Source organism: Dermochelys coriacea, chromosome 10 (genome assembly GCF_009764565.3).
Source record: "Dermochelys coriacea isolate rDerCor1 chromosome 10, rDerCor1.pri.v4, whole genome shotgun sequence".
NCBI classification, from domain to species: Eukaryota; Metazoa; Chordata; order Testudines; family Dermochelyidae; genus Dermochelys; species Dermochelys coriacea.
This window is the reverse complement of record NC_050077.1, coordinates 69,283,193-69,420,611: the sequence shown is the minus strand read 5'-3', so window position 1 is coordinate 69,420,611 and position 137,419 is coordinate 69,283,193. Positions and strand designations below refer to the sequence as shown.

Here is a 137,419-nt window from a genome sequence, read left to right as displayed (position 1 = left end):
AAAGACCTGCAATGGGAAGAGTGAAGATATCCATATTAATACCTGCATGCTTCATCAACATAATTTAATCTTTATTTGTGAGTAATTACGGAAACCAGAGAGGGATTAGCCTGTGTCCCAAAGATAAGTTTACTGAAATTAACATATCATGCCCACAATTGTAAAAGGTGAATTTTGAAACAACAAATTAAACCAGGTTCTATTTGTGTACAAATTTAGTTACATTCTTATTCTGAAACAAACACTCACTAAGTCAACCACTTACAAAATACTTCGATGTAAAAAGATTAACCATTATGGTTCAAGTTAGGACCTTTTAGTTATTCAAAACAGATGAATTTTGGCACCTTAAAATCAAAGTAACTTTATTTCAGTAATATCAAACATCTAATATTGTGCCTCTTATCCTGAAATCAATGTGTGCTCTGGTTCATTATGCCTGTATTCCTCAACATATTTGAGGAAAAACTTCAAAGTCATACATATATGCGGACACAATTAGAATAAAAAACTTTTATTTAAACAAGCTGTCTTTTGAAGAGGATTGAAATCCCCCACCCCCCACTCAACTTTCCCAATATTTATGGTTGTTGCAAAGGGAGACTGATTTAATTATTTTAATGAGGAAGTATTCAAGTAGACTGGGCTAAGTATTAAAAACCAACAAATGCTCCCCCTAACTCATTTTAATGGGAGCTGTTAGCATGTAACTGACAGAATGGTCAGGGCCTAGATGGCTAGTAGTACATCAATTTTCCTCAGCACTGCAATTAATACTTAGAGAGAGAGTTATAAAAGCTCTCAAACCAATAAAAAAATTCAGAGTTAAGGTTGCTTCTCTTTTAACTTACTTGTCTTTTACTCTGTAAGAACTCTGCTTGCTGAAACAAAAACTGGACTGGCAGTTTACACAGCAAGGCCCAGATCCTCAAAGGTATTTAGGCATCTAGCTCCCACTGAATTCAATGGCAGTTAGGCACCTAAATACGTTTGGGGATTGGCCAAGAGCCTGATTCTTCTTTCACTTAGACCATTTTCAGGCTGGCATTGTAACTCCATTGATGCCCATAGGGTTATGCCTCATTTACGCAGATACAGATGACCAGAGAATCAGGTCCTGAGAATCTCCTTGCTTTTGCCGATTCAGAGTACAAACAAAACAATCGTATTATGCATCCAGGCACCTGTTTCAATGCCAGCTCTGGTACTTTGAGGGTATACTCTGCCTGAAATCAGAGTACACTCCATTAAAATCATAGCAAATATTACTCACTGAGCAGAGTCTGTATAATGGTTGCCAGGAACATACTGTGCCAGTTCAGTCTACTACCTAGCAGTGACTATGTGAATCATTGACATAACTGACTTACCTAGCCACAATGGCCAACTACCACTAAATATAAACTTTGGTGCACTGTAAGGATTGTAATTCTTTTTCCTTTCTCATCATATGAGCAAAGTCCATAACACCGGATGCATTGGTGCCTATTTTAACCTTAAACCAATTGAGTAAAACATAAAAAAGTTGTGATCTAAAGTAGGCAATCCCAAGACATTAAATGTTAACTTTGCTGTTACTAAGTAAATGCCCAACATTAATAAGTAAATTGGTGCATTTAAACATACAGTCTCTTAAACCCAGTAATCCTTCCTCTTCTTATTCCCACCCCTGCCCCCCTAAAGAGCCAGAAATTGTACAGGTAAGGCTGCAAAACTTAGAGACAGTTTCCTCTGTGAACAGCATAAAAGTGTTGATTTTCTATTTACTATATTCAGTGTGGTTAATTTGTTTGTCATAGATCTTCTCTCTGTTTGGTAGCTCGGTTGTCTTCGAGGGGTTTTGATTTCTTGTCTGCATCTTTTTTCTTTTTAGTTTTCTCTGGTTTGGTTTTATTTTTTACTTTTTCACTTTCTTCTGCTCCTTTCCCAGGATACACTTGACCTTCTAGAGTTACATCTGCACACCTCTCCTGATTTACCAGAAAGTCTTTGATCTCCCATGCATAGCTCCCATCACGTAGCATATAGATGGCACGATTTGAGCCAACAATAAACCTAGATGAAAAAATACTGTCAATTAGCATTTGGTCTTTGAAGTGCTAAAAACATGATGTTTCATTTAGAGCAATTCCAAGAGTAGGGTGCACTTAGCAGCATTAAGTGGTACATCTACTTTTTTTTTTTTATTATTTTATTTTATTTTATTTTATTTTAAAAAGCAGATGGTGTTCAACCCAAATACACACCACGGCAGCAAGTACAATTTCTTATTAGTCTCTCCAAGAAACTTGCTGTTATACAACTACGACTATTAGCTACACATAAAAGTGTTGATATCTTATAATTAAGCCTGCGATTTTGTCACAAAGGTCACGAATTCTGTGACTTTCCATGACCTCCATGACTTCTGCAGCGGCCGGTGCGCCTGGCTTAGGAAGCTCCTGTGCCAGTTGCATCAGCCGCTGCTGGGGCAGTCTGGCCACCATGCGCTCAGCAGCAGTGTTTGGGTGTGGAATGGGGCAGGAGGTTGGGGCATGGGACGGCGTGAGGCAGGTTCTGGGCAGCGCTTACCTGGGGGGCTCCCCAGAAGTGGTGACATCCCCTTCGCTCAGCTTCTAGGCGGAGGTGTGGCCAGGCAGCTTTGCGGGCTGCCTCTGCTCAGAGCGCTGGCTTTGCAGCTCCCATTGGCAGGGAACCATGGCCAATGGGAGCTTTGAGGCCAGTGCCTGCAGGCTGAGGCAGTGGGCAGAGCTACCTGGCCCCCCTGCTTAAGACAGAGCTGAGCGAGGGGTTGTCACCACTTCCAGGGAGCCCCCCAGGTAAGCACCACCCAGAGCCCAGCTCACCCCGTCCCGTGCCCCAACCCCCTCCCACATCCAAACTGAGTCTGCTGCCGCTGATGCTGGGAGGGGGGTGGGGAGAGGCGTGGAGGCAGGTAGGCAAACCCATCCCTGCAAGTTTTAGTCATGGGTATTTTTAGTAAAAGTCAGAGACTGGTCACGGGCCATGAATTTTTGTTTACTGCCTGTGACTTTTACTAAAAATACCTGTGACTAAAACATAACCTTACTTATAATAAATACTCCTTAATATGTACAAAACAAAGCAAAGAGGAAAGTGAAGAATATAAGCTCAAAAACTAAGTAAGAACCAGGACATTAGATAATTTAATGTTTGTGGCTGCATTGAGACTTGGTGCCTTCAAGGAAACCACAGAAAGATACATTTGCCTATGTTTCAAAAATGTGGTTGATGAATACTTAAGAATATATGAAAAATATTACAAAATTCCATTAAGTAGCTAATACATAAACTGCCAACATGCATTAAATCTCTTTCACATAAAAAGAAATAAACAGTATTCCATTACTGGATGTAAGCTCAATATTACAACAGAACTCTGTCTGCCTTCTCATCAGCACAGGCAATCTATCATTCTTCTATTTCAAAAGGATCTCTGAACATTTATTTTTTACTAAAAAGAATTAAAAGCTTAGTGGTGACACAGGCTCCCAGGTGCAATGCTTTCCCATCAAGCACATAAACAATTACAATTAAAAAGACAGATGGCTGGACTGAGTTAGAAAAAGGCTAGGCCATAGAGACACTATGACTAAGGGCTGATCTACACTATACAGTTAGGTTGACATATGGCAGCTTATGTCAACCTAATTATGTCAACGTCTACATTACAGCCTTCCTCCCACCAATGAAAGTGCCCTACCACACCAGTATAATAACTCTACCTCCATGAGAGGTGTAAGGCGTAGTTGGTGTAGTTAGGGCAACACAGTGTCTGTGTAGACGCTGCGTCCCTTACATTGGCTGTCTTGTCAATTTCACAGTAGGCAAAAGAAACCCCCTGCTCCCTGCAGAGCTGGGCGGCTGGACCCTGCTCTCGGCTGAGACCCAGGGCAAGAAGCCCAGGTGACTCCCTGCCTGCTCCTGGCACTACTGGCAGGAAACTGCCAGTGGAGCTGAGAGACTGGGTTCTCAGGTCCCCACACTGCCCTTCTTAGGTTGGTGGAAGCACTGCTAGTGAGGACGTGCACCACCGACCCAAGGAGGGTAGTGTGGACATGCACCACCACAGAGATTACTTCGGTGGCTATAAGTCAACCTTATATAGGTTGACTCACATTTATAGTCTAGACCAGGGATCGGCAATGTTTGGCCCGCGGCCCGCCAGGATAAGCCCCCCAGCAGGCCGGGCCGGTTTACCTGCCGCGTCCGCAGGTTCAGCTGATTGCAGCTCCCACTGGCCGCGGTTTGCCGTGTCAGACCAATGGGGGCGCGGGCCGAGGGATGTGCTGGCCGTGACTTCCAGCAGCCCCCAAGGGCCTGCAGCGGCGAACCGCAGCCAGTGGGAGCTGCTATTGGCCAAACCTGCAGATGTGGCAGGTAAACAAACCGGCCCAGCCCGCCAGGGTAACGTAAGCCAAACGTTGCCGATCCCTGGTCTACACATACCCTAAGTCTTAAAAAGCTTCATATAACTGACCACATTACTACCAAGGAGGCTTGAAAGAAGGTTAAAAAGGTATAAACAGTGATTTAGGAGAGCAAAGGGACAGAGAAACAGAACAGCTTTGAAGAACACTTCGAGAAAGAAACATCAGGGTTCTGTCAAAGCAATACAGAACTTTGAAGACAATTGTTTACCTTTGTACATCATAGTTTGCATTGAAGAGACTGCCCTGCCACAGGCTGGTAATTTCCTCAGTCTCCTTTTCAGTGGGATTTCCTGACACTGTGACAAACATCATAAGAGTCTTCCCTTTTTTGGTCATTTTCAGGATACTCTCAGGCTTACTTGGATCAATTTCGGAGAAGTCTATTGGTGCCGATGGCCTTTTGTGTTCAGGAAGATCTCCCTCTTCTATGTCATCATCTTTCTGTTTTGAAACAAACAGATTTTAATTACACATTAAACTTAAGATGCCACCTTGATATAAACTCCAACCGATTGCAAAACTATTCTTTTGATATTTGTCACTGTTTAGTTTAGAGAATTATTAGATGCTGCTTGTGATAAAGAGAACGTTGCGTTTGATTTAATGATGAGGATTCCAAAATAAAGACAAATACAGCAAATCGTATCTTCTGAACTCTTTACTGGGAGACTGCTCCAACTCTTAAGCGATATTTACTGACCTTCTGTGAATCCTTCTCTCCCCTCCCCCATCACCTTATATATGCCACATGCTTAGGGCAGAATTCTGCCCTTATTCACACCCCTGAAGTCCCACTGACTTCAATAAGGATACAAGGGTAAAAAACTACAAACAAAATTTGACCCATTCATTGCATACTACATAAGAAATGTAATTTAATTGGCACCAAGACAGTTACGTCATCCACATGCTTTATATACTCATTTATGCAAGACACAAAGAAGCAATAAACACTTCAATGCACCTTGTATACTTTGTGGAACAAACAAAGGCAGTGTTCTAATGTACATGTACACACACACACACTCACCCCCACCCCCTTAAGGGTTAGTAGCTCCTTTTCTTTTTTTTTTTTTTTCTTTTTTTTTAAATTTAGGTCTCCTGTTCATTTTCCTACATTTCTACACCATATCCTCTGACCACAAGATGGAGACAGGAAAAGATAATGCAATGTCTCTTCCCCTTTAAAGGGGCTGGTTTGGATGAATGAGTGCAGCTGTTTCCCTGTTTTTTTTTTACTGATTGACCTAAGTTTTTAAATTGAATCTCTATCACAATGTTGTTCCCCAGTCTTTTACTTTGGGGAATTAGAGTGTCACTACTTAAATAGGTATTTAAGCTTTTCCTTCTTTGGTGCTTGCAAACTAGTTTTGATTGAACTTTTGTGAGTTGTGTATACAAAGCATGGCGGGAGGGAGGAGAGAACAGTTGTCTAATGGACTGAGCTCAGAAATTCTAACTGTGTTCCCAGCTCTGCTACCGATTTACTGTGTAGCCTTGAGTAAATCATTTATGGTGGATTTTTCACAAGCATCTAAGTGATTTAATACCACAAACCCCACGGGGAAAAAACAAACAAACAAAAAACCACACTTCTGAAAATCCGATCTTTATTCTCTCTGTCTTAGTCCCCACTCATGAAAATTGGGAATAGCACTTTTTGGGGATGCTGAGAGAAGCTATGTTTGTAAAGTACTGTGAAAGCGTAAAGCATATTACTGAGAAATAATTTTTAGGAAACAGAAAAGCAATTCTCAGTACTATTTTAAAATTAGCTTATGCCCCACAAATGTAGCTTATTTTGTACTTGTGAAAAGGGGAGCTAGAAATACAAAGTTTCAACTAATCCTTATACATTACACAAACTGGCTAAGACTGCAGTAACAACACATGCCTGTTAATATCCATTAGCTGAATGGCTATGAACATTTATTCGTTTTCTCAAAGTGTATTGCTTTAGTTTGAGTAAGTATAACTTTCCATCAAAAGGAGTGATTGACAGCTTCTCCACATGGCACTTCATCACTTGAAGACCTCTCAGAAAGCTTTATAAGAGATACATATTACTGTGTGACTGTGTGAAGTCCAAAACTAATAACTGAAAGCAAGACAAATAAGTGATTTTCAAGTTTATAATGAATAGGTACGTCTGCCAGACAAGTATGAACATGAAGTTTCACAAAGAAAGTACTAAATAGATTAAATGACACGCATACATTTCTTCTTTATCTGTTTTCTCCTCACATACCCCTTCCTAAAATGAACTTTCTCTGTTATGATTTCCACATACTGTATTGTATATATTTCTATTACAGAATTAGCCAAAGAAACTATGATGATTTATGAATTTAGCTCTGAGCCAAGTCTGGGGAATGCCGAAGTTTAAAATTAGTGCAATAATAAATGGTTTTAAGAATATAAGTTTTAGCCATGCAAAGAATTCTGGCCCAGATTTTGGCTCCATTTCTGGCTCTCTTATGCTCTTTAGGCTATACAAAGTAGAGGGAAAGCAACCGTGGAGGGGCTGTTAGAGATTACCCTGACGTTTTGGAACCCTTGGGTGGCATAAGGAAGATGTAGTGTGCTCTATGCTACTTGCCCCCCTAGTATAATGGGAAAGGCCTGAGCACAATGCATGCTGGCCAGTCACTGCTCTCTTTAACTCCCCCTGGAGTCATTAAAAGCATAAATTAAAAACCCTTAAACTCCTTTAACTGTTACACGTCTGGTTCAGTCCCATGTGCTCGCTGGCTTGAGACAGGCATAAAGGGGGCTAAGTGGTAACTTTGCCTCCCGCAACTGTGTCAAGAATGAGTTCAGAACAGTTGAAGATAATGCCCTGTGTATATAAAAAGATATATGGTAGATTATTTTAGGATGAATGCAAACTTTATTTAATAATCAAGAATTAAATCCTCAACATCCCGGTGAGACCAGCAAATATTCTCATTATACAAGTGGGAAAACTGAGGTGGGGAGGGGGGTAAAGTAACTTGTCCAAAGCCACCCAGTAAGTTAGTAGGAGTCAGGAAGTATTAAAATTAAAATCCTGGCTCAGCTAACACCACAACCATTCTTCCACTTCCAGTTTCCTCATCCCACACATTTACAACTACTTCAAATTTCCCTTCTGACACCCAGAAGGTTGGGGGAGGGGTGACAAAGGCAGGGGGATATGAAGAGGAGGAGGAGAGTGCACATATAGCCCTCTTACAAACTCTTCAGCCTCGCAAGGCCTGTGTGCTCTTTTGGCAGCCCCCCCGGGAAGGCAGGGCATAACTCCCACTTTCCAATCCTTGCTGTTGGTTACCATAGAGATAGGAAACACTAAAAAAATAAGGCTGTTCACAAGGAAATATATTAGCTAGTCATGATTACCATCATTTTAACCAAGGGTTAAATCATGTTTTACCATAATTTTAGTTAAAACATATTAGGTTACATAATTTCTAATGCAATGCTTTTTTCCTGTAGACAAGGCCTTAGTGCCAGTTTATAGAACGAGAAGTCCCGAAGCTGTTCAACAAAAATACTCAATTCAGCAGAATCAGGTGGCTTTTCTCTTCTCTGCAAAAATCTCCTGTGTGAAAGGCACATGCAAAAACCAGTTCCCACACTTTGACTTGGAGCCCTGTGTAACTGGGTATAGATAAAAGTGATATATTTTCACCTGTGCTGTTTTCAAAAACTGAACAAAACATTCTGGATAATAACCATAGGGGAAGGAATGGAATCAGAAGGTTCTGTGGCATTTGGGAGAGGTAAATAGAAAAGACAGCAGATGGGGAGGAAAGAAATAGAAGAGTGTGTAGCAACAGAAGGATCCATTGTGAAGACAGGGAACAGGCAATAAAGGAAAGTTAACAGAACATAAGAACCATCTGACCCAGTATGGCCAATGATCCATCTAGCCCAGTATCCTTTCTTCCTATAGTGGCCGATGTCAGATTCTTCAGAGGGAATGAACAGAACCTGGCAATTACTGAGTGATCCATCCCATCATCTGGCAGTCATCATATTGTATGTATAGATGGGATTATGTTTTCCAGCATGTATTACTTTGCATTTAACAGCATTGAATTTCATCTGCCATTCTGTTGCGCAAACCTCCAAGTTTTGTTAGAGCTGCAGTCAGCTTTGTAACTCGCTGCAGTCAGCTTTGGTCTTAACCCTAACCCTAACGCTTAGTAATCTGTCTTGAGTAATTTTGTATCATCCCCAAACTTTACCACTTCACTGTTTACACCATTTTCCAGATCTCGTATGAATATGTTTGAACAGCAATAGCCCCAGTACAGATCCTTGGAAGACACTGCTATTCACCTCTCTCCATTGTGAAAAATCACCATTTACTCCTTCCCATTGTTTCCTTTTAGCCAGTTACTGATCCATCCCTCTTAGCCCATAATGGCTTAGTTTGCTTAAGGGCCCTTGGTACAGGACCTTGTCAAAGACTTTCTGAAAGTCCAAGTACACTATATCCACTGGATCACTCTTGTCCATGTTTGTTGACCCTCTCAAAGAATTCTAATACATTGGTGAGGTATGATTTCCCTTTTCAAAAGGTTGTTGACTCTTCCCCAACTAATTGTGTTCATCTGTATGTCTGATAATTCTATTCTTTAGTATAATTTCAATCAATTTGCCTGGTACTGAAGTTAGGCTTACGAGCCTGTAATTGCCAGGAACACCGCATAAGCCTTTTTTTAAAAAACTGGCCTTCACAAGCTGACTGACTGGTGGATAGCTAATGTAACAGGCTGATTTAAGCAATAGGTTACATACCACACTTAGTAGTTTTGCAATTTCATATTTGAGTTCCTTCAGAACTCTTGGGTGAATATCTTCTGGTCCCGGTGACTTATTACTGTTTAATAAATAAAGTTGTTAACATGTATGAGTCGTACATGTCTGCAAGACTGGGACCTCAAACAGGAACTAATTTGAAAGTCAGTCTAGTTGGGAAGAGACAGTGGAGAACAAAGTGGGCTACAATTAGTTGAACTGAGTGATGATATGTGGTACCTTAATTTGTGCTCTTAACCACAACTACCTAGTAGAAGTCATTTATCTGTTCATTCAATCTCACAAGATAACAATCCACTTGCTCACTGGCTTTGACCACAGCAGAGCTCTCAAGCAGGGAGGGAATCAAGTACTGGCCATGGTGAAGCGGACAGGGCTCAAAACTGCCCAGTCCCAGGGTAACTTGCACTCAGCCCAAACTGTAACTGGGGGTTTCAGAAAAAAGAAAAGGAGGACTTGTGGCACCTTAGAGACTAACAAATTTATTAGAGCGTAAGCTTTCGTGAGCTACCGCTCACTTCACCGATGAAGTGAGCGGTAGCTCACGAACGCTTACGCTCTAATAAATTTGTTAGTCTCTAAGGTGCCACAAGTCCTCCCTTATCTTTTTGCGAATACAGACTAACACGGCTGCTACTCGGAAACCTGGGGGTTTCAGGAAGATGAGGGAAGGGGGGTCAAGGGTGACTAGGGTCCCACCTAGTCCATCAACAACCCCCCCCCCCAACCTTTTATCGCAACCACCTGATGGAGGTGGAACATGCCACAGCGGGGCCGAACCCCTTGGTCAGCGGGGAACCCCGACGCCACTAGCACAGTTCGCTCCCCCCCCCCTTGCCAGGGGGACCCCGGCCCGTTCTCTCCCGCCCAGCGGCGGGAACTAGCCATCGCGCTCCCCGCCCAGGCGGACACCGGCTCCAACCGCGGCTTTGGGGAAAGGGCCCCGCCGCCCGCTGGGGCAGGAGAGCGCCCTCCCCTCGGCCGCGCCCGAGCTGCGCGGAGCCCCATGCGGGGGATCCGAGAGACCGGAGGCGGCTGAGGGGCCGGCGGGGAGCACCCGTCAGCTCGGGGCTAAGCGGTGGGGGGCAGCACGTGGACACAGGGGGAGCGGTGAGGGACCGAGGGGGGCTCAGGGACGGGGGCACCATGTGGCCGGGGGAAGGGGGGCGCCGCGGGTCCCCGGCCCAGCCCGTACCTCCCACTGCTCCAGCAGCCGCGCCATGTCCGCATCGTTGTAATCCCGAATGTCCTTCTTCTTCTTGGCGGGCTGGGCCCGCCGCTTCCCCTCCGGCTCGCCGGCCCCGGCGGCCGCCGCCAGCAACAGCACCACCAGGCCCAGGCGGGCCCAGCTCGCGGCCGCCGCCATCTTCTCCGCGCTCCGCGGGGAGGAGGCGCCTCCTCCGAGTCCTGCCGCCGGGGGCGGGGGCAACCGCGGCTCGGCCTCGCCCCGGGGGCCCGGCCTGAGATCCGGGAGCGGGAGGCGGCGGCCGGCGGGAGATGGGGGTCGGGCAGCAGCTGCCAGCGGCCTGGGTGGAAGGCCGAGGGGGCTGGCCGTATACCGCTCGGGGCTGGCAGAGCCGAGGCAGCAGGGCCGCCCGCCTCGGCGTTATCAGGAAGGGGTCAGGCCTCCATTCCCAGCCGGGCGTGACACTGGGGGCCAGCCGCGGCTCGCGTAGGCCCAGCTCCAGCCCTCCTGGAGGCCAAGCGATTGCCTGGGCGTAAGCCAGGGGGGAATTGGGCCCGGCCGCTGTCATGAAAGACACCCAAGGGTTGAAAAGACCGTTCAGAAAGGGATGTAAACTTTTAACGTCTTTGAGCCATTGCTCCCCTTTCCTTCGGTAGGGTGAACGGCTGCCCCAAATGCTCAAAAGTCATGAGTCAAGCTTGAGGTGGGCTTTAAAATCATGAGACTATGTAAAAATAAGAGATGTGGTGTTTTTATTTGCCCTCTGCTTTTGGAGCCTTTTAGACGCACTGGGGGGGGGGGGGTGTCCACCGGTTTAAAGCTTTCCCCACAGCCGCAAGGCTAGCACTGTACCGTTTCCTTACGAGCCAAGGCTGACATCATCACATATTCACTCGACTCCAGGAGCTGGAGCTTTAAAGAAAACAATAATTAGCCTGAGACTCAGGACAAAAGCATGCGAGTTGGCAATACTGCAGATGTGTTTAGTCTGTGCTGTAAGGGTTGGCTCCCAGTGTTGGAGAGCTTCTGGCCTTTGGAACTCGTCCCAGAGATCTCATGCAATTGTAGCGGACGACTTGCTTTAGCTGACATGTAGTCTCCGCAGGGCGAAACAGTAATCGATTGAGGGGCCATAGCTTCTAAGGCAGCTTGGAGAGGGCCAGCACTGCTTTCAGGACCTTGGCAGGTGGACTGGAGTCCATATGACAGGAAGGGAAGCTGGATAGAGGATGTGCCTGAGCGTATGCCCAGAAGTCCAGAGTTTAAAGAAGCAACTGGCCTCTGTTCCAGAGCCAGCAAATCTAAGAACCCATGGGATCCAAGGCTTGGGTCCGGTACAGCTGCCTTGGTCTGCCAAGGTGTGCTCAGCTAGGGCTGTAAAAACCATATAATATGTGATCATTTTCTAACATTTTTACTACAAATGTGCAGAAGAAACAGGAAGCTGTTAAACCATAAGCCCGTTCCTGTAGTTTGTTAAATGAACAGTAACCAAATCAGTGTTTTAATTAGCTGCCATTTCACAAAGTTGTTCCTTAAATTATTAATTTACATATTTGTTCAAAGATGTGGCACTGTATCTAATATCTGGTCTGGTATATCAGATTGCCATAGTTAATGTTGCTTTTATTAAAGATGATTCTGGTAACATTCTTATTGCTGGAAAATGTTTACATTTACTAAAAACATTCACATTTACAGACTAAATATTCAAAGTTTAGAAAGCTGGATCTCCGTCTCTGATTTTGGTGTATGCAAATAAAAAATACAGTCCACTAAGTTTCTAATTTGAAATATTGTCTCTACTAACACATTCTCTCTCATAAAAACAAAAAAACCCTCTTTACTTTGTTTTCTATTGCTCCTACTCCACATACAAGTTCTGCTTGCCTTACTCTCATGAGTAGTTCACTTTACCTAAATAGAACTACTTGTATGAGTCAGGTGAGTAGGCGGTTCTGAATATCCTATACTGCACAATATTATGCATTCCTTCTAAATGTACTAAAGCTTTTGTATGTTGTATTCTGAATTTCAGGGAAAGGAATGTTTCCTATACAAGGCTGGGCTCTTACAACTACGTGTGGGCAGAACCCCACTCAAATCAATCACGGCTTGCATGGAGCCATTTGCAGGATCACGGCCTTAGCAAGCGAATGCTTCTGAGCTTTATGGTTCTTCCTACTCCAGTGATATTCATGGAAAACAAGAATAATGCAATCCTAAATATATACCACAGAAGATTGATGTGCATGTAAATAATGGATTAACTTCTAACTTCATTTATTTTTACTCAGGGATAAGTTTTTTTTATTTAGTGAATTGGTTATGTTCAGCAAATCACATGGATTTACAAAGAGCACTTTTAAAAATTAGACACACTTTAAAATCTAAAAACATTCACATTACTTGAAAAGGCTTTTTAAAAACTTTCACTTACAGTCAAGTTGCCTATGCGTTTTCTCTGCAGATCACAGCAAAAAGTAAGGCATTCTATCTCCCCCAACTGAAGATTCAGTGGTCTGTCTATCCAATGGCTTAGAGAGCTATCCAGTTGCAGTCATACCAGACAACATGTGCAACAGATTACGTTTACAGTTAGTGTAAAGCTATGGTAGAAAGTTACTAGGACTGTAAATCTATGCCCTCTTGTTAATGTAAAACAAAATTATCTACTGTGGGCTGGTCAGGAAGTGGACCTTTGAGAGAAGTCAGGATGTTCTTAAATTTATCCCTCAAGAATCCCAAATTGGGTTTTTCTTTTTACTTGATTTAAATTGGTATCTATATTTTTAACTCTCAAATTATTTCCCATGTACAAAATGTGTTGCGTATACCATGTTCCTTTGGAACTCAGAGATTAAAGAACCTGGTATTTGGCTGAAGAAAGACGCTCTGTTTTTTCTGTCTCCTAAATATTAGAAGGAGGAAGAGGCGGCAGCTGGAGGACATGCAACTGGAGGTTCAGCTATGCTGCAAGCCAGGACCTGTTTGAGACTCCACCACAGTCTAGTCAGTCCTGGCAGTCGAGCACAGGTGAGTTTGATGCAGGGGAAGGAAGCTCGAGCTAAGTGTATACGAGTAGTTCCCATTACAGTGATAGTGTCCCCAACTTAATAGGATGCAACTATCGACATTTCATTAATTTGTACTAGAAAAGATAGCAGTACAACAAAGAGCGGTAGAGTTGTTATCTGCTTCTATTTCCCTGTAGATTTAGGCGAGTGGGGAGAGATGTGGAGCAGTTTGTTTATGTACACAAGGATGCCCCTTGAATCCTGAGAGATCTTGATGAAACTTTCATGTTCTCTGCAGTCCTTTCACAAAGGTTCCTAGGGATGGCAGCCTTATTTTTTCCTCTGCGGTAGGATGCTCTCCCACGCCAGTCAGTGATAACTTCGGAAGGCACCATTGCAATAAACAGGCTAGCAGAATATGAGTCTGGGTGGCTTCGGGATGCCAGCAGCAGCTGTGCTCTCCATGCCTTTGTTACCCTCAGAAGTGAGATATCAGCTAAAATCACCACTGCTGGTGGAAAATGGTGCCAGTATTCAATGCCATTGCCCTATACTCATAGTTTTATGCAGTTGAACAATTCCTTCCTTATTTCCCTTATCCCTGGCGGGCCATACTTACCATGGCTGGTGTTGGGAGTGGTGTCATGCAAAGCGTCAATAGGAATGTATGGTTAAAACTTTAGGGGACCAAGGGAAGGGAGTTCTGAATCTTAACTTCCACTTTCCATTTGACTATACTGACAATGGTACCTCTCTGTTTTATCTGTAGCTGTTGCTGTAGTGGCCTTGAGGGGTTCCCCCTCCACATCTCCTGGAATGCCTGAGCCAGATAAGGAGGAGAAAGAAGAGGTCTTGAGATGACATGTTGAGCAAGATCCTACAAGCTGGTGCTTCATCAGACCACGAGCAGAGGGCCTGGAGGATCAATAGTGCAGACTATATGGAGAAGGAAAGAGTGGACATGAGAGAGGCCCAGGAGTTCCAACAGGAAAAGGAGAGGGAGATTCACCAGGACACAATGGGGTTTTTCCAGCAGCAAACACAGATGCTGCAGACTCTTGTGGACCTACAGGTTCAACAATCATGGGCTCGCCCCCCCTTTGCAATCCCTAGATAACTCAATTTTAGTACCTCCCTACATCCCCCTCAGTATTCCATGTGGCATCAGGGGTTGCATCCCTCTCACTCCATGCTGGGAGACAGTTAGGACAACCACAGCTTCACACACATTGACCGGTGAGAGCCATGGTTGCTGTAGGGGTGTCCCCAAAATGGATGTTTTCCCTTGTTAAGTTCTGTTCCATGTGCTGCAGAATGCCTGGTGGTACTGAAAGCACCCATTTACACGTTATTGTACAGTATGACAACTCACAGGATCAGTGACTAATAATCATAAATGTACAGTGAGCACCACAAAATGAATAGGTGCATTGACCGTGATCTATTCGTAGATGCACCCCAAGCACTACACAATTGCTAAAAGCCCTCAAAACTGCAGGGCCAGTTAGATCACAGTCCATCATAACACATTACTGTGGCTGGCTGCTAAAGTGCTTCTTCAAAGCCTCCCTGAGCCCTATAGCTTTGCATTGAGGTTTTCTAATAGCCCTTGTGTCAGGCTGTTTGAACTCAGCATATAGCTGCTTCACCTGTGCCCTTCTCCCCTTTGCTTCACAAGATACTGTGCAGGACACAACTGGTAGCTATAACCATTGGGATATTTTTTTCACTGATATCCAGTCTTATGAGTAAACGGTGCCAGCATCCTTTCATTCTACCAAAAGTACATTCAACTGTCATTCTGCCCCTGCTGAGCTGGTCGTTGAATCTTTCTTTGGTGCTGTCATGGCAAGTATATAGCTTTATGAGCCAGGGAAGCAAGGGTAGACTGAGTTCACCAGGATCACCATTATTTCAACATTGCCAATGGTAATACACCGGTTGGAAAAGGAAGTCCTGGCTTGCAGCTTTCTGAACAGTTCTGTGTTCTTAAAGATCCACGTATCATGCACCTTCCCTGACCAGCCATTATTGATGTCACTGAAGCATCGCCGGTGATACACCAATGGTTGCATAATCATAGAAAAGTATCGCTTTTTGTTGACATACTCTGTGGCAAGATGGTCCAGTACCAAAATAGGAATACACGTGCTCCACTGCAGTTCGGGAACCACGTTGCTGCAACTCCATCCACTATGTCCTGTATTGCCAAGAGTCACACTGCTGCATAACAGGAGACTTTTAATGGCCCCCACAATGGATTTTCCACTTTCAGAATGTTTTCCCACTGACCAGAATCAATGCAAAGTTACAAGTTTCCAGAGTGCAGTCACCACTCAATTCTCTATTGTCAATGCAGCTCTCATTCTGGTGTCCCTGAACTGGAGGTCTGGGGTGAGTTTGGCATATAGATCCAGGAATGTGGCCTTGGAAGTTGTGCATCTGAAAGTTTTGCAGCCACTTGTCGGCCAAAACCTGCCTTACAATGCAACCCCATCAGTCAGTGCTTGTTTCTGAGGGACAGAAGCGGCACTCCAACATCTGCAGCTGCTCTGTGAATGCTACCAACAACCTTGAATTGGTTTTCGCTATGTTCCATAGCAGTGCTGGAGGATCATGTGTCCTCACAATGCTCACAAGCTTCTGTCAGAGATGGTGGACAATAAGCAGGGTTACATGGATGTGTGAGATTTTTTTTTAAATGATTGGATATGGATGATATTATGGGATGGAGAAAGTTGCTTGCTGGGAAGTTAACCTCTAGCTCCCAGTCCCCCCTGCACGTTTCTGCCCCACCATGCATTGCCAAAACATCCTAAAAGACAATGTGTTGAACATAGATGAGTTGCACACTGGGATACCTATCCATGGTGCATCAACAAAAGCACTCCTGGTGAATATGCACACTATCAACATGGGGAGCCAAGTATACATGTACACAAGTAATAAACAAACTGTGGTTGCTTTATGCCCACATAACTTGCAGCAGCAAAAGTTTGTAGTCTAGCCATGACCTCAGTATCACTTTAGGAGCCTTGAATCCATTTCACTCATGAAGTGAGAATACACACTAAGTAGATTGGTTAGGTTTAGAGAACAGATATGTTGTTTGCCACAGCTAGCCAGAGCCCAGATATAGGCTCAAGCTGCAAAATTCAGGACTGAATCCAAACTTCTCCAAAGTTAGGGTTGATTGGGATCATAGTCTGAGCCAGGCATGAAGCTCTGATTCAGTCACTGATTTCTCCCAAATTCAGGGCTATACTGATCTGGAGTTTAGACTTGACCATATCTTTACAATTAACCATACACATACATACACAGTAATGTATTTTATGTATATAATGACACTATGAATTAATTGCATCCTGACTGACTAAGCCAAGCTTTTGGGGGAAGTGCTGTGCCAGTTTTGTTGCTGGAATCCATTGATTTCACCAGCTGGCACAAATTCCATGGATATAAATTTTGTCCAAGTGCTGCATTATTCAATCAGCCCCGGTAGGGCTAGACATTGTTATCTTTAATCTCTGCAGTGCTATAGAATATCCATGTTAATGTTAATCTCACTGTAAAATTTGCTTTTATTTCAACTGCAAATTTTCATGGATTATACCTACATATTGATCATGTAGATTCTGATTATCATGTTAGGAAAGAATTAGGGGAAATGAATGTTGGATGGGGCTCCAGTTGTAGTCTAATTTCCCATTCCAAGTTAAATTAATTTTAGAGTCTCAGTTTGGTTTTAGAGTAGCAGCCGTGTTAGTCTGTATTCGCAAAAAGAAAAGGAGTACTTGTGGCACCTTAGAGACTAACAAATTTATTAGAGCATAAGCTTTCGTGAGCTACAGCTCACTTCATCGGATGCATTCCGCATCCTGCATCGAATGCATCCGATGAAGTGAGCTGTAGCTCACAAAAGCTTATGCTCTAATAAATTTGTTAGTCTCTAAGGTGCCACAAGTACTCCTTTTCAGTTTGGTTTTAGGTTATTTACAGCCCAGTTCTAGCACCCTTACTCAGAGTAAGTAGTACCTTACTTTGCAAGGAGTTCCACTGATTTTTAGTAGGACTACTTGCAGAGTAAATGACTACTAAATGGGAGTTAAGGTGCCCAGAATGAGGTACCTCTAATTATTAGCAGCTCTCCTTACAGAACACACACAATGTGGGGAGATTGTAGGACTGGGGAATTCCTGCAATGATAATGTGAAAAACATCTATTAAAGCAGCCTGATGATATACATTAAAAAAACCAAAAACCTTTCAGAGCTGTACAGCTGCAGGACACAACCCATTTACCAAAAGAGCAATCCAGGAAGGGTGGGCCTCTGCACATTTTGTACGGAACACTTTGATCTTAACAAAAACAGACCTAATGGTTTTAAGGGAAGGTCTGGGATTCCTATTTATGCTGGACCATTCTTATCAATCTGGTATTCACAACTGTATAAAGTGCTTTGGAATTTCAAACCAGTCTGTGTCTACAAGCATGCTAGATTGTGTCTGGCCCTGTTTGGGTGTGCAAAAAGAAGAGAGAGGCCACAAGGAACCACTTTGCCCTCTGCCTACCCCTAGGTGCTAGCCTCATGAAATGGCTTGTAGGGAGGGAAGATGGAAACATGAGCTGGTGGTCAGTAGAGCTCTCAGATTGGGCAGAAAATGTATGCTGCAGCCTTCCAAAGAGTGGCAGAGCAATTTTAGATCTACATTTTCTTTTTAATTAAATGTTTTTCTTTTCTCTGTTGCTGTGTGAAAGACCCACACTAACAGTAGGGAGAAACTGACTATATATGGGAAAAAGTGAAAACAGCTATACACAAAGTTGTGTCAAATAAACAAAGAGCACAAAATTAAAAAGTTTTTTTTTCTTCCTATCTCTTTCAGTTTAAAGTAATCTTAGATGTCATGTGCAGCAACAGGAGCTAAATGTATTTCAAACATAACTGTGATGTTTAAGGTGCTGATATTTTTCTTTAATTGTATTTTTCTTATGTCACAAATAGAACTTTTGATTATACAGCATGAAACTAAAGTTGCTCCAAATGTGAAAAATGAGGTCTTTTTTTTTAAAGAACACTGCTACTATGCCAAAAACTAAAGACATAAAATTATTTTAAAATATGAAAAATCAAACTTGTGCAAAGATATAACATTTGTGTTATTTGTATTTTGCTGACTGTCACAGTTACCAGTTTAACTGGGTCCCTGACTCCTGGTCTCTCTGAATGCACCCCCAATCCAAGTCTCAGGACTTGGGCCATCATGTCTCATGGGATGAAATCATGGGATTCTCCTGCTCTCAAACCAGGCTTTGGGTTGCAATCCCTGGTGTATCAACCATGATTACTTCAGCAGATCTGATTTAGGCTTTGACCCTGCCATTGTGTTCCCTCAGGCTCAGGGAGCAATGACAGTTGTAACCAGTGACCAGACAGCTTTCTTAAAGTGTTATTTATTTAGAATCAAAGTACGTAAAAGAAAACAGATCTTAAAAACAAGAAAGTAGTCTACACACTTGCCTGTGTTTCCCTAAGGATTACCATTTCCTGGATCTAGGAAGATCCAATTTCTTTCAGACTGCTCTGAAGACCCTCTCTCTGTGTCAGTTAGCCTGTCCTTCTGACAATTGTCTCTCTCTCTCACGCGCACACACACATGCTTCTGTCTTCTTCTGAAAATGGCTTTTTAACTGTTTAATGTCATTTTAATCTCTACTTCCCTGCCTGGCAAAACAGCTGTATAATTTCAATCTGGATCCCAGTGCCATTGTCTTGTAATTGCCAACTCAAGTGTTTTGTCAGAGGTTACTTATCTGGGGAGCCATTGTGTTGCCTTCCTATTTCTTCTTCCCACAGACCCCTATTAAACTATCTGAGCGCCTTCATTCAGGAAAATCTTATCATCTATACCCAATATATAATACCCTCCCCTCACTGACCAGGGAACAATTCATCAAATTGTTATATCTCAATATTCTTAGATTATTAAATAGCATCTCCATATCTGTCACATTGGAAAATCAATCTTTCTTTCACATTTCTATAAAGCAATAAAAAAGTTCAAGTTTCTGCAATACGGAAGCCCAAGGTGACCTAGAGAAATTAACTTTATAACAGGTTTCAGAGTAGCAGCCGTGTTAGTCTGTATTCGCAAAAAGAAAAGGAGTACTTGTGGCACCTTAGAGACTAACCAATTTATTTGAGCATAAGCTTTCGTGAGCTACAGCTCACTTCATCGGGAAGTGAGCTGTAGCTCACGAAAGCTTATGCTCAAATAAATTGGTTAGTCTCTAAGGTGCCACAAGTGCTCCTTTTCTTTTAACTTTATAACATGATCGAAAGACTCAGGAAACAAAACTCCACGCAGCTAATTAAAACTTTTCATTTTTGTTGTTGTATTAAGCACAAGGAAAGGGAAGCATGAAAGTGGCCAAAGAGAAGAGCTCACACAAGTGAGTCAGCCTCCCACACACTGCTAATCCATATTAAAAAGCATTTTTAATCCCTTCCAATGTAGCTATGCAAGCAATTATTAGCCTTGAGAGTCATTTGAGCCTCATACATGCTCAGTGGAATCTCTCAAGCACTGCCATCTGATTTCCATGTCTGATAATCAAGCTAGGAAGCACAAAATAGGAGGTATGATATCTTTGTTGACCAGTTTGTCAGACGGACTATTAAAAAATGTCCTAGAGTTACTCTTTGAACGCTACAGCTGTGGACCCCAGCAGATCTGCAGAGGCTCTCTTTGGAAGAGCGGTGCAGAGATCTTTCTAAAGAGCCCATACAGACACTATTGAGTCATTTAAAAGTTTAATCTTAAACAAGGTAGATACATCTATTGCATCCTAAAAATGTAAGGAGCAATCTTTAGCTAGTGTAAATTGGTGTAGCCCCATTGAAGTCACTGGAGCTAAGCCTATTAATACCTACTGAAAATCTGTCTTAAAATAAGACATTCTTTAAACTCAAATTATGATCTTCCCCAAAACTGCTATAATAACCAGCATTGTCACTATGAAGAGAGGGTGCATAGAGGGGTGAAGAACTGCCATATTCTGGACCCACCCAAAACACAGTGTCCACGTTCCCGCACCGGCTCTGCAGCAACACTTTCTTTGTTCAGAACGGTGTGCATCTTGCTAACATAATTGCTTTCAGAATGGTTGTTCATCCTGCTAACATCACTCTCAGATAAAAATGATCAGGTGAGGCAAAAAGGCCAATAGGGCCTTCAGTCAACTGCTGAAAATCTGAGCAAACAAATCTGTTGCAAGATCAATCGAAATCTGTGTCTACAAATGCTTGCGCTCTATCTGGCTTGTGGTGCAGAATGTATGGTGCTTACAGAGGCACTGATGCAGCACATCAATGGGAAGAACTGAGTAGCAGATGCCTCAAGAGATTTATGCATGTCCTAGTATAGAAATTAGAGGACACACTTAATCAAATACTCCCAGCTCTATGATTAGCAATAGATCAAATCAGCTGGGTAGGTCATGGTCATACATTTCATTTGCAGAGGAGCAGAACATCAACTGTCACTGGGGAGGAAAAATACACTGTAAAGGACAGATGGTAATTTGGAGACAGAGTATCAAAAACACATTGAAGGGCAACATTGGCTATTTTTGCTCATCACCAATCCTGAGGCTAGTGAGCAGTGGTCAAGTCTTCTGGGGCAACTTAAAGAAGCCTAAAGGTTGTCTGCTTTAAATGGTGTGGGTTGCTAATGGCCCCATGGGACAATCCAGCAGCTAGGAATCATCAGGATTATAAAGATCAGCCATGTCCTTTGTGCTGGCAGCTGGGAGGAAAGGTGATATAGGAGATGGTACAGAGCTTCTACCCAACCCAAGGATCTGTTTGCTTTGGCCGAGGAGGAATGGCCAAAGCAGACTTAATATAATGGAGAAGACCTAACAGGTCATCTACTAGTTCTTTCTGCCAGTGCAGAGACTAAACAGCTTCCAAGATGAGCTTTCAAAGCCTTCTTCAAACTTGGCCACCCTCGACAATTACCTAAGTTCATATTTAAATAATAGGTGCCCATCTTAGTACGTAAAATATCTGGTTTTCCTTTAAGAGTATGGCTGGAAATATTTGAAAATATAAACTAATTCAGAATCTGGCCATTGATTCTTATGCTTCAGACTATTTTGAAATCAATTTTATAGAGCAGGGGTAGCCAAACTGTGGCTCCCAAGCCACATGCAGCTCTTTTACAGTTAAAGTGTGGCTCTTGTAGCCCCGCATGCCCCCCCATTCTCCACCTACTAGACTGGGGCGGGGGAGGGCGCTCAGGACCTCAGCCTTGCAGCAGTGTGGTGAGATAGGGGCTTCTGCCCAGTGGGGAGGGGAGGTCTCAGGGCTTCAACCCCACAGGGCTGAAACCCCGAGCCCTGGCAAGGGCCTCCTGAGGTCCTAAAGCCCCAACTTCTGGCAGGTGTGCCCTGGCTCTCAAACTTCTGAAGATTGTCATATGTGGCTTGACAGGTCAGTAAGTTTGGCCACCCGTTATAGAGCTTTTCAAAAAGCGGTAACTGGCAGTTGATAAAAACTGCTGGGTCAAGAATGCAGATGTACAGCATGGGCCTGATTTGCCTTTAAACCAAGGCCACACCACTCTGGCAGTATAAATGTAAAGGACTTCAGTCTAAATGAGAATCAGGCCCTATGTGTTGAGTTAGACTTATGTATCCGGTAGCCTTCGTTACATTGCGAAATAAATTATGCACATATATAACAAGGAGTTTGATTTATAGGAAAGTCAAAGTGATACGAAAGAAGTCAAAATATTAATATTATTATTTAACCCTTGCTTTGCTAAGTTAACAGCAGAAGCAAAATATATAAAAACATAAGCTGTGGTCACACTTTGGGTCTGAGTCTCCATTGCATTACACCAGTTTTATGCCGGAAATCCAGTCACTTCAACAGAATTACACTAGCATAAAAATGGTGTAATAGCTGAGAATCAGACCTATGGACTTCAAATATTTTGCATCATTCATCACCATTTCATTAAAATGTAAATTTTCTATGGAAATGTCCCATTAAATATGACAAACAGTTGTATCTTTAAAATAAATAATTTTCATTTTATTCTTATTTAAGACTTAATTCTATTGCCTCCAAAACTTTCTTGTATTGGATGAGATGTTATGCCAAGAATCTTCTTATTTTGCCCTTGATATGTTCTGGAAAGGAAATCAGCCAGAGAAAAAAGTTTTTTTCTTACAGCCCTTCCAAAAACCCTTAAAGTCATCAGAAGCAGGATCCTGCCTTCCCAGTGAAAAAGTTCTGACAAATATCAACAGATCTTTAAAATGTGATGTGCACAAATGTAAGGAGAACACCAAAATTCATTTTCACACCAGACCAAAATAGGATTCAAATTTGTCCCTGCCTCGGCCAATGCACAAGGTCACTGCAAACAGTGCAGTGGAAGTTTAGATATAAACAGAAAAAGGTAATAATTGGCATTATCAATACAGTCGATTTTTTCTATTTATATTTGGTTTTACAACACCTACCTTTTATAAAAACTAATTTTGGGTCCTAAACTGACTTGACAGGGTCCAACCCATTACAACATAATAACCCAAATGAAAAGTTTTCAATAAATTATTACAATATTAACTGAACTATGAACCAGATTCTTCTATTGCAATTTATTAATTCACAAATTGCATTCTATATTGCAAACCTGATATACTATTAAACTTTAGACCATGTTTGCGCAAAGTATTTTACTTCATTGTATAATGCAGAACACTTTGTGATAATGCTGGAAATTTAATGGGCATATCAAACTCCCACTAAAAACTTCCTACTCAGAGTAGCAGTACTGTAGTTGCAGATAGAATTAATCACTCCGACGTGGAAATCTGCAGCAAGGGAACTGTACATGTACCTGTGGCAGAGCCTTTGCTATATTCATCTGACACAGTCGTCTTTGTGAACTGGTCAATTTGCGTGTGGGTGGGGGAATGGGGTTTTTTTTCTATCAATTGTCTTTTTTCACCATAGTATCTTTTCCATCTCCAACTAATATGACTGTCTTGCATATTATGTGCTTTCACCTAAGAGGTCAGGGAGGAACCATAAGCCAATCCATACAGGCTGATCTCATGAGGCAAGCAAGCCCCCTTCCCTTGTGTATTTCATTTTCCTGCTGTCCTGCCGTCCCTTTAATCTCCTCCCTCTTGTGTTTATTTGAGCTTGATTCATAAATTAAGATCTACCACCTCCTTTTTAATCGCCTTCCCTAGGGATCACGTTAACCTGCTTCTAGCCAGGAAAGCGCCTGATGCACCAGCGACAGACCCGGGCGGGGGGATGTTAAAACCAGCAGCGTCTGGAGCCATTGCTGTGCAGAGCGCGCCGCCGGGGCAGCAGCCCGGCGGATGAATGGGATGGGGCCGGCCACGGCAAGGCGCTGCTGCCCCCTTTCCCTGGGAGGAGCGTCAAGCAGCGGGCGGGGAGAGCGCAGAAGGGGGGAGGGCAGGATTTGAACGGAGGGCGGTGACACCGCACAAAAGATTTCTATAGGCTGAAGTGAGGTTACAGCAAAGGCAACGGGGAGGGAGGAGTGGGCGCAGCAAGCCGCCTCCCTTAGAGCCATGCAGCGTCTGGCTGGCAGATCCGCAGCAGCCGCCTCTTCCCGGTAGTTTGTTTTAGGGCCCGGGCAGAGGAATCGGCGGGGAGAAGGCGGCCGAAGGGTTGTCCCCCCCCCCCCGCCTCCTCCTCCCTGGAAGTTGGTGATTCCGCCGGCAAAATGGCAGGAGGAGAGCGAGGCCGAGCGGGTCGCAGCATCTACCGCTGCTGCAGCCCGGAGCCACCACCCTTGTTTGCGGGGAGAGTCTAAGTTCGTGCCGCGGCAGCCAGAGGCCACCGGGGAGTCGGATCGGATGCGCCCACGTCCGGAGGGCCCGCGGAGAGGAGGGGATGGAGCCAGGCGGCAGGGAGCGAGCTCGGGGCGGCTGGATGCATGAGCAAGGGAGGAAGGCGTGAGGCAAGCCACAGAGGGAAGGGGAGAGGATCCCTCCTTCCCCGCCCGCAGCCGGATCCGGTGGCTCTTTGGCTCCCCTCCCCCGTTGCACCGAGCTGGGGTGTGGGCACTGCAAACGGTTCGAGATCCCAGCGGCACAAGCACTAAGTCTGTGCCCGGCTCCTCCCGGGCTCGTGCGGAGCGACCCGGCCACACCCTCGGCTGCGCTTCCTGATACCAGGAGATGCGGGTCTGCCGCCGCCTGCGACTGACTTCTCGGGGGCATGTAAAGGAGGAGCACATGGTCCGCAGTCGCCTCCTTTCGGACCAGTGGGGTTTTTGTTTTGAAGGAGTTAAGCGGTAATAAGTTGGATGTTTCTTGTCTAATTCATGTAAACTGGTTTGCATCCGTGATTCATTCACCTGGAAGAGGGAACTTTGCAAAATCCCGCTGCCGGGAAGCAAACCAACCCCCACAGCACAGATCAGCGTGCAAAATAAAATTTAAAAAAAAAAAAACAAAAAGATCATGCGGAGAAGGGACCCGGTGGCTCCCCCAGAGCAGCAGCCCGCCGCTGGCCCGGAGGTCTAGCCAGTGCATTGCAAAGGGGATAGGCCGGGGCTTGAGCAAGTGGGGAGGATTTTGTTTTCCACCCACCCTCTCCCAGCAGCCCCAGCCCCGGCGCCCAGAGGGTTTTTTTTTACTCGCGGAGATTAATGGAATGATGGTGCGGAAAAGGCAGAAAGATCCTGCCGGGCTCAGTCGGGACTGCTCGGGCGGCGGGAGAGGCGGTGGCAGTGGGGTCGCAAGCGGCATGCGAGTGCCCCCCCGGCGCGATGGCTAGCGGTGGCTCTGGCAAGTCCATTAGCGAGGTGTCCAGCAGCGCCGTCCCCAGCAGCAGCTCGCTGCAGAGGAAGAAACTCGTCTCAATCTGCGACCACTGCAAGATCAAGATGCAACTGGTGGCGGATCTGCTCCTGCTGTCCAGCGAGACCAGGCCGGTGAACACCGAGAGCCTCTCGGTCTTCGGGGAGTCCTTCGAGAAGTGCAGGGACACGATCATTGCTAGGACCAAGGGGCTCTCCATCCTGACCCACGATGTCCAGAGCCAGCTCAACATGGGGCGCTTCGGGGAAGTGGGGGACAGCCTGGTGGAGATGGGGGACCTGGTGGTCTCCCTCACTGAGTGCTCTGCCCATGCTGCCTACCTGGCTGCTGTGGAGACCCCAGGGGCTCAGCCTGCCTTGCCCGGCTTGGTGGATCGCTACAAGGTGACCAGATGCAGGCATGAGGTGGAGCACGGCTGTGGGATCTTAAAAAACACCCCTTTGGCAGACATGAGCCCTCAGCTCCTGCTGGAGGTTTCCCAGAACATGTCCAAGAACTTGAAATTCCTGACAGATGCCTGTGTCTTGGCCAGTGAGAAATCCAAGGATAGGTTTGCCAAGGAGCAGTTCAAACTCAGCGTCAAGTGCATGAGCACCAGCGCCTCTGCCCTCCTGGCATGTGTCAAGGAGGTCAAGACTTCACCCAGTGAGCTGACCAGGAACCGGTGCGTCTTGTTCAGTGGACCCTTGGTGCAATCTGTCTATGCTCTGGTGGGCTTTGCCACTGAGCCCCAGTTTTTGGGTAAAGCTGCCACCATTAATCCAGAGGGCAAAGCTGTGCAAACTGCCATTCTAGGAGGGGCCATGAGCGTGGTATCTGCTTGCGTGCTCCTGACCCAATGCCTCAGGGATATAGCCCAACACCCAGAAAGTAGCACCAAATGACAGATTATAGGGAAAGGTTGAGGAACTCGGCTTGCGCCGTCTCAGAAGGTTGCAACCTGCTATCTCAGGCACTAAGAGAACGATCTTCTCCCAGGACTTTACCGCCAGTGAACTCCAATTCTGTGAATTAACCTCCACCCCCGTTTAGATCTCAGTCATTGCTAAAGGAAAATAATATCCCACCTCCCCAAGCCCTAGTTTTTGTATACCAAAGAATTTGCTTAGATGAGCCCAATCCTTTGATTTTATGTGGTGAGGGAACACAGCAGCAACATACTTTAAACTATATATACACAAGAAGAGGTGGTCAAAATAATTAGTGGCCAGTTTAGGGATTTTTGTAATTGAGTAATTATTTACAAATATATTTCCATCAATCAGTAAGGTCTATATACAAACAAAAGGTAGTCAAAAAAGTTTTATACCTGAGGAGGTGGGGGAATCTAAAAAGCTTTAATCGCGCTGGGTGCGGTTTTTAAAGTTTGTCTTGTCTTGTCTTCCAAAATTTCCCTTCTAAATTCCACTGTTTAGTTGTGCAGGAAAAAGAAGTTACCTCAGTTTTCATGTATTAAAAACAAAAACAAACCAACACCACCTAGATGATGGATGTAACTACTTTTGGGGTGGGAGTGGGGAGAATGGGGGATCTAATTTCTTTTGAATCAAGTGTTAGGTTAGAGAAGTGCATTTGGTGTGCAGGAGTGGAGATTGTGATTATGTTTTCCTTGTTGATTTCCAAACTGGGGGAAAAGCTACTGTGAGTGTTTAAACAAACAAAAAATTACACTATAACTAAAATGATTTTTAATTTTTTTCCAATGTCAGTTTTTATCTTGCATGTACTGGAGTATTTATTTCATCTATTAAAATGTTATGTTTCTCAGATGTCTTTCTGTGAATCTCTTAAAACCTGAATAATTGAACAACTAGGCCTGTTTGCATTGTATGTCACTTTCCCCAGGGAATGCCTGGTACAAATGCAACTGTAATTTAGACAGAGCAGCATGCAGACTTGAATTCAATTATTTTATTCTAACAAATACTTTTTTGCCTCTGTTTTCCCCACTCCTGTTCCTCCTCTCAAAAGAGAATCCATTGAATTAGTCTATTTTTTTTAAAAGCTGGACTCTATTATGTGTAGAGATCAAACACTTGTAAAGAAGTGGTTGTTGGTTCTGGGTGGCACAGGGAGGGTTTGCAATCTATATTGTCAAGTTAAGTAAATTTCATGTAGTCTTTGAGAAGTTTTACTGTGTATTTTTGCTTTTGTTGGATTATGGATTCTAATGAGTTAAGCCTGTAAGTTTTGGTAGGAACACATATTCCTGCAAACTTTTACTTGCACATGAAGTCCCATTGATTTCATTGGGCCTGCTTTGTGCATAAAGGTTTGCAAGATCAGGCCCTATGATCCCACTGTAGTACTGTAGAATTGTACAGTAATTGTCTAAAACTGGACCTTAAAATATGACTACCATGTTTTGGACCACTGCCATAGACTATTGTATTTGTTTAATAAGAAGTAAAACTGATGTCTGCATTAGAATATAAACCGTCCTAGACTATTGAAGTGTCTTCCTATTACATCACTGTTTAAAGGCTGGTGGCAGATATGGTGCTTTTATTTTCCTAGCTTCAAACATAAGAAAAAGATCACTTGATTCACTAGGCCCTAACAGTTTGAGCTTTTTTTTAGATGAGATTATATGTATCTCTTTGTACAGCATTTCATTGGGTTTGGAAGGATGTTTGCTATAGTTTTTTCCTTTCTGAAATTCAGTGGATCCTGAAATTAGGGTATTTTCCTCATTGAAACTAATTTGAGTTCAGCAAACTTTGTGGCTAGGATTTTTATTTTTGGAGGAGCAGCCCTGAGTTTAATGTCTTTGTGTATTCCTCACTAAGTTACTGCTTTCTTTTGTGTCATTTATGCAACACAGCTATCGGTGACTGCATCTATATAACTCTAGTGTAAACCCTCTTAATGCAATCTGATGGTTTCTTCAGGCGTAACTTTCTAATTTTGGCTCAGATAATCCTCCTCCCCCCAGGAAGAGCCCACATGAGGAAACTCCCTTGGAGGAAATCTCCATGAGGATTCCCTCAGATTCCCCACATGAACATTCCCATTAGAATGGCAGGGTTTGTCTTTCTCAGGAATGGTTTTGGAGGCCCTGGGGAGCCCACAGCAGGCCGGGGCTTCTATATGGAGTTGCTGGGCCGCTGTACTGTCAGTGATTTATATGGCCCTTCCTTGTCTTCATAGCAGCCTGCCTCCATTAAAACTAAGCTACTAGGGCCTCCCCCGATTACAGCCACCCTTAGGGCTGAAGGAGAGATGGTTCAGGGGAAAAGATAAGTCTCAGCAGGTATTATCTTTTTTGGCTAACTTCCGTGAAGAGGGATAGGGGATGAGAAGTGGGCGCCACCCTTTTCTTTAGCACTGACCCTTGACCAAGTGAGAGGTGACTGTAGGATCTGTAGGAATGGTGCTGTGAAGGCAGCAACCGCCTCCAACCAGCTTCTCCCTCCCCTGAGACATCTTTCAGAGGGTCCCCTTTGTGCATGTGTCTAGGTGGTATCATCTAGCTCTAATTTATTTTAATTTGCTATGACCTAAATTTCCCAGGCCTGCTTCCAGATATAAAAAGCCAAGGATTCTGAAGGGCAGCTCTGTAGTGTAACTGACAGAAAAGTAATGTCCTAAAGCGTCTTTTGATGTGTGAACTTGATAATTATTGGCATTGCTGTATACTTTAGACTCATTTTGATGCGTTTATATGTTGTTAGTGAAGTTATATGAAACACAGTAAAGCCTTCTTATTACCTCGGAATATGAAAGGCAATATATTTATTATTAATCATAATAGTGTCGATTTTGTTGCGGTAAGATTTTTTTTTGAGTGGTTTAGTATATTTCTTTAGTTTTAACAATAATGCCACAGAGTTTTCTCCACTCTCTGTGATGTACTGATGTAACTTACTTAAGAATTTAGTTTTTCTAGACGTTCTGTAGTAAAATGTGCTGCTCTAGATTGCTTTTTCTTGTGAGGCGTGAATTATGTTTCACTGTTAAATGAAACCTGGGAATAAAATCTAAGAAATACAGTTGTCAGGGTCATGATTTTCATTAGTGGAGATTTAAAAAAAATGTAATCAGTAACTTGGCAAAAATAATTTACCATAAATTTAAAAACTAATTATTTAAACACCTCTCAAAATACTCAGGGTAGGCCATGTACTAATTTCGTTCCATAGCAGAACTTCCCCGATGGCAAAGGGAACTGCATGCCTATGGATTGAGTTCAGAGTATATCCCTGAAAATGGATTCACACACTTGGAATGTAAAAAATTTTGGGGGGCGGGGGGAAGACTTTTGATAAGAACTGATACAAACAGATATTTTTTGTGCATGGAGTTAATGAGGAATCAAAAAAATGGCAGCTTTTCAGCTGGAAAAAGCATGATTTAATTACAAAGCAGTAGAATATTTAAAAAAAAAAAAGATTTAGTCTCATGTTTATAAAAAAAATTAACATATATTGTGATCATTATCATGGAATAGTCAAGTCTGGTATAGGAGGAAGTATTCCAGCAATGTATTTATGTTGTTGATACCCTTTGGATTTTCCAAGTCAGAGAAAATGAGTCATAGAAGGAAGTATTTCTATATGGGTGTGTGTGTCTCTGTGTGGTGAGGGTGATTTGGTTTGGGTTTTTTTTTCCTTCCACCTTTGTAGGTAGATAGCCATTACAGAGGGTCTTTGATTATCACCTGATTTTGTATTTCATACTTTAGGCCCCAGTTGTCCAAATACTTACTCTTGTGCTTAGCTCTATGGAAACAAGTAGTGCTGTTGATTTCAATGTCAAGTCAGGTGTGTGAGAGTGTTTGCTGGATCAGGGCCTTAATGTTATTTGACAGCAGCAAACTTAATTTTTAAGGCAGTTTATGTCCCATTTATAGCAGATCTATTCTACTAGTACATTGAATAAAAGGGTTAACCCATTTTTTTTGAAGCTCACTGTGCAAGGAACATCATGTCAGCCAAAAATAACGCTATCGCCACCAGATGAAGATTCAATTTATTTTAAAAAATAGAGGGTTTTTTAAAGGGGAAAAAAGTGCTTTCATATTGTCTGTAGGTTGACAGTTACCTTGTTTGTTTCTCCATTATAATGCAGTTTGACTAAATAAGTAACTGAAAAGGCATAGAAGTTAAGAGCAATTTGCTTATTGTTTTCAACAAACGTAAAAATTGCAGGAGAACCTGTAAACTAGCCACAAAAGTATAAATGAAAAGTAAGTAAGGTTTAAGGTATTTAAGGCTATCCTTGCTATTTGCAAAACTGGGGGGGGGGGAGGAATGGATCTTACCATCCCCTTCACATTTTGCTACAGGAAATGATCAAAGTGGCAGAAAACCTGCTCTTATCCAGACTTCTGTCAGACGGAGAAGAGGTTGAACCATCATGGTGTCTGGAGCTCTGTAGTGTTAGGGGGTGTGCCTGATTAGAGAGGGGGTGGAACCAAGAAAGAGGAAATGCTCCACAGGGGTAATATCTCTTGTAAACAACCAGGAATTTCGCTATGCTAGCTAATGCTGGGACTGATCCAGTAAATGATACGGATGCCCTTTCCAAGCTGTCAGATTGCTCTCTGTATGGAAGGATTGGATTAGGTACATCCTGGCTGCTATTGGAAGCTGTGCTGCCACAAGGAAAAAGGGGCCTGTAGAGTAGCTGTGAGGCATTTGTGGAATTTGGATCTCAGGATATCCACAAGTTTGTGAGGGTGGCAAACACTGTTACCCTGACAGGACGATTTGTTAGAAATTGTAGTCTTTGCTCGCCTACCTTTGGCTCTCAGGGCTTTAGAAGTGGAAGGGTATGAGAAGGGCCTGTGTTGTAGATTTCTTTAAAATTTTATGTTATCTTAGTGCCTGTGAAAAATGCCAGATTTACGGCTAGGAAGACAAAAGTCCCCTTCCAAAGAACAGTGATACCAAACCATAGACCTCCTAGATTGGTCTCCGGTCCATTCAGTTAAATCCTTTGGCTTACTGCTGAGAAGCCAGCAAAGACTCTCAATGGTAACATGGACAGCTGTCTATTGGACCCTGGACTGAGACCATCCTTTCATTTTATGTAGGCCACCAAACATCTATATTTTTGGCCCAAAATGGCCAAAAATCAAACTGGCCAACTACTAAGGTGAACGGCTTTTTTCTTCCATTATAGATCTCTTAAGACATCAGATTCCCCCCAAAATTCTATGGTTTATTTGTTGTTTTACAAGTTGTTGACTCTGAATAGATTGTGTAAAGAGTATTCTATAAGACCTTTTGAATTTGTATAAATTGGCCTAATAATCAGCATAATTATAAATGCTTTTGAAAGGCTTCCTATGGGTATTAAGGGCCTGATACGTAGCCCATTGAAGTCAATGTCCATTGATATTCTTAATAAAATAATGTTTTCACAAACTATGTTAAAATAACATCAAGATTCTGACTTATATTGCCAACTCGGAAATGTATGGACACAGATTCAGACTCACATTAACAACATGCTGTAGTCTATCACACGATTGCAAAGTTCTCTGAGCAGTAAATAATTTTTACCATACAATATACTACATAGTACTATATTTAGGCACAGTCAAGAAAGGAGTGTCAGCATTAACTCGGAATTTCCTGGCTTTTTGGTGGTTTGCCAGACCCTTGATACAGTTCTAATTTAATTTTTATCATTTCTCTTATATGTTAAAGGTTTCTCCTGGCTGTAAAAGTTGTGATTGTCGTACTGTATCAAAAGCCTCACTTTTATGTAAATACCATTTAATATATTTTGAAATCCTGCTGGTTGCCAGATGCGGCTCTTTTGGTTTGTGTTGTTAAACACTTTTGAAAGCTAAATATTTTGAAGGGGTTTTTTCCAAACTATCAAAAGTGATTATTACTAATGACTTGCTTAGTTTTATTTTAAAATTGAATTAGATTGAAGTGAAATGATTGAAAGCAAGGATGTCTCAAAGTAGTTGTTTTTTTCCTGGGTTTTTGTTTATACACAAATATTTGATAGTTGTCTTTCAGATATGTTTGTTTGGAAGGCAGGGAAACGGCACTTCCTAACACTGGTCGAGTCAATAAATATACAGAATCCTAAAAAGCACAGATCAGGGACAGTCCTACAACAAGATCCACATGACTGGACCCCTGTGCCCATACAGAGTTCCACTGAAGTCAATGGGACTCTGCATAGGCTCAGAGATTCCCCAGCACAGATCCTGTTGCAGGATCAGGGCTTAAAATGGAAACTTCAGTACAGTCTGGACTATAGTGGCTGCTGGTATTGCTCTAAATAATTCATAGCGCCTGATACATTGGTATGTTAAGCTGCATGTGCAGCTCCAGCATCACAAAATAGTCCTGAATTAGCTTAATTAGTCATATTGAATGATTTAGAACCTCCATGGCAGGTCCTATGTCTCCCACTTTCCTGGCTGAAGGTTTGGGGTATGGCCGTTATAAAGAAGGCATAGCCTGGGCATCCCCATTCCCCGAGATTCCCAGATACCAGAATCGCTCCTGGAGGCCATTTGTAGTGAGTGTAATTTACACTAGAGAACAAACCAGTGTATAGACAGCCCTAAAATCAAGGGAATTGAAACCAGCTTTACCTCCTACCCTTTCAAATGCTTATTTTTTGGTATGATCAGTCATTCAGGACCACAGGGTGCACTAGTGCAGAGGTTCAGCAGCAATAATGCCAGACCAGTGTTAATTTGCCTTTGTTCAGCTTTTAGTGGATGGTACCTTTTTCTTTATATGGGTATTGTTAGCTTGGTTTCTGTTTGGTTAATATTAATTCATTAGTGAAGGGGTGCTGATGGTTCCGAAAGCAGTAGGACCTGAGAGGATCTGTTGAAGGGAGTTAGATGGCTGTGGAGTGGATGTACTGTGGGACTCTGTCCCCTAAACAGTGGAACTAGGATCTCCACATAGAAACGTAGGGCTGGAAGGGACCTCGAGAGGCCATCTAGTCCATCCTCCCACGCTGAGCCAGGACCATGTATACCAAGACCAGTCCTAAAAGTTGTTTAGAAGGTGCTAGGGAAAGTTATAAGAGGATGACCACTGGATCCATTATGATGTCGATCCATTGGCCATGAATCATCTCATAGGTGTTGCAGCAGGTATGTGGGTCCCTGGGATCATGTTTGTAGAGCAGCTGCATCAAGTAAAAACCCGCCATTTCCCATAAAGACTTTTCTCAGTATGCTAGGATTTTAATTTGGCCACATTACACGTGGACTCTCTTGAATTACTAGCCCAGTGGTTCTCAAACTGGGGGTTGGGACCCCTCAGGGGGTCGTGAGCTGTCAGCCTCCACCCCAAACTCCGCTTTACTTCCAGCATTTATAATGGTGTTAAATATATAAAAAAGTGTTTTTAATGTACAAGGGGGGGGTCGCCATCAGAGGCTTGCTGTGTGAAAGGGATCACCAGTACAGAAGTCTGAGAACCACTGTACTAGCCAATGTAACCTTAATGTGTCTGAGGCTCAGTTTTGCACTCTGAACATGTACTACTGGATTGCCTTTTAGAAAAGTTGCACAGAGCTGCATGTGCAAGGTGGCAAGTTAAGATTACTATGGGAAGCTTAACTTTCGCATATCCTGCTTGTTGTGTGCTTGAATCTGTAACCTTGATGTTAAAATTGATCTCATATAAAACTTACCACAGAATAAATCTGACTTTACAATATTAGTCACAGTAGCAACTCCATAATTAAAATTGAAAGTTTTAATTTTAGGCCATACTTTTGACCCCTTTTTGCTGTCTTGAGACACCTGTAAGAATGAAACTTCTCTTGCTATGTGCCTGTCTCCCTTCCCGCTCCCCCCCCAAAAAGAGCTCTTTTTTATTTTTAAGTTGGAAGTTAATTGGACAAATCACTTCAGAATTATGGGACACAGAAAAATAGGGGTATGTTTTTGATGGGAAAGTGAACTATTGTTTCTTGTAGTTTTTTAAAAAATTGGTTACTTTGTAAAATTGAAATTGGCCTTGTGCATAAGTCCTTAAAGAGAACTTGTGCACTGGACCAGTATACTAAAGTTACACATGTTCAGAGTCCTTTAATGTTGGGAATTCTGTCATGCACTTATACAGGGATGTATTGTAACTTCCATCAGAAACCTGGTAAATAAATCCTGTGAACGCCATGTTAGAGGAGCTTATCCCAACAGTCTATGCCTGTGGAGCTTGTGACTTCGTGGGGTATGTCTACACTACAGCTGGGAGTGAGCGTCCCAGCCTGGTCAGAAAGACTTTCACTAGCGTGGCATGAGCTAGCACACTAAGAGCAGCAGTGTGGACATTTCAGAGTAGCAGCCGTGTTAGTCTGTATTCGCAAAAAGAAAAGGAGTACTTGCGGCACCTTAGAGACTAACAAATTTATTTTATGCATCCAATGAAGTGAGCTGTAGCTCACGAAAGCTTATGCTCAAATAAATTTGTTAGTCTCTAAGGTGCCACAAGCACTCCTTTTCTTTTAGTGTGGACACTGCTGCACTGATGGAGACTGTCTAGCCACCCGAGCTCTGACCCAGTGGGGCCGAGCTTGGGTGGCTAGACTAAGCCTCCATTGGTGCGACAACATCCACACTGTTGTTTTTGTGCGCTAGCTCAAGCCCTGCTAGCAGGAGTCTGTCTAGCCAGGTTGGGAAGCTCACTCTCCGCTGCAGTGTTGACATACTCAGAGAGGCCTGAAGAGTGGTACAAGCTCCAGAGGATTGGCCAGTGGAGTTTTGTGAAATCACAAGAATCGCATTTGAAATAACACCAATTTAAGTTCTGCTGGCTATGTCACTGGAGTCTGTAACATTCGTTAGCTCTAGTAATGAAAGACAGGTCTGAAAAAATCTTAAGCAAGATTAAGATGTTTGAGATCGGTGGGCATGGAAATGTGATGTGACTATTAAGGAAGAAAAACTATGAATTCTGTGATAGTTTGACAGTATGTGGGTTTAAAAAAAAAAGTTAACAGAATGTTGTGGTAAAAATAAACAAAACACTAAAGGTTGTGTTGCAACTGCAATTAAGGTTCCATTGTAAACTACCCTTGTATTCCTGCCCACTATCCTGGCTTTCCAGTATGGGTCAGTGGCACTGCCCCTGCCTGTGCTCTGTTTCTGGCTGACTACTCCACCCAACTTGCTTCTCGTGGTTCACATGCCAGCACCTTGCATATTACATTCATTTATGAGCCAGAGGCTTCACCTCCTCCATCTTCCATGCCCAGTACAACACCCTGATGTGGAACAGAGACTCCACTGTATTCCATGCACTCTCCCTATATTGTATGCTCCAGGGTACTTCATTTCCCCTGCAAATGTCTGACACTACACCATCCAGATCAGGCTAGAAGTATACTTCTGCTCCATATGTACTGGTTCCAGATTCCACATCATGCATCCTTCTAAAATGCAGAATAGAAATTCTCCTGTAATCAGTATACCCTAGATTTGTGCTTTACGTAGTATGTCAAAAGCCAAGAACTATGCAATTCTGATACACAAAGCAGACTTGCATTTCTTTTATGTGGCAGCTTTTTTGGTGTTGGTTCATCTGTTTTACAGAGGAGGTAGTTTGGGATTGGATCTCTAGCCTGCAGGTGGAGAGAAAATGGGTGTCAGTGACTAAGTTAAGGTTGTTGATGTTGAAGCTTCAAGTGCAAATGTTCCAACTTTCTAGCGTTTAGGGTTTTTTTTGTTTTGTCTGTTTAACTATAACTATACACAAACATTTTTAGTGGCTGGGTATCCCGAAAAGCTTTTTTGTCTTGGCTTGATCCTGAACTTTGAATTTAGTAATAGAGAACCAATGCCTGGATCCACACCACCTTGTAAAGTCTAACAACAGTTTCTGTTTATTGCTGCATCTCCTAATAGATCTCTATGTTGGACTCAAAATCTACTTGCTTTGGGTTTGGTTTTGTTTTAAATCTTACAGGAGCAAAAATTCTTAGCTCCTGCCTATGTCGTCATCTCACGGGATTTCTAGAGTAGTTTTTCAAGATTGTCTTCATTTTTTTTCCAATTAGGAAAAAAGTGCTTTGTGTAATTATCCATTTCCATACCAGTCTTTAAAGGACACTATCATCATAAATAGCCCTAAAACACTTCCTTTTCATTTAATTTTCAAAAGCCCTGCGTGAAAGTTGGGTAGGGTGTTTGTTTGTTTGTTTAACACATCTGTTGTTTGGATATGAAGGAAAAAAAGTGCATGTTATTTACTATACAGGATTTAGTTTATTTGCATGACACAACTAAAAATCAGATGGGCTGCTTGGATTTATTTATGTGAGGCTAGTATTATAATCTGCAAAAGTGTGTTGTGACTTCAGTGGGTTTTCTGTGTGGGCACAATGGGTCTTCCTGTGCAGATGCAATTGTATGTACTTGTAATACTGAGAACTTCCATCCACGGATCCGATCCTGCATGCTTTACACAGACAAAATTCTTCATTGACTTTAGTGGAAAATTTTCCTTGAATAAAGCAAGAAGGTTCAAGCCTGAATTATCTGCTAATTGTTTTATAAGATCTCGTTCGTTTGATAAAGGAAATATTTTAATTACATCTTGTATTCTGTGCTATTCTATTCTAAAACAGAGAGAACGTGCTACACTTGCTCTGTAGTGATGGGATGAAATAACCCACTCAAATATCTTTGAAATCCTTTCTTTTCCTTTTATTTGGAAAACGACAATGCAGTTTGCGAATGGCTCTTTGTGGGATAAATATGCTTTGCAATGTAGCACAACATAGGGCTGAGTGGTTTGCTGAGTAGACGTAGTTTTTTTTTAAACTAATATACCCATCTAATAAAAATATGAGTTGCCAAATAGTGGATTTTTTTAAAGCCTTTCCAGGAATATTATTTTAGTGATCGCTTCTTTGTTGTGCTCATTTAACTTAAACTATGTTTGATATTTCCCTCCCTGAGAGACTATTATAGTAAGAGTTTGTTTTACTTAAGGAAGATTTATCCATTGCAATCATTGGCTCACATTATATCCCTTTTAAATAACTCACTCAGGGCCCTATCCTGCAAGGTGCTGAATATCCTCTGCTCCCATGGGAGCCTTTGATGTTCTGGTTGTTTGCACTTTTTTTAAAATGAATCTAATAATTTATGGTACCACAGTAGAAACAAATATAGACAGGGAATAAAACATCAAAAATATTTAGGACAAGTCTAAAAGAGACTCTTTCAGATGCCCCAGTTCAGATGTTTATTTTATTTATATAGAATACCTTTTTACTCTACAGAATAATTAAGTTTAAAATACTGTAAGACCTGGATTCATCCAATTTTTTTAAAAAATAAATGCAGCTTTTTCCATAGAGTGTGGTTATGTAGGATCAGAAGCAAAAAATGAGCTGAAGGGCTGTTTCATTACCATCTCTAGTCTAGACATATTTTTAAATAAAAATTTTCTTGTTTTCTCTTCATTTATTTTTTTTGGTGCCAGAAGTTGGAAGAAAACCCATTGCCCATTATAGTGGGGAAGCATGATTAGTGAGACACTCCCTCCTGATCCCTCAGAAAGAGCGAAGGGTTCAAATGTAATTAATACTGCTTTCACATACTTATAGCTTAACTCCACTTACTTACTACACTCAGTAAGATAATACTTCCTTAAAGTCATTTTCCATACATTCCCCCTTCACTTATATCTGTCCCTAGGTCCAGTCTGTCTGCTGACATAAAATAGATCACCTGCTTCATTTTCTAAAAAGTCTTACTTAGTTTAAATACTTCAGTCACATCCTATCTGAATCCTCTTTACTCACGACGAAATAACCCTACCTAATCATTTTTACTAAGATTAATTCTGGGGTGGGGGAGAAATTGCCCAGGTCAGAAGATGAGAGGTTTAGCTTAATAATTTTAATAGTAGTTGCATTTGTAGAAGCTTGTTTCAGGATTTTTTTCAAGCCTGAAGCAAATTGTTTTTAAACTATTTCCTTTTGCCACAACCTCCTGAGTGCATCACTGTCTCATCCCCCACTCTCTAGCTATTTAGGAATTAATGTTTAGTGGAGTATATTCAGTAACAAACAAACAAGTCATTTTGATCTAGTTTGCAGTGGTTTCTACCTAGAGTTATTCTGTTTTGGACAGATTTAGTGTGTAGTGTTTGTGTTTAATGTTGGATAAGGCATTCAGCATCTTATTGAGATTGATTGAAAAATTCCATGTGTCCCAAAGAATTCCAGACTCCTATGCTTGTAAGAGTTTCCCTCAACCTCTTTACCCTTCCCCATCTGTTTGTGGAATTATAAAATGCTCCTGGGAGCTTTTTGAGTGGGGGGGGGGTGTTGTCAAGGCCAGTCACTTCCCCTTGTTAACCCTTGGCATTAGCTAAACAAAAATTAACTGCCTTGTGCCTACATGATAGTCTTGTACCCATTGAAGTCAATGCAAAACTTTCATTTGTTTTCAGTGAGACTGGATCTAGCCCAGATGTCCCCAAACTGTGGGGTGTGCCCCCCCCCCTTGGGGGGCACAGAGGACTGTTTGAGGGAGGCATGGCTGGGCCTGGGCCAGCCCCCATGGGGGACAGGGAGGGAGCACCACCCAGCCCTGCTCTGCCCCCAGCCTCAGCCCCTATCTGCAGCGCCGTTCCTAGTCCCAGCACCAGACCCACCCCCGCTTGCAGCCCCATCCTCAGGCCCCTTTACCCCTGTCTGCATCCTCACTTCCAAGCCATGGCTCCGTGCGGACGGGATGAGGGGGACACAACCCTGAAAAGTTTGAGGACCAGTGATCTCGCCCATAGTTTTTTACCACTGACCTTCAGTCTTACTGGTGATGTTGAGATGGAGGATGAGCTTTGAAAATGATTAGCTTTGCCTACAATCCCAGCAAGCAGAGTATAGGCAGGGATTCCACTTAACTGGCATGGAACATGGTCTGAAGATATTCCTGCAGAAGGGACATGGAGGAATCCAGTCAGGAACATTTTGGGCTGCTGGGGTGTTATGGTCCTTCCTGTGGCGTGTGATTAAAGCTTCTCTCCCCACACTCTTGTGGCCCCAAAAGGGTACCTTCTCCCTGGGGACTAGCAGACCTTAGGCAGGAGGGATAGGCACCTTGGGTGGGCAGGAAGCCTGGGATTTGTCAAGTTGTCCATAGAAAATGTTTCTTAAAAAGACAGAGTAGAGATAGCCAGGTAAAATTGGCAGGACTTTTCATAATCCCCCATTATACAATTAAATAGACCCTTGAGGATTGTTCCTGGAATGTGTGAGAAACATGTAATTTTAAGATGGATTAATGTAGACCTGGAGTTCTATTTGTCAAAGGGAATTTAACCCCTTCAACAGTACTTAATCTAATACTAATCTAACGTGTTCTGTGATCTCTCCAAATACGCTGAATGAAAGGAAGGGCTGTCACTCATTCAAAGTCCAGAAATCACATCTCCTCCACAAGACCCAAAAGATCCAACAACTGCAAGGCAGGGTTCTGTATCAGGCAGGCAGCCCTTGTGGCAGTCTACTCAGTTACCCATGAGTGGGAGAACTGTGCTAAAGGAAGCCCAGGAAGAAGGGAGACAATGGGGAAACAATGACATGCTAAAAGTATGGCTTTACATTAGCAGTAGTCTGAGGACTTCTGTGCATAGGCAGAGAGTTTTGAAGAGACAATTCTAATAATAATATGTATGGTCTTTCTCAACATGTCCTGCCAGAGACTTCAACCGTAACAAAGAAAGACTGTCTCTGGCTGTTAGGAGAAAGGCAACATCTATGCTCATTTCTTCATGGGCAGAATTAATTTGTGTGTTAACTCTTGTGACTCTTTGTGTGATCTAGATCTGTAAATTGGAGACTTGGTGCTGTTCCAGTGTTAGCTTGGATCAAGATGGTACACTAAATGCTGGGATCTGGCATATGTTGAACAGGGAAATGTGGCCCACAGCTGAGCAAGGGAACTGTACTGTAGAGCTCTGTTAATGCTGGTTAACAAGACTTTTAGCCAAACCTAGCTTAGAGTCAAGAAACTACCTCACTTACTGGAGTGAAAGTTTCACTGGTGAGCCACTACTGTTCACCCTTAGGTCACATGTATTAACCTTTTCAGATGTAGAGGGTTCTGAGCATTGTTTAAAATGCAGGTAAAGAAATGTACATCTCTCTCCTACAAAATAATCGAGGCTAGGTGAAAAAAACTGCATTCTTTTCATTGACTTGCTCCTGAGCATGGTATTATGTAATACATCCCAATGGTGGTGGGTTGCGTTGTGTTTGGTTTTGGTCACTAGTATGTTCCTTGCTTGCTGAGTATTGTTAGATTAGAAGCCATTCCTAACTCTGCTGATTCTTTTTTTTTTTGGTTCCTTTTAATGCTTACAGTTTTGTCCAAAAATCATTCTTGCTGGCTTACAAAAACAGCAGGAACTGCAGCATCACTCCATTTTAAGCCTGATTTGTGTTAGCCATTACATTGGTTCCACATGCTGCTAGGGTGGAGACATCATTTAAATTCCCAGCACGGCCCGTCAGGCCAGGAATTGCAACCCTGTGGTAAGTGGTAGTGACTTTCTAGTTCTTGATTACATTATGCTAGAAAAGAGGATTGTTCCCGGAGCAATTTACCCAGAAGAAATCATGGAAATAGAGTTCCAGGATGACTTTACACCCCAGTGATCTAGTTGGCTGGAGTCAGTTATTACTCAGCTTCTCCATCATGGAGACCGCAGTAGTCTCATGCTTTGTCATCACTACTATGTGGGTAGATTCTGAGCTCACTGAGCACTTTATATGAGGGTATGCGTGTGTATGGCTAGTGAGAGAGGGATTTATGAATGTGAGCAGAACAAAATATGCATTTTATCAGAGACAGGTTTTGGTCTTGTTGGTGCAGATTTTAAACTTGCTGTCTTTAGAGCTTTCTTCCTATCTCTTTTTTTCAGAGCCACTGATGCTGGGGTGTGTTTTAAAGGAGTTCATCTAGGGTAGTATAGCCTGGGATCCAGGGAAAGATTGTTGTAGAAAAACCTCTGTAGTGAGACAGTCCTGTAAAATTCTGTTTCATTTCAGGACACAGAGCTTGAAAAGTTTTTCCTAGAAATGTGCAATGGGTCTGTCAGACAACACACCACTCCACTTCCCAGTAGTTTCCTGCTGAAGTCATTAAGGCATTTTGCTGCTTTCATCCGTGTATATAGCGAGTAGTTGTGGGCTAAGTTTTTTTTTTTTTAATGGAATACAAGTAAAAAATTTTGCTCTTAAAAATCATCAGTGAAGAGAGTTGGAAGTTGCTTTGTATGCAAAATTAGCTCAGCAACTTACCAGTTCTCATTTCCATTCTTTCCTCAATTGCAGTGAAGTGGAGGTAGGTGTTTTTCTCCTTTAGCTACTGCTAAGAGCATGGGTTTGCACTACCTTAAGGGGTTGCGGGGGAAGTTGTTCTATACATCACTTCGGGGCTGTCTGTTCAGGGCACAGGAGGTGACTTGGAAAGATGCATGAATTCCATTTACTGTGCACTCAGACTTGAAAATCATTGTAAATTCAGCCTACACTATTTGCTCTGTTTCAGAGTAGCAGCCGTGTTAGTCTGTATTCGCAAAAAGAAAAGGAGTACTTGTGGCACCTTAGAGACTAATAAATTTATTTGAGCATAAGCTTTCGTGAGCTACAGCTCACTTCATTGGATGCATCCGATGAAGTGAGCTGTAGCTCACGAAGCTTATGCTCAAATAAATTTGTTAGTCTCTAAGGTGCCACAAGTACTCCTTTTCTTTTTACTATTTGCTCTGTAGGCCAGAGCTGTAGTGCAGTGGCTATTTAAAAATCTTTCCTCTCCAGGAATTGGCAAGCAGCCCTTTACGGTTACATGCGTTAACCGAGTTTGCTCCAAGTTCAGATCCTTATGCCAAAGGAACAGTAAACTTTTGTTATATTACTACTTATTCACACTTCAGTCTAGACCATAAAAATAACGTAAGGATGAAATTACTTCAGCGTAGAGGACCACACCCCATGTAAACTCTTTATTAAGGGTTTAAGTGGGAGCTATGTGGATTTAGGGCCTTGTGCAGCCAATCTGTATTGGGTGAATTTCATCCTCCCAGCTTTCCCTCTTCTCTCCTGCTGTTCTTATTCTTGCACCTGTATACTAAATAGTACTTTTGTCCACAGATCTCAAAGCACTTTACAAGGTGGTTGGATATTATATATTATACACACATTTTTAAAAAGTAACTGTTAATTATCTAGTATGGCAGTGCTTTCCTCTTTTGGTCCATTGGATTGATATGAAATTTAAAATATGTATTTGCATTTACTATTAAACTGTTCACACCTGATGCATATTTTGCTGTGTCTGCAATGCATGGTTTAGTGGATTGGGCATAGGACTTGTACTCTTGAGACTGGCTCTGCCAGAGACTTGCTGAGATTAATCCATCTTTTATGAAGTGCTTTAAGAGCCACAGGTGAAAAGGGCTTTATAGAATGCTAAGAACCTCTGCTTGACAGTAGGGTAGAAAAAGTTCTTGTCACCTTGGAAATAGTTCTGAACTGAAGTCAAATGCCATAGGCTCAGTATAGCTGTGTGAGGGGGAAGGGGCTGGTGCACTTCTTGAAAGACTCACATGGGACTGTTGGAGATCGTATTCAAGGATTTGACATCTGATCTCAAGAGCTTTATGTTTTGTGTTAAGTGATCATAATTTTTTTTCAGCTAGTCCTGAATTCTTGTGGCATCTCATATAGGCTACCAATCCCTTTTACTTTTGTGGTTAGTTAGCAGTTGGAATTAGAGGTGCATGGTTTGTTTTCATTGTGATGTGGATACCTTGCAGAAGCCAAAGAATGCATTAGTGATTGGTTGCCTATGAAAAGCTCAACTGATCAGTTCAAAATAGAGGTGGGGTTTAATCCTGACTCTAATATTTGAACGGACAGGATGTCCCAAGAAGGGGAAGTATGTCAGTCAAAGGCTGCTCTCTGTCATGATTTCTCTCCCCCTCCCCGCCACTTCAGCACAGGATGTCCTAAGACTATTGCAATAACTGACTAATTGAGCATCCATTTCTGTGCATGCCTACCTTTCTAAATGGCAAGCACACACAGCTGGCTGTTTAAGGCATGCAATGTACAGAGGTAGCAATAAAACTAGTGAAAGCAGTAAAAGGCTTTCCCCTCTCACAATAAAACCTTCACAAAGTTGTTGACTGAGGGCGATAAGCGGGTCAGTGGCTCTTTAGGTTAGGGAAGGATTGGGTGTGACCAGCAGCAGGATACTGTTCGTTTAGGTTTTGTCCCTTGGGAGTAGTTCAATATTTCATGCACATTGGAGAACTCCTCTTTCCCCCCCCCTCCCACTTCCAAGAGGGCTGGATCAGAAGTAGACATGGAGAGATTTGAGAGAACAAGACTAACAAAGCCTCAAAAGTGCTTACTTGTTCCATAGTACCATCCTTTTCTGGATAGTTATACAGAATCTAGCAGCGCTTGCTTACTGATTCTTCTTTTAATATAAAATATACAATAAGATGGCTGTCCCTAGTTGTAGATGCCTGACAAAATATCAGAGTTACAGCTGTAACAATAAGATACAATGGAAACCGTCCCAATGCACACCGTCTCTGGGGAAGAGATGGGTAGTGTTTACACATAACTCTAACAAATACTTTGCCTTCCTAGGTGACTGTGTGTGCGCGCCTATGCTTAGTTTGCATGTACCCTCCAGCAAATGGACCATGAACACTTGTTTCCTTTAGTTTGTAGGCTGTGGGGGAAGAAGGGTTACTTAAAGAGGAATTGGGTGAGTGACTTTGTCAAAAGTATGATCAAAAGGTATAATTGTTGTATTTAAAACTACTAAAAGCAGATGAGAAACAGCCACAAAGAAGGAAGGGGGATATAGTTTTATAAATCAATACTTGAGATCATGATGCAAAAAAAGTCTGACAGTAAGAGCTAGTAATGGACTAGGAGAATGGAAATTGTTAGAAGAGCAAACAGGAGCTGCTAGAGTCATTGCCACAATAATTATGCCATCTAGATGAAAAATAAGTGTGACAGCAACAGTACACGCAGAGGAGCCAAATGGCAGCACCTAGAGATAATCCATACAGTTGTCTAGCTAATAGTGCCCCTGAAGGCACTAGCCGTCCCAAAGGATCCAGGTCTCCCGGGTGGATATGCAGGGAGTAGCGTACTGCATTTTCATAGGCGTTCTGAGTATTGAGCCTCCCTAGGATAGTCCTTCTCAGAAGATGATAGGCAGCTCTGCACACCCCCTTATTGTGTCTATCTGGCACAACTGAGCCCTATGTGCAGGTGTTGCATGGTGCAATTTAAATAGCGAAGGCCATGAACGCCATACCTGTGGTATGCTGCACATGCCGAGGATTCCCTCCTCTGGCCAAATGGGAGGAGGGAATTGGAAGTCAGGGACTCTCTCCTCAGGAAGCCCTCTGAAATGTGGCATTGGTCAATATCAGAGACAGGAAATGGGAGTAGATGGAGCACTGAGCTGTTCTTGTACATCAAGCTCTAGGGGCTGCAGCTTTCTATCAAAAATTCTCTCAAGACAGCATTGGAAATGAAGGTAAAGTGACTGAAGTTTTGGCTTTGAAGTCCTCTTGTGAGATGAGACTATCCAGGCTCACATAGGAACAGCCGCCTTTCCAGGTACAGCTCAAATAGGACTGAAAGCTAAGCTAGTTATAAATGCCATTCAAGGCCTAATGTAAAAGTCAGTAGAAGAGGCCTTTTGTTTTAGGCTGCAGTTTGTCATTCTAGTTCACACTGGGATACAAACCAGCCAAACCAAAGAAATGTAGATTTAAACAAAACAAAACAAAACCAAACCCAGTTTGAGCTTAAAAGGCAGAGCAGTACATGAATAGCTAGGAAAAATTCTGCTGGCATTTTTCACTTTTATAACAATCTTAACTTTGAGGTTATTGTACTGAAAGTCACTAAAGGACTTGATTTGTTTTGAACGGTGACTATTAAAACATTAACATTTACCCACAGACACCAGAGTTTTTCTGTATGCTTATTTCCTGTTCTATGTTACCACTCTATTCTATTATTATTATTTGTTCTCAAATACCACTCTTGTGGTGACTGATGGCAAAATCTAGTGTTTCTTTTTAATGGCAACCATTGTAGCAATCAAACCTCTCACATATCCTTGTACAATACCTCAGAACCGAAACGTAGCATGCTGCCAGTTATATTATTAACATAAAGGTGGCCAGATACAGTTCTTGCTGTTTCTCCTGTTTAAGTAAACTGGTAAAGGAACACAAACCTCCTATTCAAAATGCAAGTGACGTGACACTGAAAACAGAGTGAATCACAACATATAAATGAATGCTTTTCAGCTGAAGTCTCTCACTATTGAGCTGGAGCTGTATTGTGCTGCTATTTAATCTCCTCAGCTACAACAAGCATGCACAAATGAAAGAACTGATTTAATACTTCAAAGGAAGACTATACAGCTAATATAGAGTATTGCAATTTTACTATAATGAGTTTAAATCAACACTAACTTTACAAAGTCTTATAAAACTTATTTCTTCCTCCTCCCCCCCCAAAAAAAATTTAGCCCATGTGAATTTATTTTCTGCATGTGGATTTTACTTCATCGGCTCCAACTGAATAACTGAAAGCCATACTCAAACACTGTATGGTTTATTCTTTCTCTTGTTGTAAAACCGCACCTGCTATCTACATTGATGTTCAAGTTTTACCATATTTACTAATCAATCTTTAGGAGTACTGCAATAAACATACATCAGAACAACTTTGAAATTGTCATTTTATGTATCAATACATATAGAGGAATTACTTGACCTACCACTGAAATGCAACCAACCTCTACAGTGAGCAACAGAAATTAAACACTAAATAAGTAGCTACTTAGGACAGGAAGTGAAGCATACTGAAACTGTATGGGGACTTTCAGCAAATAGAATGTATAATTGTGTGTTCTGGAGTTTGGCCAGGATGTTGGATTACATTCCTGTTCTTGAAAATGAAAATGACTTAGGAACTTTAAGGACTGCAAGTATTCAGGACCTTGAGATTTGTCTTATCCAAAATTGTCAACACCATTTTGTGCATCCACCTGTATTTTTCATGAAGATCTCTTATATGAGTATCAGACAAGTCCAGCCCTAATGCAATCAGCCTGAGATGGTATAGCACACTTGAGAGTGACTGGTTGTTTGTGGTAGCGTTGTAGCTATGTTGAGAGATATAAGAGAGACAAGGCAGGTGAGATAATATCTTTTATTGGACCAGCTTCTGTGGGTAGAAGGGACAAGCTTTCAGGCTTCACAGAACTCTTCCTCAGGTCTGGAGAAGGTACAGAGGTGGCCAAGCAAAATACGGGGGGGGGGGCGGGACAGATCGTTAAACATAATGGGTTCACAGGTTGTAGGAGACGACTTTAAATAAAGTGGGCAAGTAACACCCTGCACTCAAAGGAAAATGGAGAGGTAGTAGTGGGAGGGTCAGACAGTGGAGGTAGCAGGGTATGTTATAGATTGTTGAAATGGGCCATAAAATCAGTGTCTCAAGTCCATGGTTTTTACTGTTCAGCAATTATGAATTTAAGGGCTTGTCTACATTTGAAATGCTATAGTGCAGTTTTATACTGGTGACTCCTTTCACATAGCAAGCCTCTGAGTATGACCCCCCCCAATAAATTAAAAACACTGTTTTATATATTTAACACCATTATAGATGCTGGAAGCAAAGCAGGGTTTAGAGTGGAGGCTGACAGCTCATAACCCCCATGTGATAACCTCATACCCCCTGAGGGGTCCAGACCCCCAGTTTGAGAACCCCTGCTATAGTGGCATAGCTGCATTGCTCTAGCACTTCAATATAGACACTACCAATGCCGACAGGAGGGATTCTCCCATCAGTATAGGTAATGCACCTGCCAGAGAGGCAGTAGCTAGGAGAATTCTTCTGTAGACCCAGTGCTGTCTACACTTGTGGGTTAGGTCAGTTTAACTGTGCTGTTCAGGGGTGTAGATTTTTTTCACACCCCTGGACGATGTTGTTAAGCTAACTTAATGTTCTAGTGTAGATCAGGCCTAAGTTCCCATGCTCATCTCTTGAAGGTGCTGCATCCTATGAAGATGAGGACTGAGAGGTCAGATACGGAGTGATCACTTTGTGAAAAGTGTTCTCGCATCGGTGATACACAAAATGTGGCGTTTATCATTTTTTTTTCTCTGAGTGTTCAATCTAGAGCATAGTGATTGGTTTCACCCATATAGTTGTTGTTGGGGCATTTGATGCATTGGATTAGATACACCACTTATTGTAATAGGCATGTGTAGGACTTATGGATCTTGAAAGATATGTTGTAAAAAATTATAAATGACAAAAACACCATATCACCCAGGAGCAAACACTTCTTACAAAGCAATAACTTCATATCTAACCTCTCAGTCCTCATCTTCAAAGGAAACCTGCACAACATCTTCATGAGACAAGCCTGGGAATTTCAATTCATAACTCTGCTGGACACTAAAAACAACGGACCTAACAGAGATGCCATTACAACAATTTGCAACATACCCTGTTACTTAAACCCTTCATTGTCCTATGACTGCAGAGATGTTAATTGCCCACTTCATTTTAAGTGGTCTCCAACAATGTGTATGAACCCCCTATCCTTAAACAGTCTGTCCCATCTTATATTTAACTTGGACATTCTTGTTCCGTGCTCCAAAACTTGTCCCTTCCACCAACAGAAGTTGGTCCACTAAAAGATACTACCTCACTCACCTTGTCTCTCTTATACATAACAGTAAGCTGTATATAGATGTATCATAATTAGGCCTCAGTCTATATCTAAATTTATGTTCAAAATGCACTCAACCAGATCGAATATTATCAGAGAGAGGAAAAAAAAAAAGAGTACTTATGGCATCTTAGAGACTAACAAATTTATTTGAGCATAAGCTTTCATGAGCTACAGCTCACTTCATCGGATGTATCCGATGAAGTGAGTTATTATCAGAGAGTAACTCTTGGTTATCAAAGTATAGCTGAGTGCATAAACAACATTTTAATTTAGCATTTTTTTCTGCTTGTGGATTGTCCCACAAACACCGTATGATTTTCTCTAATCTATTTATTGTTTGAAATTATTCACCATGTAATTTGTGCAAATAATGCTGAATCTGCAGATTAATTGTCGTCCATTCGCTACATCTGCTGTTCAAAATTTCAGTTGTACTCTTTAGTTCGATGTAGTTGCATTGATACAGTTTGGAAGTGTTTGAGATAAAAAATTGGTTTCTGTGAATATTCTTTAATATTAATGTAGAGGCAGCTGTTGATATCCTTTCTTATGTTGAGTAGTGCCTTACTTCACAAAACAACCAATTACCTTCAGTAGGATTATTCATGGATTCACTATTCAGTAAGAGTAAAGGTAACCTCAGATAATCTTGCCAGTGAACTCACTTGTTAGAATATTTGTGAAAAGCAAACAAATTGGGGCGTGGACAAGGCTGAGTTCAGTTCAGCTGTTTTATTTGACCAAATATTCATGGAAATGATTCTGAAAGTACTTACTTTGCCACTATTGAGTTAAGACAATCTCCAGGTGTATTTCTTAAATTATCTAAAATGTCCCTTTTTTCACTCACTGTGTAAGGGATCCTTGGAGAAGGTTTCCTTAGCAAAAAATCTCCTCACTTTCCTTTAGTGTTCATTTGCAAGTTTGGTTGATGTAAGGTTGCTCCTTAGTGCTGTAGTACTGACAGAGTACCTTTAGAAATATGTAAAAATCAACAGCTTTGATACATAGCAAACAAAACCACCAAGGGGCAATTTTTTTAGCCAGTTTCCAATTTTGTGAATCCAGCTTTGCATCCACAACTGACTGTGTTTGGAAAAAAGTAGACATGTGGCGCGGGGGGAGGGGGGGAAGAGAATGGTGTGCAGTCATTTTGCACATGCCAATTCATGTTTTCTTTAAGTATGGGGCAGTTACCTGGCACAAGTGGTTGGGCATGAAAAATTTGAAATTGGGATGCTGAAAATTTGGCTTGTTATCTAAAAACGTATCTGTACAAGATTAGCAATTTAAAAAGATCTGAACACAATTCTTATTTCTAAAGATTCTTAATTCTGTTGTCTCAGGACTGCAAACCTCAGCTCTACGGTCTTTAGAGCAGTTCCTTTTCTTTGTTTATTTTCCCGTAAAAAGAGAATGAAGTAACATTTTAAAGAGAGAATTGTTGGATAGCAAAACACATTTGTTACTACTCAATGGCAAGAGTTCAAATGATAGCAATTTTAAATTAATATATACTTCCCGCAAATTTTGAGAGAACATATCCATATGTAGTGTAAAAACAAATGTCCTTAGGTGACACCAAAATGAAGGAGAGTCACTTTTGACATGCCAAAGGCTAAATGTGATTCTGGTTCTTGCAGGTGTGTTCTCACAAGGCTGGGAAAGTCTTTATTTTTGGGGGTTTCCATGGAAATGCTGGCAGTCTGAAATGGAAACAAAAATATTTAAAAGGAGATGTTTTTTAAAAAAGAGCATGATTCAAAGATGACTGAAGTTTGTGTTTTTTTTTTAGAGCAGAAAGCAGAAATGTTGTTGTTCATGGATTTTGTAGATCTGTATTTAGTAAATCCAGAAGGAAAGCGAAGGCACATTTTTACAAACTGTTGCGCGTTTGGCACCATAAAAACAACCAACACTTCTGGAAAGTTTGTTTCAGTGTCAGCAAACATGGATTCGCTCTTTTAATTCATTTTAGTTCTGTGAAAGAAGCAGTTTTCTATAACTGAATTTCCACACAATCAAAAAAATGCTTTCACAAGGATGAAATTTGTGATCAAATATATGAGACAAAAACTGAGCAGATTTATTTTGTGTCAGAGAATCTGCTCACTTATTTTAAAAAAAAGTTTTGTTTAAAGATGTACATTGAGACAATTTTTCCTGATTTTATGTCCCTTACTCATAGTTTAATTAAAGTGCAGTCCTGTGAGAGGCCTCAGCTCTCATTCTGATAAGCAGGATTCCAATGGCTCCAGAGGGTGCTTAGCACCTTACAAGACTAGTCCCGAAAGAGAGAAATGGCCCCTGTACTGAGGCTATTTTGTACTAGCTATTTTGCTGCAACAGGGTTAATAAGGCTCTGGAGTATACCCCCTGACAGAGGGAGCCTCTCTGGCAGGTTCATAGCCAGCTGTGCATTCCTCCCTTCACACAGGACCCTTAGTTCAGTTCAGGAGGCTGCTGCACTGCCCATGGGGCTAGGGTAGCTTAGGTAGAAGTTAGGACAGCCTTCAGAGATGCCTTAAACAAGCACTGGAGGCTGAACTAGTCCCCAGTATCCCCAATATAAGCTCCTCCCTTCTGTCCCTGTGATGAGCTCCCAAGTAGCCATCCAGAACTAGCTGATCCTAGGCGAAACAAAGGTCATTGCACAACCCCTTTCTCCAGCCTCGGAAGACAATAAGTAAGGTGATCAAGTGAGGAGGGAGCCATTAGCAGTGCTAGGTATATTACAATTGGAAAATTGCATTTGCAAGTGCCTCAGTTGTAGGGTCCCACTGAAAGAAGAAAAAAATCCAGCATCTGTGGAAACTTCCAAAAATTGCCTCTGTGTGGAAACCGGATATATATTTTGTTGAATCAGGCTCTTAATTATGGAGCATACAAAGGGATTTCTCCCACAGTATACTTCCTTTTAAACAATAGTGTCACACCTGCTTCTGTGACATGCCTGGTAGCACTTGATGTATTGTTTGTTTCCACAGCAACGTCCTACTAATCAGCAATTGATCCTCCTCTTTTCATTTTAGTGTCTCTGCTGCCCAAATTTCTTCCAATTTACTTGTCATTAAAACAAGGATCTCCAAGTGACCCCCAATCATCTGCCCTTCCTGTCCATTCCTGGTTATGCCAAAAACTGTTAGTTCACAACAGGAAACCAATAGCTTGTGCTATCAGGAGACATTTCCTTCACAACACAAAACGTCTGAGTAATAATTTCAAGCAAGGCTTCACCCATTTCCTGTAAAAGGAGGAAAGTTTGCCTATCCCAGTCCCTCAGAGCTCTCTGTTTCCATCCCTTCTGTGATGTAATGCCTTCTGTATAAGGAAGATGGATCATTTTCCCTTAGCAGTACTAAGTTCAATATCCTGTATAAAGATTTGGTACAGCTCTTTCAATGATGAAATGTGTAACGTTTACAAATAATTAAGAGATCTGCCACAGTTTATACATGTGGCATCCCCTTTTCAAAATAAGTTAAGGTTCTGGAGTCTGGGGAGAAAAGCTACGATGGAAATAGAAGGCTTAAGATTCACACATGTTCTGGTTTATGAAATGTTTTGCTTGTAAAGCGGAATGTTAGCATTACAGCTGTAACTTCTGAACATCTTTCCAGTAGATGTGAGGGCTCAGCTAGTTATCAGAACACTTGCTAAATGCCAGAACACTAAGGATTGGAGTGATAAGTACTGAACTATACTGGTTAAGTATGTTACTCAACTACATCAGAGAGAGAGAGAGAGAGAGAGAGAGAGAAAATACTGCCTTACTTGACCCAACAAGTCACTTTTGCACATGCTTAAGTCCGTCCGTACTTAGCAAAGCATTTAAGCGTGTGCTTGCTTAAGTGTTTTGCTGAATTTGGATTTAATACAATGCTAAGGTGGCACAGTTAAAAAAAAATCCAACTATCAGGAACTACAAAGTTAAGGTTCCAGTGGCAGTAGACGTGTTTTATGATGCATGTTTTTAGACAGCAATGTATTAAGCTATTCCTTTAACAAGCAAAGTAGGGATAGAAAATACATACGTTCAATGGGGCTATGTTATTTTGATTAAACCTAATTTTGCATTTCGTGGCCTTTTTATTCTTATTAAGCAACTGCAATATGAATTAACACATTCTTACCCAACTAATTTGCTAGAGATTTCTTTAAAGAACCAAAAGGCTCGTGAGTGGGATTTTTGTTTATCCCATGTAGGCAAAACGTGCCAAAGCCACTTCATAGTGGGAATAAAACAGTGAAATCTGTATAAGCTTTTAAGCCGGTTCAAGTCCGGAAGGCTGACTGGTGCTTAGAGACCTACAGTAATAAGTGTACACTTTGGGGAAGATGTATGCACGAAGTACATATCCAAACTCTCAAACTTAGAACAGTCGTATTACATACATATCCTTATGTATTTCAAGTATTTATAACTTCTAACCAATTTTTAATCAAAACTTAGTCCCTAGTGATCATATCCACACCAAGTTCCAAACTTCTGCTGCTTTTAGTTATCTGTGTAGAAGAGTGGGTGTCTATCTTCACTAAACGAAGAAAAAGTCTCTTCCCAATTCACAATCAGCTACAGCTATTTTACCCAAACTTTCCCTTTAAAAAAAAAAAAAAAAGCCCACCACTTTTTGGATGCAGACCAGGCATCTGAAAAGGAGAATTTGTCAGAAAGTTTGAGGATTTGAAAATGGTCTTTATCACAATTGTTTTTGTTACGAACCTCAGCATTCCTTACTAAGGAAAAGCTATAATAAATAGCCGTCAATTTTTCTGAAGGCAGAAAATCTTATTATACTTGTGTCCTCAGTCTCTCTCTCTTATGTTATCTGAGCCAACATAAAAACACCACACCGCTGTTGTTTGAAGTCACTCATTTCAATCAAGATGCCCAGCATGCTTAATCCTATATTTTATGTTTTGTTTCCTTTTCCTTTCTCTTTAACAGTCTCCATCTGTGGTTCTCTCTCTGTCTCTTCCATCAGCTAGAAAGCACACACCCAATATACCACCACATGTTCCTCAGCACAGACTCTGGTCATGTCTACAGTAGCTAAAGAAACAGTTTTAGCACCTCTTGGCAAAATGGGGCTTAAGCATAGCTTTGTGTTTCAATTAGCTCTTGCTTGAAAGGAGTGAATGTGGTTTTCCAGGTGAAAGTAGACGGGACTTTAATGCTTTACATTTCGCAGTCTGCTTCTAAGCCAACACTTGCCAGTTAGTGGTACAATGCCGTGTGGAGTTGGTGTTATTCTCAGGAAATTTTGCCTAATAAAACTACAATCTTAACAGCACCCAATACCCACTCTCTTGGTCAAATACGGTAGATAATAGATACATTGTCAGTCTCTGAAGACAGTTTTTTCAGTGGAGCGAGGGCAGCATTTATCCCAAACTATCATCATCCAGCAAAAGAGTCACAGGGGGCGTATTCCTAGAAAACACTATTCACTGCTATTTTTAATTCTAACATACAACTGAATGTTGTGGATTTTTTAATTTCAGTACTTTTTCTTTGGAAACTGACAGTGCATGGTAGCTTATTTGTCTTTCACCATTGGGGCTTATAGAGCACCTTTCATCAGATTATCTGACGATGTTTTATTAAGGTTAGAGGAGCTGAATATAGTTAAACTGAATGACAAGGAGGAAGAGTACGTCCTTCCAATACTTGTATGTAGACAGTTACCACCACAAGAAAAAATTATTATTTAGGGTGCTTACAAGAACATAAGTGCAACAGGATGAAATTAAGGGGAAAATTTAGGCTGACAATCAAGAAAAGTTTCCTGCTAACGTTCTCTGTTAGTTCAGAGTATAGTCTTCTATGGGAAGCAGGAAAAGCCCAGATCAATTAGGACCTTTAAACATACACTGATTAAGCACTAGGGAATACCCTGAACTGGCAGGGGATGACCTTATAGTTCCCTCCCCTATGCACACCCCCTCTGGAATGTAAACCCAAAATTATATGGTCTTACACTGTATAGAAATCCATTTGGGCAAGCTCCTGAAATTCATCCTCTCCCTCAGTGTGGAGGGAGATATGCGCAGCTTTCCCCCCCGCCCCCGATCTGAATTGCACAAACTGGGTTTTGGAATAAACAAGAAATAAGTTTAACTACAAAAGGTAAATTTTAAGTGATTATAAGGGATAGCTAATAGAACAAAACTGATTACTGAGCAAATAAACCACACAAACTAAGCTTAATACTATTTGTAATCTGTTTCTTGAGTTTAATTTCTCACCCTAAGGCTATGTCTACACTGGCAATTGAACAACAAAACATTTGTCTTTCTGAGGTGTTCACATCCCCCTCCCTCCGGAAGACAAAAGTTTTGCCGTGACAAGTGCCAGTATGAACAGTGCATTGTCGACAAAGCTGTCTTTGGGGGTGGACCTTTTTTGTCAGCAGGAGAGCTGACACTGCACAACTTTTAGCAGCACGGTTGTAGTGACTCAGCCATGTCGCTAAAAGCAGTGTAGTGTAGACAAAGCCTTAATGTTGTTTGAGGCAAGTTGCAGAGTTTTTGCAGCTCAGAGTTCCAGTTATGTCTCTTTACAGGCTAGACCCTTGTCTCAGCCTGCACTCAGCCCTTGCCTTTCCCCTGCTTAGTTCCTTTGTTTCTTCAGGTGTTTTTAGCAGTCTTTTTTCTTGGGTGGGGAGGCAGTGGAGAAGAGCCCTGATTGACTTACATCCCAGCCTTAAATAGAATTTACATAAAGCGGGAATCCTTTGTTTCCAGTGGAAAAATACTAACACTGTCCAAGGTGGTACTCCGTACCAGGTGACATCATCACTTGACCCTGTCCTGTCAAAGCAACATCCCAGGGAAGTGGGAGATTAGACTCGTCAAAGTTCTATTGTCCTTCTTAAATGGCCCATTCAGGCTGATTGCCTACTGTCTGGTGGGCGTTCCCCCAGATACACACCCACTTGTAATTGTTACATAGTCAATATTCCTAACTTCAGATACAGAAATGATACATGCATACAAATAGGATAATCACATTCAGTAAATCATAACCTTTCCAATGATATCTCACAAGACCCATATTGCATTAAATACAACTTAGTTATGTTATATTCATATCATATTATTTCTATGAAGAATATGGGGTATAACATCCCACACACATCCTGATTGGAGTGTAAATGTACCCTAAGATGCTTACTCAAAGACACACAGCAAATCAATGACAATGACAGACAGATGGATCCTTTACGCTAACCACTTACAACCAGTTTCAGAGTAGCAGCCGTGTTAGTCTGTATTCGCAAAAAAGAAAAGGAGTACTTGTGGCACCTTAGAGACTAACAAATTGATTTGAGCATAAGCTTTCGTGAGCTACAGCTCACTTCATCGAATGCATCCGATGAAGTGAGCTGTAGCTCACGAAAGCTTATGCTCAAATAAATTTGTTAGTCTCTAAGGTGCCACAAGTACTCCTTTTCTTTGTCACTTACAACCACACATTCTAAAATGAAGCTTCTTCTTGTGTACATTGAATAACATCAGATGGCAAGCGAATCTAGACTCACCATTGTTATACAAGTCAAAACTGGTGACGGAGGACCAGAGATCTTAAGGTAGCAAGTTGTTTTCATAGATGTGTTTGGGGGGAGGGGGGAGCTTGTGTAAAGAGCCCACATGTAGTGCAATCCAAATACACTGTGGGATGCTGGGAGCAAGGAATGGCTGAGTATCCCCACTAAATTCACAGAGATAGGAAGTAGCTAATACCTGGCACTTTTTAACAATGGTCTTTTCAGGCAAGTCAGACCATAATGATCAGAGCAATGATGTGAACAATATTGCATATATAACTCTTAGCTTCAAGTCATGTTAGGTTGCAACACAGTCTTGGAAACTGGATGTGTTTATAACCTATATTCCTTAACTAAGTGAAATCCTTCTAACACCTTTCATGCCAATATTTTTTCTACATGTTGTTCAGACTCTCATTATGTTTGACATTTTATTTCCACTGTTGCAATGTCATCTCCTTGTTTTGCTCATTCTCCCAATATATATTGGCCAATCTACAAAAATGTAATGATGTTTTAGACTAGACTAACATCATATTTTGACTACATCCATTCTGACACAGAGGGATGCAATGCAACCAGCTGTTCATGATTAATATGTTAAACAAACAAAGTCCCCAGTGAAAGCCTATATACTAACTATATGATGCAATGAAACTTTGGGTCATGTGAAAATTCCATCATCATATCACCCAACATTCCCCTGATCTGTAAAACGTCAACTAACTCATGAGAAGAGTCTCATTAACATGTCATCTGGAAGTGTAATTGGTGAAACTGATACACTGCATGTTTTATATCTATGTCCTTACTGTAGTAAGATCTCATTCCCTCTGCACTATAGGAAATGGCTCTATGGCACCTGAAATAAAACTGAAGACTGTTTCTTCCCACTTCACACTCTCTCTCTGGTATATGTTTGTAAGGGCTATTTCTGATTAACTCCCTGTCTGGGAGTAAAGAGTGCTTTATTCTGAATTAGTTTAATCCATTTTGGAAGTGGATTAAAATTCCTCTTTGAATTCATATCCTACTTTAATCTTTAACTTCCTTGTGTAGACAATCCCTAAGAAAAAGCAGGGCAGGAGAGGCCATCAGTTACAAAACCCCCAATGTAGAGTAATCCAGAATGATGACAAGGGGTTATGATAAAATAGAGAGGGAAAGGGGGGCGGGGAGGAGGTAAAAAAATGCAAGGGGTAGGACAGCTAAGAAAAGAAGGTGAGAGCAGTTTATTGTAAATGAAAACAAACCCATTGCCGACAGAAATACCATTTCTGACAGACCTGAAGAAGAGCTCTGTGGAATTTGAAAGCTTGTCTCTTGCACCAACAGAAGTTGGTCCAATAAAAGATATTAGCTCAGCCACCTTGTCTCTCCCATCCCGGAACCAACACAACTGCAACAACACTGCAAACAATCCAGACAGTTGACTGCCGCACACACAGATCCAAGTAATGGAATTTACACCCACTTCCAAATTCAGCCCTTGGGTATCACAGTGGCCAATGTTCAAATTTGGGGATTTAAGTTAGGATGCCCAGTCCTGCATTTGAAAACTCACCTGTGCTGATTTAAGGGCTTTAATATGGAACTGGTTTGGAAATTGGACCCCATGGGCCTGATTTTCAGAAGTATTGAGCACACACAACTCCAGTGGAAGTCATTGGGAGCTGCTAGTGCCCAACACCTCTGAAAATTAGGTCCCATGTGTATTTAGTGAGCTGTATCTGATGTATTTATCTCTGACATATTTGCTTAATAACATACTACATATACCGTCTCAGTTGATTGACTGCACTGAAGTAAATATAAGTAAGCTAAGGATGGACTCATTTATATGTATGCCCTGACTTTCTTATACATTATGGAAAGAATCTGCTGAGCGGTAATAGGTAGTAGCAGCAATGGGGTGAATCTGCTGCTACTCTCTGGCTCCTGACTGGAGGATAAGTAAGCCAGGAGGGAAGGTCCAATGGCAGTTAGCAGGGTAGGTGGAGACCTGGGGGCACAGCAGAGGAGGCACCTGTTCCTGGTGACTGCTCAGAGTGTCAGCTCAGATATCCAGAGCTGCTTGGGTGTGATCGGTTCTATCCTCGTTTAAGAACAACAGGGCTCGTTTACATAATATGGCTAAAAACATGTACACAGTGCAAAAAAAGTACATAATACCTGGCTCTGTGACAGTTTCTGCTGAGAGAAACTGACTTGCTGCAAGGCCCCCCAAATCTACCACTGTACAGTTGAGGAGCACTAATTGTGTTAAAAGTGGGCTTGAGTTTCCAGTGAGAGGAATTGTGAGCTGGTATTCCTGGTGAAACAAACAGCTGAGGTGTGTGCAGAAATCAAAGCTGCCCAGGAGGCACTAAACGTGGGGAAGAACACCCAGAGCAACTAGAAGGGGGCCATAACAGGGTCTGGAAGCTTCTCAGAAAGGACAGATGACTTGTAAACTGGCAAAATCAATTCGGCTGGAAATAAAAACTTTATTGGACAGAAGCTACAAGGTGTCCAAACAGATATGAAGCCCAGCTACAAAATTCGGGAGTTGGCAACAGACTGAGGAGGTGACTGGCAGGTTGGCCACCATGGACCATCACATTTTCCAGGAAACAGAAAAGAACCAATGAGTTTTGGTCAGCTTGGAATGTGCTAACAGAAATTAACTGAAGCAAGATCTTAAGGAACTGGAGTACTGTCTAGATAAGAAAATCCAGGAATTGCAGAAATGAAATTGATTCATTTATACTTATGCACTGACTTACTTATGCATACACTTCTCTTCAGGCAGCAGTTAGCTCTTTGTAGGCACTACTATTATATAAACAACTTTCATACACGTTTTGCTTCAATAGGGATTGCAGATTTGGGGCTAGATTCTTATCTGTGTTAGGACAACTTTATGCTACCTCTGCAAGTATAAAGCTATCCTAATGCTACAGGAGGATTCCCACATAGTAGGGTCCTTGAGTGGTATAGGATGGGGTTGGGATCCCCTGAGTCCCAACAAACCCCAGTCTGGGCTCTAGAGACCAACGGTAGTCCATACAAGTTAGAACAACCTGGCCCAGCTGTGCTGAGTGCTCCAAGGCTGGCACCGAGAATTGAAGTCATGGTGCAGGCTGTGAGCTACAGTTTTATACACATGCTGTGCTTAGCTCTATTATCACAGAGGAGTCATTGAAAAAAATCAATGGACAGTGATGGGGAGGAGAGGAGGAAATATCTCATGACTTATCCACGTTTACATTTCTTGACCATGATCTGAACTCAACTTCAGGATGACCTTGAGCCTTGCAGGCTAAAAGAAATAGTGCTGGTACAGCTGGAACAGGTGGGTAGACCACATAACACAGAGAGAGCGAAATATAAATGGTCTTAAATAAAGAAAAAGAGTCTGTTCTATTAATCTGCATGTCCTGCCCTAACAATAGCACCTCATTATGATTCTGGAGGCTTTGGAAAGGCTCCAGTGCAGCATCTTCAACATTAAGGCTTTGTCTACATTACACAGCTTTTAGCGACATGGCATGGAGTCAAAACGAGCCAGAAAGAGCTGCAAATGTTTTCAGCATGTATCAAAACCATCGTCTCATTCTAAGGCAAACCAGGAAGTTGAACCATTGGTTTTCAACCTTGAGTGCCCCAGACAGCTCCAGGCTATGTCATTTGGGTCAGCACTGAGTGGATACTGTATAGAGGTGTTTGTAAGAAGGGCCATTTTACTTGCAGTCTAATTTTCTGGTCTGAACGTTTGTATCTCACAAACAACCAAGATGAATCATAAAAGGTTAGAGACAAAATGCTAGCTAGCATGTAAATACATCAAACCTAACCCAGCCTCCAAGCTCCTCCCAACGCTAATTCCTGGTACATAAAGTCAAAAATAATCTTACAAAGTTTATGAAACCAGGGTTAAGACACTTACCCCTCCTCCTGCCCTTGGCTCCTGCTCGATCCTCCAAGAACTGGGGCCAAATCCTAGTCTTTTGGGGAAAGCCTGAATAAATAGGCTTTGAGCTGTGGAAAGCTGCCCTCTTCCTCCCATTGCTGGCCACAAAGCACTCCTCCAATAATGGAGTCACAGACCTTCTAGTCAAGTCCCTGTTCTACCATAAATTTCCCCTCCTTGCAGCTACAGAGAGAGTTGCTGAGAAGAATAGGGACTGCAGAGTCCCACTATCCAACTTCGCTTTGAGGAGCAATGTGAAGACAAGAACAAAGCAGACTGACTGCTGCTCAGGTCTGGCATGGGAATGGTGAGATGGGATTTCCCCCTGAGTAAGAACCACAGGCATTGGCCCTTAATGTGGACAGACCCAAATGACATTTGAAAATCTGGGGGAATACGACTGGCTCAGACAAGTGGGTTTTGGAATCCTGAGTCTGAACTCCCCCCAAACTTTGGGGAGTTATTTAAACTCCGTATCTGAGCCCAGACTTGAACTTTCAGTTCAGACTTCTTTCTGTAGAAGGATCTGAAACCTCCCAACTCTTCATACCAAACATGCCCAAATTTGGGGGAAGTTCAAAATCCAGATCCCAACTCAGATTCAGATTTTGGCCCAACTCTAATTCTATCATTCTCCTTACAAACAGGAATATTTGTTTAGCACATGACATAATTACTTTTCTCCAAGAAATATGCTCAGCAGGTCACAACAGTTAATGGAATTTAATGGTGGAGTTATACTACTTTGCACAAGGTTTTGCTGTTCTTTTGTAAGGCTAAGCCTGCTTTGGGCTAGTAGTCCAGCTGAAAGAGTCTAGGCAATTAATGGAAGGGAATGCCCATAAGCAGTGGTCTTCTTATTACGTAGGTAATTACCCTTAATGACAGTGGCAGCAGTGACTCAAATCCAATGATAAATCTGTATTAATGTTGATTTTCAAATCCTAACACTAAGTGCAACATTTTTACTATCTTAAACACAGCATGCCCAAACATTTTTTAAGGCTTTACATTATAATATGACCTTCATTAATTTTGGGACAAATCCCTCTCCCCTCTGTTCAGTGGCTCAAATGTAGCAAGACCAGTGCAATTCTGCCGCAGGCAGGAAGAATTTATGGAGTCCATGCTGGGGTTATACATCGCTGCATGCCATGTTGTCCAATTCCAAAGGACTTCCTGTGCACTCTCATCCAGGAGGTGTCTGGGGTACTGGCAGGCCGGGGGAAGGAATGGGAACAGGACTGCTGTATCCTCCAATCATTGCCTCTAGCAGAGCACCAGGAACTACTGCAGCCCCAAAGTATTGGAATGGATCTCCAGGCTGCTCCATGGCTTGGGCTCCCCCTTCCTGGATGGAACCCCAGCACACTGCTTTCTTTGCAACGAATTTATTGACACAGTGCTAACATACAGCCCCCCAACCTGAAGCAAATACTCACCAGCAACCACACACCAGAACCACTAACCCAGGAACCTATCCTTGCAACAAAGCCCATTGCCAACTCTGTCCACACATCTATTCAGGGGACACCATCATAGGGCCTAATCACATCAGCCACACTATCAGAGGCTCGTTCACCTGCACATCTACCAATGTGATATATGCCATCATTTGCCAGCAATGCCTCTCTGCCATGTACATTGGTCAAACTGGACAGTCTCTACGTAAAAGAATAAATGGACACAAATCAAATGTCAAGAATTATAACATTCAAAAACCAGTTGGAGAACACTTCAATCTCTCTGGTCACTCGATTACAGACCTAAAAGTGGCAATACTTCAACAAAAAAACTTCAGAAACAGACTCCAACAAGAGACTGCTGAATTGGAATTAATTTGGAAACTGGATACAATTAACTTAGGCTTGAATAGAGACTGGGAGTGGATGCGTCATTACACAAAGTAAAACTATTTCCCCATGTTTATCCCCCACCCCTGCCCCCCACTGTTCCTCAGACCTTCTTGTCAACTGTTGGAAATGGCCCACCTTCATCATCACTACAAAAGGTTTCCCCTTGCCCCCCACTTTCCTCCTGGTAATAGCTCACCTTAAGTGATCACTCTGGTTACAGTACGTATGGTAACACGCATTGTTTCATGTTCTCTATCTATATAAATCTCCCCACTGTATTCTCCACTGAATGCATCCGATGAAGCGAGCTGTAGCTCATGAAAGCTTATGCTCAAATAAATTTGTTAGTCTCTAAGGTGCCACAAGTACTCCTTTTCTTTTTGCGAATACAAACTAACACGGCTGCTACTCTGATACCAATGCTAACACTGCTATCATCCTACCTACTCTAGGGTGCCTATTAGTGCAACTAAACCAGTGATAGACCTGGTGGGAATTTTGTACTACAACTCCCTAGAGTAGACAAGTTCTTGGACTACATTCTGTTGTCTAGGATCTGGGCCATTACCTTTAGAAGTTTTCTTTCTTTTCTTTTTTTTTTTTTGGAATAATTAGCTGTATAAATGAATCTATGAGAACAATTTTTCACAGGGAAAAATAAAAAAAGCAACGATGAAGAAGTTTTTAATTCCAAATGTATCCTCAGAGATAGCCTGTCTATGAAATAAATGTCCTAGACCATCTTTGTTTTAATTTCAGTTCACTTCATTTTTAAATAGAGAACTGAAGATGGATAACACTTTATGGAGTATTTTGGCAGAAAACACAGATTATTGTATTTATTGGCAACATTGTTGTTCACTGAAGTAGAAAAGAAAAAAAAATCAAAGTTATTAAAAGGGGTCAAATTCCAACCTTCTCCCAGGAGTTAATCACAGGTTTAAAGTAATTTTTCAAAAGAGGTTTTACATTTATAAGGTTAATTGGAAACGGACTCAGATAATCATTGGTTTGATACCCTGCCACAGCACATCACTTCTCTTTTAGTGTTAGTTTTTCTTAACATCCTTCCCTTACCACACTAGTAAAGAACAATTTTAGCGTTTACAGCCTGACGCCCTGATTTTCTATGCCTAGGATGCAGCAGCACTCAGCAGTCCTAAAACCTGTGTAACCAATCCCAGGAGGATCAGCCAAGGTAGGGAGAGCCTCAGGCAGCATAGAGCCTTTGTAATGCTTATGCTTGTTTTAGGGAGTGTGGCTGAAAAGAAGGGGGACTCAACTGAACCCCAGTGGTCCCTGGCTGCTGTAATGACATTTTGGAGCCTTTGGTAGCTGGCACAAGTTACAGAGAAGCCTTGAGGTGGGTTTGGATTTTGAATATTCTCTTAATTTGGGGCTGTTTGCATCTCAGATTGGGGAATACATTTATGATGCACACTATGGAAAGCAGGCCAAGTCAACAAAAATAGCGTGAGTTCTTTCACCTTTAGGTCACTGGTCAGTGTGTGACTAAGAGTTGTGACTGTTTGAGAACCGTTCGGTGGCTTATGTGAATGGGTTTGGTGGTTTCAATGTCGTCAGGCATCAGCCTCACAAAGCTCTCCTTCCCAACTGATAATCGCTGAGGAGAACTGAATGGATGGGGCAACTGAACTTCTCTCTCACATAGAGGGTTGTTTACTGTTCACTTCAACACACACCTGTGATTAACACTAGGTCAGTATTATTCATCTGTATGTTTTCTACAGAGTGGGAAACAACACACGAAGTTATTTCATTTTCAATGACTGAAAGCATAAATACAAAGCGGCCACCCAAACGCCCTGCCCCTTATTCAAAAATTACAAGAATGAAATGCAAAACAATCAGTGCACTTCTTTCTACCAAGCCCCCACCAGCACATATTCAAATACTACCCCTTGTATGTTGGATAATATCCTTGGCGAAGCCCCGTTGAAACAAATGGAGTAACTGCTTTGTAGTTGTGTAAATAGTTTTCTGGATCACAGTGTTTCAAGCTGCTGCCTCTTAAAATGTGAGAAAATATCTAATTTAATACAATGAATATCCCCACCCTAGAGTCTGTGGTTTTTCAAAATCACAAAATCTGACTAGACATCAGCCAGGTTCTTTGGCTAAATTTTTTTCTACACTAAAATACATACAGGCTTCTTAGATGTATAATGAATGAAATGATTGATTATACCTTTTGCTCAAAGCTAAGAAATTAATACAAGCACATTTTATACACTCAGGATGTCTACAGAAAGCCAAGAACTTTGCAGAGAGAAATACCCTCAGAAAAGATGTTTGCTAAAATGGTTAAATATAGTCATTATGAAACCATGCTTAATAGAGGACTTCTGCACGTTAGCTTGAAGCTACAGCTGTAAGCTGTGCAGAGGAAATGACGACTGGATATAAAGGACCAGGGAATATTTAATATTTACTAAACAAAGGTCTTAGTTTAATCATATATCCAGTCATACTGTAAGAATTTGACAGGAACTGCCCCCCATGCTTAGACATTTAGGAGCGTCTATTGCTTGCACTTTGACTTGCATGTGCACAAAATCACACAGCACTAATATTCTTGTAATAGCAAGGTAGTTTTTTCTCCCCTTTCTTTTTTCAAATGCAAATTCAATCCTAGAAAGGCACAAGCTAGCAAAAAAGGTGCAGCTAAACACCCGAATGGAGCACAGAACAGCATTTTCTACATCTTTGATGGTTTTTTTCTCCTTAGACCTAGAATTATTTTGAGAAATTACTTCCAAATCCCAGTTGTTTAAGGAAACTCACTTTGGGAAGTTCTTTTTCTATCTCAAGTAGGCCTAAACTGGTGTTTAAAATTCCAGCAAGACAGTGAAAGGGTATTTTGCAAACTCATCTGACTCTAAATGGGCATTACATGATCTGCATTTTTATATTACTGGGGGTGGGAGAATGGGCCAAAAAACATTGGGTTTTCCTGAAACACAAATATTATGTACTTTTCCTGGAAACCAAAGGAAAGTAGGACTGGACAATCATTATTTATAATCTATATTATGGTATTTACATTATGACAGCACTGAGAGGCCCCATCAAAGTTTGGGTCACATTGTTCTAGGCACTGTATAAACATATAATAAAAGAGAGTCACTCTTTAGAGCTTAAGCTCTAAACAAACAAGACAAAGCGCTAGAGAAAGAAATTATTATTGCTATTTTAGATGTAAGAAATTGAGGCACAGAGAGGCTAGGTGACTTGTCCAAGGTCACACAAAGTCTGTGGCAGAACAGAGAATTAAGGCCAAATTTCCCAAGTCCCAGTTCAGTGCCTTAACAATGATGTCATATTCTCTGAATCATCTCCAACTCCATGTCCACTAATAAGTTTGAATTTTAATTAATGTACTTCACCCATTCTCTTGCTCCATTTGTATTATTTTTCTGAGAGCACTCAAGTGATCAAATTTTACTGGCACAAACATCTGGGACACATTAATTTCAAAGTCATATAATAGAATCATAGAATATCAGAGTTGGAAGGGACCTTAGGAGGTCATCTAGTCTAACCCCCTGCTCAAAGCAGGACCAATCCCCAACTAAATCATCCCAGCCAGGGCTTTGTCAAGCCTGACCTTGAAAATCTCTAAGGAAGGAGATTCCAACACTCCCTAGGTAACCCAGTCCAGTGCTTCACCACCCTCCTAGTGAAAAGTTTTTCCTAACATCCAAACTAAATTTCTCACACTGCAACTTGAGACCATTACTCCTTGTTCTGTCATCTGGTACCACTGAAAACAGTCTAGATTCATCCTCTTTGGAACCCCCCTTGAGGTAATTGAAAGCAGCTATCAAATCCTCCCCTCATTCTTCTCTTTTGCAGACTAAACAGTCCCAGTTCCCTCAGCCTCTCCTCATAAGTAATGTGCTCCAGCCCCCAAATAATTTTTGTTGCCCTCTGCTGGACTCTTTCCAATTTTTTTCACATCCTTCTTGTAGTGTGGGGCCCAAAACTGGACACAGTACTCCATATACATAAACATTTACGAAACCTTCTTCACTTGTCTAATAAGATGACATATAATTCTATGCAACTCATCTGACCAATCACAGCTCAAATTCCAAAGAGTCAGATTTGAAAAGGTATGTATTGGTTAGTTAATACATTCAGGGAATTGTGATTTTGCAGTTATTCCAAGAAAGAATAAGAAGCTAAATTTGTCTAGTAAATTATTAGTTGCAACTTATTTGTTCAACTGCCTGGATAACTTTTTCTCACTTTCAAAAGTGTAACCAAGCAAGGGGGCAAGTGTGGACAAAGTTCAGTTGATTGGCATTGCCTCTTCTTGTGCCTGTTTATTCTCCTTGCCTCCCGGGGTCTTTGTTACATTTTGTCCCCTCCTCCCCCCAAAAGTGCTTTTCCATTACTTAGATGCACACCATCAGAGGTGAAAGTAAGCCAGTCCAGTCCAGCGTATCGGCAAGACCTGGTACGCCATACCAGACCGGCTTCCCCAGGCGGTAATTTAAAGGGTCTGGGGCTCCCAGCAGCTGGGGTAGCAGCAGCGGGGCTCCGGCGGTGATTTAAAAGGGCCTGAGGCTCCCAGCCGCCGCTACCACAGCAGAGCCCCGGGCCCTTTAAATCACCGTCCGAGCCCCGAGGTAGTGGCAGCAGCTGGGAGCCCCCAGGGTGCTGTGGGTGATTTAAAGGGCCTGGAGCTCCACTGCGGTAGCAGAGGCCGGAGCCCCAGGCCCTCTAAATGGCCCCCGAGACCCAGAGCTCCCAGCCACCATCACAGCTGGTAGCTCCGTTGGTGATTTAAAAGGTACACTGCTCCCAGCTGCCACCACCGCAGCCAAAGCCCTAAGCCCTTTAAATCTAGATTTAAAAGGGCCCGGGGCTCTGAAGGCCCCAACTCTCCTGATTGAGGCTACACCCCTTCTGGTCGAGGCCCCATCCCCCTGCTCAGGACTCCAGCATACTGGTAAATCCTTTAAGTTACTTTCACCCCTGCATACCATTGGTCTGAGATGTCTGCTTGCCTGCTCACAACTGACGCTTGTGTAGCAGATTGAGCAAAAAGATAAGCATATATTTGCTGGATGAGTAACAAGACCACCCTGCTGTGACACCAGTGATGGGTTAAGAAAAGAATGACATAGCCTAAAAATAATGGTGAGTCAAACTTTCTGCACCTTTTTGGATGGACTTTGAAATGTAGAAAAGAAAAGGAGTACTTGTGGCACCTTAGAGACTAACACATTTATTTGAGCATAAGCTTTCGTGAGCTACAGCTCACTTCATTGGATGCATTCCACCGAATGCATCCGATGAAGTGAGCTGTAGCTCATGAAAGCTTATGCTCAAATAAACTTGTTAGTCTCTAAGGTGCCACAAGTACTCCTTTTCTTTTTTGCGAATACAGACTAACACAGCTGCTACTCTGAAATTTGAAATGTAGGTTATTTTCTAGGTCTTCTACAGTGTTGCCTGCTCTAGACTCACCATTACATTCCACATCAGCTCTCCTCTTGACAGTGTGTATCCGTTTTGTTCTCAAAGCTACTGAGGGTATCTTCCTTAGGTTGAATAACCCAATACTGATTACCCAATCATAAAACCCTGCTGCATTTGCATCCTAATGTAGAAATCAGTCAGATATGATCAAGTGTCTCAGTCTCCTACCAACAGTCAGACTTGCTAAATTTCTCCACAGCAGGCTGAGGATATTTTTTCTCTCAATCAGGAGCTACAGGAACAAAGGGTTGCAAGGCTTAATTTCTCTTAAAGTGGTTAGTTCTAGCTCTCTCTGCAAAAGGGCGTGATCTCTTCCTGGTTTGATTAACGGAGAAGACAGATGGGGAAGTGGAGCTACTTGTACCGTTCAGCAATATCCCTAATTTTCCCAGGCTGACAACCAGCACTGACTATATTATTTGTAGGAGGGTATTTACTTGGTAGTACCAATCCAGATACACAAGTTACAACAGCAGTAGCAGCCTTGTATTAACAATGCCTTCTATTCCAGATGTACTTACGGTTGCAAAGTGAGAATCATAGTCACCTCTGTGGTTATTAACTTCCTCTTTTATAACCTTATCTTTTCCTTATATCTGAAGCACCAGCTGAGCATTGTTCAAAACTGTTCCAAAGCCCAGTGAAGCCAATGGGAATTTTTCAATAGGCTTCAATGGGCTTTGGATCAGATTTCCTAAATGCCCAACTTGCAATAGGATGAAGATTTGAGATTATACTGAGGTAGGATATCTCACCCCTTCAGCCCCCCACAACGTATTAGGAAAAATAAAATGAAACAATACGTTTATGGAGTTAGCTTTTGAATAAATGGGATGTGTTGAACATCCTCAGACAAAACCCACTTAGGTATTGGACTTGCTGCAACCATCTTGTAGGGTTTTTGAGAAGTGGCTGTTCTGTTCCATGGCAGGTTAACTAAAATAAATTCCTAGCTTCAAAGTTGATGTAAAGCAATGTATATTTTAAACGGTGAGTCTACAAACACTCCACACAACCCATCAAGTACTCCCTTTTCTCAGAATCAAATTCCTAATCTAGATAAGATTGAAGAAGTCTTTTAAACAGAACCTTCTAGAACAGTAAAGAACATTGGCCATAATTTTATGTAGTTCTAAAATATTTCCTTATGCTCTAATTCATCTTGAATCAGAAGTAAATGAACAAACCCAAATAAAAGGAGAATTCAACAAGCTAAGTGCCTGTTCCAGGTGACCTCATATGTTGGAGAGACACTTCTGGGTTTGTGGGTTACTGGAAGAGTGGGCGGATCTATATGTGAGATGTTTTTTATATTTTTCCAGCATTAGGATGTCTCTCACTTCCACAAAGTTGATTTCAGGTCAAACCATATGGTTTAGATCCTTAAAATCCCTCTTCAAAGAAATTTCAGGTCATTACCATTTTGTAAACTCTTTTCCAGGAAGTTTTTCATGTGCAAAATCTGCTTTTTCCATCTCTGACCTACCCACTTTCCAGTGAGTTTCTCTCAGTATCTAACTGCTGTCAAATGGGAGGCAGCATTTTCTGTAAATAGCAGTCTTGTTCATAAACACCAAAACTGTCACAATGTCCAACTGAAGCGCAGCAAATTAAGCATGAAGCAGCAGCTTTCAGGATCAGCTTTAAGGGAACAGCCTCACAGGCTCCTTGGGGGAGGGAAAAAAAAAAAAAAAGAGTTTAAAGATAGTAAACTTTTTTTTTTTAAAATGCAGGCAACAATTCTTAAATTTTCATTCACAATTACTCAAACATTAAGTTAATTATGCAAATAAAAAAATGTTTTGTTCAAGAACTATATTCCAAACCCTACCAACACAGTTTATTCATTTTATTCATTGTAATCGCTGTAGCCCCACCCAGTCTCAGGGTCTTTCAGGCCGCACTGGTGTCAGATGTTTTTTTTTTTACTAACTAGACCGTGGAACTGGTAAGCAGAAAGCCTTCCCACCCTTCCCTTCTCCTAAGCATCTGACAAGCTACAGTTTTAGAGTGGCCACACCCAGCTTGTTATTGTTGAAATTTTAAAGGTGGGTACTTTCTATACTTTTCTTAGCCTTTCACTCTGATTTATAATACAGTGTATTCGAGTGACATCTATGTACTGGCAACAACATCACATGAAGGACCTTTCTGTAAATAACATTACTATCTTGAGTTGCCAACTTTACTGGACTTCCTGCGTGACAATGGCAAAGTCAGTTGCACCCAAAGTTTAAAAAAGTGGCCTCTAACTTTGTTAATTAATGTTCATTTTTGAAGATGTGGGTTTTAATCTCTTGATACCTCAATTTTTCATCTGTAAAGTGGGGATAATACTTAAGCAACTCACAGGAGTATTATGATGAGTAAATCATTAGTTTTCAGACTAGCAGCTGTGTTAGTCTGTATTCACAAAAAAGAAAAGGAGTACTTGTGGCACCTTAGAGACTAACAAATTTATTTGAGCATAAGCTTTCGTGAGCTACAGCTCACTTCCTCAGATGCATTCGGTGGAAGATACAGTGGGGAGATTTATATACACACACAGAGAACATGAAACAATGGGTTTTATCATACACACTGTAAGGAGAGTGATCACTTAAGATGAGCTATTACCAGCAGGAAGTAGGAGGGGAAAGGAGGAAAACCTTTTGTGGTGATAATCAAGGTGGGCCATTTCCAGCAGTTAACAAGAACGTCTGAGGAACAGTGGGGGGTGGGATGGGGGGAGAAATAGCAATGGGGAAATAGTTTTACTTTATGTAATGACCCATCCACTCCCAGTCTCTATTCAAGCCTAAGTTAATTGTATCCAGTTTGCAAATTAATTCCAATTCAGCAGTCTCTCATTGAAGTCAGTTTTTGAAGTTTTTTTTTGTTGAAGGATAGCCATTCTGAGGTCTGTAATCGTGTGACCGGAGAGATTGAAGTGTTCTCCGACTGGTCACACCACACGATCCATTGTCTACAGCCAAGCTCTACGATATAACCGCATTTGCTCCAACCCCTCAGACAGAGACAAACACCTACAAGATCTCTATCATGCATTCTTACACCCACCTGCTGAAGTGAAGAAACAGATTGACAGAGCCAGAGAGTACCCAGAAGTCACCTACTACAGGCCCAACAAAGAAAACAACAGAACGCCACTAGCCATCACCTTCAGCCCCCAACTAAAACCTCTCCAACGCATCATCAAGGATCTACAACCTATCCTGAAGGATGACCCATCACTCTCACAGATCTTGGGAGACAAGCCAGGCCTTGCTTACAGACAGCCCCCCAACCTGAAGCAAATACTCACCAGCAACCACACACCACACAACAGAACCACTAACCCAGGAACCTATCCTTGCAACAAAGCCCGTTGCCAACTCTGTCCACATATCTATTCAGGGGACACCATCATAGGGCCTAATCACATCAGCCACACTATCAGAGCTCGTTCAAAAAAAACTTCAAAAACGGACTCCAATGAGAGACTGCTGAATTGGAATAAATTTGCAAACTGGATACAATTAACTTAGGCTTGAATAGAGACTGGGAGTGGATGGGTCATTACATAAAGTAAAACTATTTCCCCATGTTATTTCTCCCCATACCCCACTCCCCACTGTTCCTCAGACGTTCTTGTTAACTGCTGGAAATGGCCCACCTTGATTATCACCACAAAAGGTTTTCCTCCTTCCCCCCCTACTTCCTGCTGGTAATAGCTCATCTTAAGTGATCACTCTCCTTACAGTGTGTATGGTAAAACTCATTGTTTCATGTTCTCTGTGTGTGTGTGTGTGTGTGTGTGTGTGTGTGTGTGTATATAAATCTCCCCACTGTATTTTCCACCGAATGCATCTGATGAAGTGAACTGTAGCTCACAAAAGCGTATGCTCTAATAAATTTGTTAGTCTCTAAGGTGCCACAAGTAAATCATTAGTGTTTGTAAAGCCTTTTAAGATCCTATGATGGAATGTATCATAACAAAACAAAAATTATTATAGCTGGGCATCTTTGGCAAGTGTCAGAGTAAAGTGAATATTTTATCATGTTCCTCTGTTTTGACAATTGGAGAAATATGAATATTGCACAACCAGAGACCAAATTTTGACAGAGCTACAGAAAATGTACCCATGTATGCACTAATTTGGGCAAAAACATGATATACATGGGGAGTGCTGATAGGAACAAAGAAGAGAGAGAGTTATGGGTAGTGGTAATGGAAGCAAGTGCTTTGTTAATAATGGCCCAGAAGTGACATTGAACTCCTATGGAAAAGTCTGAGAGAATTTATTAGGAGATTATATTCTCTTGCTTTTTTGAACCACCCTGAAGAATTAAGAAAACAATGAAAATTATACCCTTTCTATATAAAGGGTTAGAAGAGACTACAGAAAGGATACTCTAAAAACCTTTACAATGTAATACAAGATAATTTCTATAGAATCCTATTCAATTTCTAGTTAACTCTGTTGGTTTCACAAACCAGTTCTCTCTCTGCTTCAGGGAAAGTCTCCTTTAAAAACTGCAAGGGTATCTGCATACTCCGAAATAGGCCACTATGTCTTTTTCATCACTTTCCTTTTCCCAGAAACTGTCACTTTTTGACTGCTGATAGTTCGTTGATCTGTTAGCTTACGAAACAGCTGTGCAACTTCAGGCTGGAGTTTATGGGCCATTGTCTTGTAATTGCTTCCAAGTGTTTGTTCTGAGGTTACTTATTTAGATCCACTGTGTTGTTTCCTATTTGTTTTTCCAACGGTCCACTGTTACACTAAATCAGTATGTTCATAGAAGAATGTCTAATAAACCCATATAGTTAAACAGTAACAATCTCACTGACCAAGTCACATGCAGTATTAATATAATTATTATAGCAGTATTCTTAGATTATTACATGGCAGCATCACATCTGCCAGTCACAGTGTTGCTCTAATTAAATGTGTCATGTAACAGGTATAGAGGTCAAACAAGATACATTTACTTCCTCATGCAAGCCCCTGTTTGTGTCCAAAATGTCATAAAAGAACATACTTCCTTTTTTAAAAGCACAACATTGGAAATGAAGATGTTGAAATGCTTTAGTCAGATGCATCATATTTGAGTAGGCTAAAGCTACAGTTCTGTTTACTTAATAGGTCAAAAGAGGTCATCATATTTCTTGACAGATTAAATGGTAAAAGTGTAGTCATCCAAATCACATGGAAAAAACCAGGTATGCAGAGACATTGGAATAAAAACACAAACCTACCAGCATTCTAATCTTAAAGCAGATGGCTTTATCCATTAAATTGTACATTTTTTGGCTGAGGGTTATGGGATTTTGAGGTGTTTCAGTAGCTGTTATAACTGCAATAGAAACAAAGATATAAAAAATTGTTAAAATTATATGTCAAAGTTTTGCCAACGTCTCAAACTACATTCTGAGTTCATAAAAATAGTGAAGCTTCAGAATCTGGTTATTCCATAATTTAAATCCATATTTCTTTTAAAAAGTGATTTGGTTTTTTTTATAAATACATTTTTTCTATTAACTGTGCTGTCAATTAAGGGCACAGACCACCCCCTAAAATCTAGGCTGGCGCATGTATTTTTTTGCATTAAAGTTTTTCATTCTTCCTCTTTTCTCCTTTATACAGACCTCACTGGATTAGTTTTCCACGCTGCACTTTCTTGGCTCCATTTTCCACCCTTTTTCATTGATTTTTTTCCTCTTTTCTCTCTACTGCCCACTTTCACAGTCTCTCCTAAGGAGAATGCAAAGCCACAATATTCAAGCAATAGCAAAATGAATTTGCCCATCCTAAATGTAAACACATTCAATTCCCCGCCGTTATCTGCCACTCTTCCCTTCTGAAGATACCATTTAAAAGAAACAACAATACACACAAAACTACCGTATCCCAGAGTAACGTTTACAACCGTCCAATAACACTATTGTAAATTGTAGAGTTTGGCACCTTTATTGTACAATTCTGTATAATTGTTTTTAAAATAAATAGAGGTTGGACACTTGCTGATATAAACCCCATACTGATGAAAAGCCTGAATAAAGCAGAAGTTTGTAAACTCACAGTCTCCACACTGATTGCTTAGGACTAAACCCTATTGTTGGTTGAGGGATTATTACAGAACACAGGTGCCTGCAACCAGCACTTCGTTATGGGTAACGGCTCTTCTGAACTGTATAGACCCAAGCTACTTTCCAAACCACTCCTGTGGATTAAGTACACAGAAAAGTTTTACTGTTACAGTTTATTATGATGTAAGGAAAAACAGCACATAAAATTTAAATAAATAGATAATACTATAGGTCATCTAAGCACTTATTAGTCCCCTATCACTGTAATATTTGAGTTGCTAGACAGCTTTGTTTAAAAATAGTTATTCTGTGATTGTGTGCGAGTATTTAGTTTACCTAGAAGTGTATTGAGAGAACATTGATGATAATAGCATTTCTTGGAGCACTCCTTAGAAATCTGATCATATAAGCTATGCCTATTGCCTTATCATACTGTACTCAACAGCATTGTGTTTTCTGTACTAGAAGGCAGTGGAAAAACTCTATACTAACAAGACCAAAAAAAAAATTAATAAAGCATCTTGTTAAGTAAAAGCAATTATATAAACACATTTTGGGTACTCATCTAAAACAATTTTAAAAATAGCCTTCATCCTATTGCACTGGCAATTCATATTGCTACATGCCAAAGATGCATCCAGAATTTTACATCTAAAATTATTTGTGCTACTGATAGATGAGTTGAATTTAAGTGAAAAAGTTTTGAATGTCTCATACTCATCAAATACATGGAAGGTATTTGATTTCTTTTGCAATATTTCATTGTCCTTGACGGGTCAAGTCAGAACGTTTGGATTATCCACCAAAGTTGGCACAGGAAGAAGTCTGTTAATGACAAAATTATGGTCTGGATGAGCTTCTTTGGCATTTGTAAACTCAGATAAAGCAAAAGGGAATTGTAAACTACTGTCTAATCATTCCAGGCTGGATTCAGGCCTGGTATAAATAGTTACTGGAGTTGCATCTTTTTACACCAGGTCTCAATTCAACCTTTTGTTCTGGGTAGACAGAGATTTTGCATTTCACTCATTATTTATACCTTTCATTAGTGATCTAGGTTGCAATACGACACCCATCTCCCCAGAATGAGAGTGCCTCTATTCCACAAGGTCAGTACACATCCTAAAACACAATCAAGAACTGTTTTTTGTTCTTGTCTAAGTATTGACATTTCCACAGTCTAGTGCCTGGACAAAAAGCATAAAGATTTCACTTTACTGCATCACAACACACATACAATCAAGCTACATCTCAGCATCAAACTAGCAACACACATTTTTTCTTATATAGTCTACCTTTTGGGGAAGTCTCACCTTCCATCTCCTCTATGCTGAGGGATCTTCCAGAGGCTGGCTGTGCTAGCTCTCGGGCTGTTTTGTATCTCTGGAGCACAAGCAGATCTAACCCAGCCAAGAATCAGACCCATCGTGTCCTTTCCAAATCAGTGGGAGTTTGGGATGCTCAGAGAATGCAAGATCAGAGCCATAGACAAGGCAAATTGTCTTCTCCAAAGAGTGTGCAGACTACATAAGAAAATCACTGAAGAGGAAATGGGCAGCTACATTCACAGTAGTAATATTTAAAAGTCCAGGGGAGAATTAGAAACAGGATTGAGTTTTATTAAGAAATGTACTTCTGGCTCATGGTTTAAACTGCATGAGCAAGCAAGGAGGGATGAATATTAGTTCCTTTTGTTTCCACAACTCCAAGCACCTCCATAGGATACAAGTTACATGTATAGGATCATCAAATAAGTTGTCATTGATTAATCGTATACTAAGGAAAACACTCTTACTAGCTTCTGGTGAAAGTTTTAACACCATACAGATGAACGCTTTCTATGGAAATAAGTGACTACCTTTTATCCCGATCTTACACGTTCTGGTTGTTCTTTGGATTTCTCAAACAAATCAAAGGGGCATACACACACACACCCTCAGTTGTTGGGTTTCAGAGTAGCAGCCGTGTTAGTCTGTATTCGCAAAAAGAAAAGGAGTACTTGTGGCACCTTAGAGACTAACAAATTTATTGGAGCATAAGCTTTCGTGAGCTACAGCTCACTTCATCGGATGCATTTGGTGGAAAATACAGTGGGGAGATTTATATACACACACAGAGAACATGAAACAATGGGTTTTATCATACACACTGTAAGGAGAGTGATCACTTAAGATGAGCCATCAGCAGCCACACTATCAGAGGCTCTGACAGGTTTAGGAATACAAAAACCTGTAGGAGAACACTTCAACCTCCCTGGACACACAATAGCAGATTTAAAGGTAGCCATCCTGCAGCAAAAGAAAAAAAAACAAAAAAAAAAACTTCAGGACGAGACTTCAAAGAGAAACTGCTGAGCTTCAGTTCATCTGCAAATTTAACACCATCAGCTCAGAATTAAACAAACAAAGACTGTGAATGGCTCTCCAACTACAAAAGCAGTTTCTCCTCCCTTGTGTTCACACCTCAACTGCTAGAAGGGGGCCTCATCCTCCCTGATTGAGCTAACCTCATTATCCCCAGCCTGATTTTTGCTTATTTACATATTTATACCTGCCTCTGGAAATTTCCACTACATGCATCTGAAGAAGTGGGTATTCACCCACAAAAGCTTATGCTCCAATACGTCTGTAATTGTATAAGGTGCCACAGGACTCTTTGCCACAATCATTTATGCAGGAAATGTAGGGCTTAAGGACAGAGATCTTAGCAACATGGATACCAACGGAGACCTCTTTTGGCTGTGTCCAGCAGTCAGTCAACCAACAGCTTTAGGCTGTCCACAAAATGAAAATAAAACCTACAATACTCTGCATATATTTCAGAAGGGATTGCACAGGTACTGTATTCAGGAAAGGAGAGCAAGGGGGGAAGGAATACTGAAGATGCCTTTCATACTCCCTACTCAATATTCCCACAGACAGCTTATTGACACTATTGGAAGTTATGTGCATATATGTGCAGACCCTTCTTTATGCAGAGATTTTCAGTTCACCCTTATGAATAATCCATTTCAGTTTCAGCAAAGGAAAGAAATGTGTGTGATTTGCCTTCTAGTGTGATATGTTATATCACTAAACACAAGAAACAGTAGTCCCAGAGAATGAACAACAGAATCCTATAGAAATAAACCTTGTGAAGAGCATTCCAGTGACAGAGGACTGAAAATGGCATATCATTTGTAGGCTAGTTCCCAGTATACAATAAAATATTTTCCTCCTGTTGTCAAAGGGCCTGTCTTTTCTATCACAACTAAGTGAATTTCCCATCTGTCTTAGGAAGGCTCTCACCTCTCTGTCTGTGTTGTAAAAGACCATTCATAATAGTGTCTGGCATTATCAGCTACCATGTTTTCTTTTAATGGGGTATATCATAGTTAGACAGATTTGACCACAGTTCTAGTCTGACTAATAATGACCACATAGTCATCTTCCAAGGATGTTCCTAAGATTGTTGCAAAGAAATTTCTTGCCACAATGAACTCTTTGCCTGTCTATTTTCAAACGGGTAAATCTTAACCAGTGCTACATAGGATGTGTCTGACCAGGGAAGCTAATACAAACCAGCAGGACACTTTCTGCACTGTGTACATTCTCTCTCTATGATGTCATTCTTATTGCTGACTGGGGGAAAATACTTTTATATGATTTACTTTTCTAAAAACTTATAAAATATATAGTCAAAGTAGAGAAACTATTTGAAAGTTGTTAGTTTCGGTATATTTCAGCACCATTCACGGTACAAAATAATTTGGATGAGGTGGGTTAGATTTTATGCAACTCTGATTAGAACTTAAGTTCTTTTCCAGTGAGGAAACATTTGCAGTAAAGTTTATGGGTATCCATAAACTGTAATATAAATATGGAACTTTATCTTTTACTTTTAAATAGAGTGGTGCCAAAAATATTTGGAAGTGCATCAATGTATTACTTAAATCCACAGTCTCTTAAAATATGGCTATATTACTTCGTTTCAGTGTAAGTCTAGAGAGTAAAGATCATGTTTTTCTTTAGCAGGAGCGCAGTCTAGAACAATAAGCATGGTAGTGGAAGCCAGGAACTTCTCAGTTCTATTTCCTCCTCTGCTACTTTTATGCAAATTATTTAACCTGCCTGTCTCAGTTTCCCCAACTATACGACGGGGATGCAGATACTTATTTACCTGCCAAAGGAATAATTGTTTGTACCCTGCTTTGAAAATGTAAAGTGCTTCTATTTGATTATTTCTGCCAAGCATAAGAGTCAAAGAGGGGATCATGATTTTAACAATAACTAGCATTTGTAATTTATATAGTTCTGTACACGTGCATGGTGTTTTCAAACATGTGAGAAGACAGATCCCTGCCACAAAGATCTTATAGTCTCGGGGGCAATCCTGAAAACATTACTCACACAACTGGTCCTTATCCTATTCTGTTTGCTTAGGTTTTATACTGCACCCATCACCCTCATATTTCAGTACCTATGCAAATATGAGCGTACCAGTATAATTTATTTGTATTACAGCAGTAGTAGTGCCTTGAGGCTCTAATAAGGAAGGAAACCCCCCCGCCCCCCCTTGTGCTAGGCACCATACAGCCATGAAGCACAAAGACCGTCCCCGCCCTAAGGAGCTTAAAATTTTGGTTTACAACAAAACGGAACAGGTGGACAAAACAGATGGGGTGGAGACAGGAGGATGAGGTGTCAGCAAAATGCTTACTGCACAGGCAAAGCCGTAGTCACAGTGCATTTATGATCAGATGTCAGGTTTCCTAGGCATCGTGGCAGAAGCAACGTTTAAAGAGGGTTAGGAGCAAGGGGAAGGTAGTGACTTTATGGATATGTGGAACGGGGGGGGGGGCGTATGACCTGGGAGAAGGCAATGAAAGGAGAAGCTGATTGGTGGATGGTAAAACCTGGGAAGGTTGATGGAGCATTGGTGGCAGTCTAGTTCAGGATAGATTAATAGTCCCATCCACCTTAATGGCTCTAAGTCATGAACGGCCATAAAGGTAGAAGGAAGGAAGGTTGTATTTGATGCAGTGGAGAGTGGGTAGCTGGTGAAGTAATGGAAAGAAACTTGCTGAAGCAGTCAGAGTGATGAACCAGGAAGATGATCTTACCAGAAGCATTTTGCACAGTCAAGGTTGAAGAGAAGGAGATTGGAATAGACAGGTAGAGATTTTGCCTCAGTGAAATTACTCATGTTAGCAAGAACTGGCTCAAGCAAAGGTTTGCTGAGTTGGGCCCCAAACAGACAAATACAAATAGAGAAGACAGGGGACTGAGATGGGTATTTATGGGGGATTTTTGTTTTCTCATCCTCATCTGACTTCTCTTTTTCCTTGTTCTTAGTCCTTTTCTTTATTCCCATTTTGTTTTCATTTCTAGCCTTTATCTATTTTCTTTAAAAGCTGTTTGCAATAATTAAAAGAAATCTTTCTATTTATGTTTTATAGAAAAATTACACTTTTTCTTAACAATACAGTATTTTAGTACTTGTTAATTAGGGGTGTAATTAAGCTTGAATGGCAGAAGGTTCAGGTGCTCAGGTGTTCTCAAGAAATTTTTGTCATCTTGGTCTGCGTCCAAACCAGATGTAGAAAACAAGTCCCTTCCAATTTTGGATCTAATTTACACCCCAAACTGTAGAGCTGAGCTTAGAACCAGAGAGATTTGGAGCCAACTCTCTCCCATCCACCACTCATATATGGGACTGAGGTGGTTTCAGATTGGAGGATCCAAGTGAGGTCTGAGTTTTTAACTATATCTGTAAACTACTTGATAGTGTCATTGGAGAGGTTAGGGATCAAATGATGTATTTGTATCCAGTTCACCCCACTTTGTTCATCTTTCCTCAGATAATTCAGTTGTTAATCTAACCCAGGCAGTAAAATTGTTCCATTTCCCTTAATTATTTTATTCTTGTCAACTACAGTTCTTTGGTTGGTGTTTGTTTTTGCAACCATAGTGATGAAATACATTTGTTGGCCACAGTCACAATAATTCTGAACAGTTATCTACTGGTATTGTTTTATTTCAGTAAATCCAGACAGTTGCTTGATTTACACCTTAAAAGTAGGAATTTGGAGGCTATATTCCTAAAATAACTCTTGGATTATTTTTCTAACATCAGACCAGAAGTTTTTCATTCTGGGACATTTACACAAGAACTAAAGATGGCTCCCCACACTATTTCCTCCAGCACTTTGCTGCGAGTTTTGGATCTAGTCTGTCTTGTGAAATATTCTTTTCATAATTGTCTTGTTATTCTCTCCCCGAGGAAAAATTTGATACTATTTAAATCTATTTGCACATTCAACTGCTCTGAATGAAAGACTGATCATTTTCATCTTGAAAGTACAAACTTTTCTAAAACTTTGTAGGGATCACATGCTTTACACACACACACACACACACACACACACACACACACACAGCTCTGCTACTAGTTCCTTTGGTGTCAGATAAACTCCAAGATGTGATTTAATAATCTGATGACAAAACCAAAATGAGTGTGAAAGACATAACTATCAAACACTTACAGAAAAAATTTCACTTATACTTTTTATAGTTTCGTATTGCTCTGTGCTTCTTAAAGCCTTGTTCCTTGCTAGGGCTCAGTCCTATGTGAGCAGTCTTCCTCATGCACGCAGTCCTGACTCACACAGCCTTACCCTTAAATTTGTTTTATGTCGCTCAGAATGTTGTGTTATTGATAGTATTCTGCTTTCCATTTTAATAGGACATATCTCAGATCCTTGGCCCCACTACCGCAACACAAAGAGACTAGAAACATGGTGTAAACAGGCAGTTAATGAGTGTCCTAGTGAGGAGGAGTTCCTGAGTGGTATGGAACTGGCTATACTTTCCCTGGTGTAGTCATGTGGCAGTTAACATACTGGCTCCTGGGGGCCAAAGGCAACTGGTAGAGTTTAAGATTAGCCCCGATCACGTTCTAAATTATACCATGGCCTGAGCCAGTGTGGAAGTAAACCCAGGCTCATAATGCTGAAAAGAGCTTTTAGCAAATCTCCCACACCCCACCCTTGTCACCTGCTCTAAGCATTTATTGAAGCAGGATTCAAGGCTTAGTTTGAAGTCAGTTGACAAAAGAGTTCAGCTGCTAGAACTAAATTACGGCACAATCCCGCTCTCAGAAACTGAAAACACTAAAACACTCGCCTTTTGTCTCTGGGACTCAGTTTGAGTCCAATGTGGGAATGGAAATGATTTCTGGAGGTTTCAGCCTGTCCCCTGATTGATGGATTTCCAACTCATTCGCTTTCCAGAACAGCATCATGAAGAATATATTGTCACAACAACTGGAAGGAACCCTTTGTGTGGGTAGAGCTTAACAATATGGCATTGTAGAGTAATTTGTTCCCCTTTCATTAATTAAAATGTACGAGTTATTACATATTAGTCTCTGACTTTCATCATTTACAGGCCTGTTTCACTTCACTTAGAAGGGATGGCATGGTAATTGCTAATTTATGCAAGAGTTGGGATTGCTGTAAGAATAGGCCATGTCCTTCAGGATGGGTGTTGCTACTGAGTATTATTGTTTAAAAATAAAAAGTTTCTAAACAAAATGGTGTGGGAGGATAAGGATTCAGTTCAAGTTGGGCAGTGGCCAGGTCAGGTTTATGGAGTAATTGCTAATTGTGAAAAGCTCTGCCCAATGGTCTGTTTACCAAGGATGTTTTGCCCATTTTAGCTGAGGTGGGGCTCACTTCCTTAACAGACACAGAACAGAGCTGCAGTCTGCTGTGTATCCTGCTCCAACAGAGCATGCTCAGATCTTGAGGCATTCACAAAAAGTAAAAGTAAAACCCCTGCTTCTCTGTTGCATAGCAGGCGTAGATTAAAGAATCAGGATGCTGTTCACGTTCAGTGTTTACCTGCTCTTACACGTACGTTTTAGAAACATTCTTGGTCAAGGATAATTCACCGTAGTTAATTAATGATATAGTTAATCCTTCCTGTTGTACTCATTTATGTATGCAGCATTCTGTGTATTGTGTTTTGATCATTCATGTGGGTGAGCACGGACAGCAATTGAGTAAATTGTCTCAGCCTTTGTTTGATAATTCCTGTTCACAATTAACAGCTAAATAATGTATGCGGTACATTAATATTAGCAAAATGCAGTCCTGACTACAGTGAGATGAACAAAAAAACATTATTTCAGGCAAAATCGCAATTCAATGTAATAGCGTAAAATAAAATAACTGAAAACAAAATCACTCTTCTTATTTAGATAGTTATAACGGTGCCCCTTATCTAGGTCCCTTGGTGGTTTGTCCAATCAGCTGAAAAGGAGCAGAATATAAAAGCATGTACTGGTTTGTTAATAAGCCTTCCCTCTTCCCTTATTAAAATTAACCCAAAGTTTTATTCAGTACCTTAAATTCCTCAAATGTGGGTTCTGAAGATCATCACAGAAAGGTTCAATCCTTGGACCAACAGCAAGAATAGACCAGGAGATGTTAAATCCTGTGCCTGAAATATCTGTAAGGATGGTCAGTGAGCTGCACCATCTACACTAATAAGAGCTGAGGGTCACATCACATTAGAGCAGTAATTCTTTCCTTGATGTGAAATATTCTTATAACCCCACATTCAACAAGGGCACTCCGAACTAAAAGCTACCATTGCACCCCATTATGGCTGTAGGTATTGCAGAAGTTGGAGATCACTGTATGATGCCGTGTATCACATGTGCTCTCATACCTACCAACAGTGGAATGAGTTAAGGCTGTAGTGGCAGCTCTAACTCTGAATGTTTTTGCCTTTGCCAATGTAGATCGAAAACAGTGGTCCCCAAACTGTGGGGCACGCCTCCCTAGGGGGGTGCGGAGGAACACCCAGGTGGGCCAGGTCAGCCCCCACGAGGGGGTGGGAAGATAGCACCACCCAGCCCCGCTCGGCCCCCAGCTCCACTCCAGCCCAGCCCTGGCTGCGTCCCCAGCTTAGCCCCCAGGCCTGGCTGCGTCCCTGCTCCCAGTCATGGCTCAGCTGCCAGCCACCGCTCTCGGCCCACACTCCCAGCTGTGGCTCTGCTCCTGGTCCCAGCTCCACTCCTGGCTTGAGGGAGGGGTGGAGTGTGGACCCATTATATTACTGGAAGGGATGGGGGGGTGAGAGGAAAAGTTGGGGGACCACTGATCTAAAATGTGGCAATGGCATTTGGTCACGTTTGCATTTGATCTCCAGAGACTAATGGGAGTATGATCTAAACCTCCCACCACTTTTCAAAAATTAAGCATTAAAGGAATCAATTTCCCACTTTCTAACATGACACTGTTAGGTGCTAACATGACACTGTTAGGTGCTTGAGATGCCAATGGCTGTTTACACTAAGTGACTCTTTATACTGTATGCTGAGCACACAAGTCACATCATTCCCTTCTACAGAAAAATTCTCCAAAAGGAAAAAGTTTCAACAAAATATCAGCATGTTCAATGCAGCAGCAAATATGACACATTTTTTTACTCAGGAAGGAGTATTAAAGGGCATGGAAGGGAAGGAGTCATGGCCTTGTAACAGTTCAGAACCCCAAGATCTGTGAAGGACTCTGCATACCTATCCCTCTGCGTGTTTTCCTGGGCCCCCTTATTCCACCCATCTGCTTTAAGATTCCTGCTGTGTTTACGTCCAACAATGAGGCTGTGGTGGACAGGAAAGGGAGCTGTAGTGCAAAAGTTAATGCTGCTTAAAGCAGCATTATATTTCCCTGGGTTTACAGGCGCTACAATCTGCATCAGCTCTCCCTGGGGGGGGAGCAGATAATGTTGAGATAAATGGAACATGCCAGCTGTGTTAAATTTAAATGAAGCGAGAAAGAAAAGACTTCTGGAAAAATGAGTTTTGCTGATTTTAGAAGATTCCTTTGTTGATGTTCACTGTCTTCAAACACACCCATGGCTAGGGATCTTTACTTTATTAGAGGGTTGCATATGTTGGGTGTGTCTACATTGCAGCTGGAAGCGTCTCCTCCAGCCCAGGCAGACAGACTCATGCTAGTTCTACTTGAATTAGCGTGCTAAAAATAGCAATGTGGACATTGTGGCATGGGCAGTGGTTTGGGCTAGCCACCCTGAGCTCACACCCAGGGGATAAGACATGGGCAGCTAGCCCAAGCAGCTATGCATGCTGCAACATCCACATCTACCTGGGCTATGAAGGATGCTCCCAGCTGCAATGCAGACATACTCTTAGTTGCTACTGTAGACCAAACTCATTGCACACCCGAAGGCCTCCTGCCATTCCCCCTACAATCTCCTGGTGTGCGACCTCCCAGTTCTCTCTATTTCAGAGTCCCTACACACCACTCCACCTTCTCCCTGATGCCAGGGGTTCTCTGTCCCCCGCAACCGCATTCTCTCCTGCCACATGCCAGGAACCTGATGCCCAAAACATTCCATAAGAATGGCTGCACTGGACAGACCAATGGTCCATATAGTCTTATGGGACTGGCCACTGTCAGACACAGATGTTTCTGGCAGTTGGAGGCTTAGGGATACCCAGAGCATGTGGTTGCATCCTTGACCATCTTGGCTAATAGCCATGGATGGACCTCTTCTCCATGAATTCGTCTAATTCTTTTTTGAACCCACTTATACTTTTGGCCTTCACAACATCCCACGGCAAAAAAGTTCCACAGTTGACTGTGTGTTGTGTGAAGAAATACTTCCTATTGTTTGTTTTAAACCTGCTGCCTATTAATTTCAATGGGTAACCCCTGGTTCTTGTGTTACATGAAGGGGTAAATAACATTGCCCTATTCACTTTCTCCATGATTACATAGACCTCGATCATATCCCCTCCTAGTCATCTCTTTTCTAAGGTGAACCGGCCCAGTCTTGTTAATCTCTCCTCATATGGAAGCTGTTCCATATCCCTCATCATTTTTGTTGCCTTTCTTTGTACTTTTTCCAATTCTTCTTTTTTAGATGAAATCCCTGACGTTTTGGAATTGATCAGATGCAGCATTCAAAAGCCATCATGTTGCATACAGATAAATAGAAATGTCATCAAGTAAGGCCTTTGGTTGCTTGGCCAACTATCCAAAAAAATAATGTTTGTAAATGTACCTTAAACTATGTAAACAAGGAGCATATTTTCTGTCCCAAAGCTCCACAGAACGGCCTTCTGTCCCTTTCTCTCTCTCCCTTTGACAGCTACATTTTTTCCTCCTAATCATTATCTGAGGCTGTCCTATTTTTCTTCTTGAAACCCTACCCCAAACGAACAAAAACCTCTCAAAACAAAACCCACTGGCTTGAGGCCTAGAGGATTTGTGCTGCTGGGGTCTTGTAGCCATACATTTAATACACTTATCCAGGTCTCTCCTGGATTTAAACAAAAAACAGTTCACTTAGGCCAATATTTTTAGAACTCTGCACGAACCAGAGAACAAGAGCACACAGCAGTGAGAGTTAACTGGATCTGACATTCTCAACACCTGAGCCGCTGCCTCCACTGCTATCCAAGAGACGGAGATAGGTAAAGAATGAAGGAACTAAACCATCAGACAGAAAACAAATTAATCTATTTCTTTCCTGTTTTCTTATTATTATTTGTTTGTCTTTACCCAAGAATTCTTGGTTGCAAACAGTTTGAATAAAGAGGGTTTCTCTAATTAAACTATCAAAAGATCATGCTTTGGGGTTTCAGTCTCCATACTGAGTACAAGAACAGAGTGTTTTAACTTCAAAATAGCCTTATTTAGTGAAATATGGCCAAATTAACACAAACACACTCTATAGTGCTTGTTTCCTGGCTCTAACTGCTTCCATTCAGCCACATTCAACCCCCAAACACACAAAGTCCCACGTACACAAAGATAGCTATAGAGGAGCTGCTGCCAGCTCAGGAGCAGTGGGAATTTATTAATAATTATATTCAAGATGTGCTAGGTGCTGTACAGACATATAGGAGAATAAAGTCTCCACCCCAAACAACATGGTGTGTAGCTTCCAATCACTTCCTTCCGTGCTCCAGTCTATTTTGTCCATAATTTGTGTGTTTCTTCCTCTCCATATCACACACAGGACATTCAACCCATAGTAGTCCTCATGCATAGGGACAGGAGCCATTTGGGGGTATGATTTCTGCATGTATGAAGTAGGGCACAATGTATATAGGGGCTGTGATGGAATGACAGATTCCCAATGAACACTGTGCATTAAAACGCGTTGTGACTCAAAGCCTCTTGGCAAGAACAGTACTGCCTTGTATACATGAACAAATCTGCCTTTACATTGTTGTTAGGACCATTAGGAACATCCTGTAAGATATTATTTTAAAATAAATCTATTTTTAGTTAAAGCAATGCAAAAAAAACCAAAAAAATCTGTGAAGCCAATAAATATGGAAATAGAAATAAAATTACCCATAAAACAGAGAATTGAGGGAGTAAATTCTGCTTTCAGGTATCCCCCTGTGTAACGGGGGCACTCACCTCTTGAGCACCTCTTTGCAGCTGAGTGCAGTACTGCAGTCCTTTTCCTGCTCCTGGTGCCCCCTGCGGTTGTCAGCTAATCTTGGTGGGGTCTTCAGTGATTTAACCCTCAGCCCAAATCACAAAGTCCAAATGAACCCCTTCTGGGATAATACAAGCCCAACAAAACTATTTGCCCTCACCAGGGTCTTCAGCCCCAGCTTTGGGCCCTTTAAATTCAGCCTTTTGCTCAGGCATTCAAGTGAGCCTGGTCCCCTTTTCAGGGTTTACATCACTTTACCAGTTGCTAGAGGGTGAAGTCAGCCCGCGCACCCACTCCTCTGGGTTCCAAACCAGGGATCCTATAAACAGAAGCCACATAATGCTCACTTCAATTTGTTGCCACTTCGTACCTGGGCCTTTTCTCACCTGGCCCCTTTATCTTCACCCCTTACCTCGAGGTTAAAGCTCGTCCTGTCTCTCCCAGCTTACACAGATGCAGCCAGAATCAAACTCAAGCTTCTTTGGACAAAGAGTAGCATTGCACCACACCGCACCCTACCCCATCCCATGGTCCCAGTCAGGAACTGACCTGCTAAGGCCCTGCAGTTCCTTTTACCTGGGCCCTTGGAGCCCTCTCCAGGCAGGCCTGGAGGACCCAACTTTGCTGCTCCTTTTCTGGGGCAGGGTGTAGTAAGACTGCAGGGCCTCCTGCTGGGAGTAGCAAAGGCCAGGTACACCCCATCACCCCATGAACATACAGAATAAGTCAACTGAGTTACTAAAAGAGCCTTACTATACAATCGCAAAAAGAAAAGGAGTACTTGTGGCACCTTAGAGACTAACAAATTTATTAGAGCATAAGCTTTCGTGAGCTACAGCTCACTTCATCGGATGCATTTGGTGGAAAAAACAGAGTTTTTTCATGAAGTTGACAGATTTCCACTCTATACGGCTAAATTCAGTGCCTTGCATAATCACAGGTTTCAGAGTAGCAGCCGTGTTAGTCTGTATTCGCAAAAAGAAAAGGAGTACTTGTGGCACCTTAGAGACTAACAAATTTATTTGAGCATAAGCTTTCGTTCGCTACAGCTCACTTCAGCTGTAGCTCACGAAAGCTAATGCTCAGATAAATTTGTTAGTCTAAGGTGCCACAAGTACTCTTTTTCTTTTTACTAAATAATACTTTCACATAAGAGTATTAATTTTAATGAAAACCAGTGATGTAACAGTATTTTGCTTTATTCAGACTTCGCAGACCACTGGAATAAAAGGATTAAGTATTACAAATCCTGGTGGTACTCAACATTAACAAGCAACTTATAATAATTTATTCCACATGTCTGATACCAGTGAAAAATGCTGGAGAACACAAAGCTAGCTGATGTCTCCAGGAAGTGAACTGCTCACTCTGTTCTAATATTAGAAGCAGACTACAGCAATGCAGCAAGAATCATTCCTTCCATACCCCCAAATGTTTTGAGCCTTTGTCCACAATAGTACAAAACAAATGTGAGTCACTGTCAATGATTGGGTTAAAAATGTCTGTTACAAGAATATTGAATGCCTAAGAATGCTGAAACTGAAACAGCAGTTTTTAAAATAAATGGTTTCTACTTTCATAATCTAATTTAAAATATGAATTAAAAATATTTTCCTGCCTTGATTAAGTTGTTCATTTCTTCTTTTCTATATATACACACACGACATATGTTCCCCATGTTTTTTGTTTGTTTGTTTTTTAAGCTAGGTAGACATTCAGGTTAGACAGAAACAAACAGGGTTCAGACAACTGAGACCACGTCCAGACCATAATGTTGCTCTCAGACATATTAGAACAAAGTGTGGAGTGGAAAATAAATTCTTGCAATAAATTCTATTGATTTCCAGAAGGCTTTTGACAGCATACATAGAGAGTGTTTGGAAAATTAGGGCATACTACAGAATGCCAGCAAAAATAATAAGAATAATCAAGGATCTATAGCAGTATTACCCAAAGTGTGGTACGCGTACACCTGGTGGTACGAGAAAGAGTTTCAAGGGGTACGCGGCAGAATTTTTTATTTTACTTTATCATAGTTTTTTTTTTAGCAGCAGAAAACAATTCACTAAAATTTAATATATAAGAATGGTGTACATTTGTACAGTAGAAATACACACAGGTTTACATTGTAAACTAATATGATGATGTGTTCAGTAACATCTAATAGCACAGCAGAGCTGACGCAAACCACGTGTGCGCATTACCGCCGCTTGGGCAATACACTTGCCTTTGTGGCATGCGTAGAAGTCATACTGACAGATAAAAGTGAATAAACTACTTGGAGTAACCTAAAGATCGTAGCAAGTACATACTTGGTGTGTATTAATATACAAAATTTCTCTTTTTATTAAACCCATTTACAATGGATCGCTGGCTAAAAACGGGAAGTTTGAAATGTACAAAAGAAAATTATGAAGGAAATACGAATGTTAGTGATAATTATGCCAAAAAAATGCAGTGATATGGCTACATCAGACAATTGTGACAACAAAATTAGTGAACCGTGTGAACCATCTGTAAGTTTATTGAACGTATCAGCTGCAAAGAAAATGAAAAAAGCCTGCAACTATGTTGAAGAATACCTTAAACTTGGATTTTTGTGGACTGGCGATGAAGTGGAGCTTGTTCCACTATGGGTGATTTGTTACAAGACTCTCACAAATTAAAGCATGAATCCATCCAATCTAAAACGCCATCTCGATAGCAAACAAAGAATACGAGGGAAAACTCGTAGACTTCTTCAAAAATAGGCGCAAAGATCTCCAAAAGTCCCAGAAAACAATTTGTAATGTGACGGGAGGTGAAACTATGAAAGCTTTGGAAGCTTCATATAGTGTGGTGTACTTAATTGCAAAGTCCGGAGCTGCTGAAGTGATTGGCGACACATTAGTAAAACCTGCAGCCAAAGTAATGGTGCATGGTGATGACTGGAGACAAGGCTAGCAAAGCTATAGATTGTGCTATTTTTAATGCATCCGATGAAATGAGCTGTAGCTCACGAAAGCTTATGCTCTAATAAATGTTAGTCTCTAAGGTGCCACAAGTACTCCTTTTCTTTTTGCGAATACAGACTAACACGGCTGCTACTATGAAACCTGCTATTTTTAAAGTTATTGATGACTTTATCAAAAACGATGACTTGAAGTTGTGGTGTTGGAATAAGCACGGATGGCACCAGAGCCATGACTGGTTCGAAGAAAGGAGGAGTTGTTGCACGTATTCAAGCTGTTGCGCCAGAAACAAAGAAGAACTGCAAGTTTTTTTAGATGAAACCTTTAACCTGCGAGACTGTATACACGACTGGAAATGGCTATGCAAAACTAGCATATATTGCAGATATCTTTGCTCATTTAAACAACCTCAAGCTATCTATCCTTGCAAGGGAAACTCACATCCATATTCCATTTTCAAGACAGAATGAGCGTCATTTGGTTGGGGGTTAGCTCTGAATATCCAGCTCTATCGGACAAAGCTGTCAAGTATCTTCTGCCTTTTCCCACATCGTATTTGTGCAAGATCGGATTCTCTGCACTGGTTGGCATCAAAACAAAAAAACAAATAGTCTTATTGACGTAGAGCCCCATCTTCGTCTTAAGATCACAAACATCGAGCCAGATGTCCCCGCGATAGTGTCTGGTCAAAAGCAGTTCCATCCCTCACACTGAATAGTTTGGTTTGTACTGAAAATTTTTCAATACCAAAATAGTAAGTATTAAAACTAATGCTTTCTTCACTAACCTAACCAAACCAGCATATTTTAATTTCAGAATAATACGAATTCACCACACACACACACACACGCTGTTCTGCCAAACTGTCGATTTGCTTCTATTATTTTAATTATTTCTAGTACTATTTCTATATATAACTTATTTCTATTAAAATTTTTGTTTCAACTGTATGTAATATAATTTTGTATTTATTTCTAATAAACGTTTAATTCAGAATGAAATGAATTAGGAGTGTGTTATAAAAATGTGGCTATCACCCCCCCCGAATTATCTTCACCAGAGAAGGGGTACGCCAGTAAGACAAATGTCTCAAAAGGGGTACGCAACTGTTGTAAGTTTGGGAAACATTGATCTATAGGATAATGCTGAATGTTCAGTCAAAGATTGTGACAACATCAGCCAGTTGTTTGCAGTGACAACTGGAGTAAGGCAAGAGCGTGTTCTGTCCCCACTATTGTTTGCATTCATTATTGACTATGTCATGAAGAAAGTAACTGCAGAAACAACCAAGGAACTTTACGGACAATGATAAAGCACAATTGGATTACTTTGTTTTTGCTGATGACATTGTCCAATTTGACAGGTTTCAGAGTAGCAGCCGTGTTAGTCTGTATTCGCAAAAAGAAAAGGAGTACTTGTGGCAAGTTGATGAACGAATCAATTTGTTTTGCTGTATCTGCCACAAGCTGTGTCTTTTCTTCCATTAAGCAATGTGTTGAACTAAATTGGACAATAAAAAGAAAAGGAGTACTTGTGGCACCTTAGAGACTAACAAATTTATTAGAGCATAAGCTTTCGTGAGCTACAGCTTACTTCATCGGATGCATTTACACGAAAGCTTATGCTCAAATAAATTTGTTAGTCTCTAAGGTGCCACAAGTACTCCTTTTCTTTTTATTGTCCAATTTAGTTCAACACATTGCTTAATGGAAGAAAAGACACAGCTTGTGGCAGATACAGCAAAACAAATTGATTCGTTCGTCAACAAGGGGAAGAGAAAATATATCGCTATCACTGTCCCTAAAGAAACCATTAGAATGAATGAAGAAACACTAAAAGAAATAAGTAATTTTACCTACCTAGGGAGTGAGCTGTGCAATGATGGTGACACCATGACAGATGTCAAAAAATGATCATCAAAAGCAGCAAACAACTTGCATAAACTTGAAAAGATTTGGCAAAGTAGCATGATTGGCACGGACAAAAATTATGAATTTTTAACACTGACATCACGTCTGTCCTTTGTGGAACCGAATCATGGAAATCTTCAACAGAAATTGATACGAAAATCAACTCATTTCAAAGTAAATGCCTGTGAGAGATCTTCAGAGTCCATTGGAAAAGTTTTTGTAACATCAGAAATTCTAAGTAAAACAAACCAATCTAAAGCATCAAATATGGTAGGATGACGATTATGGACATACTTAGGACATGCTTTAAGGATGCCTCCAATATGACTTCCATGACAAGTGATAATATGGACAGCACCTGGAAACAGAAAAAGAGGGCAACTAGAAAAGCATGATGTAGAAAATAGAGAAAGAAGCCAAATCCATTAACAAGACAGTCAGAAGCCAGAACAGATCAGCACAAGACCAACATACATGGCCCAATCTGGTGAACGCTGTGCGCACCTGAGGGTGTGGGAGAATAGTGAAAGAAAAGATAGAAAATCTTGCAAACAATTATTTTCTTTTTAAATACTGATGCTTTAATTAAACAATGCAAAGCATGGGTCTGACTTGCCCCTCTTCCTCGGGCAAGCAGCCTTTACTCAGCCTCTATAGGTCTTTTGAAAACAGTCTACAGCCTTGCTGAATTACACCCTGCCTTGAGAGTATAAATAAATTGTAACACTATGGTATACATTTTACCAGGTGATTTTTTTCCTGCATGTGTAAACATACCTGGGAGGTGGGGGAGGGACTGTTTGGTAACTTTCATGTTCACTTAGTTGGTTGTTCAACAAAATACAGCCAAGGGTCTTTTAGACCTCAGAAAGAAGAAGGGAAAAAAGCAACAGAGACCAGGCTGACATCTATTTTTAGAAATATATGAATCCGTACTTATTCTTTCCTTGGTAATATTTTAAAAGAGAAGTGTGTGCCCCCCACCCCCGTGCTTGAAGATGCCTCGTTCTCGTCACTTGTTCTCTACTTTCCTGTCTATACCCCTTCCCTCAAGGCTGCAAGTCCACCCAATAATGACAGGATTAAAAGCTGGTTGTTGAATTTCTATCTTATGCCATGTCCCTAGTGACCGTATGCCCAAGATGACTCACTAACACAGAGGTCTGTCTTGTTGAACTGTTTCATCATCGAACCTGATATCAACCACTAGAGGGCAACAGTCAGTTTTTTTAGCCATGTATACACAATACCAGGCTTCAACAGGTGTCCCTGCACAAAACTCAATACTGGCTTGAAAAATGGATTCACTAATTCATTTCAAATATTTGCTGCTAGGGTAATTTCTCAGAAATTATACTGTTGGGGTGGAACAGGGGACTGACCTGGTCAACATAAAGGAAAATACAAGTTTTATATCTATTCAAGCACTAAGCACGGTGCCATTATGGAACAAAAAGCAAATGCTGAAAATATAAATGAACACCAAACCATGCCACGGTGTAACAAAACATAAACGATCCAAAGGTCCAAGTTATAGTGGAGTTTTCCTATTATAAATATGAATTTTTTACAAATATGAAACATTACAAAAATGTGAAGATGGCAAACGCCAGAAAAGCTTAGCTAGTCATGGAGATTTTTGGTTGTTAATAGTAATGCGCACTACCATAAGCCTTTTTACAAAAATGTCTTCAAGAGCCCAGTTTTCAAACAGTGCATCTAAGTACAACTCTGTCCTGCATCTGGATCAGCAGATAAGTATACAAATGGTTGTTTCATGCATACCTAAGTGTCATTTTGAGCAGGAACATCCCTACTAAGGTGCTAGCATTTAGACATCCCCTTTTTTCTGTGTTGTCTTCTACTATCAGGATGCCACTTCCTCAGCATGCTACCAGCAAAAAGGGTTCAGTCAGTTAATAACTTTTGCAATGGTAGATGAGAGGAGGTGTAAATGAAAAATCATGTAGAGCCTCTAAAGCAGGCTTGTGATCTGCAGATTTGAGGGCAATTTGGGAGGGAATTGTAATGAGAGGTCAGATAGAGATTTTATATTAAAAGACATGGCACATTTTAGACATTTTTAATTAACAGAGTAGAGAAGTTCAGTGTTATTGATCGCCACTTGTAGGGATAATTTGTGACTATCGATCAAAAATTAATTTTCCAGTAAGAGTTCCTTTTCATGCCAATGTGTTCGCCCTCATTTACACTGATCACTGGGTTTTCTGGGGTGCAAAGACCAGATTAGAAGTCATTTATTTAATTTCTTTTTTGTTTTTAGAAGCCAGAAAGAATGACATCATTTGCTAACTGCCAATACATACAAGGAACCAATTGTAACCTGGCTGACCTACCTTAGTATAATTCATTCAGTCTTGTAAAATAGAGATTTTGCTGCAATACATACATCTGATTTGCGAAGTCCTGTGTATGTACTCTGCCTATACTGATCATTTGGACATAAAATGAAGATTGCCTTAATGATCATGTAAATGCAAATGGCATATAAATGAATCCTTATAATAGTATTTACATTACATTATAAAAATAGAGACTATACTTTTTTTCAACATTAGTGGACAAATTCTCAGTCAGTGCCAATTGTCACAATTGAACTGACTTCAGTGGAGCTCTGATGATTTACATCAGGTGAGGAGATGCCCCCAGATATTTTCAATATTATTTATGTCATACATATGGGCTTCTATAAATATTAACTTCCTTCCCCCACATTCAGAAACTTTATCTGAAAATTGCTTTTCTCCAGCTTTTCACATCATTTCCAGTTATAAGTTTGTGCCTTTGGTGTTAATTTGTAAGCACTAATTTGTGATGTTTCATTTTATGGTTTAGAATGACAACACGATGATCATTTTAGCAACTGGTAGATCATATGGAACTAATATTCCCTGTGAACTCTAAAGCACACTAAAGGAGTTACACATGCACAAACACAATGTTGTGCCATGGGAATGATGATCTTGAACAAGTTTCAGGAAAAAAGTGTGCACTATTCTAAACAAAGTTTTAAAAATAGCTTCTGCACAGAATGATTGATTCCTACATTAGTGAAATTTTGCTCTCTTCTTCCTATTTAAAAGAATAACCTTTGCACCATAAAACAGGGAGGAGAGGTGGAATGATGAGAATGGCAATGAGTGATGAATATGGGAATTTTGGAGGATGAGACAGTTCCATTGTGTCTTTGTGATGTTTATCTTTCCAAATTGTGAACTTTCAACATACTTGAGTCCAGGGGTTTTGGGTAGTCGGGTGTGTCCCTTCCCGACTTTATGACTAGGTGGGAGACTCCTCTTACAGGGGACTTCCTGCTAAAGAGGAAATTCATAGCCAAAATGGGTTTGCAAAGACAGATGTAGCTGTTGCTCTTCTATCAGGAGACACAAAACTTACTTTTAGTAATTATTTGAAGAAGGATTCAAAAACAGAATTGACTAATTGCCTGTTTGTGAACATGACAGTTTTCAAATGTCCATCTGTTCAAATACTACATACACACAAGACAGATATAGCTGTGGATGCTCAGGACGTTTGAAAAATAAGACCAGTTATTTATGTACCCAACATTATGTACGCAGGGTAAAATCCTGGTCCCACTGACAGTCCCCTGTAATATTTTGTCAATGGCAAAACTCTGATTGACTTCAATGGGGGCCAGAAGTTTCTCTCCCAATCTTGAAAATTGTGGGCTTGCTGCTTGCCCATAAAGGAGAATCATAAAGAAGAGGTTCAAGGTCGAAGTTTAAATCCAAACTGCTCACACTATCATGATTTTACTTCGTATTAGAAGAATAGCTGTGCTCCCTGAATTAACTCCTGTCTTTTCTTTCCTAGTCTCCACCACTTTCAATGCTTATCTCACTGATGCACCTTAATGTAGCACTACAATGAATACAAAAACATGGATCATAGAATTCCTATTTTGCTTTCTTCAAGCACAAAAGCCATATGACAGTATCCTGTTCCCTCGTTAAACTGTGCAAAGGTCCATCTATAACATAAAGAGACAATGTCAAAATTAAAAATACAAAAACCAGATCTACCCAGAAGGTATTCATTTTACAACTACAATTATTTCAAAAAATAATCTTTTCAGTAGCTAAAAATAGTGCTTCAAAAAGGACACTCATATTACTGCCCAATTCAGTATAAATAAATCAGTGGATGTGCATCATCTGCTTTCATAGCATGTGTGTACCCTGCGTTTGTTTACGTTGGATCACACAGTAAATTGGGTGTTTGGATTTTCACAGTCTAAGCTATAGCCCAAAATAACAAAAGAGAATAAAAAAACCTGACTTGCTGTGCAGCTTGAGGTAAACAAACCTGCAGATTAATGATGCCATCAGAGATGGAGGGTAAACAGATATTTCTTTAAATTGGGCTACTCAGTGTCTGGAGTTTAATGTTTCTGAGTGAATTAAGTGCTGGTGAAAGATGTTGGCAATATAGCATTAGGGCCCAAGTTCTCCTTTAACACATGCAGCAAGGCAGTGGTCATGTACACTTCTCCCACACCAGCACCTTTGCGTCTCAGTTAATGCTCGCCTCTCTACTGAGATTGCTAGTAAGAATGCTAATTTTGATAATGTTTGTTGCGATGAAGAAAATCTGTCCTATGGGAGCTGGACAGTGCCCATTTTACAGAGGCCAAAGAACAAATCAGGTATTCATGTCTTTTGTCATTGGACTTGGCCCAAATCTGAACCAGTGACCAAGACGTGAAAACTCTGTAAAAATATCATAGGGGACTGAACGACACATGGGATTGATATTTGGAGCATGTAGTCGATTGTCAATCCCATAAATAAGGCAGTTTTCAGCACTATCAGATGATATGGCTGACTAGTGCAACTTGCCTTCCCATTCATCGCCCTTACATCTGCTCTGGCCTGACAGTCTAGAATTGAAAACACAGGGGACCAATAGATAATGGCCCCATTGTCAATCCCATAAATCATTCAGTCTCCTGAGGGGTTTTTATTCCATAATAAAGCAGGATAAAAAAAACAGGGGGATAAGTGGAGCTGCAAGAGGTAGAAATATATTATACAACTAGTGGGTGAACTGTATCTAAATATCCAGACAATAAGGAAAAAAGCAATAGGTAGTATTCCAGAAACGTTTCACAAAAATTACTCGCACTAAACACAGTCTACTATAATTAACCACAGTTTATAAAATGCTAACCAGTCTTTCAGTGACGTGCATTGCAACACCAAAGGACCTGTTACCTGTAAATCACTCCAGGGCAAACTAGGCAATTTATGATAGACTTGTAAAAAAAACCACTAGTTAATTAATTCTCAAAACCAGTAATTAATTCCCCGCACAGAACTCTTAAAGGAGCATACACCAAAACCAGCAGCTGATAAATTTTAACCTTAGAAAAAACTGATGGAATGGATTAGAGACTTTTACAATTTTCCCTCAGTACTGGGAATATGTGGTTTTCATGTTTCAAGTGAAGGTTAAAAGAAGGGTTTAATACAATTGAAAGACTCCGTTTTTCAATTTCCTGAACTTACAGTCCTGATACTTTCTCACAAAATCCTTTGTTGATACAGAAAATTATCAAAATATGAAAAGACTCAAGACTTGTCATTACTATAGTGATCAGCACAAGTGTAATGTCAATAAATAAATAGCTAAATAGAAGAAATAAAGAGAGATATACATATATATCAAAAGTTTATAAATTAGCTCTGTTCTGTTGTTTTACGATGAAAATGAGCATGTTCTCTATAAACAAGTAAATTCTTTGGTGACATGGATTGTCTTTTCAATTTGTGTGTCTACACTACCTATACCACAACAGAGCTCTAATCCCAAATTGAGGTGTCTAGGTGCTATTGCAATATAAATAAATAAATAAATAAATAAATATTTTTTCAAGCAATACACCTATTAAGGAACATACATTATACAGACTTACACATTGTCAGAACTTCCAAGCAGTCAGGAAACTTTGGACTTGAGGACAGCGCTATTTCCTTTTTGGGAGAAAAATGGAGACACACTGGATTAATAAATTATTCTGGTCCCACTTTATTTACACTATATGCAGTGTCTGCCACATAATAGCTTTGATTAGAGATGTTAAATAGAAAAAAAAACAGCACATATTAGATCTATTTCCTAAACAGATTTTCAAAGCTTCTCAGGAACATGCCAGTCACAGCGGCATCCCTTGCTACGTCAATCTCCATCAGAGCAGTTTGGACAGATGCGGGATTGCACAGTTGCAGATTGTTTCCTAGCTCAGTGCAGGTCTAAATGACAGTGCTAAAAATACTGGCAGCCACAGGAGCTTTGTCTACGCTAGAGTTCTCACTGTTTACTACTACTGGTGGAGCTACGTTAATGTTAACAATGGTGGGCAATTTTTGCAAACAACAATCACCACCAAACAAACTAGCATAGGCCCATTGAAGACAACAATGTGTTGAATATCTTTGTTGCTTGCTAGCGGAGTCAACTTGTTTTTCCCCTGGATATTACCCAACAAAAAATGAAAACCACTGGAGATAGTTGTTTCCCCTTTTGTGTAGAACTTTTACACAACTGTTCTATTCTTTTTATCACACTATTGAGGATGGAAGTATTATTGATATAGTTTAACCACAGTGCTCAGTTAAAATTTGTCTAACTAGGGTGATGTGTTATTTTGCTCACTGAGAATGGTCTGTAGACATCAGTTATAAATTCCTTCCAATGACTAAGGCATGATGACACATTTGGCATGAATTACACTTCAGTACTAAAACACTAGTTTGCAATACCGGCCATCACGAGTAAATATTTTCCACTCATACCTCAACAAATCTCTAGGAATAATTAGTGTGACCAGCTATATAAATTAATTCCCAAGCTAAAGGAGGTCTTGGCAAATTTAATTTTATAAAGATCACTGAAGGATAAGCTTTCACAATGGCTTCTCCCTTGCACCACAATGAGCATTTATTCTCTCCCCTCCTCCTCTTCCTTCCTGGTGTCCCTGCCTCTCATCCTTTTCTTCAGTGCATCCAAAATGCTGCTGTGAATATCAGCTTCCTTGCATGACACTTAATACATGTCACTCCCTCTTTAAGCCCATCCACTGGTTTCCCCTTGTCTCTGGCAGCATGTTCAAACTCCTGTCTTCACTTTCCAGGTTCTGTACACCATCACTTTCTACTCCCCAACCCTTGTTGCCTTTGCCTTTACACTGTCTAGGCTACAAGATGTGTGTAATAATGACAACATGGACTCTTGGTAGTGAATAAACCATGCTAGACTGGCATAATGTACAGTAGTAGCAGAAGTTATTAAAACAGTACAGATGTCCATTGACATTTTGATTTAAAATGGCGTCCTACAGGCATTTTATAAGCATGAAATGCAACATTTTTGCAAAAGTTTCTGAGATCTCAAATGGGACCATCCTTCCTGGCTATTTTCCTCTTGCTGATTGCAGAATCATCCTATTCTACCTCATGATTTTACAGAATGAGATTCCTAATCACACCAATTAGCTTGCATGAAAAGTTTTATTACATGTAGAAGTACTTGTAACATATTTTCACAGGTCTCGATTTTGCATTTTTTATTTCTCTATGTGTATTTAGGATCACACACATGCTGTGTTGCAATCATTTTGAGATTTTTCCTTGGCACTTGAAGAACACAAGAGGTGTTGGTATTTCTTACCACCTAGGTCTTCCTTTATTTAAGGTTCTTTTGAATAGTAAATTAGGTTTTCACTATCCTTAGATAAAGTATTAGCTAGAAAGCTACTCATATTCAGTCACAGTCTTGAAATTACCATATTTCTTAGTAAATCTCCTAATTCAACCAATATCAAATACACTTTCTTATGGACTGTGTCCAAGCATAGGTCCTGCACTGAATTTCACCTTTTGTTCATCTGCTTTCTCCTAAACAATGACAGTGCACAGCACAGCACAGCACGAGACTACACTTGTATCAGTGTCTTCTAAGTCAAATCTGTCTACTTTAATTGACAACACTTACTACTGTCAGAGTCATTGGTGGTGGTGGTGGAGAAGCTGTATTCTGTTACACTTAAGCAACACCAATAGTTTTTATTTTGTTTTCATGCACTTTATTCCTAAGTGAAACTTGTAAGTCCAAAGTTCACTGTGCTGTTATGCAACAGAAATCAAATACCCTATGCTGCTCCTTTCAGACTTTCAGTGTTTGTTCCTGTTCACAAGGGTGTATAGACACCCTCTTGTGGAAGCTGCCCATTTTACATGAGAACAGTATGCACACAAACCCACATACCAGCACTTATTTGTCTCGGAACTATAAAGTGCTCATCCTGCAGAATAGTATCCTGACATCTAACAAACCAAACCCCATAACTCAGCCATTCTACACTTAGAATCCATCCTCCAGTTATGGGGCAGAGGGAAAACAGTTTCAGACTTCCACTGGAAAAAGCAAACCAGAGGACACGTGACCAATATATTTTAAAGGCTATTTTATCAAGAATGATATTTTTCCCTAATACAGACATTCAAAGGAATAAATGCCAGAAAGTGGATTTTCTCATCCCTAGTCCAAAGAGATTATTTTTCTCTTCCTCGGTGCAGTAACTGCAGGAGTTTAGCTGGTTCCAGTGGGCTGTTATAAGGCTTTTATTCATTTTATTACGGACAGGTAATTTAAATATCTTTCTTAATACACTCTTTGTGTCAGCCATAATTCATAGCTATCTTGTGACTAAGAAAATAAGATCTCCAACTCATACATGTGTAACCCTTCTGCCAGGTGGCGCTGGCAGCAACCAGGGCCAGGTTCAATATCTAGGGGTTCGTTTTCAACAATACAATACAGAACCAGGTCAAGACCCCATCCAGTAACCTGGGAAAATTACACACCACCCCTTGGCACCTTTGACAGTCAATACTTCCCCACATGCAAGCACAGAGTCTGAATGTTGAGAAGAAATTTTTAATGAAAGGAGGGAAGTCACCCGCCATTAATTAGGGGAAAGGCCAGAAGCAGGATTCATAAACATAAAACTGTGAGCAGGACACCCACCCCAGAATGCATGGGGCAGAGTCGTCTGCCTTATGTTCTGGAGTCCTACAACCAAAAGTTCTTTAACTGAGCTGTTACCAGATGTGCCCGTTACTTTGGGATATTTATTTATTAGGAAAAAGAAAAGGCGTACTTGTGGCACCTTAGAGACTAACAAATTTATTTGAGCATAAGCTTTCATGAGCTACAGCTCAAATGCATCCAATGAAGTGAGCTGTAGCTCACGAAAGCTTATGCTCAAATAAATTTGTTAGTCTCTAAGGTGCCACAAGTACTCCTTTTCTTTTTGCGAATACAGACTAACACGGCTGCTACTCTGAAACCTGACATTTATTAGGGTTACTCTTCTGGGGGGTGGCGAGGGGGGGATTCTGTAATTCTATTAATGTACTGCTTATGTCACTTGTGTGTTCATGTGGAGCTCTACTCCTTCTTTCTGCAAGTCCCCTCCCAATAGAGCTATATTGCAGGACCTAGGTTCCCCAGGATTGGGTTCCTCCAGCTCTAGAACCAGATGCGCGCGCGCGCGCGCGCACGCGCACACACACACACACACACACACACACACACACACACACACACACACTCTCTCTCTCTCTCTCTAACAGAGCAAGTCTGAGCAGACCGTGTCAATCAGCACTCTCAAGCTGACCCCCTTATATGTCCCTGTACTCAATGGGCTGGGTCAAGCAGCACTTTCAAGTTGTCACCCTTATATGCCCCTGGTCTCAAAAGGCTGGGCCAAGCAGCACTTTCAGCTGCCACCCTTATGTGCCACAGGTTTAACATGTCCCTATCCCCACTTTCACATCACAATTGTACTAGTAGTAACCCACTTGATGAGCAAACCCCACAGTATTTTTGGGCGCTACAGGGATCTTTAGCTTAAGTGAAAGCAGCATTGCTGGAGAGTAAACGGAGGAAGCTAAAAACGCAAAAAAGAGTAAAGTTCAGAGAGAGAGAGAGAGAGAGAACAAACCAGCTTAACCATAAAAGTTATAACTACACAAAGAGGGCTAAACAAACATACAAGTTACATTATTAAAGATTAATACGAGGTAGAAAACACAGAGAGAGAGAGAGAGAGAGAGAGAGAGATCTCACCCACTCCATGGAGCTTGAATTGGTCAGGGTTCCCAGGTGATGGTGGTAGCTCAGGGTCCTGAGTGCTAGAGACAGGCAAAGCCCCCACCACGATCAGTGAGGAGATGGGGTTCCAGTGGAGCTGATACAGAGTTTCGGTCCATGAATCAGAACACTTACTTGAACATAGGTAGGGGTTTTTGTAGAGAAACAACAATGGTTCAAGGGAGAACACTAGATTTGTTTATGGGTAAACTGATGACTCAAGGGTTTTCTTTAGGCAAGACAATAGGAGCTGATCACTCTTGGCTCTGGGTGGTGTTTTCTTCCAGAGAGCGCACAATGCAACTAGGCTGCTTCAGTATTTTGGATATCAGCCAAAGATTCATTACTAGAATTGGTCTGATAACTGCTGAGCTGGATGTGTGCAGTCATAGGTTCATTAACATCTGGAGCAGAGATTCCTCCATGATGGAGTGCTTCCTTGCTTTTCTGGTCCCAGAGTTCAGTGCGGTTCTTTGTTCTCCATTCTGTATGCAAATGGAGATGTCTCCCTGTCCCATCTTTCATGCAGATGAGGCTAGGGGAGTTGTCTCTGTTCTTCATTTTGTATGCTAATGGAGAGGTCTTAATCTTGTCACCCTTGTCAGGAGGGGTCTAGGTGTGTTTCCCCAATGCCCTTCACTGCTCTCTGCAAGCCTTTTCTCTGATCGGTTTTGGTTCAAGCAGAGACTGGTGGTGGTGGAGGGGTGTCTTTCATGAGTCAGACAGGCTAGATACTGCATCCTGGTTCCCCAAAAACACAGAGCTGACTGGTATCAGTGTCCCCCTCTGATTCCTCACAATACTCCACTCACAGTGGTTGTCCTTGGTCAGGGACGCAGGGTTCAAAAGTGCATCTGTGTGAGTTCACTTCCAACCCGGGGAAGAAGGCACCTTGCTTGTTCTGCCATCTGAGCACTTGTTTGGCCTGGCCACCCCGCTAGCCACTGCTCTGCTACTTTCGCCAGCCACTCCTACCGACCGCCCATCACTTACATTCTGCTGCCACCTACGTCTCTCCTGTGACTTCTGTAGGTCAGTCTTTTAGCTCTCAGCAGGGTGGGCATAAACACTGCCCCACCACAACCAATTTCGGCTCTTATTGAGTACTTAAAATAACAAAAGGCTCCTAATGAAGCCTATTTAGCTCTATCTTTGAACAGTGAGGTGGGACAGGTTAAACCAGACTGGGGACCTCTTGGCTGGGACAACTGTCCCCAACTCCCCACCACTCTTACTTTCACAGGGGTCTGGCATTCGAGCCCCAGACTTAGCGAGTTCCTTTCAGCTGAGGGTGACCCCCTCAATCAGGACAAGCTCAGCACAGTTCTGCTCCCCTTTAGTCAAACAATGAAGATAACATTTCATTACCCCGGCATTCAGTACTAAAGTGATTTGTAACCCAACACCAGCCAAAGCTGATCACTTGGAGCTACTAAACAGCTCCTGCCTGCTAGATACCTATGCAGAGTAGTTGTGTGCATGTAAATACAGTTTGCTCCTGAAGTCTCTCCCACTCCCCAACTAGCAGTCAGGGGAGAGTTCATTCAGACCCTGCTTACACATGCTTTCAACGACTCAGGGAGCACTGAAGAGCAATGCACACTGTACCACCACAATCACCTTCCCCCATGCTGATCCTCTTTCTTCTCTAGAGAAACTTATTAAAAAAAAAAATTAATTAATTAAGGCCTGGATTCCTCCCCCCCAACAGTCAGAATACTCTACCAATTTTCACAATCCTAGAATAACGAGATGTTTTGCTAAAATGAAAAGCAATGAGCTAAAAATGTTAATCTTTAAATAGTCATCATAAGGTTTCAGAGTTATTGTCCAAATGAGACGAACTGGGGCAAGTCACACCTGCTAGAGTTGTTCTTTCAGGTGTTCTCTCTGATAACACTGCAGTGGTTTAACATTCTAATGGCTTTCTTCATAAGCCTAAGGGCAAAGAATTTTTCTTTAATTAAAGCTAAGATTCTGTAAAAACTGATAGTGTTCTCCAGAAGAGCACTGCTTCTGCACAACACTTTGTACTCACACTGCATGGAGATCTCTAGTTTCTTCCTTCCAAGTATACTGTACTTTATTATGACCATTTGGGGCTTTTGTATAGAGATCATTTATCACTATATTTATCTCCAGACTATTCCTGGATTCCCCATATTATACTGAAATACCATCTTCCTCTCACAAGTCAAATAGAAACTATCAATTGAGAAGAGTTTGTTTACTAATCAATAGGGACAGGGAAATATTGAAATATTCAGAGTCTCAGGTTAGAACTGTTGCCAGAATTTTCAGACATATAAAAAATACTTTCTGTAGCCCGTTATGTCTGATATAGATAGACTGCCAGAGAAAGGTCATCCAAATCTAAATCATCAATAGTACAATGGTGACAGAAGATGTGAAAAAAGTTACAGTACACATGTTCTTTTCCCCTTAGGACAAAGGGTCTGATGCTATTCCTTTTTCTTATACTAAAAAGATGTAACTGATTCATGTTCTATAGCATAAATACATAGCTCGGTTTCTGTTCCTTTATAATAGTTTTTAAATTGTTCCATTTATGTATAATAGGTAAAGTAGTTAAAGTATGAAGTGAGCTGTAGCTCACGAAAGCTTATGCTCAAATAAATTTGTTAGTCTCTAAGGTGCCACAAGTACTCCTTTTCTTTTTGTGAATATAGACTAACACGGTGCTACTCTGAAACCTTAAAGTATTTGGTTTCAGAACATTTCCTTAGCCCTAAAGCATGATCACCACAAGTAAACCTCTGATACAGGCCCTCTTCAATACACAGATTCTACATGAGTGAACTTTGTAAAGATTTGAGGATGCACTAACATGCACCTCTTCTGTTATTTAAAACCACCATTACTCTGCTTCAAAACAGTCAGGTGTATATTCCCAGAAGGGAACAAGTGAATTTTGTCTTTGGAGAGAAGTTTATAAGCCCTGTCATTGGAGGCACATAATAGCTGAAAATGGGCAGGCATCATTGCCATGCTGAGACTCAGGCTCAGAGCCAATTTACAATAGCAAGGAAAGAGGTGATTCTGAAAAAGATACGCAAAGATAACCCTAAGTGCTTCTGTTGTTAAGCACTGAAATGGGAAGAAACTCAGTAGTTTTGGTTCACACGGGGCCATGCGAAAATATTCTTCGGTTTCAAGAGATGCAGTTCAGATTCCAAGAATTTCACTTTTGAATAAACCCAAAAAAGTTAAAGCAAGAGTAGTTGAAATCAGAGTTTTGTGCTTTCTTTCTGCAAACATTCAAATGATTGCTTTTTACTTGCACAACTGCTAGCGAAAAGCATATTTCAAACTGTCATGCACAAGTGTTTATGGTAACCAAAGTGAATGTCTAACTCCCAAGCATGAGTATTTATGGAAATCAAAGTTTAAACATATCAGTAAACAATACAGACAATGACCTGCTTCCACTCTTCATAAATAAGGCCGCACCCCATACTCACACATGGTTATGTTGTGTCAGATTGTGCACTATGACAGAAATGTATAGTTCATCAAATGCAACACACTTGGTATATTTTAAATGGGGTGGAACACTACCTAAAAAAAATCCTTTGATAGAGATCTGGCAAAGAGTCATTTCAATAAGAGATTTCTGATCACATCCTTTGCAATTACAAATGAAAATTAAATGTAAACTCCCCACTTAACGAGTAAAATGGCCAGCTTAGTATTTTTAGGAAGGATGCCTTGGACAAGTCCAGTAGGGCCCAGAAATAAAAAGGTTTTAAATTGTCTAAAATGCCCTAATCCTGTTTATATGCTACCCCCTCCTAATCTACCAATTTTCCCTGAGAGATTTAACACCATGGGCGCTTCTTTAAGATCTCCTGAGTTATGTTCATCCAGTCAAGTAGCAGTAATTGACCCATCACAACTAAGCAACACAACTTGAATTTCAAATACTGAGTAGCAAGTATTCCCATTTTAAACACTGAGTATGTCTACACTGCATAGAAGGTGTGACTGCAGTTTGGCAAGGCACACCTGCACTAGCTTTAATCTAGCAAGCTCAGCTAAATGTAGCACTGAAGGCATGACAGCATGGAACCTCAGCATGGGCTAATAACATTAATCATTCCCAGGATTCTGGGCAGGCTTGTACTGTTAGTTTTAGTCATGACAGCTCAATTGAAGCTAGAATGCAAGTACTCTTACCCAAGCTGTAACCACTTACTTGACTGCTGTGTGGATATACCCACTGTGACGGGTTCAGTCACAGAGACCCCCTTGGGACTGCCACCTGATGTGCTAAGATTACCTCTGAGCCCATTTTCCCTGCCAGCTTGCGACTCCAGAACCCTTCCTTGTTGAGCCAGACATGCTAGCCTGCTGCAACCCAGACTCAGGATCTGGTCTATGCCCCCAAAGCTGCAGACTTTAACCAAAAACTGCTCAGTAGGTCACCTATCTCCAGCACCGAGACATCCAGTTCCCAATTGGATCCAAACCCCAAATAAATCCATTTTATCTGTATAAAGCTTATACAGGGTAAACTTATAAATTATCTGTCCTCTATAACACTGATAGAGAGATATACACAGCTGTTTGCTCCCCCAGGTATTAATCACTTACTCTGAGTTTATCAATAAACAAAAGTGATTTTATTAAGTATAAAAATAGGATTTAAGTGGTTCCAAGTAATAACAGACAGAACAAAATAAGTCACCAAGCAAAAACAAAACAAAACACGCAAGTCTAAGCCTAATACATTAAGAAACTGATTACAGACAAATCTCACCCTCAGAGATGTTCCAATACGCTTCTTTCACAGACTCTTTCCTAGTCTGGGCCCAATCCTTTCCCCGGTACAATTCTTGTTAGTTCCAGCAGACATCTTAGGTGGAAACTAGGGGTTCTCTCATGACTGGGACCCTCTTTTTTTCTGTTCCACCCTCTTTTATATTTTTGGCACAAGGCAGGAATCTTTTGTCTCTCTGGGTTCCCCCTCCTCCTTCTAAATGGAAAAGCAGCAGGTTTAAAATGGATTCAGGTTCAGGTGACATGATCACATGTCACTGTAAGACTTCATTACCCACTGGCTGGCACACACCTATACAGCAAGGCTTACAAGTAAACAGAACCATTTAAAACCAATTGTCCTAGTCAATGGGAACCATCAAGATTCTAAACCACCATTAATGGCCTACCCTTTGCATAATTACAATAGGACCTCAGAGTCATACTTCATATTTTTAGTTTTAGATTCAAGAATGATACATACATACAAATAGGATGAACACACTCCGTAGATTATAAGCTTTGTAATCATACCTTACAAGAGACCTTTTGCATAAAGCATATTCCAGTTACATCATATTTTACACTTATAAGCATATTTTCATAAAATATTATGGAGTGCAACATCACACCCACTGTCTCAGATAGATATGTGCTGAGGAGGTTTAAATGAGAGACTAGCTAGAATGAAAATATAAATGAGGACTGGGTAACCTGACCCACCTGGAGCTCTAGAATTGGAGCATAGGTGGCCGTACAGCATACCACTAGAATGTTCAAATTGCCCTCTTTTTCTCTAAGTAGGTTCTTTTGATTCCAAAGGAAGACTTAAAAACACCAGCTGGGTAACCAGCGCAGCGATGCATGTTTTAGACCGGATCTACACTAAGGAAATTCCCACGCTTATATGTAAATCAGTAGACTTACAGCAATGCAAACTCCTAACACAGAGCTGCTCACCAGACTTGGGGTGACAACAATGCAATCACAAAGCAGCTAGAAATATCTGAGCTAGCTTTAACCTAGTTAGTTCAAGTACCACAGCAATGATGCTGTGGCAGCAGGGTCTCAGCGTGGGCCCTATAAGTCCCTCGAATCCTGGGTAATTATGCAGGTGGGCTAGTCCAACTCTTGATGGAGTTTAGACTCCTAAGTGTCTAAACCCCTTTTGAAAATAAGATTTGGGGTCCTAAATTAGTTAGCTGTTGCAGTGCTGAGTGTAGAAATGCCTAAATAGCTTTAAATATGTGGTCTTCCTCATGCCTGTCCAAGCTGGGCTGTAGTTGTACTAACGGCCTACAGATAAGATAGAAAGCTCTATAGGTCATACCAAATCCCCATAACCATCTAGCTCTCCTTTAAGTTTTTTCTTTACTAACAAAAAAGATGAGGATGAGGAAAAAGGACTGACTTTGTGACAGCAGGGGAAAGCTGGAGTGGCATCCCTCTTATGATAATGCAACTTGCTCTTTCTTCTCTAGCACATTTTAAACGGGGAGTACTTTTTACTAAAGAAAGATTATTAAGATTAAAGACCTGTAAAACTTAGAATGAGAAACAGTCATGCCCCCCTAAATCAACACACCTCCCCAAGTCTGATTGATTATGTTGATAAATTAATCCATCTGGCAAATCCTTCTGCAAATACAGGGTGGAACCCTGACTCTATAAAAGCCAATGGGAGTTCTGCCACTGACTTCAACAGGAGGGGGCAAGATTTCACACAAAGTATTTAATAATTCATAAACTATTTTTCATTAGATGCATTTTGCTTAACATATAAAAAGAAAATCAAAGTAATTTGCATTACATGCCCTTAGCCATGCTTGTAAGAAAGATTCATTTTATGAACTTAATTTTTTAATAAGCTCTTTTTATTTATTTTTCAGTAGATATTATGAAATTAGAAGTGAAAAATTTTCAAGTGGCAAGACAAGACTCACTAGTTAGAGAGTAATTTTGCTCTGTACAGCAATACATTTACTTTGTTTTTGTGTGTAATTTACACATACATGTATGCAAATTATAACATTTGTATAAGAGAAACATAATCCATGAGAAACCACATAACATTCCAAAACTGACACGTATTAAAACTATGACAGCTTGCTGAATTCCCAATATATTCTTCCACATCTGGCAAAAACATTGTATGGTTTTATAATAGTCAATAATGCATATTAATTAAATATAGGGTTAATTCTGAGAAGAAAAAAGAAGACAAAACAAAAGATATCAAATTTCATAGCACTGCACTTTAAAGAGATAAGAAAAATTAAGTCTAAATGCTACTATGTTACATGTTTATAATTAAATGCTATATACCTACTTAAGCATGTATGTAAAACTATGATAAACAAGCCTAATTAAAACCTTTGGTTCTGTGAAAACAGCTCAGCAAAATACATTAAGTGCTTACAACAAATTATTAGTGAAGCAGGAGTTTAATCAAAGCTGTATGAATCCAAATACTTTTAGGCTGCACATCACATGTGATGCTTCTAAAATCCATGTTGGTTATTGGTCCTGAGCCAAAATGAATGACATTTTCCTGCCTATTTAAATTAAACAATAGAAAAAAGGACAGTGTTCTAACTTCAGGGTCATTACAACACAGCAGTTATGTATGAAAATTTCATTGACCAGAAATGGCCACAGAGAGGAGCTATTTCTACAAGAATGGGTTTTGTTTGTCTTGTTAGGCCTTGGATTATGCTAAATAAGAAAGCAAGCAATAAGGAAGGAAGTTAGTTTTGGCTTAGAGGCAGCAAAATAAATAAATAAAAATAAATCCACTTTTCTTATAAAACTATCATCAATCCTATAGCTGACATTAATATGAAGGCCAGCTGTCCATATGAAGAGAAATATTCTTTTCTTTAAAATTTGTCCAGCTTAAAATCTGTTTACATTCATTCACTATAAAATCAATTTCACAGCTGTCTAGTAATAGTTTAGACTACAAATAACCAGATATATATCACTTTTCCTATTCTTTCCTCTGTATCATTTTGTTTCAAATGTAAGGTCATCACAAACCTAAACTTTTTTTTTTTTTTTAAAAGAAAGTCAGTCACCTAAAACTTCTGAACTCTTAGATCTCCTTATATAGTATTAGTGTTCCATAATTGTTTTACATATTAACATTTCCCCTTAATCAATAAACAGATTACATCATACAGAATTTACCTTAAAGCTTTACTTTAAAACTATTTTACAAAGGGTCATTATAATGGGAGTATCAACTGAGAATAGTACAGAAAAATGTCAGATATAAAGCTGTGAAATCCGTCAGCAAAATTTGACCCAAAGTCCCCCACAAATCAATCCATGCTCTCCATATGTGCAGCAATTTCTTGGCACAATTGAGTAAAAGAGGAAAACACAGTCCTAATTCTGAACGTTCATATTTATCTGGGTTTATAAGGGATTTTGAAAGTTACATGAATAGGGAGTCTGTGGCATCCGATGAAGTGAGCTGTAGTTCACGAAAGCTTATGATCAAATAAATTTATTAGTCTCTAAGGTGCCACAAGTACTCCTTTTCTTTTTGAGAATACAGACTAACACGGCTGCTACTTTGAAATGAACATTTTCCCTAACTTAATATAAACATAGACAAATGAAGAAGAAAAACTTTAAGGAACACTGAGGATAGAGATGGAAAGACAATGTGATCAGTGGAAGAAAGGATAGAGCAATCTAGCTAAGGCATATCCAACAAGTTCATCACGGGCATCTATAGTCTTTTCAGTAGTAAGGAGAACTTGATCGGCACAAGCCGACGGCTGTCAAGAGTCCATAATACCTGTAGCTAATTGAAAAGCCAACGCTTTCATTAAAATCGCTCTGAACCTGTTTTTACCATTTTTTTAAAAAAAGTATTTTGCAGAGAAAATGCTCCAACCAACTCCAGTAACAGCCCTCAGAAATGAGTGAAAATACAGGGTGAGCAACGCAGCTCAACAGTACCTTGGTGCAGTGAAGAGGCTGCTCTGGCTGCAGCGAGGGGGTGCTTTGCAGGCCAGGGTCTTGGGGCAGTGCAAGGGGCTGCTCCGGCTGCAGTGAGGGCTTTGCAGGCCAGGGTCTTGGGTCAGTGCAGGGGGCTCTCCAGCTGCAGCGAGGGGGTGCTTTGCAGGCCAGGGTCTTGGGACAGTGCAGGGGGCTGCTCCGGCTGCAGTGAGGGCTTTGCAGGCCAGGGTCTTGGGGCAGTGCAGGGGGCTGCTCCAGCTGCAGCGAGGGGGTGCTTTGCAGGCCAGGGTCTTGGGACAGTGCAGGGGGCTGCTCCGGCTGCAGTGAGGGCTTTGCAGGCCAGGGTCTTGGGGCAGTGCAGGGGGCTGCTCCAGCTGCAGCGAGGGGGTGCTTTGCAGGCCAGGGTCTTGGGACAGTGCAGGGGGCTGCTCCGGCTGCAGTGAGGGCTTTGCAGGCCAGGGTCTTGGGGCAGTGCAGGGGGCTGCTCCGGCTGCAGTGAGGGCTTTGCAGGCCAGGGTCTTGGGGCAATGCAGGGGGCTGCTCACGCTGCAGCGTGAGGGTGTTTTGCAGACGCTGGGGGCAGGTACAGGCCAGGGGCAGCTCACCCGAGTTCTGTGCCTGGGCACTTTTATGACAACTCATTTCTTTTGGGCCAGCACCAGCTCTAAACAAGCCTGCCGGGATATGCCTCCAGCCAGATCATGGGAAGCCGGCGTGATAGCGCTGCAGTGAGACCCCACAACCCCTGGTCTGAGAGTGGGGGGCACCCACTCCTTTCCCGGCCTGGTTGGGGGAGGAGAGAAGAGGTAGGGCGACAACCAGCCCACTTCTCTACCAGCTAGACACTGGGACGCTGCGGGAGCGACCGGGAAACCCGAGGAAAACCCCGCCCCCTCACCCCTCATTGGCGGACTCGTCCCCCTCGAGAACATCCAATCCCCAGCTAAAACCGTTCCTCTGGCAACCAGTAAACTCTCCGCGGCCTAGCGGGCCGCGTGCTGGGAGAAGCCGGGCGGAGCCGACTCCACTATGACCCCCCCCCCCCAAGCGGAGCCCCCCCGACCGCCCCCCGACCTTCCCCCAACATGAACGGCCGGGCTAGCCTGAGCGGCAAGCCCTACAGCGCGGGGGTGCGCATCGCCAACTGGAACGAGGACACGTACTTAGAGGAGGTACCGGAGCCGCGGCCATTCCCTAGGATGCTCCCCCGCCCCACCCGCTCCGGCGGGCTGGGGGGCGGCCCCACCTTTCTTCCGTCCCCATCCCCCGCCCCGCCGCATTTTGGGCAGCACCCTCCCCCCAGCCCCTTGGGTTAGGCAGCAGCAAGCCTAAAGCAGGGTGGCGTCCTGGGCGGAGGGGGCATCCCGCGTGGTAATCCGGGGTGGGAAGGAGACCGGGTAGCAGGTGCCCAGCTCCTTAATCCCTAGAGCGGCAGGGCGCTGGGTGCCCATGGCGGCTGGGACCAGCGGGTTCAGCCCAGTCTGTGGCTCGGGGAAGGGGCCCGCGGGTCCCAGGCAGGCGCTGCTGCCAGTTCAGGGGGGAACCTTCTCCCCGGAAGCCCGGAGACTCACTCCCGTCTCATTGCGGCTTGGGGCCTGGCTACGCACACTACAATACTAAATCGACCTCATTTACCTCAGCATACAGCCACCGCAGCGATTCCATCGCTTGGGCGCGCCTCGACGCTTGGCTCCTTGCGTCGGCGGTGCGCGTGCTCCCCAGGAGCTTGTACTCGGTGTGGGGCACTGGGGGACGGCTTTTGAAAGCCAAGCCGGAAGTTTTCCCCTCAGCAGTATCCGTAGGGCACCGGGCTCTGGCGCCCCCTGGAGTGGCGCCCTCATGGCGTGGTATAAGGGGCACCACCGGCTCCCTCCACTGTCAGTTCCTCCTTGCCGCCAGTGACGGTGCTAGAACGTGTGCTGCTTCGGCTCGCGTTGTTTCGTTTTCTGTTCTTGTGAACTTTGAAAACCTGTAGTAGAGTTATATATAGTTGGTAGTTTCTTATTTACCCTTAGTAGTAGGTCTCAACTTTTCGTGAGTCCCAAATGGGACTAAGCCGGGGGACCGGGCATGCCCTGGTCCCCAGGCTTTAAGCCCTGCAATCGCTGCAAAAGGCCTATGCCTGTTAGCGATCCACATACCAGCTGCCTAAGGTGCTTAGGCGATGGGCACCTAAGTGACAAGTGCTGTATCTGTAAGTTCTTTAAACCTAAGACGAAGAGCGCTGAAAGCACTCCTAATGGAGTTGGCACTCACTCTGGCACAGGAGCAGCGATCCGATTCCACACCAAGTACTGCGGCCTCCATGCAAAGTGCTCTGCCAGCGCCGTCCATGAGACAGCATTGGTCCCCTTCCATGGCTCTGGGGAAGAAGACGAAAAAGAGTGGGAGGGGAAGAACTCCTACCTCCTGTAAGGGAAAGTAGAGGGCTGGTGGTGAGCCATGACCTGTGCTGGGCAGCTCAACACCGCCTTTGGGAAGGCGGGCCCCAGTTGAAGTCGAGCGGTGCAGCCCATCCCATGCTTCGCCTGCAATCCCAGGTAACGATGCAGGCCCTAGCCAGCTTCAGGTGCTGTCAATGCTCAAAGCTCTTTGAGCAGTTCAAGAGATCCTGATGCTCCCAGTGCTACCTACACCGGCTCCCGTGTTACCCGGTCTCGGGGAAAACCCGCGTTGGGACCTATGTGTGTGTCCCTACCTTAGCGGTACCGATCCACATCAAGAAGGATGTCCCACCAGCGTTTGCCCGCCAAAAGCCATCATGCCTCAGGACTGGAGAGGCAGGCTCAGTGGAGCCCTCTTCGGTCCCCACACCAGGGGCATTGATCGAGGGACTTGCGGTGTACCTCGCTGGTAGATTGGTGCAGACCCTCTGAGGCATGCGCCACCCGGCAAGAACTCCGGGACCGGCCCCGACCATCTCCAAGGGCCAGGGACTGATCCCGGGACCGATCGGACACGAGAGACCGCCAATCACCGGGCCATCATCACCTGTCTCCAAGATAGAGGTTACCCTACTCAGAATGATCCTCCTAGCACCTGACCCATAGTAGCTCTCAGTCCTGTTCAATGTCCCGGTACCAGTCGAGTAGCGTGAGGCGTGGCTCACCAGGTATCTGACGCAGATCCACCGAACGCTGTATGTCCCTGAGAGCCCGACCAAGACAGTCTCACTTGGGAAGGTCGGCTTTGGGACGCAGAAACCAACACCAGTTGGACAAGAGCCACTGCTCAGCCCAATCCTGGTCGCCCAGTACTCACCCCTCTGCTGATAGCTCTGGCTTGGAGCAAGGTTCCTTGACTGTGGGACAAGCCCTGGTACCGGCAGTTCTGACTACATTATTGGCACAGAAACCTGTCCCATGGCCCCAAGTGCAGTGGCCGGCGCCATGGTATCCGTGGAACCCTTGGGGGTTCTCCCAGGCTGCCCAATCAGTGTTGGGAGCCTCAGAGAGGCCAGCAGCCTCGGTATCCCATCCCCCTTCAGTGCATGAGGCTTCAGGGGGTAAGACCCTGCAGGTCCAGGAGGACCCAGGGGAGCAAGCTGTTGGACCACCAGTGGACGTGGAGGTTCCCGCAGCACTGGCATTGTCCTCGTTCTCATCGGACGAAGCTATCATGGGGTCGTCTCACCCAGTTCCTCAGGATGATGCCAAAGCGCACCAGGAATTTTTGAAGAGGTCACTTCTAACCTGGGGTTTCAGGCAGAGGAATTGGAAGAGCCCTCGGACTCTCTGTTTCATGTCCTCGGCTCCTGCTAGGGTGGCTCTATCCCTTCATGAAGGGGTTTCCAAAATCACTAATGCCCTGTGGTAGACCTGCCCCCATCTCTAAAAGGGCTGGACACAAGTACTTTGTGCCAACCAAAGGGCATGAGTACTTATACTCCCACCCAGCCCCTAATACCCTTGTGGTTGAGGAGGTTAACCACAAGGAGAGGCAAGGACAATCCGGGGCCACCCCCAAAAATAAAAACTCGAGGAGGCTGGATCTCTTTGGACGTAAGGTTTATTCATCTTCCAGCCTTCAGCTGAGAGTGGCCAACCACCAAGCCCTCCTTGGCCAATCTGAATTTAATATGCGGCAAGCCATGGCCAAGTTGAAGGGTCACTCCCCGAGGCTTCCAAGAAGGAGTTCCGAGCGATCCTCAATGAGGGCACAACTGCGGCCAGGGCGGCCCTCCAAGTGGCATCCAATGCTGCTGACGCTGCTGCCCGCACTATTGCTTCCGCTATCTCCGTGTGGCAGGTCTCTTGGCTGCTCCTCTCTGGGTTGTCCACCAAGGCCCAGCAGTCAGTGCAGGACCTGCCTTTCAATGGCGGGGCCCTATTTGCAGAGCAAACAGACAGCAAGTTACGTGGCCTCAAGTACTCCCGCACCACCCTGAAAACTCTGGGTCTCTACGTCTCAGCCCTGGCGCGTAAGCGGTTCAAACAGCACCAGCCTCAGGGCCAGAGGATCCAGCCTCAGCTGGACCAGCGCCATAAATGAGCCAAAGGTTACAAGTGCCACCTGAGCTACTTGCCTCCACTCATTGGGCTCAACCCTACAATAAGCAGGGGTCCAAATGGCAGTTTTGACGGTGCCCCCGAGGGTGACCTACCAGCCTATTCCCTGGATCCATCTTTCCCAGTGTTGTCTGACCACCTTTCCACTTTCCTCCTGGTGTGAACCGCTATAACTTCAGACCACTGGGTCCTTAACACAGTGGAATTGGGTTATACCCTCCAGTTCTTTTCTACCCTCTCTTCTCACCCGCCTTCCCCGTCCCTCTTCAGGCACTCCTCTCATGAGAGTCTCTTTGCACAGAAGGTAAAGAGGTTACTACAGCTGGATGCAGTGGAAGAAGTTCCTCTGAAGTACAGGAACAAGGGGTTCTATTCCCAGTACTTTTTAATCCCAAAGGCCAAGGGCGGTCTATGGCCCATTCCGGACTTGTGAGACCTCAACAAGTACCTACAAAAGCTAAAATTCCTCATGGTGTCTCTGGCTTCTATTTTCCTCTCCCTGGATCTGGGAGACTGGTATGCCGCCCTCGACTTGAAGGACGTATACTTCCACATAGCGATCTTTCAAGGACACAGACACTTCCTCTGGTTTGCGGTGGAGCCCCACCATTACCAGTTTATGGTCCTCCCATTTGGCCTGGTGACAGCACTGAAGGTGTTTACCAAAATGCATGTTGGTAGTAGCAGCTTACCTCAGGTGCCGGGATATCCAAATCTACCTGTACTTTGACGACTGGCTTGTCAAGGGCAGCTCCAGGTCTCAAGTCCGAAGGGACTTCTCCTCGCACCACAAGTGGTTGTTCCATCCAGAGGTAGCCTGGCATGATCTTCCAAAGGTGGGGAACTCCCAAGGTGGACTTGTTCACTACCAGACAGAACAGGAAATGCCACCTATTTTGTTCTTGAGAGGGTCTGAGCAAGGATACCCTCTCCAATGCCTTCCTCCTGTCGTGGTCGGGGGGCTTGATGTACGTTCCCTCTGATTCCACTTATCAGCAGGGCCCTGGCAAAGATCAAGAGAGACCAGGCGCAGATTATCATGATCGCCCCGGCATGGCCTCACCAGCATTGGTTCGGCACAATCATGAGCCTTTCAGCAGCCCTTCCCTGGCCCCTGCCCAACCGACCGGATCTGTTATCACAGGACCATGGTCACCTCTTACACCCCAACCTCGGATCCCTCCACCTCTTTGCATGGATGCTGCATGGCTGAACCCGGAGGAGTGGACCTGTTTGGAAGGAGTCCAATAGGTCCTCCTGGAAAGTAGGAAGCCTTCAACTAGGCTGATTTACCTGGCGAAGTGGACGAGGTTTTCCCTCTCTGCATCTGAACGGTTCATCTCCCCCTCGCATTCCTTCATATAGGCTGTCCTGGACTACCTGCTCCGTTTGAGGAACCAGGGCCTGGCACACACTTCCATTAGAGTGCATCTTGCAGTCATCTCTGCTTTTCATCCGCCAGCCAAGAACAGATGGTGTTCTCCCATGACATGACAGTCAGATTCTTGAGAGGACTAGAGAGATTCTTCCCTCAGGTATGGGCTTCCATCCCACAATGGGATCTTAACTTGGTCTTCTCTAGGCTGACTGTCCCTCCCTTTGAACCACTGGGTTCCTGCTCCCTTTCCCATCTGTCATGGAAGGTCGCATTCCTAGTGGCGGTGGCATCGGCGAGACAGGTCTCGGAAATTAAAGCCTTGACCTCAGAACTGCTGTGCACGCTCTTCTACAAAGATAAGGTTTGGTTGTGGCCCCACCCGGCCTTCCTGCCAAAGGTGGTCTTCACCTTCCATATGAACCAGGACATCTACCTCCCGGTGTTCTGTCCCAAACCGCACAAGACCAGTGAAGAGAGGCGTCTTCACACCCTGAACATCTGTAGGGCCTTGATTTTTATTTATAACGTACCAAGCTTTTCCGTAAATTGACACTCTTCATCGCTACAGCAGATAGGATGAAGGGTCATGCAGTGTCCTGGCAGAGGATTTCCAATTTGATCACCTGTGCATAAGGATCTGTTATGACCTGGCGGGGGTTCTGCCACCGCTGATTGTCAGAGCCCACTTGATGAGAGCTCAGGCATCTTCGGCGACCTTCCTGGTGCACATCACTATCCAGGACATCTGTAGAGCTGCAGCATGGTCCTCTGTCCACATGTTTACCACTCATTATGCCATCACTCAGCATGCCAGGGACTATGCTGGGTTCAGCAGAGCTGTGTTGCAATCTACACATCCATGAACTCCTACCCACCTCCAGGGCTACTGCTTTGGAGTCGCCTAATATGGAATGGACATGAGCAAGCACTTGAAGAAGGAAAGACAGTTACCTGTTTCATAACTGGTGTTCTTTGAGATGTGTTGCTCATGTCCATTCAATGACCCACCCTCCTTTCCCATTCTCGGAGTTTCTGGCAAGAAGGAACTGAGGGTGGGGGGATCCAGCAATGCCTCTTATACCACACCATGCAAGTGCCACTCCAAGGGGCATCAGAGCCAGTTCCTTACGGATACTGCTGAGGGAAAAATTTCTGGCACCAGTGCAGAGGGCGAGCACATACACCTAATATGGAATATACATGAGCAACACATCTTGAAGAACGCCAGTTATGGAAAAGGTAACTGTCTTATGTAAGCAATGCAGTATCTACACCAGTGGTTTTCAACCTATTTCCATTATGGGCCGGTGCACCTTTCTATGTGTTATATGGGCCGCATCAACACAATATATATATACTACCTGTAATGGCCCTAAGGATGTCATATGGGCCACAGTTGTGTGCTATTTGGTCTGCAAGTGGGCTGCAGGTTGAGAACCACTGACTACATCCACATTGACTCTATGCTTTTCATGGAGGTGGAGTTATTAAGTCTGCGTAGCTGGGCAGTTCTGGCAGTGTGAGCGTAATTTTTGTGTAGACACTTACATAGGGCAGGTCTATACTACGGGGTTAAGTCGAGCTAATTTATGCAACTCCAGCTACATGAATGTACCTTAGGTCGACTTATAGAGGTGTCAACTTACCTTATGCTTCTTCTTCCGGTGGAGTACTGGAGTCGACAGGAGAGCGATTGGTGGTTGATTTAGTGGGTCTTCACTAGACCCGCTAAATTGACCCCCAATGGATCGATTGCCGCACATCGATACCCTGGTAAGTGGAGTCAAGCCCATAGATAGGTTGATGTAAGCTGCCTTAAGTTTACCTTACACTGTAGAGTAGACCAGGCCTTGGTGTAAATGGGAAGTAACTCCATTGAAGTTAATGGGCTTACCCTCAGTGTAAAACTAGTGTGAGATCAGACTCAGGTTCCGGGAATATTTGTGAGCCACCTGCCACAGAGGCACCTACACATTGATTTCCGCCTAAATGTGGCCCTTTTAAAAAAATATTTAAATTGCATTTAAAGCCCAGATGATTTTAAAAAGGCTGGATACTATGTTTAATTTCTCACTTTTGTTTTTAAACAGGACCTCTTGAAAGATTTTTTGTATAAAAGAGAAAAAGGAGAACTTCTGATACAGAAATCAAAGAGACTTAAAAATAATCTTTTAAAGCAGGTAATGACTTCTTAGCCTTTCATCCATTCCACTTCACTGCTTATAAAATGTTGCAGTGAATCGTTAGCATCTGTGTAGTGAGAATACTATGTTTTAGCATTCTGTATGATACAGTACAATAATTTCAATAATTTTAAAACAAATTGAAACAGTCTATACAAATCTATATTTTAACTTAGATGCAACTATCAGTTTCGAAAGATGGATTTATTCACTTTGGAGACACTGTGATGCTTTTGAGCCCTGAAAACAACAAATCACCTTCAGAGAATTACTCTGCAGCGTGTGGCAATCTAACTTTGGCTGTTAATCCAGATGATATAACAGTACATACGTCTGAGTCATTGCAAGTCCCCTGTGGAGTGAGTGCAGTGAAAAGTGTGAACCCTGTTGGTCGAAATACATTTCATATCCTAAGGTGTGGTGTCTTGCATTCAGTAGTAGTTAAACCCTTGTTTTAAGGTTTGATCTTATTTTGTGAAATAGACAATGAACTTCCTTAAAAATGAAAATCAATGTGTCGTGCAACATTTTATTGATTTCAGACTAATGGCTTAATTTTTATTACACATTAGGCCCAATTCTGTTCTCATGCCACTGTGCATCCAGTAATTCCAATGAAATCAATGAAATTACATCAATATAAATCTGATGCAAAAGCAGAATCAGTCTTGCTATATTTATTTTTCATAAACTAACAAATATTTTAAAGTTGAATAAATTCTACAGCTTATTATTGACATAGAGCAATATTTTTAGTTAACAAAGCATTTACAAACATAACTAGTTACCTTGCATGGATGTTATCAGAATTAGTTAAATCTTACATACTTCCTTCTTCTGTGCAAGAACATAAAAGAGCAAAGAGTGGCTCTTTGCCCTGACATGCTAAAAGTTGAGCAGTATCTCTGGATAGTTCTTCAGAATATTAGAAAAGATGGCATACTTACATTGTAAACTGTTTGGGGTAGAGGCTGTCTTTCTATTATATGTGTACATAGAGCCTACCACTTCTATGTAGATAGGAATGTTTTCATGAACTAAAAACAAACTCCAAAAATATTTATTTATTTATTTAAACATTCCCTGCTGTGGGTTTAAAAGCCAAATATTGTATCACTGTGCTAATGGAAGGGAACTAGATGCTGACATTGACTGGAAACAAAAAACCTGGATCTGTAAACTCACCAACATCTAAAAAAGTAAATAAACAGCATAAATTTTGTAAAGTTAAATTTATTTTTAAAATTATTTCAGAATTGGTAATATAGATAAGGGAAAAGATGATGTAATTTTAATCTGATGGCCTAGTCATAACCACTGAAGTGGATGATGGGGACATGTTCTTGCCCTGATAAATGTAACTACAGGTCTAAAGCATTTTCAGTTTTCTATCTTTTTATGAGGTTGTACCACTGCTTAGCAGTGTCCCTTTAACAAAATACATCAGTGTTGCGGAATAATACTTATGATCAAAGGAAATTAGTTAACATTACTGTGGCAACTTGACTTTTGAATATAAATTCTCAACTTTGACATTTCATTAGCAGAGTGTATTTTTATTTTTTGCATTGAAATGGATGATAAATTGGTATAAAAACTAAACAACATGATAAATTACAGGGAAACACTCCTTTTGCTTTTTGGCAGGGATTTTTCAGATACATGAATTAAACATATAGATTGGGATTTTCAATGGAGCCTAAGGGAATTAAGTGCTGAACTCCCTCTGAATTTCAACGATATTTGTGCACCAATCTCCTTTGAAAATCCCAGCCTATGTGTTTAATGTATGCAGCTGAAAAATAGCATTGAGAGCCTAATTTTCCACTCTGAGGATTAAATATTTATGTAGTAAATTATTTAAATTCCAACTCTTTCTGTAATGTATTTTCTAATAGCAACCTTAATAATAAGCAGTGGCACCAGCCTCTTCTATAATAAATAATTCTGAACATACACACACACATATATATACACGCACACAAATCAATGCATACGGCATATTTCAATTTATATGGTTCTTTTCCTATGTTTACAGTGTTGAAGGAAATTCTATGGGTGAACCCATTAGATTTGGGCAGAATTTTGGTCTTGGGGCAACAGGCGGTTTTACCGATCAAATGGTAAGTCAACACAGGTGTAAACTGAAATTGTAGTACATATTGATACTGTAAATTAGGTTTTGGTACATATTTTGCATGCTATTTTTGTGCAATAAAATATGCAATATTATTACTAAGCAAAGAATGAATCTTGAGCACTTCATGTGAGGAGAGGGGATTAGCTATATACTGTAGAGCAGTGGTTCTCAAACTATGGGCGCTGCTTGTTCAGGGAAAGCCCCTGGCGGGCTGGGCCGGTTTGTTTACCTGCTGTGTCCACAGGTTCGGCCGATTGTGGCTCCCACTGGCCGCGGTTCACCGCTCCAGGCCAATGGGGGCTGCGGGAAGGGCAGCCAGCACATCCCTTGGCCCGTGCCGCTTCCCGCAGCCCCCATTGGCCTGGAGCGGAGAACCGCGGCCAGTGGGAGCAACTGCACTGACTGTCAATTGAGTTAATCTGCACTTGCACCAGTGTTAATCTGCACTTGCACCAGTGTAATTGAGATAAGACTGTGGTCCCCTGTCTCCTGGCCAGTAATAGTGTGACTGTCATTTGGTCATATTCATAGCATATATGTTTAGCTATCAATATATTAAAATCTACAGTTAACATTTGCATAGAAGGTACCCTATAGCCAAATCACCATCCTGTATGAATAAACTATTTGGGGCTCTCAGAAAAAAATTCCCCTAAAAAAATATTTACTTGCATTTCCTATCATGGCTTGTCTCAAATGCAACACCTGCTTAGAGAGCTTTACCAAATTTCTAGGGATCAGGAATGCAGTCTAGGACTATCAAACTCACGTGATTTGAGTGAGGGACATTTTAAATATCTCATGAAACACACCACAAAATGCAGGAAGGCTGATGTTTTAAACTCTGCCTTTAAATAAATTGAGAACAAGAGACTCCTGCAAATGGAAGAGACTTGGTAAATCTGGAACCTATGAATGAAAGTCTGTATTTTTTAAAGTAAGTAAAATGTTAGTGTCTCAGTCTGAGTCAGGCAGCAGAATTCTAGTAAATATTAATATTATGTCTGTTCAGAAGACAGGAAGAGTGCAGAATCAGAGGACAATGTACAAAGCCACTATAGGTACCACTGATAGATTTTTTTTTTTTTTTGGCCAAGCAACCTTGCCTGTATCTTTGTAATCACAGTGACCTTTTGGAATGCAGATCTCATTTATATATCAGTGCTTAACTTCTATAATCTTGCTCTTTTTTAAGTCACTTATTCAATTTGAATGTGGCACACTATTCATAAACTCATCAGTCATGTAGTGTCTGTTATAGTTAAGAGTTCTGAATTCATGAGAATTGGCCTACTGACTTTTCACAAAGAATCTGTTCCTAGTGTTGAAAAAACAGTTGTTTTTTATAACTGCTGTATGTTTTGGGTCCCATCCAATGCTCATTTAAATCAGTGAGCATTGGATCAGCCCTAATAGTAGAAGCACATATTTCAACAACAGAAATACAATACTACTTCTGAAGTAAAAAGGTAACCCCATGTTTTTACAGGTATTTTTTGTATACTCTTTCATGTTGGTTTTACACTTCTTTGCTTGCACAGATATACAACTCTTCTTCACCAATTTTTTTTTTGATTCTGGAATAAAACAGACTCTGCTCAAAAAGAATCATTTTTATAAACAATTATTAAAATCTAGTTGAGTGTTTTTAAATTATTTTTATATAAATTTGTGTGACATTGCTAAACGCAGACAATTGTTCTTTTTCTGTAGTAACTTAGTAGTTTAATCATTTAAACTTACATTGCATTCATGTATGTTTCCATTTACAGTTATATCTTGCAAGTGACCATAAATCATTTGTGAGATTTGCTAAAAAATCATACCTTCAGCAAGTGTTTTTGACAGATGAGCTCTCCTATCTGACTTGCTGGCAAGCTATCTTTTTGGATCCACAGCTGCGTCTTGAATATGAAGGATTTCCAGTTCCTGTAAGCAATTATGTAGAAAGTAAAACCATAGTAAATATTAAGAGTATTTAATTAATGCTATTGATAAACCATTTAAAAGAAAGTTGCACCCATTTTATTCTCTGCGGTATTCTGAAAGTCATGGTGAAAAGCAAATTTTTTCATACATAAAATGTTAACTGTTATTACGGGGGGAAACAGCCTGCCAATGATAGCTAATTGTTAGAGCAGGAGGCTAGGATTCAGCACTCTTGGGTTCCAATGCTAACTTTGGGACTGACTTGCTGTGCAATTAGGATAAATATTTTGGTCAAAATTTTAAAAAGTGGCCATTGATTTTGGGTGCCTCAGAATCTGGAGTTGAATTTGTAAACCCCCCCACCTCCCCCGCACCGTCTGAATTTCAGAAGCACCGAGTATCTGCAATTCCACTTCTAACAGTAGGAGCTGTGACTGCTATGTACTTCTGAAAATAAGGCCCACAGGGCTCCCAAAAATGGAGGTACCCAAAATCAGTGGCCACTTTTGAAAATGTGGCTGCTAACCTCAGTATGTATATGGATGTAATACCTAGAGATCCCTCAGTTAAGACCTTTATAGTTCAAGGAAAATGTGAAGTAATGATATTATATTATAAATATAACTGTTCCTCCACTGCCAGCCACTACTTCTGTTGTAATATATTTCTATTAAGTTTCTGACTCTCAAAACCTGGTTAAAATTATGTAATTGATTTAAGACTATATTCTCTTTTCATGGCAGTTTTTAAAATATTTTTAAACAGGTTAATTTAAGATCAATCCTGTTGCACTTTAAAAATAAATTAAAAGTGCTCTTTGCAAAAATGTAACAATGCAGTAAAAATCTATTTTTAAAAATGCAGACAATTCTAGACTGTGCTCCAGCACATTTTATTGTGGAAACCAGAAGGATCTCTCCACCAGGAAACACCCAGTGAAACTGGGATTCCTCTGGTGGCATAGGACCGTTCCGTGGCTTTATACAGCACTGGAGCATGCCCACGGAGGGAAGAAGTGTATTGGAGAAGAGAGCTTTGAGCAGGGGGTTGGACTAGGTGATCTCCTGAGGTCTCTTCCATCCCTAATCTTCTATGATTCTATGAGTGGGAATAGCCAGAATGCTATACATTCAGCTACTGTGGGCTGCTGGATGGTCCCTTGGGGATTGTTGCAGTTATGTTGTTAAACCAGTTTATTTACACTGGGGGCTGGACCAGCCCGGACAGTCCAGTATCAATGAGGTAGAAAGCGGCCCAGAATCAGAGCTTGTGTTTTTAACATGTTATATTCACTAACTCAAAACATTTCACTTGCACAGCAAAAAGACTATTTAACAGCAATCTTTAAAATGTCTGTGAAAAAGATTCTTTTGTTTATTCTTTCTCTAGGCAAACACTAAAGTCCTTATCACTCATTGCCATACAAATCGGGGTTTAGCAGTACCTAGGAACTATTGGCTAAGGTAAGTGTAATTTATGACAATAAAAATATCAGGGATGTTTTTCATTAATCATGATATAATGATGTACAAGTTCAGTATAGCAAGAATATAAGCAATGAGACAAGTGACACATTGAGTGAGAAAACAAAAAGAGTGCAGAATACCCTCACTGACTCTCAATTTATTGTCAGGCTGTAATTTAGTTCTACCCTGGGTCTGCAATCAATCCGCTCAACCTTTTTCACATTTTCCCCTCAGATTTCCAGACTTCTCTCTTTCTTGGATGGTTCAGTTCCTCCTTTGGATATGCTGACCAATTGTAGTCCTTTATTTGTAGAAAGTTGGGTATGAGGAAGTGTCATAGATCGGAAAAATATATTTTAAAACAATGCAGGAAATTGCATGTAGGATACATAGAACTCTCACAAAAAACAAGTTAATATATTGGTGTGAGTGTAACTTCTGCATTGAATTAGTATTTTGACTCTACATTGTTAATGAGTGTAACAATTCTTTCTCATTTAATTCCAAACAAAATTCAGCTCAGAATCTATATCGGACCCTCATGGAGGCCTTTGAGGCAGAAAGTTTGCTGGGGTGAGGTTGAAATGGTGATAGCCAGGGTCCCGTAGTAACCCAGCACAGCCCCCAAAATCGGTAGAGTTGGCTGGGGAACTGGATGTTTTCAGTGCAAGCCTATATCAACCAGGCACCTGTAGCACCCCAACTAAAAAGAGCTGCCATTCACCAGTGGAAGTTCTGAAGGAAGGCAGGCAGCAGCAATGCTTGCTCTTCTTCAGGATGAATGAATACTCCCTGGAGTCCTCTGGGATTTAGCTGGATGAATCTGGACCAGTGCTACCTTTTCCTCTTGGCTTTTGATTTCTAAAATTATAGTTGACAAATCAAAGTTTTTTAAAATGCATGAATAATATGGCTTAATAAACCAAAAACTATATGAGAAAAGGTATTTGCAAATTGATTAGAGGAGTAATTTACAGTTTATAGTGACTCACCATTAACTTTGGAGACAGAGAGAATGGAGTGTATAATCATTATATCTAGCCGTCTTACTATTTTCTCTTGACAGGTCATACTTTGGAAAGGAATATGAAGTCATCTGTCACACCTATCTGGATTCCCATAAAGCTGAAGAAGATAAGAATTACTGGTTAATAGTAACTGCGAATCCCAGTGATGATGGATTTACTATGTTTGACAGACCTAAGCCTCCCTCAGAGGAAATCAGAGAGAGAGAGAGAGGAATGAACTTTATGCAGGAACATAGAATGTAATAATCCAAGGTCAAAGAGTTTCTTTTTATTTATGCTTTCGCAAAGTGAAATTTTTAATTTTGATGATGATAATTAGAGCTTTGAGTGCACTTCACACTTTCTCTATTCACATTTTATTTTTAACCCTAGATTCATTTATTTTATAAGTAGTTATGAAAATCTGCCATTAATTACACTAGGAAACCTCACTGAAGTCAGTGGGGTTTCGCTTAAATGTAACTGAGGACAGAATTTGGTCAATAAAATTGGTGATCCATATACAAGCTCAGCTCCAGGAGTTTTCTTAACCAAGCAAGGCTTGATTTTCCCATTTTGACATTCACTGATGGTAACAGATGTGTCAGAAATTAGTAACACTAATGGATTTTCCTTAACTTAACAGTCCTAAGAACTTATTTAACAATTTCTTTCAAAATAACCCACTGTCTTCTTTTTAAGGATAATGGATATGTGGTAGTTTCCAAAACATTAAAAGCCAACAGCATGCCAGCTTCTCATTGGAATCTTCAGCACTTAAAGACCAACTCAGAGAACCTTAAGTCAATTGAACTCACTCTTTCCTGTGGTTAACACAGCATTACCAAGTGTTCAAAAATCATAAATCAGGCCTCAGAAAATTGGCTTACAAATCATAACTTTTAAAAAAAATAGTAATGTTGGGATTCTTTACATTTGCCTTTTGGATTTCGAGCCTTTAGGAATCACATATTCAAGTTTTTCTCCACAACTGCAAGCCCTACAGGAATCATGCAACTGCCTCTGGGATGGAAGAGCAGCAGCACTCAGATAAGCTATTGGTGCACAACAAGGGGAAGAAATGGAATTTTTGGCCAAAGATACTAGGACAAATCTCTATTCTTATAAAAGTGGCGAGGAATCTTTAATGTCCATGCAATTTAGACAAGACCTTGGTTTTTAAAGTTTTCCCAAAATAAGTTTCAAGGAACTCTGCAAGGGCTGATTTGACCCTGTCATGGTTCCGAGCTCTATTTCTAGAGTCTGTCGAATTCAAACCCAGTGCCTAGGACTTTTGAACTTCTGCCCGCATCCAATATAAATTATCAAATTCTTCTTCCTGGAGAACAAGAAATAAAGACAAAAAATTATGAAACTAAGAAAAACTGATAATCCATTTGCTTGCTGCAAAGCTGAAAAACTACTGATGTTTGTGTACAAATCTATACATTTCATATTGGTCTACAGTACCCAGTGAGTTTCTCTGTCATATACATTAGTTAATTCCAGTCCTTGTAGGTGCAGTGATAACTTTAAAAAGAAAGTAAACAAAAATAAGCACTTGGTTTGCAACTGACTGAATGGGTTGTCTTCTGTGTAATTTTTTTTGGATGGCCTCTTGCTGCCACAATAAGTCAAATATATTGTTCATAGAATTGTTCTTTGCCCTTTTCCCATGACCATGCCAAATGGCAGATGGTAAATAAACAGTTCTGGCTACTGTGATGGTTTAGTGGTAATAATGTGCCTGGTTAATGGGCCTCTAAATTCTCCTGCCTCCTTAATCAATCTACAGTTGTTGCTTGTAGTGCTTACAAATGCTAAAAATAAAAGTATCTTATTGTTTGCAGTTATAATCCAAAACCGTAACGTATTTTAACATAATATATTGTTAGACAAAGAAAAACAAGTGCTTTATCACAGGAAAGAATTTGAATTTCACAAGATATAAACTAGTCGCATACATTTTTTACCTTTGCTATTACTCTAACAGATAAATCCACTACAATCTAACTCAGTATTTTTATAATGTAATAGCATCATGATATGTTATAGTATAAAAATTAATCTCTTTTTTAAAATCTGATTTTCTTTTTAAAATTGAATTTCTCTAAGATTTTAGGTTTCAGAGTAGCAGCCGTGTTAGTCTGTATTTCTAAGATTTTAGTATAATTATACAGTTCTCAACACTGGCCACACGATGGCAACCTTTTTTAAAAAAACCAGTCCATCTGAACTGCTTTAAACATTTTAATCCAAATCATCCCTGATATATAACTCAACAAAACTTAATCAAGTTACAACAGGTTTGAATTAAGGCCATTAGGTGTTTCCAGGGTGTTGTGTCCTGTTTTTAGAACATGAAATTTAATTTTTCGGAAGCAAAACTAGGCATAAAGACACATGAAACCACTCATATGAAGTCAGTTTCTGAAAGACAGCTAACAGGAATGGAAAACAATTAAGAACTAAGACAAGTTTATAGGAAAGAGTATCTTTAGAACCTGTTTCCTTTATTTTCTAAACACAGAAGCAAGTACTCCTAGGTGCAATACGTGATAGACATCATAAACTGTTTTAGGGCCACTGTACCTACCTACTCTGTATACAGCAATCTTAGTTCTAGAGAGATATTTGGGGATTATTAAAAATCTTCAGATTTTTGCAATAAAACTCTATAATCTTACTTAGAATAGGTATTTTTGTATCTGATACACTGGGAAAACTCAGCGTTCAATAACACGCACACTTGTATTTTGACCACTGTGGTGATGAATATATAGGGCTTTAATATAAAATGTTATATGGCTCAATATCGACTCAAAATCTGAACAAGCTTGATTTAGATTTCTTTGCATGATGGTGGCTTGTTTCTTCGTGGACACTTGGCATATATAGTTAACATTCTGGCTTCTTTTTGTGCAGAGGGAGGGAAGGAGAGTTACCTGCTGGCCCCATGCTGCAGAAAACCCCCTGCTTAGATTCTTTTTTCCAAGGAGAAGGTTATTTATTTACTTCTGAGGGTTGGGTCTTTTTTTTTTTAACTACACCCAGGGCCAATCAGAAAGGGGGGGGCAGGAGGGCCATTTGGCCTGGGCCTCAAGCTCAAAGGGAGCCTCAAATTTAGACACTTGTTAACTTTTTGGCATTTGATAAGTTTCACAACTTGTTTTTATGCGCATCCCTATCGGACCAAAATGTGACACACTCTCTCAGCTTAGAGCTGCAAATTTAAGCAAATAAGAGATATGATTTGGTAAAAGACATACCTTTTTTGTTGACTGATATAGATTTTGGCATATTAAAGAGTTAAAATGTTCATAAATATTAATAAAAATATATCAGTTCTGATGGCACAAGATTAGACCGTGATGAATGTGTCCTCTCAGATCAGCTGATTATATAAACAAACCACTACTAGTGGCTGGTGCTGGATCAAGTTCGTGTTGAAAGATTGGGAATAGTTACATTTTAGTGTCTTTATAGTTTTGTGTCTAGTTGACTAAGGAATTATTTATGTATGTGAATTCTTCATTATTATCTTCATATGGTAGCTAAAAAAGTGACTGGTTGGTTGGTTGAGCACTAACTTGGTAGCTTGGCCATCATCGTCGGCTTTCACAGTCTGTAGGCCCAGATTCAAGGTGAAAATTTGTGAGGACAATCTTGTACAGTGAGTTTCATGAGGAGACACATTTGAAATGTTTGGACATTATCCCTCTGTCAGTATCCGTGTCGGTGTTTACAATATATATGTCATCCCTTTGTCTTCAGCTCAGCCTGTTATATTATACCTTGCGTGCTTGAGTTTTGATTAAATGATAAGAATAATAACCTGTCTGACTGTTTCATTTTGTGTCCTTAATTAGTGTTCCTTCGTTTTAAGTCTTTTCAGCATTTCTGTACCATTCAGCATTTGTGTACATGTTAAAAGTAGAATATTTCAAGTGTGGATAGGCTACATATTTACATTAGAACATTTCAGGTGTAAATAGATCAGATAGATCACTATGAAGAGGAGATTTGAAAGTGGTGTAAGCAACAGATGGCAAAAATAAGTTAGTGAAGCAGCAGCTAAGAGCTCAAAACGAATAACTTCATTTCTTAAACCACTGGAAAACACACCTTACCCAACAAACAATGCTACAGATAATGAAAACTCCACAACTGCAACGGGTGATATTTCAATGCCAATATCTGAACATGAGGACAGTAGATGTGCCAACAGAACAGATGCAGCAGAAAATCCTGTGTGCGATCAAGAAACTCAACTGCAACAGGAATACGTAGATCTTGCACAGCAAGAGCAATTCATGAGTACTACAGGTTTGACTACAACTGACATTGGAATTATTGACAAGAGCAATTCTGCCTAAATGCAATCTTTTCTTCAAATTAGTTGTTTTGAGATTCCAAGTAACCTTCCATGAGATGCTGATAATCATGCTTTCCCTATTCATCTGTTGACAAAAACTCTTTGAAATGGTGAGACCTGTACAAGAGACTGGTTATGTTGGAGTACAGAAAAACAATCTTTGTACTGTGCACCATGCTTCATTTTGATCAAAAGTGCTGCAAATGCATCAGTTCTCTCTGATCAATCAGCATCAATTGAGCATCAACAGAGGTTGGAGGAAATTGAAAGACTGAGAAGCACAAGAGAGTTCAACGTCACACAGAGAAAACAGTGTTGCATGGAAATCAGCCAGTAGGACAGCATCAACTGAAAGTTCAGTTGAGAATTTACTCTTGACTGAACTCTCTACAGAAACTAATAACTGGAAAAAACTTCTTGAGCGCATCCTGAATGTCATCCTTTTTCTTTCTGAGCGGGGATTGGCTTTCTTTGGTTCCAGTCAACGTATTGGTGATCATGCAAATGGAAAGTTTCTAGGCATAGTAGAGCTCCTCAGCAAATATGACCCACTTTTATCAAAGCACGTTAAATGTGTTTGAGAATCGCAAGAGAGTCAAAAGTGCATGCAAGTCCATTATCTCTCCACATGCATACAAAATGAGTTTATTGAGCTATGTGGGTCATTCATACAAACAACAATTCTTTATGAGATTCAAAATGCCAAGTATTTTTCAAACATTGTTGATGCCAGTCCAGATTGTTCTCACAAGGAACAGACTGCTATCGTTATTCAATATGTTAAGATTATAGACAGCTCAAAATTTTCAACTGAAGAAAGTTTTATTTTGTTCGGTAATTTCACGAGAAAAACTGGGAAAGAAATTGCTGTTTGAGTACTAGCAATTCTAGGTTTTAAGGTAGATTTTCAAGTCTTGATTGGTCAAGCCTATGACAGTGCATCTAATATGGTTGGGAAATACAAAGGTGTACAAGCAGTTCTGCTTGAGCATAATTCAAACTGTATTTTTTCCAGATGTGGAAATCACACACTAAACCTTATAGGTGTTGACTGTGCTGAATCATGCAAAGAGGCAATTACTTACTTTGGAACTGTTCAGCAAATGTACAATCTCTTCAGTTGCAGTTCACAAAGGTGGGAAATTCTGAAGCAATATCTTCCTGTTTCACTGCATGAGATGTCCAAAACTAGATGGTCTGCACGGATTGATGGTGTTCAACCAGTTGCGCAGTATCTGAATTCAGTAAGAAAGGCTTTAAAGGAGCTTGAATCTCTCAATCTCACTGCACAGGCTCAAACTGAATTTCAGTCTATTCAGAAGCACATGTCCAAATTTGAATGCATTCTGATGTCATCTTTGTGGATGAAGCTACTTACAATGATCCACCAAACTAATCTGGTAACTGAAGCATGAAATGCTACACTTGATGTTGAGAGGGATAACATTGAAAGTCTTATCAATGACATTGAACCGATTCATGAACAATGGGATGCGATCCTGACTGAGTCCAAATTAGTAGCACAGAATATTTGGCATTTCATCTACTGAATCCGATGCAAGCAGCATTTTAGGGTACAGTGTCTTCCTTGTCATCATTGACTCTATTCAATTAGGTCTTACACATCGATTTGAGCCACTGCAACTAATTTGTATCCTTTTTGGGTTTCTTTGGCAATTCAACTGATTGAGGAATGAAGATCTTTCTGCAGCTGAACAATTTCAGCAACAGTACAACAAAGAAATCTCAAAAGATCTCAGTGATGAGGTCATCTTCCTCAAATGAATATATTCCACGAACTTTAAATTGGATTGCAAGCCAAAGGAATTCAAGAAATACTCAAACTTGGATTCCCTGGCGTGTTTCCTAATATCAAAATTGCATTTTGTATTTTTGTCAGTTTGCCGGCATCAGTGGCTTCAGGTGAATGCACCTTCAATGCGTTGAAGCAGGTAAAGAACTATCACCATTCAACTATGGGACAAGAGCGTTTGAATGGGCTCGCCAGGCTTAATATCAACTATGACATTGCACAAAAGCTAGATTTTTTCCTCAATAATTAGTGCATTTGCACAGAAAAAGGTTAGAAAAGCATTTGTTAAATAAAAAAATATTCAAATTATATCTCACTCTTTTTTTGGTGCCTTATTTTGTTTTCATGTGTCATCATTTTTAATTTTTATTATGGCTAGGGGCCTCAAAAGCTGGAAGTGGCATGGGCCTCTCTGGACTTCTGAGAGGGCACGACTGCACCCATTGCTTTAGAATCTTGACACAGAGCCAGCCACACCAAACAGACAGAGCAGGCCTCTGGCTAGGATGGCAAAAATGTAATCCACCAAGTCTTTTCTCCCCATTCTAGGCAGCCCTGTTACCATCTCCATCCCTTTCCTCTCACATCAGGGGGTAATTTCCTTTATAACTGTAGCAAAATGATTCAGGAGGTTTTTGCCTCCCACTGTCTCAGATTAAGGTGGGGTGCTTCTGGAAGCATGAGCCATGGCTGATAGGGTCTCTGAGTGGCTTAGACCAGTTATAGGGTCCAACAGTATTGGTTCCAGCAGTAGCAGAGCTGAATAATAGAGACTGGGGAACAAAATCATTCCAATTAAATTTTTCTGCACTATATTAAGGAATTGAATCCTATAACTGGAGGTGGGAAAGAGAGATGATTGATGATGGCTAGGGCTAAAGCAAAAGATGCAAGAGTGTGTGGCCTTAATGCACTGGAGGAAGGGAGAATGTCACTTTCTTACTGGACAATACTCCTACATTGGGGCTGGAGGGAGAGGATAAGCAACACACTATATCTGTTGTATATTTTCAACAGATAAAACTTCATTTTTCATGTTTTAAATTTTGTAATCTTTCGATATAGAACAATTTTAATTTATGTAGAAATACACTATTTTTAAATCCGAAATAATTATTGTGTTTAATTATTTTTTTCCTCTGTGCCATTTTATAATCACAACAGGACAGTCCATCAAACTTGGATAGCAGCCCTTTTGAACTGGTTGAGACATGCAACCTTTAGTTTTATGTCCAACAACCCATCCAATATTTGGCAACATATTTATTCACCAACTGATTGGATAATGAAGATGAAGCAGAGTAGGGCAGATATTCCAAGTCATCTGTAGTAGCAGAATGCCTGTGGGCTGGCCTGACTGAGTACACCACTTACATTAAAAACAAGCAGAACATTGATTTGAACTGTCCAGCCATTGAATGGGATTGTCCATATTAGAACAAGCAGCTCCCTCTTTTTATCCGTCCAGTCCATCATAAGAAACCCCCACCTCCTCAGTCACTATACATAACCAAATAAATGCTTGACCAAAAAGACATCCCTTTTACCACAAGTAAACATAGGCTCTGGCAGACTGCCAAAGACCGTGAGTTTCCACAACTAGAGCTCCTCCACCGAAAATGCCTTTCAGATTTCTTTTCTGTGAACATTCATAATGCATGATTTTTATCTCTGTGGAAAGGAGAAGTCTGGGACAAATATAAACTCATGCTGAAAATGTTCATGCCACCATCTTGAAATCTCTCTGACCCTTTCCCAAGTTTCAGTCATCCAGTCAGTGCAGAGAACCATCACCATGTGACTTGCATAGCTAATCACACACCATGAATAGTGGATAGTTAAAGGCAATGAAGCAAACAGTTCCTGAGCAACTCACAAGTATATTGACATAAGGTTTTTGAATGACAAACCCATCAATAAAAATGAATCTGTCTGCAGATTATTCACAAATGGAAATAAAGGCCAAATTCATCAGATAAGTCATTTGCTATGAATAGTTTTCAACCATAACCTTGATGTAGATGTGAGGCCAATGCAGTTCAGGGCAGAGGAGTGATACGAGTCACTAAACCAGCAGATCACCACAGTCTAGTGGGTAAGCACTAGAATGGGGCTCGAGATCTTGGTTCTGTTCCAGACTTGACCACTGTCCTGCTAGGTAACCTAGGACAAGTCACTTCACCTATATGCCTCAGCTTCCCCATCTGTAAAATGGAGACAGTGATGCTTACTTCTTTTGTAAAGTGATTTGAGAGCTACTGATGAAAAGCACAGTAGGAGGGCTAGATATTATTGTTGTTATGAAAGATTTCAAGCTCTGCAGCAGCAAAGAAAGGCCTTATCCTCCTAGCTAACTGCAAAGGTATAAGCTACCACAGCAAGCTGGAAATCCAAACAAGGCTTTTTCTATTTCCATCTGTCTTTTCACTTTTTGTCTTTCTATTCTCTCCCTTTGTCTTCCTAACCCACATCTCCCTTCACATCATGTCTCCTCCACCTAGCCTCCAGGCCCAAACTTTATACGTTTTCAGTGATTATAAAGTATTCTTAGTGCATTTACTGCTAGTCCCTGGATCCCTAACTCAATCCCACCAGGCTCTCTAGAGGCTACCTTTCCTTGGAGTGATGGACATGACGTAGTGGTTCTGGCCAGGCTAGTGGCTCAGAGGAGGAGACTAACAGAAGGATCAGTAACTGATGTAAGGAATTTTAAAACAGTGTCACCCTATGAATCTTCCACACAATAGTGGTGGAAAATATCCAAACACTATACTGGAAAATTTGGTAGGGTCCACCTTCTGTCCCCTTATCTGCCTTACCAGCAGAGCACTGGGAGCAGCTTGCAGCAGCCATCTACCTCCTCCTCGTCATTGTGCCATGCTGGCTTAGATCCAGCTTTGAGAGCAAAGAGCAGAAGCCTACTTCTGCCACCACATCTCCTAGCAGCAAAGAGGAGAAACTGGAATACTGCTGCCCTGTTGGAAGTGTGATATTCCAGCATGGCTGTGAGGAGCCATAGTAGGAATGCTAAATACATGATATCCAAGATACTTGACACCTGAACATTATTTACAGTAGAGCCTCAGAGTTATGAACTCTGGAGGTTGTTCGTAACGCTAAAATGTTCGTAACTCTGAACAAAGCATTTTGGTCATTCGTTCAAAAGTTTACAACTAAACATTGACTTAATACAGCTCTGAAGAAGAAAAAATATGTTTTTAATCATCTTAATTTAAATGAAACAAGCACAGAAACAGTTTCCTGACCTTGTCAAGTCTTTTGTTAAAACTTTCCCTTTATTTTTTTAGTAGTTTACATAACACCGTACTGTACAGTATTTGCTTTTTTGTTTTTCTTCTTTTTTTGGGTCCTGCTGCCTGATTGCATACTTCCTGTTCCAAATGAGGTGTGTGTGATTGACTGGTTGGTTCATGACTCTGATGCTCATCACTCTGAGGTTCTACTGCAAGTAAGAAATGCAGAAGTCAATGGTGCATTTGAGTTGCTTGTGCTTTTTCCCTTATGGTAGCACACAAGACCGCTTCCTTCTTCTGTGCACAAGAACAGAGTTCTCAGTATTAGAAAACATCGGTCAACAATTTTTTACAACTCTTCTCTCTAAGTTTCTAAATTTTGTTGCCAACAGAGGGCTCATAAAAGTAAGTACCAGGTTATAGGCATGAACACGAAAAGAGTCTGATGCAACCATCACTGGGATTTTCTGTTGAAGGATAATGTATGCATGGGCATCTCTGCTATTTGTTTACATATGCATCTCAGAATGCCTGGTCTCTGACATCTGTTAAGCACTGCTGCATAGGGTATATCAAAGCAAAGCTCCGCAGACCATCCAGTTATAGGTCATGTAGGGTGTATGGTTCTCAGTGGTATTGTCCGGTTTCAACTGTAAGCTCTGGGAGCGGCTTGCAGCAGCCATCTACATTCTCCTCTTTATTGCCCTATGCTGGCTTGGATCCAGTTTTGAGACCATATTTTCCTCTGAGTTTGAATAAATACACCCATAGTGCTCAGTAAACAATAGCGTAAAAGCTAGGGTTGCCAGGTGTCTGGTTTTTTACTGGAACACCCAGTCAAAAAGGGACCCTGCTGACCAGGCTGTTAAAAGTCCGGTCAGCGGCATAGCAGGTCTAAGGCAGGTTCCATGCCTGCTGTGGCTCCATGCGGCTCCCTAAAGCAGCAGCATGTCCCCACTCTGCTCCTATGCATAGAGGTAGCCAGGGGGCTCTGCATGCTGCCCCCGTCCCAAGCATCAGCTCCACAGCTCCCATTGGCCAGGAACCACAGCCAATGGGAGCTGCGGGGACAATGCCTGTGGACAGGTCAGCATGCAAAGCCACCTGGTCACACCTCCACATAGGAGCTGGTGGGGGTACATGTTGCTGCTTCCGGGAACTGCTTGAGGTAAGCGCCACCCGGAACTTGCACCCCTGGCCCCCTCGCACACCCCAACCCCCTGCTCTTGCCCTAATCTCCCTCCTACCCTCAGACCCTCTCAGTCTCAGCCCAGAGCACCCTCCTACACCCCACCCCCTCATCCCCAGCCCGCCCGCACCCCCAGCTGGAGCTCACACCCCCTCCCACACCCCAACCCCCTGAGCCAGCCCGGTGAAAATGAGCGAGTGAGTGAGAGTGGGAAGAGCAAGCAACAGAGGGAGAGGGAGAATTAGGTGAGTGGGGGTGGGGCCTCAGAGAAGGGACAGGGCAAGGGTGTTCAGTTTTGTGCGAATAAAAAGTTGGCAAAACTGGTAATAGGACATGTCAGGCGAGAGACAATCACAGTTGTTAGATACAGAAATTTATAATAAATATTAATTATTATAAGTGATCACATATAAATAAAGCTACACTTTACTATAAAACACTTACCTTAGACCTTAGTCCATCCCATGCTTTGCTGCACATTGGGCTACGCACATTTGCCATCCTTGCCTGTCAACTGCCCTTCTCTCCAAATCTTCCCATTTCATGTTGAGGTGCTTGATGTTGTTCAGAACTGTTCATTTCCATGTTAGTCTCAGTCTTCCTCTCTTTCTTCTTGCATTTTCTGGCTTCCATTCAAGGGCGGTATTTGGTAAGCGTCCTTTTTCCGTTCTCAGCACGTCCCAGCCACTGAGGTCAGATATCACAGTAAGGGGAGGAGGTGACCAGCCCTCTGTGGAGAAAGAAGTGGTTCAGGACTATTTAGGAAAGCTGGACAAGCACAAGTCCATGGGGCCAGATGACCTGCATCTGAGGGTGCTAAATGAGTTGGCGGATGTGATTGCAGAGACATTGGCCATTATCTTTGAAAACTCATGGCGGGGAACTACAGGCCAGTCAGCCTCATCTCAGTCCCTGGAAAAATCATGGAGCAGGTCCTCAAGGAATCAATTCTGAAGCACTTAGAGGAGAGGAAAGTGATCAGGAACAGTCAGCATGGATTCACCAAGGGCAAGTCATGCTGACTAATCTTATTGCCTTCTATGATGAGATAACCGGCTCTGTGGATGAGGGGAAAGCAGTGGACATGTTGTTCCTTGACTTTAGCAAAGCTTTTGACGTGGTCTCCGACAGTTTTCTTGCCAGCAAGTTGAAGAAGTATGGGCTGGATGAATGGACTATAAGGTGGATAGAAAGCTGTCTAGATTGTCGGGCTCAACAGGTAGTGATCCATGGCTCCATGTCTAGTTGGCAGCTGGTATCAAGTGGAGCGCCCCAAGGGTCGGTCCTCGGGCCGATTTTGTTCAATATCTTCCTTAATGATCTGGAGGATGGTGTGGATTGCACCCTCAGCAAGTTTACAGATGACACTAAACTAGGAGGAGAGGTAGATACCCTGGAGGGTAGGGATAGGATACTGAGGGGCCAAGACAAATTAAAGGATTGGGCCAAAAGAAATCTGATGAGGTTCAACAAATTTAGGACTGAAGAATCCCATGCACTGCTACAGACTAGGGACCGAGTGGCTAGGCAGCAGTTCTGCAGAAAAGGACTTAGGGGTTACAGGTGACGAGAAGCTGGATATGAATCAACAGTGTGCCCTTGTTGCCAAGAAGGCTAACAGCATTTTGGGCTGTATAAATAGGACCATTTCCAGCAGATTGAGGGACATGATCATTCCCCTCTATTTGGCATTGGTGAGGCCTCATCTGGAGTACTGTGTCCGGTTTTGGGCCCCACCCTACAAGAAGGATGTAGAAAAATTGGAAAGAGTCCAGTGGAGGGCAACAAAAATGATTAGGGGGCTGGAGCACATGATATATGAGGAGATGCTGAGGGAACTGGGATTATTTAGTCTGCAGAAGAGAAGAGTAAGGGGGGATTTTGATAGCTGCTTTCAACTACCTGAAAGATGGTTCCAAAAAGGATGGATCTAGACTGTTCTCAGTGGTATCAGATGACAGAACAAGGAGTAATGGTCTCAAGTTTCAATGGGGGAGGTTTAGGTTGGATATTAGGAAAAACGTTTTCACTAGAAGGGTGGTGAAGCACTGGAATGGGTTACCTAGGGAGGTGGTGGAATCTCCTTCCTTAGAAGTTTTTAAGGTCAGGCTTGACAAAGCCCTGACTGGGATAATTTAGTTGGGGATTAGTCCTGCTTTGAGCAGGGGGTTGGACTAGATGACCTCTTGAGATCCCTTCAAACCCTAATATTCTATGATATGTTTCTATGATAGGTCTTCTTTTGTAGATTATTTGAGAGAGGGTGCCGTGTCCAGTCATTTTTCTGACTTCTTCATTCGTCTTCCTATCTCTATATGTTATTCCCAATATTCTTCTCAGACATATGTGATGAAATGCATCCAGCTTTTGCATATCTTTCTTGGTAAGTTGCCATGTCTCACTGCTATATGTTGTGATGGTGATAACAATTGCTTTCTACACGTTCAGTTTTGTCTAGAGGGAGATTTTTTGAGTTGTCAGATGTTTTTGAGTATTACAAATGCAGCGTTTGCCTTCCCAATTCTTCTTGTTCTTTCCTCAGAATTAGGCTGATGGTACTTCCAAGATATGTAAAAGTGTCCACCTTCTACAGTTTCTCTTCTTCAATTTTGATTTCTGTCCCTGTAGTCCCCATTAACATGACTTTACATTTCTTAGCTTTGTATCTCAAACCTATCTTCTCCATTACTTCTTTTACTTGGTTTGTGCATTTTTGTAGTCCACTGGCACCTTCACTGATAAGAGCGATGTTGTCAGCAATGTCTAGTCAAATAGCCCTGAATTGTTCCATTTTAGGCCATATGTATCACTGAATCCAGATTGTCGTTCACATAGATTGGTATCCAT

At 41.5% G+C, this 137,419-nt stretch overlaps 4 protein-coding genes and 1 long non-coding RNA gene across 15 annotated transcripts in view; 3 read left to right on the top strand and 2 right to left on the bottom strand.

Annotated features, from left to right (window-relative positions):
* The window catches only part of MESD (mesoderm development LRP chaperone), a 12,052-nt gene extending 1,213 nt beyond the window's left edge, over positions 1–10,839 (bottom strand). Inside the window, exons 1-3 of the mRNA XM_038420344.2 lie at positions 10,456–10,839; positions 4,663–4,895; positions 1–2,055 (exon numbers count right to left, since the gene is read on the bottom strand). The exon at positions 1–2,055 is cut by the window's left edge and continues 1,213 nt beyond it. Of these exons, the coding sequence (XP_038276272.1) occupies positions 1,794–2,055; positions 4,663–4,895; positions 10,456–10,626 (666 nt within the window). The 5' untranslated portion in view covers positions 10,627–10,839 and the 3' untranslated portion in view covers positions 1–1,793. The remainder of the gene's footprint in view (positions 2,056–4,662; positions 4,896–10,455) is intronic.
* LOC122456223 lies at positions 10,283–16,279 on the top strand. Of its 2 annotated transcripts, none has more exons than XR_006274977.1 (3): positions 10,283–10,319; positions 13,369–13,482; positions 14,233–16,279. It is a non-coding gene; the product is annotated as an uncharacterized LOC122456223 (long non-coding RNA). The 2 variants fall into 2 exon arrangements; XR_006274976.1 differs by lacking the exon at positions 10,283–10,319 and adding an exon at positions 10,962–12,700.
* Positions 16,280–24,037: 7,758 nt separating this feature from the next.
* TLNRD1 (talin rod domain containing 1) lies at positions 24,038–27,119 on the top strand. Its single transcript, XM_038419175.2, is given in 2 exon segments — positions 24,038–26,223; positions 26,226–27,119. Coding segments are annotated over 2 exon segments (1,065 nt in total). The 5' UTR covers positions 24,038–25,298; the 3' UTR covers positions 26,366–27,119.
* Positions 27,120–46,288: 19,169 nt separating this feature from the next.
* LOC119862023 (predicted GPI-anchored protein 58) lies at positions 46,289–110,146 on the bottom strand. 10 transcript variants are annotated; one of them, XR_006274969.1, is made up of 5 exons: positions 109,331–110,145; positions 96,339–96,396; positions 72,218–72,315; positions 68,395–68,642; positions 46,289–49,812 (listed from the first exon to the last, which is right to left on the bottom strand). XR_006274969.1 is itself a non-coding variant. In XM_043494713.1 (4 exons), exons 1-4 carry the CDS (start codon positions 100,562–100,564, stop codon positions 49,678–49,680), a joined length of 300 nt encoding a protein of 99 aa, XP_043350648.1. In that variant the 5' UTR covers positions 100,565–100,763; the 3' UTR covers positions 46,289–49,677. The 10 variants fall into 10 exon arrangements, 3 of the variants coding, with proteins under 3 accessions (XP_043350648.1, XP_043350646.1, XP_043350647.1); XR_006274971.1 differs by lacking the exon at positions 109,331–110,145 and adding an exon at positions 100,556–100,763; XR_006274972.1 differs by lacking the exon at positions 109,331–110,145 and adding an exon at positions 100,556–100,763 and having other exon boundaries at positions 68,462–68,642.
* Positions 110,147–110,324: 178 nt separating this feature from the next.
* CFAP161 (cilia and flagella associated protein 161) lies at positions 110,325–124,468 on the top strand. The gene is given in 8 exon segments (XM_038417866.2): positions 110,325–110,502; positions 117,307–117,396; positions 117,576–117,814; positions 119,438–119,522; positions 121,312–121,470; positions 122,858–122,931; positions 124,001–124,154; positions 124,157–124,468. Coding segments are annotated over 8 exon segments (930 nt in total). The 5' UTR covers positions 110,325–110,415; the 3' UTR covers positions 124,199–124,468.
* The last annotated feature ends 12,951 nt before the right edge of the window (positions 124,469–137,419 follow it).

Excerpts from the sequence above, each read along its gene's own strand:
- LOC119862023 (XM_043494711.1), bottom strand. The coding sequence starts at position 109,972 with ATGAGTTGTCATAAAAGTGCCCAGGCACAGAACTCGGGTGAGCTGCCC. Across the intron at positions 96,397-109,330 it reads AGCCTCTTCACTGCACCAAG|GAAATAGCGCTGTCCTCAAG; the intron begins GTACTGTTGAGC and ends TCTCCCAAAAAG. Across the intron at positions 72,316-96,338 it reads CTTGGAAGTTCTGACAATGT|TTATAACAGCTACTGAAACA; the intron begins GTAAGTCTGTAT and ends TTTCTATTGCAG.